Genomic DNA, 121,896 nt, shown 5'->3' on the forward strand with positions numbered 1-121,896 from the left:
TGTCCATTTTGTCACCCTGTATGACGATGCATACTCATTGCGTAGCACCCACTCATAAGCGAGAACATGCGGTATTTGGTTTTTTTGTTCCTGGGTTACTTCACTTAGGATAATGGCCTCCAGTTCCATCCATATTGTTGTAAAAGACATTATTTCATTCTTTTTCATGGCTGATTAATACTCCATGGTATGTATACACCACATTTTATTTATCCACTCATCAGTTGATGGGCACTCAGGTTGATTCCGTATCTTTGCAATTGTGAATTGTGCTGCAATAAACATATGGGTGCAGACATCTTTTTTTATAAAATGGTTTCTTTTCCTTTGGGTAGATCCCAGTAGTGGGATTGCTGGATTGAATGGTAGATCTACTCTCAGTTCTTTGAGAAATCTCCATATAGTTTTCTCTGGAGGTTGCACCAATTTACATTCCCAACAATAGTGTGTAAGTGTTCCCTTTTCACTGAAAGGGGAGGGTGGGAGGCAGGTGCAGGATGAAAAATTATCTATTGGGTATAATGTACACTATTCAGGTGACAGATGTACTAAAAGCCTAGACTTCTCCACTATGCAATTCATCCATGTAACAAAAAACGTTTTGTACCCCCTAAATCTATTAAAATAAATTTTTTATAAAAAGTATCTAGGAAACACAAATATAGAAATTACCTCTGGTTACCTCATGCTTGATGAGAACCAGTGATCGAGTAACGAAAGTTTCTAGACACTATTGAGCTCCCAGTTGTACACATCATTTTCTCTATATTCTTTTCATTTATTGAAGTGTTGGCATTTTCTTAGGTCCCAGAGAATCCCTTCACTGAGACACTTGGATCTGCTCTTCTAGGCAGCAACGTAGGGTATCAGTCTGTGTAGGGCATTATAACACCACAGAATAATCTAGAAATATGATATCAGTTAACTCAAATATCACCCAGAGCCCAACACATCTTGAAGTCATATAAATTAATTAATCTTTGTTATGGGTTGAATTGTGTACCCCCCTCAAATTTATGTGAGGTCTTAATTCCCAGTGCCTCAGAATATGACCCTATTCAGAGATAGGGTCTTCTCTTATGTTGAGGTGATCAAGTTAAAATGAAGTCATTAGGGTGGGCCTCAATCCAGTATGACTAGTGTCCTTATGAAAAAGGGAAATTTGGACGCAGACATGCACAGAGGGAGGAGGCCACATAATGACGAAGGCAGAGATCAGAGTGATGCATCTAAAACCAGGGACTGCCGAGTCTGGTGGACAGCCAGCCACCACCAGGAGCCAGGGGAGTCATGGGACAGCCTTCCTCACAGCCCTCAGAAGGAACCAACCCCACCAACACTTCCATCTTGGATTTCCAGCCTCCAGAACTGAGAGACAATACATTTCTGTTGTATATGTCATTCAGGTTGTGGTACTTTGTTAAGGCAGCCGTAGCAAACAAACATAGTTCTATTCTTCCAGAAACAGAGTAGTCTGGAATGGAAATTTTAAAAGACATCCTTGGTAGTATGTGGAAATTGTTTTGTGGTGATGGAACGGTCTGTGTGTTGACTGCGGGGGTGGTTACACAAACCTATACGTGGAATAAAATTGCATAGAACGACACACACAAACACACATTCAAATGAGTGCAGGTTTTAAAAATGGTGAAAACTGTAGTCTAGTTAACAGAAATATATTAACGTCATGGTTTTGATATTATACTGCAGCTATATAAGATGTCACCTTTAGGGAAAACTGGGTGAAGAGTACACAAACTTCTTTCACTGTGTTGGTAAATTCTTTTGAGTCTACACTTAGTTCAAAACAAAAAGTTTTGAAAAAAATTAACAAGCAATGACACTCCTTACCAAAGCTACCTCTTGATATTGCGTATTTTTGCCCCACTCACATGCAAGCTACACATCAGCCAGCCAATAGCTACAGTCAGTGACATCCTGAAACTACATAATGCAAGGCACTGTGCTACCGTCAGGAACGAGGGCTGAATTTTAGATAAATTTTAAGCACTCTAATAATCCTCCAGAAAGTGGTGATGTTCAGAAAATCACTAGTAAAGAACACAGAAAAGAGGAACAGAACAGAAAGGTGGAAAACACCATGCTGCATTTCTTTCAGAAAACTGTTGCTACTTCAGCAAGAAGTGAATTAGTAAGACAACTGGCCTGTGACAATTTTTATTTCTAGAAAATCAGTGTTTTCCATATTCTATTAAATATAAGGTAAGCATTTTTTTTCAAAAACTGGTTTAAAGGGAATTCAAATTATTGGCATGGCTGCACTGCCTTCATGTCTGTAAACCCAGCTCTATAGGTACTTAGAGACTTTCAATGCAACATGTCTTTAATAAAACAAATTGAATGCGGGTTTAAAGGCAGGTGCGTGTCAAATTGTTGGGAGCACCCAGTTCCTCTTGGCTCTGTCTTCTAGTGCTGTCTCTCACCTCCCCCTTTCCGGGTTGCTCTCTCCTTCCCCACCCCTCTATTTTCCTATTCATCGTGTTGTGGAGGAATGCTTGCAGAGGGTCAATTCCGCCCAGCGTGGTTCCAGTGGAGATACGAATCACCACCAGCAGCAACTACGAGAAGTGGATAAAAATTATAGGATGCTTTTCTCAAAGGGAGTTACAGAAATAGAGTATGTCACAACCATCTTGAAGATTCACACTTGATCAACATTTGAAGGCAATGAAGCCACAACTCCCGGGGCTGTGTCTTTGGTCAAAGGTAACCATTATCCCAGGGATGATTAACTCCAGTGTCTTCACTGAAAACAGGTTTTTCTCTGTTTGTCAGATGGAAAAATGAAATTTTTCCATTTCCAAAGAAGGCAGTTACTCAGAATACTTTTACCACCCCACCCCACCCCACCCCCCACCCCGCCCCAAAATGATTTTCTCGCTCTCCTCCTGGGTGTGTTGGTTGCGCGGGCTGCCTCACGGGGTGGATGTTTCCGTGGTGAGAAATCTCTCATCTGTGCTTGCTCGTCTTGCTTTCAGACTTGGTGCTTTGTTTCTTGGGAGCCTTTAATGAAAACAGATTCATTGTGATTTCAATGTAGATGGGTTTTTTTCCTTCTGAATAAATTTATCACGAATGGCCTCCACAAAAGTCTAATGTCAGTTATGCTTGCACTCATTACAAAGCTATGGACCTTGGCCCGGCGCGGTGGCTCACGCCTGTAATCCCAGCACTCTGGGAGGCCGAGGCGGGAGGATCCCTTGAGGTCAAGAGTTTGAGACCAGCCCAAGCAAGAGTGAGATCCCGTCTCTACTAAAACAAAAAACAAAACAAAGCTATGGACCTTGTCACTTGTCAGAAAGTGCAAACGGTGGTTAAAAGTAGTTACACCATGAAGGAGCAGTGGTAACAATAGACAGAGCTTCAGCAAACGTGTACCAAAGTATATCAATTTGATTCCTGCCTTCACCCCCTTTATCTCTGTCCCTACCTAGATGACATATGTTATGTCACCCACATCCTGTCAGTTTACTAACAGAGACCTCTTGCCTGAGACACCAACATTCCTTTTGGGTTGACGCAGTTTGCTTCTTGTAGCCAGTGGGCTTCCTGATTTAGCCTGAATTCTAGTCCTGACCTTGCTGTGAACTAGCTGTGTGGCCTTGGGTAAATCACTTAGTATCTCTGGGCTTTTATTTAACAAACACTTATTGCGCACCTACTTTGTGCCACGCACTTTTCTTCGCTCAATAGCAAGCAAAGAGAAAGTCTCTATCGTAAAGAAGCTTCAGGTTTAATAGGAGAAGAATAAAAGAAAGAAGAAGAAAGAGAAAGAAAGAAAAAGGCTATTGTGGTAAGCTACATTTCAAAAGAGAGACAGGATTTAATTTCTTTATGTTTTTATATCAGCAACACTGAAAGGAAGGCACAAAGTGAACTCTGCCCAACCCACATCCCAGGCCAGCCTCTCCCTCCCATTTCTAGGGACTTTCCTCCTCATTTTCCTGAGATGCATTTGAGCACTGGAGTCAGCTATAACGAGAAAATGAGGCAGAGGAGGAAATGGCTGGTAATACCCAAAGAACTTCAGGAGGTAAACTAAGAAAACACATATATATCAAATCCACAATGGCTTAGGAGTATAGTTTTTTTATTTTTAAAAATCTTTATTTCTTTTTATTATAAGAGCAACTCATATTCATTACAGAAAGAGAACAAGAAAAGAAGAAATCAGAAAATACTCAAGAGCCCATGTGCCTCTGCAACCATTATCAATACCTTTTTGGATGCAGATCATTTCCCTAATTTTAAATGCACATTTCAATTTACCAAAGTGGGATTACACTATTCTTATTGTTCTGACACCTGTTTTTCTTCCTGTGTAGACAGACAAAATTTATATTTTAGACACATTAATAAAAATAGCTTAGGTGTGGACTTTTCTAAATTAGTGTATTTTAATTACTTTCAATGACCAATCTTGTACAGCAAACAACAGCCTATTTCAACAGATAACACATCTATTCCCACCTTCAGGAAAAGGCATGTAGAAAAGAAGAAAGGAAATTTAATATGGAAAGACTATAATCTACGCATTTTTTTAGTGTCATTTTTTTAGTATCCTCACTTTAGTGTCAAAGTTCTAAGAACCATGGACCTTATTGCATTTATTCTTATTCAGCTTTGAGAGGTAGAAGGAAAAAAGATTTATGAACTAAGAAGATGTCTAATGATTACAAAAAATGTATCTGTTTGCTTCTTAAGACCAATCTTTTCCACATGCCATCAAGGAATTCCATAAACTGAAAAGTTATATCCAACCATTTGAATTAGGGATATAAGGAAATTAATTCTCAACAGGCCAAGACTTTTTACTGAGTACAAATACATAGTTCAGGTTTTCACATGGTAAAAAAAACAAAATTCTTAGTTCTATGAATGGCAAGAAACTCACCTAGTATAAAACTTTTCTCCAAACTGACATAAAAATTCACTGGCTCACCTGCCTATCCCATGTGACAAACAAGAAACATTGTCCATCCATTAGAGAGATCTGACCATGGAGCATGTCAGCTCTCTGTTCTCTTGCATTTATTCTTAAAGGGATAAGAGAAACTTTTGAGACTTTCTAGAAAGGCTTGAGGTCAGTTCCACATTGTACTGTGGCTTCTCTTTTGAGAAGACAGACTTAAAGCAGCCACGATCTGATGCCCTCTTAGGGGTGCCATGCTTCTCTTTTGCCGGAGCTCCTTTGGGTATTGCAATTTATCCTCACATCCCCTGACATTGCTGTCTCATTAGCTGGAAGATAGAAGTGACATTTTCTTTGAAGGCAGGTCTTGCCCAGTCTCAAACCTGGTGCAACCTGCGTGGGGATGTTGGTGATAAGAAAGGATGCAATTCAGAATGTCACTCACACACATTGTAGTTGAAGACAGTGCCAAGTTGGCCTTATCTGTGTTGGGTCAACTGTATTTTCTGTGCCTCTCTTTAGTTTTACAGAAGTTGAACCCTCTGGGTTGGGTTCTCCTTCCCTCTGTTATTTAAGCTAAATTTAATTCTTTCTTCCATTTTCATTTTACAACTACTTCCCTTGAGTATTTGACTTTATACCTTCTCTTCTTATGCCTCCATCTAAGGAAAACAGGAACCATGAGATGCAGCATTGCAGGCTGTGTTCTGAAAGGACTGGGGCCTGGAACAGAAATGAGACAGCTCTTACGCTTGATGTTGGAAAGCCATTGTCCCTGGGGACTGTCCCATCCCCTGCCCAATGAAGCAAGTGCAGACACCTCTGGCCAGGGCTCCTGCTATGGTACGTGGACTCTGCTAAGGAAATCAAAACAAGTCAGGAGGTTATAAAGATAGCCCAAATGAAACAAAACAGTCCTGATTTTTGATAGAGGCAGAAAGTTGGGTTTGTGCCTCCTTTCAGGAAACTGGCACTCACCTGGCTGAGTATTTAGTGCCTGCCTCCTCAAGTCTGGTCCTAGGAATACTCACCAACCTGCCTTCCCCAATTCCACAACATGCTAGGAGCACTTACCATGCAGCTTCCATCTTTATCTATTTGTATTGTAGGTCAAATACTAAACATGATCCATCTGCCCACCCCCAGACTCCTAGTAGTACTTATGCTTGTTCAGCAGAAAAAGAAATTTCAAGGTTTAATTGAAGCAGTTGAAGAAGTGTTAACAGTAGTCAATATGCACATTTAACAGTCAAAATTTCATTAAACATACTTCATACAGATGCATTTTCTATTACCCACTATGATCAAGATTACTACCTAGAGTTATTAAGTGGAGGACTGTGGAGGTAGTTAAACAATAGATATTACCTTTTCTCCCTTCCTTTTTTTGCCAAAGCTTATGATATTTATTTATTCAACAGATATGCACTGAGCTCCTCCCATGTGCTGAGCACCACGTTACCCACCGGGAACAAGCACTGAAAAGACAGACAGACCCTTGCTGCCCTGGAGAGATATGTGCTATTGACCAGGAAAGCCAATTATTACAAGTAACATTTAAAAAAAGAAAAGGTAAATTTTGAAAAGGAAACCCCTCGCTGCCTTTCAATGTCCAGACAGCCTTCTGAGACCATGGCCAGAGTGTTGGTTCCAGGGATCATCCATTCTATGCAAATGACTCTAACCTCACTCATCTTTTTGAAACAGTCTTTCCCACTAGTCAAGTGAAGGCTGGGCATGAAGAGCTTTTCTGGTTTTTTTTATTTTTCTGGTTGTCTCATTCTTTCTTTTAAACCATAACAGAAAAAGATTAATAGCCAGGAGAACAAAGGGCCTGACAACTCAATTCTGTCACCCAAGAGTACTTATTAAGCTGCCACCTGTACATGGTTCAGTGCTAGATGCTCTTGCTAATAACATGTGTGTGTTTTCTCCCTGCAGGACCTTGGCACACAGCAAACTTACCAGGAAACTGCAGCCAGAAAGCCCACGGTGAGTGTGGGATTCGGGCCTTAAATGAGATTTCAGGTGTGCATCTTTGGGGGGAGCAAGGGAAAAAGAGGCAGATATGGGTCTAAGGTTAATTCCATCCCAAGGAGCTGGCACTCTGAGAGACATTGTGGGGATGGGTGGGTGGGCTGGTGACCACATGAAGGGTACTGGCACTGCTATATATTGAAATAGTCCATATGATGTCAATAAAGAGATGGATCCTTTTTAAGAATGACGTAATTGACCGTAACTGCTCCCCTGGTGCACTGAGATAGGGCAGTAAAAATGTGGGTCATTGTTAGATGACACAATCATACACAATCACACACACACACACACACACACTCACACACACCCCAAACACTTCACAAGGAGACTCTTTCCACTATCTTTGGCCTTTCAAATGACCATGGCATCTGTTAAAATTAGAAGAACTTAATTCTATTCTTTTGGTTGTTGTTGGGTAAAATTCATTTGAAAATACCAAAGTGCCAAAGCATAGCATGGAGAGAACTTGAGGTTTCCTAGAGTGGAATTTCTAAGGCAATGTAAGTTTCTGAATTGGATCCCTTGGGAAAGGGTCAGCTGAGCACACTAGAAAACTGCCTCGCTCTGTCCTGAGCACGCAGCATCCACTCTGTAAATACTTGCTAAAACAACACTCTCCAAATCTAGGAGAGGTGGGCAAGGCTGCTCTCCATCGCCCCGAGGGCAGAACGAGAACAGAGACAGGAACTTGACTCTTGTTTTGAGCCTCAGTTTTCTTTCCTTTGAAGTGAGGCTATTGCCCCCCTTTTGAGAATGACATTGGATAATAACTGAAAATATTTTCTAATTATTAAGAGGATTATAGATGTAAGAAATCATTTTATTAATAGGTTAGACACCTGTTTAAATGTTTCAACTTATTAAGGGTAGGTGAGAGTGGAATGCTTTAAAACAGCGGTCCCCAATCTTTTTGGCACCAGGGACTGGTTTCAGGGAAGACAGTGTTTCCATGGACTTGGGGGTGGGGGGATGGTTTTGGGATGATTCAAGTGCATTACATTTATTGTGCAATCAAACCTCTCTGCTAATAATCTGTATTTGCAGCCACTCCCCAGTGCTAGCATCACCACCTCAGCTCCACCTCAGATCATCAGGCATTAGATTCTTATAAGGAGTGCACAACCTACATCCCTCGAGTGTGCAGTTTACAGTAGGGTTCATGCTCCTATGAGCATCGAATGCTGCCGTGGATCTGACAGGAGGCGGAGCTTATGCAATGATGCGAGCAATGGGGAGCGGCTGTAAATACAGATGAAGCTTCACTCCTCCTCTGCTCACCTCCTGCTGTGCGGCCAGGTTCCTAACAGGCCACGGACTTGTACCAGTCCTTGGCCCCAGGGTTTGGGACCACAGTTTTAAAAGGAGCCATTCCAATTTATCCAGGACTGAGGGGTTTCTGAGCGTTTTCAGTGCTAAAACCAGGACAGATGTGGTAAAACCAGGGCAAGTTGTTCAGCTGGCCCTGTTCAACCATCTTACTTCCATGACCTCTAATTTTAGTACTCTTATTTCTAAGAGTTTTAAGAAACCTATGAAAATAAGGATGAAATCCTTAAGTGAGGGGCAGTAAAACTGTCCCTGTGGTTCTCGGTGAGATGTTAGGGCTGCCACACGAGCAGAAGGAAAAACATTCTCTTTCAGTTTCTCCCCCCAGCCTCCTGTTACCCATCCTTGAGAAGAGCTGTGAGGTACACAACGCACACCCAGCGCTGGCCACCTGAAATCAGTCACCACGCGACTCCCGGGCCTCTTCAACCACAGATATGCAAGAATAATGTTTCCAGAGTGTCAGTGGAGAACGTAAGTTCCACTGAGCACAAACTTGGAAGGCAAGTAATCAAGGTGTTTACCTGATGAATGAAGATGGGGAAGAAGGCAGTATCATTTTAAATGTATCTAGCACTTTCCCATTAAGCCACGACATTTGCAGTTATTAATCATCAAAATAAATGCACCCTCCCCTTAGGTGTGTGCAGGCTTACACGAGAGAAACCACCAGTACAGCTCTTTCTTTCATCAAATTATCGAAGATGAAATGAATTTTGAAACAATATCCCAGGTGAATTAGACATTTAGCTACTTAACAAGAGGCTTTGCTGGGACCCTCGTTTATTATTTTGAGAAGTTAAGTCAGTCCCTGCCAATAATTCAGCGTGGTTCTGTTTACATCTCCATTATTTCGCAGGCAGGAGATTCCATGGCTAATGGCCAGTCCCTATTGTAGCTTGAGTTTGGCTTTGGAAATGGTTCTGAGAGCCTCCACGAGCCAAGAGTCAAGTTAGAGATCTCCTGTGCAGAAAGAGGTGGGCATTCCATTATTCTGCAACATAGCGGAGTAAAATAAGTAGGATTTCATTTAGGCTGTGGGATTTTTTAAGATTAGGTTAAATGGCCAAGATGCTAAAAGCCTCCTATCTTGTACAAATCGAGTGCCTCTGTCGCTGATTCTGGCCATCCTGGCTGTAAGTCACATTCTGAAAAGCTTTTGATAAGCGTCTTAAGTGTAGAGAGACATCTCATGTGTCTTGCTAAGAACGGGCACATTTTCATATCGAAAAGGCACTGTGCCTTTTTTAAGTGTCTTTCTTCCTTCAGGGGTACTTTATAGGCAACGCTGAGTTTTAAACTACACTGTAAATTTGAGTTTCAAACATTAATCCCCAGTTTGGGGAGGAAAAAAAATATTGAGAGGAAGAGCCAGAATATCAATATTTCAAAGGGTACCCCCCAGAAAGATACCTGTTTAGAAAGGGAGTTCTTGAAACAGAGAAAATTCATTTCACAGTTTAAAGAAAAAAGAAAAGAAAAGGCACAACATGGAACGGGAAGGCGGCGTGTCGGTCTACGGCATTTCTGTCGTCCACCCGTCTGCGGTGTGGCCCTGTCCTCCCTGCACCCACGACCACCCTCCTCTCCCTTCCAGGCCAGAGAGACGGTCCCTCTGGCAGCAGAAAATCCTCTTCCACCCACTGGCTGATGCTCAAAATTCTACTATTAGGACATAATCCCTTTAGTTTCAGCTTTGATCCCTGTTAAAATGCAAATACCTCTGGGTGGGGTAATAGTTAAACTGTTATCAGCCCCTTACAGCCCACCGAGGAGGCAGGAGCTGGGCAGATTGCATTAGGCCTGGGAGGGCAGATCTGGAGGCCACAGAGCGAGGGAAGGTGAAGTGTGGACACCCAAAGAGGATCCACGGGCCAGAAAACAAACCGCCTCTCCTGGGTGCCAAATCTTGAGAACAGGAATCTTATTTTGACTGAACAGGACAGCATACACTTATGTAGAAATCCGTCCACCCAAGAATCTGAGAAAAGCAGGAGATGAACAATGGGACAAGCTATCGCTCCGCTAAAAGATAATTCAAACGTTGGGGCCCATTCTGCAATAAAATATAATGGCTAATCCTCAGGGTTCGGCCTTTCTGTTCTAACTTTAACTAAGGAAAAAAGTTTAGCCTTGTTAAAGCTATTATCTGTTCCAAAATTGCATAGTATATAAAATGTAAATGTGATCACACCACTCTTAAATTATTGTAACAATACGCCATTCTGTTTTCTTCCCCTTGACATTTACAAAATTCATTTGGAAGAGTGGGATCTACCTCACAGAGATTAGTGATAAATCATGTATTTTTAATGAATATCAATAGGAGAAACCCCATGACATAGCCCACCATCTAATTTGATTAAACTGTGCTTAAGGCAACACTACCTCTCTGGCTAGGGAATAGCTCCATAATGACTTTGTGAGCATTATTGCAGGCTGTTTTAATGATTTAATGAACTGCCTCTATATTTAGTTCAATAGCCTTAAAATGATTAGTGTTTAAGAAAAATTAGCTCACTTTGATTTGATTCTATTTGATGGTAAGTTTAAATAACCTAACCCTTCAAAACACAGTGGAAAAAAAATCCTAGAATCCCAGCCAGCTAACTGCTAGAAAACATTATGACCATCATTAATAACCGTTCATTTATGTTTAGCTACAGTACCCAGCCTGACATGCTCATCCGAGGCGCGGGGCTGCAGGAACAAGGGCTAATGCTGCATTTCATCTTCCCTTCCTGTGACTGGAAAGGGGAGGGAGAGACTAGGAGACGAGAGAAGCAAGACGGAGTCTTCAATTTCATATGTTGGGGCTATAAAACATTTTCTGTAGTTCAGGTCCAAAGTGGGTATCTGTCTACACTGGAGGCAAATTCTAGGTTTCCAAAGGAGGAGGAGGGGAAAATTGGTGTGAGGTTTTGAGCCAATCTCTCCTGCTGTGCCGTGGGCAGCCGGCGTGGTTAGGTTTGAGGGATGTGGTCAGGAAGCTCCCTGGGACACCCTGATGGGAATCAGGGATGCTTTCTGCAAAGAGGACCGAGGCAGATGGCATTTTTTAACAAGGGCAAGTGATCTGAGAGTTGATGTGACACAGCAGGGACCAGAGCCAGCTCCTCACTCCAAAATGAAGAAGGTCACAGCACACAAACAGAAGTCTGTTCTGTAATATCCCCGTGGGTGACCACTGCATGTCCACAGCCCCACACACAGAAAATAACTGCAGTGTGGGGAAACCGAGTACTGCATTTCACCTGAAAACATCCAGGCCAATCGTTTTCTGACTGTGCAGACCACAGTGTCACAAAACCATCAGTAGAGGAAAGTGACAAATTGGGAAGTCCGTTTAACTTCAAACTTTGGATAATAATAGGTTACTTTTATTGGGCACTTACCAAATGCTGGGCACTGTTTACTCTTCACATAAACACTAAGAGGTAGACACAGCGATTGTTCCCATTTTCAGCAAAGAAGCCAAAGCTCAAAAAGACAAAGCAGCTTGCCTAAGGTCACACAGCTAAGTGTGGGGAGGGGTCAGGCTTGAGCAAGGGTCTGACTCTGTCACTTTGTCTTTCACTTCCCCATCTGTGCCGTGTGACGTGCCAAGCGTATTCTGAGTTAGAAACAGGGACAGACTTAAAGAAAATGGATGTCAGAGGCAGGTTGGTGAGTATCCAATGAATGATTCACTAAATGAGGCCACTCACCCCAGCCTTCATTACTCAGAGCTGTCACTGTGGATTCCTGGGCCTTGGGGGCAGGAATGCAATCCACTAACCGTCACTGCTCCTTGTCTTTGGGAAGGGAGAGGAAATATTTCCAAAGGAACCATTGTTATCTGAGGAAAAAGCCCTGTATTTCTTGGTGTGTATTGGACACTCCCAAGACACTGTCCTCTTCTCTGCGTCTCTCCGTTAATGTCCACCCTTCATCCACCCCCCCAGCCTGCCCCTTCCCACACTCAAACATGTGCACACACACAACATGCTCACGCATGTGCACATGAGCACCATCAGTCCCCTTTCACGGACGTGAACTGCATCCCTACTGTGGACCAGGGGCCACGCCAACGTGGGAAACACAGAGATGAATGAAGAGGGTCTCTGCCCATGCCTCTGTACTTGAGGGGGTGCACAGTCTCCTGGGGAGAAGGAGTCGGTTCAGTAATCATGCCTAGCATCCCACGGCCATACGCTCCCTTGGTATAATCCCAGACAACTCAACACTTTTCAGAGTCCTTTTTGCAAAGTATCCACCTCTTTTCTGGTATCCCCTCCCCAAGTGCCTCAGAGGCCCCCCTTATCGTCCCCACCCTTACTTCAGATCTTTATCTTCCTTCCCCATCACCTCACCAAAAACAAAACAAAACAAAACAGAACCCACAACTCAACTTCTCAAGGCCAAATCTTCTGACACACTCATTCTGGACTTACACATAAATAACTAAGAATAACTCACACCTTTTCCCCTCCCTCAGAGGCTGTGAGCCACAATCTTCTACAGTGAAAGGGAATCAGGCCTTTTCCTGATGGTGGAGTGGTAAATTCTTGTATACGGCAGGAAATGTCAATGAATGGAGTAAGCTACCTCGGAACCAACCAACCAAATCTGCACATCCCATCTAAAAGGGGCAGCACCACTCAGCGACAGCCCATTGTTACCAAGCAGTGTTGCCAGAGCACCCCAGTTTTCAAGCAAAACACAAAATCCTGATTTTTATACAAAGCATTCCAATTTATAAATGTTGGTGATGTAAAAAAAAAAACACCGAAAAACACCATGCATACTAAACAAATACTGTCCACAGCTGCCAGTTCGCAACCTCTGCCCCGCGGTTACACAAGCAGCGTTGACAGATTCAGCTATCTGATGACCTATGCAAACAGAGTCTCCAATGCCACGGCCATGGCTGAGCGCGGAAGGTGCTCTCTGCGGGCCTTCAAGAACAGTGCTCTGGTCACTAAAATAAGCACACAGCATCAGTTGAGGCCGACAGGTGCCTCTTGGGGTGAACCTAGAAGACTCTAGATATTGCTGCTAATAACTTTTCCTGTAACCCACCCAAATCTCTAACTCTTGATGAAAAAAAAAAACCTCCCAGCTATGCATATGCAATATCCAATCAGAATTAAAAATTACTTGACCTACATTTAGATCTTCTGACTCTGTTTTTGAGTGCTGTGTTCTTGAAACAGCTGCTGCTGATTGAGAATTCCAACCCTACGTGTTCTTTGCTTCTGCCTGCCTCTGAGAGCTTCCTGCAATCACAAATTCAGTTGTTTTAACAGAAAATATGAAGTTTCATACAGAAGACAGGTCTTGAAATTTAGAAAGCTTTATGGGAAAGTGGCAGACCGTGATTTTCTAAAGGTGGGGAATCCCATAAATTTTCCACTTTAAATTCCATCGTCTCTTGGTGAGTGGAAAACTTACCCTGAAAACTAGGGTAAAGAGATGGATCAGCGGTTTTGGACCCAAAAGGCAAAATCTCAACAGGTTTCCTGTATGTGCAAAGCCACTTGAAATTGAGTATGTGTCAACACAGATTTAATTAACTCCCAGCCAGGACCTATTGGAAATGATCCCAGAAAGTTGGGACAAAGGAGAAGGTGTTAATTTCTCAGCAGGAGAGAAAGTGCCTTTTAACTGCGTTGGATTATGGCTTAGGGCCTGGTGGTAGAGCCGCAGTGCATTTTCAGATGATTCATTTCAGGTGGGCTGAAAACAGGTGGCAATAAAAATCAACAAGTCAGTCCCTGCCAGCAAGGCCACAAATTGCAGGACAGGGTCCGGCAATCAACACCACAAACATTATTCAATTAATCAACGCAGGGGTAGCCCCAGAGTCCCTGATTCCAGAGGGCCAACAGTGGGGTATCTTTAGGAACTTAAAATCTAGGTTTCTTTCTAAGAGTGAAACCAGTTAAGAAAATTTTTAAAAATCACACATTGATGTGATTACCCTTCTGTGGGAGAAAGCCAAGAGACTGTCTGGGAAGTTTAGGAGCCTCAAACCCCAACTGGTAATGGCAGCCCCTAAATCAGGGTCTTCTCTCGCATCCTCAGAAAGCCACACAGACCCACAAGGACAGCACATAAACCACACAGGGGCCAGGGCTTTGGCATAACTAGGATGAACACGATGAATTTCAAATCACCTCTAAGTAATAGATGACAGATAGACAGATAAGCAAGCACCAGTTGAGCTGACTGAAGTAATCAGAGTATAATCTTAGAGAAGCAGAATTGGATGTGATGATAATTTAGTAAGCAGACACCAAGTCAATTATATGGTACCCTAGTAAGAGAAGATCTGGAACACAGAAGGGGAAGTCTGAGGAGTGGAAAGTTGAGCCGGTTATCCACTGGTGTTCAAGTCGGGGAGGCGCCTAAGTCCGGGGATTGTGAACCTTCTGTTTCCCGGAGAAGTACACTCTGTTGTGGGGCAGGGTGGCTCATGAAGCCACACAGTGGGCAAGATTGAATACTCTTCTTAACAGACTGCTTCTCTACGCCAGCGTTCCAGACTCACCCAGCAAACCTCTCAAGACAAATCTAGCTTCCCAAGCATGCAGGTACCAGAAGAGGCTGGGCATGCAATGTGAGCATTCCAGTGAATAGAAAGCAGTTCCCTACTCTAAACCAATAAGTTGACATCTAGCTGCTATACATCAATCTCCTATGAGTTTGGCTGATGTGACTCTGCCTCCATAAGTCCAATTAGCTCCAGACAATGACATGGCAAAGAACTAGACGCAAGATAATAATACACTTACCAACAAATTACCTTTTATTGGATAGTAACTCTGACCCCATCTATGGCCCCTTTTGCACCTAAAATGCTTTCTGTGTGTCCAGCCCTGTTCTAGGTGCTTGAAGGTTACAAAACAAGGTCCTTGCCTTCTAGGACTGGTCAATCTACTCAGAAAAATGAAATTTGACACACAATTAGAGAATAATATACAGTAGTAAGTAACTGAGTATTAAGTGGGGCTTATCAAACAGTATCTGCACTAAAGTTGAAAGAGAAGCACATCCCTTGAGGACTAGGGCTGTGATATTAGTAGTCATAAAACATTTAATTTTATCACACTCATCATCAATAAAGCACTTACACGTGTTTTATCTAATTTAATCCTTTACTAACCAGTTGAAGCAAGTGCTATCGTCCTCTCATTACAGATGAAAAACCAGAACACCAGAGAGTTTAAGTTACTTGGTCAAAGTCTCACAGCTAGTTAGACGTCCAGCCAGATCTTCTGAGTCCAAGGTCAATGCTCCTTCTCCTATATCCAGCTGAGAACAGGAAAGTACCGAGAACAGGAGTGGATATCAAGGACCTTTAGAGAAGGGAGAAAAAGACATGAACTGATCCTTGACGTTCGGGAAGGGTTCCTGGAGGAGACAAGATTTGGGGAAGCCCCTACAGGTGAATGGGAGGAAGACAGAGGGAAGAGGAGACACCAGGAGCAAGGTCAGACTCCCCTCCCTGAGATGTCCTGAGGTATCTCTGGGTCATGCCCTTGCCAATCAACACTCAAACATCAGTCTGTGCCGGAGCTGGATCCAGGTTTGTGGAGCCTGGGGTTTGTAACACTGAAGAAAAAGAACACAAATTACAAATACAAAATCCCCTCAGGTCCCTTGGAAGAGGTTCCTACAAATCTTTAGCATCACATAAACTCACCTTTGGGCCATCGTTCTGATATTCATAAGCTCACTGTTCAGAACCCACCTGCTGATCTGCTTCCAAGGCTGTGGAAGGCTCCTGCCCGTCCCTGGGACCTGATTTATAGGAAGGATCTATATTCACTAGGACTAGGTTCAGCTGCCAGTGACAATAACAGCAATACCAAAACAGTGTCATAAAAGAAAGACAAGGTTATTTTTCCCAATATAAATGTATACAGTTTAGGATTTACATGGCAATTGGTGATCAAGGTAGAAGGGACTCAAGTTCCTTCTATCGTGTTGCTCCACCATTCTTAAAACACACAGCTTCTACCTCATGGTCCAAGGTTGCTGCTCAAGTGCAGCCATCATCTGTCTTCCAGCCAACATGAAAAAGGAATTTCTGGAAGATGTGCATGCTTTTCTCCTTAAAGACACTTCCTGGGAGTTGCACACACCTCTTATGCTTGCACCCTGTTTGTTATAGTTCATCATATGGCTATACCACACTGCAAAGGAGACTGAGAAATACGGTCTTTATTCTGGATAGCCATGTAATCATCCAAATGTCAAGCATTCTATCACTAAGAAAGACGGGCAAATGTTTGTTAAGAAACAACTCACCATAGAACTTAGGTTCCTTTGAGGAAGACTGCGGAGCTCCCAGTGAAGTCACTAAAAATGGACATGGTAGTCATTGCACCGTAACTTGGAAGCAAGAAGCTCACCCCCAGGCAAGAAACAGTCCATTTCATTCTCCTACTTCAACCCCTAATGAAAACCACCAGGGAGGAATGCTAAACTGTGTGGCTGTCACAGCCATTATTATATCCAGGGATCTTGGAGGACTTAGCTCAGGTTCCTTGGGCAAACCTGAATTCAACTCTCAGCTCCACCAATTACTAGATATGTGACGTTAAGCAAGCGACATAATCTCCATATCATTCTGGACCCTTCTGGTTGCAGGTGATAGAAACTCTACTCAAATTGGCTTATATTAAAAAGGGAATTTACTGACCCTCTGACCCAGAAGTTTAAGATGTCCACCAACTTTAAGCAGATCTGCATCCAGCTACATGACTCTGTCTCAGTCTTTGACTCCTCTTAGCTCTGGGATTGGCATCATTCCAGGCAGCAAATCCCCCAGCAGGGCTGACAGTCTCCCTATTGGGCAAGCCCCTCTTCCAATTATCCCAAAGAGCCAAAGTTGACTCTGATTGGTCCAACATGTGGATTTGCACATCTTTGAGCCAATCATAGTGTTTCTGACTGGCCCACGGCTGCGTGGGGCTGGCCTCCCCTGAATCATTAGGGCTAAGAGTGGGGGAAGGGGGCTCCTCGGAGGAAACTCAGGGTGCTGTTAGCAGAAAAAGGGGGAACTAGGCTGCTTAGGCAGAAGCAACATGTCTGTTTTGTGTTGCTATAACAGAATAGGTGAGGCGGGGTAATTCATAAAGAAAAGAGGTTGATTTAATGCGTGGTTCTGCAGGAAGTACAGGAACCGGGGGCGCCGGCATCTGCCAGGCTGCATCAAAACACGGCAGGAGGGCGAAGGGGAGGCGGAGGAGTGGGAAGAGGCAAAACCTGAGAGTCCTTTTGTAACAAACCACTCTTTGGGAACATTCCCGCTAGAACCCGAATCCAGTCTCCCCAGAGCCACAACTCACTCACTACTGCGAGACAGCACCAAGCCATTCATGACGGCTCAGCCCCCAGGACCCAAACACCTGCCACTAGCCCCACCTCCAACACTGCCACATTGGGGGTCAAATTTCAACGTGAGTTTTGGTGGGGACAAACTCAAACCATAGCACAACGCAAGCTCGTTTTTTCATCTGGTAGCATAATACTAACGTCATCAGATAATTATGAGAATTAAATGAGATAACATGTATGAACGCACTTAGCATAACGTCAGGCCCCTAGCAGGAGCCTACTGGATATATTCGACCCATTACAAAGGAACCAGGACCGAAACTTCAGAGTAGGATGCTGGTGAGGTGGATGCCTGCAGCAGAGGCAGTTGGGAGAAGACGGACAAACTGAAGTGTGTAGCTGGGTAAAAGAGAAAAGTCCCAGAACAAGAGTGGCAGCGTCCCTGGGGCAGGCCGAGCTGGCCTACGGTATAACAGAAGGGGCAAGGAGGGTGATACCAGGAGCATCCTGGCAGGAATCCGAATTCACACAGAAGGGTTTGGCGGATGAGTTTAATGAACTATTTACAGAGGCATGGTCAAGGTTGAGTGAACCCCTGAAGGGTGTGGAGGCCCCAGAGACCAGCAAGAAGGGGCCGCAGTTTTTCCATCCCTCACCCCAAAGGGGCCAAGGGAGGAACCGTACTGCTGGAAGCCAGGACGGCTGGAGTCCTTCCATGAGAAGCGGCCACCGAGCAGAGCTGAAGTCACAAAGGGACACAGCCCCGGCCAGAACCAGGGCTCTCTCTCTTCCCGCCCTGCAGCCTCCTGTTGGTGCCCCCTCTCAGGCCCACCCAGAGCAGGAAGGGGCGGGTGATGCAGTCTGTAGGGGTCGGCCTCCCAGGGCCCAGAGCAAAGCGAGGAGGCCGGCAGAGATCTGGAGGGACAAACAGAAGATCTAGCCCAGCCAGCATGGATGGCTCTGGGGAGGGACCCTAACTCTCTGGAGTCTTCTGCCCCTGATGTGGAGCTGCCGGGAAAGGAGCGAGGTTGTGTGTTCCTTCTCCTCTCCATCTCCCGGCAGTGGAGGAGTGAGGTAGCCTCCCGAAGGTCCAGAAGGAAGGCCCGGGAACTCTGGGCAGACTCTAAGTTCTCATCTGCAAATATGCTCCGGACTGTTCCTGCCTGTCCCAGTGCGGCCAGCTGACCCTACAAAGACGTCACCTCACAGGCTGCACCCCAAGCCCTGAGCCAACGAGACAGTGGCTGGCAGTGGGGGTGGGGCAGTCTCTAGCAGCAGGCACCTGGGCTAGTCACACCTTGTTTCTGGAGACAGCCTCTGAGGACCTGCGTGTCCACGGAGCTGTGTCCTCCCAGCCTCAGCTCCCATCTCCCACACCTGGTCCGCAGGGCTGGGCTTCTGCTTCCACTCCCCGTTTGTCCTCTTGTCCCCCAGGCTTGGGAAGCCCGCCTAAACTGCAGCCTGTCTGGCCTGACACTCTGGTCCTAGTCCGTTGTACAGTGGTGCTTAGTAAATGTTATTTGAGAGGGGCTACAGTGTAGGGGCTTAAAGCACAAACCCCAAAGCCAGCAGCTCCACCACTTCCTGTGTGCCCTTGGGTAAGTTACTTGACATCTCTTTCCCCTAGTTTCCTTATTCATGAAACGGGGACAATAATAGTACCTGTCTTCTAAGTATGTTATAAGGATTAAATTAATTAATACCTATAAAGTGCTTAGAACATGCTTGGCACATTGTCAGCAACTGATGACTCTTAACTAATACTACTACATTTTGAATGAATGAAAGTTGAGTTAATTATGGCAGAAACAAGGGCTGAATTCAGGAAACTGGTCTTGAATTATTAAGCTCCTTCTCTACAGGTGAAAAAAAATGACCAATATGTCTCCTCACTTATATCCGTCTTGGATTTGAGAGGCTATCCCCGGACGTTCCTCCTCTGATGACCCCAAGCCATGCTCCGCCTGCTTTTGTGTTATGCTCATTAACAGGGCTGGGAGTAAAGTTATTTTGAGTGTGTCTGGAGACAAATTGGAAAGTCCATAAGAACTAAAATGAATCTTTCAAAAATGTCCATTGATACTTTTGGATCAGCGTATATTTACACAGGCTCCTTAAGCGTGACAAAGGCTCAGTATGTGTTGCTTGCTCTGCTGAAACCAGCTTTCTGGAGGCTGAAGACTGTGTGCAGAACTTGGTGAATCCGTTGTTTTAAAAGAGTGACAATAAACAATGCCCTCTCCCTTCCTCCTTCCAGGCTCCACCTCACTAACAGTCCCACATGGGTGGCTCAGCCCTGAGACCACAGTCAGAGAAGACAAGGGGAGGAGAAATTAAGGCTCCTTCACCATGCCTTAAAATGTAAAGCAGAGAATGAGACAAATCACCTCTCCTTTAGATCATGGTGAGATTCCATAATTATATTTAATACACATAAAGAGTTTACCAGGCTGGGCGTGGTGGCTCACGCCTATAATCTCAACACTTTGGGAGGCTGAAGAGGTAGGATCGCTTGAGCCCAGAGGTTCATGTCCCACCTGGGCAACAAGCAAGGCCCTGTCTCTACCAAGAAAAAAAAAAAATTAGCTGTGTATGGCAGTACATGCCTGTAGTCCCAGCTACACAGGAGGCTGAGGTGGGCAGAAAAAACAAAAAAGAGTTCACCTTGTAGAGCCCCACCCTCTATTTTTTTCTTTAAAAGATAAAGTAACAAGGACTCTTTTGAAGCTGAGTATGTTTTACTGATTCCTCTCTCGTCGCTTTCTGTTCCTCGTTTTCGGCCTCTGTGCCGTCGCCAGCACTGTGGGTGCTCCTTAGCCCATGTCAGGCTGAGGGGGTCTTGCCCATCATTTCTCTCTGTCCCTAGAGCTCAAACACCGGAGCTGATCCGCAGAATCCTGCTCACATTTATCCAGCCAATGAGGGGGTCAAAGCAGCACTCTAGAAGTGTTGGATCCGAAGGGAATCTTAGATGTCACCTAGAACCATCACTTCAACTTACCAAAGAGAAAGCTGCATCGAGATGAGACAGGACTTAGATAAGATTATATAGCTAATAAGTTTCAGATCCAAGAATGTAATTTAGACCATGTACATCAATGCATGTATCCATACGTGCATTCACTCTCCAACTAGGGTATTTGACAAATATTTTTGAGTATCTATGATATACCAAGCACTAGAGATATGCAAGACACGCAGGGCCCTCACAGAGCCCTTATTCTCCCAGGAGACATAAGGCAGCACATGGACCATTTCCGTATAGATTTATAGCCCAGAGCTCTCTCCCCTACACTTCAAGCTGGTATTTGAACACAAAGTCTGTATCTCCACATCCATAGAATATGGTACATCTGCAGCTGAGATGTACATCACTTGTAGGAATGACAAGAATGGCACTAAACCACTCACTTTAATCCTCTTGACCTATGATGACAAAAACAAAAACTAAAAGGTACACATCAAAACATTGTCCTTCCACAGAAAGGTTGTATGCATAAAGAAAGAGCATGAAATCAGAAAGACCTGGATTTGAAACTCTGATCTACTGTGAATATTTACTAGCCGTGTGATGTGGTGTAAGGGACTTCACCTCTCTGTGCCTCAGTTTCCTCCTCTATAAAAAGGAGCTGATGATGCTGCTTTATGGTGTTACTGCGGGATAAATGAGATCGTGGGCTAACGGACACAATGCATGCAACACAGTCCTGACACGCTACGATGCCCAAAATACATCAGCAACACTTCTCCCTCTACCACCCCTCTTCTACAGTCAGCACTGCAGTTCCGTTGCTGGGTCCTTTGAAGAAATCATGACACTTGGAAGACAGTAAAATGAGGCACTTGAGGGGGTGATCTGATCACAAATAAAACCTCTGGCCAGTTTTCATTTTATTTCCTGGGATTTATCTTTTCTTGAAAGCTAACTTCTTTGCACACTTATTAATAAGTGTTAGAGTCTGCCCCCTAGTGGTCATAGCACGCAGTGCCAGTTTATACTAATGACAATTCAGCACCCCCAAAAACATGTCCCCCAGTCAGTGTTTGATTAACCTTCAGTGGTGCCTCTTGGCCTAGTCACAATAGATTTTTATCTCAACAGAAAACTTAAGCAGGAACTATTGTGAGTACAGCTAATAAGATTGATTGTTTAACGTGAAGGTTAATCTCAGCCACACATTAAAATCACACACACATACACATATACACACACATCCCCAAACCAGTTGAACCTGAACTTCTGAGGAGAGGGTCTAAGCATGGAGAGTTTCTAAAGCCCCTCAGGTGATTCTGATGAGTAGCCAGGATTCAGAATCGGAGCTTTCAAAACTCTATTAGGACTTGACAAGTGACGGCACAGACTGTCCCCCTGAAGGCAGCTGTCCCAGGAGTCCGGCCGGGTGTGCTCTGCAGAAACACTGTCCTCACTCAGTATGGGTTTGGTCTCCTCTTAGGGAGTTGCTTTCAGATCACAGGGCATATGCTTTGGAGCACTCTCAGTACTGGCAATTTTTTGTCCTTTGACAGCAGACTTGAGTGTGGATTAAAATCCTCAAATGATTCTAAAATCAAGCTAGCTGAATATGCTGGGCCATTTTGCAGGATAAACTAGGTAAGACCATTTTTGGTCAAAAACAGCATATGGCCAAGGGGATGGATTTGTCTCAACGGCCTCATAATTGACACAAAAGGCAATTCCAAAAGAGGGCCACAAACATTTTTATTAGTAACAGCTGTATCAGAGCCCATGTGCCACTCCCTAAAGCACCATCTTTAAAAGACAACGTTGATCTGGACGTGTGAGGGCTGCTGGGACTATTAAAAGTCTGCCTCGTTACTTAAGGGTCAAACCCGAATTTAGAATTGAAAGGCAGAGAACTGGTGGGAAGAGTCAGAACCTTGGGTTTAGGGAGCTCTCTGTTCATCACCCTGCGCCATCAGCATCCGGCTGTCTGCATCTAAGAGGGACCCCGATCCGAGCCAGTGGAGCAGTGGCCGGCCTAGGGAGCCGCAAAGGGTCTCCGTTCAGGGGCACCAGACTTTGCTTCTCAGGAAACTCTGTGACTAGGTGAGATGTTTAAATATTGCATTGTGATTTTTGTTAGTCCTCTAAACTCTCATAATGAAATTCTATCACATTAAATCAGATAAATCCTAACTGGTGAGAACACCAGGCATCGTTAAGCCCAAATAGTCAATCGTAAATCAATTGGACTTTATTTCCAACTCCAACATTTTGCAGTTATTTTCTTTCCCAAATGAGATTTTATTCCTCTCTCATAACACCTCAGTCTAAGGTGAACAGGAACCATTGCACCCTCCTGTCTGGAGTTTCCTGGCTCTAGGATGGAGTTTCCCAATGTGTACTCCAAGTTCCAAAGTAGCCATTCGTTCATTCATTTACTCAATAATGATTTGTTGAGTACCTAGTAGGTTCCAGGCAGGGATAGGTCCAGGTTTTGAGGGGCCTGAAGCTTATAAAAGTCATGAGAGAGTCCTTTTTAAGGGAAAGAATACAAAATTGTGAATACAGAATTAGGTACAGGGCTTGGAAGGGGCCAGTGCAACTGGGGGGCCCCAAAACTTAGGTTCTGTCACTTCACGGCACCTTCACCTCTGGGTCCAGGCACTTTCTGGGTTGTGGGGCTGTACTCGTGGATAAAACAGGAAAAGGCCTGCCCTTGTAAAGCTGGCATGCTAAAGGGATAGAAATAGGAGCTGGAGACCAGTAGAAGTTAGAGACAAAGAAAATCATGGTCATATGTTTGGGAACTAAAGAGCTAAACAAAATTAAACAGATTTCTTCATTTAAGGATTTCTTAGAGCCATTAAAGTGCTCCTGTGCCCCGTGCTTCTCCCAGAGGGGGCTGTGCTGCATCCTTCCCCACATTGACTTATCACAGAATTCTTCTTTTTGAGGCACTGCTGTGGACTGAATCCCCTGAAACCCACTTTGAGAATTCCTGCCCTGCAATGCAGTGAATTGCTCACACATTGACATCATCTGTATGTCATCATCCGTGAAACTGGGTCCCCTTCCTGTTTGGGAAAAGCCTTTGGTTCCTGCTCTAAAGAAATAATTTAAATCATTTCTCATTAGTGTAGTTTTCTAACTCCTTTTCTACTGTTTTAGGCTTTTTGAACACTTATCTCATCTGCCTCCAACGTTTCAGACTATGTGTCTTAAAATACATGTTTCAAAAGCCTCCCAATCAGGCCCTGGATTTTACATATAGCATGAGTTCCTCTTAAAGTAACAAGAATTCACCTTATGAGGGATTCCCAAATTTAGAAATGCAAAATACCAAGATACCTTGTGGGCTTCAAAATCATCCGTTTTTCTCAAGGAGCACAGAAGAGTCAGCATTTGGGGTCCTCAATCTGCCTTCACACCTCCCTGTAACCCCTCCAACAGGGTGAGAAGGCTCTCGAGCGGGGCCTTGCTTTCCAGTGGTAAGAATTATATTTGTCTCGGTGCTGGATCGAGAGACATCTGTGATGGCAGCCCATCCAGCTCTGCTTGCAGGGAGCTAACTTTAGCAGCAGACTCTGCATCTGCTGGCGGAGTTTGACACAGCATATGTTTGCCAGAGCAGCTCTTCCCAATAGCTGACTCCCTTCTCGTGTGAGGACATTTAATATATCCTGAGAACTAATCATCTCCCCTCCCCTTCCCTAACGTTAAGCTATTTTTAATTTCATCCAATTTAACAAGCAGTCCTGTCTGGAGCCCATCTTTTGATTTCAAAATAAATAAAAAAAGGTTTTCTATAACTCATAATAGATTTCTCCTCTGGGCAGGCTAGCAAATTTATCCACACCTTTCTCCAGAGAAAGTCTTTTTCTCGTCCTTTTCCCTGACACTCCTGTTAACCCTTTAACCTCTTGAGGGGATTAAATACAAGTGAACCACCATCGTGGTGGTCTTAAAGTACGTTCTTCGTTTCTTGAGTGTGAGCTGGGCTTAGTGACAAGCTTCTAACAAAGAGCAAAGTGACAGTGTTTGACTTCCGAGGTTTGGTTATGAAAGACATTGTGGCCTCTTTGCTTTTCTTGGATCCCTGGCTCTGGGGAGAGCCAGCTGCCATGTTGTAAAGATACTTAGGCAGCTCTGTGGAGAGCTCCACATGGTAAGAAACAAGCCTCCTGCCAACAACCAGCAAAAAACAGAGGGTCTTGCCCACGGCCATGCGAGTACGCCATCTTGGAAGCAGATCCTCTAGCTCCAGTCAAGCCTTCAGATGACAGCAGTCCCAGGGGCATCTTCACTTTGACTTCACAAGAGACTCTGAGACAGAATCACCCAGCTAAGCTGCTCCTGAATTCCTGACCAACTGCATGAGATAATAAATGTTTTAAGCCACTAAGGTTTAGGGTAATTTGTTATGCAGAAATGCATAACTAACACAACCATCTTATGGGCTCTTCTATGATGGGCCAGCTACATACCCTGAAATGCTTGTCTCATCTGTCTGCAACAGTTGGACTGGATTGGCCAGGAGTGTAATTACTTGAGTACTGGGAAGGATGTTCATGGACTTAACCCTGTGGCTAAAATTAAGTCCTATTGTTATAGGACTAGCTTCTGTTAGCCCCAAGATCTGCTTTCAAGATCCCCAACCCCCTGGGGAGAGGGGGCCATGGAGCCCACAGCACCCCCAGCTTAGTCCTCTCTGTTTCCCAAATGCCACACAGCTGCCACTGCTCATCTCCAAGGCTGCTCTCATGCTTCCCTAGGCCACCGCCCAAGCTGTTATCATTGCCTGCTTCTTGGCTACTGAGTCACACTCCCTGGGGACTTGTCATTGTCACTGGATGCTGGGCTAACACCTGTCTTCTCTTCTGTTTCTATCTCTTAGAGGGGTTCCAAAACATTTTATGGTTTCTTAAAAGTTATACACACAGCCTTCCTTTCTGAAGGGAGGTGCTAGCACACAAGAGAAGAACCTTCACTGTCTTTTGACCCCCAGATCCCTATTGCTGAATTTGGCTACCCATACCTAACACTTTTGTTCTTCAAAGTAGGTTCTCTCCCAGACCCAACTGTCTCCTTTATTTTTAGTAACCCCCACCAGCAGCAAATACAAACAAGTCCATCAAACGTTCCTGCACAAATGTGAATCCTAGTCATTTACCCTATGTATATTCCTAAAAAGTTCCTTGGCCCCCATAACAATGAAATAGCTCCTTCTATGTATGGGGAAGCTGTTAAGTTTTAATCTTAGTAACCCAATTAAAAACACACACACACATTATTTCTAAGACAAGTGCGTATGTGCATATGTTGTGGGGGGGGAGGGGTTGCTAAAGAGTGATTGGTCCCTCAGTGGGTTCTTTTTGGAAGGAATCATGGCTAGACTTATAAATCACCAAAACCTCCATTTTTCAAAATTCCCCCATATACATTGGGCAGCACATCAGCTTTGCGGGATGTTAGGGACGGGGTGGGTTTCTGTGGTCATCTGTGAGAAATGCCAGAGTTCAATGTTTCCCTCCTGTCAGACTTCTCCAAGCCTTTAATATGCTAATGTTCATCACTGAAATAATGGTTTGTAGTAGGTGTGCAATGTTTCTAAAACTCATTTCATCACAAAGATCTCCTGGAGCTAGTGTTGTGTGGAACACACTTCGTAAAATGTTGGGCCAGACCTGCCTCAAAGAAAATGGAATGTAGCAAAATCAAATGTTCTTTCATTTGCTACCTGGCGTAGATCATTCATCTTTGATCTGGTCTCAACAAGTCTTAAGAATGTACAGGGGAGGCGGGGCTTAGCGGCTTATGCCTATAATCCCAGCACTTTGGGAGGCCAAGGCAGGAGAATCGCTTGAGGCCAGCAGTTGGAGACCAGCCTGGGCAACATAGCAAGACCCTATCTCTACAAAAATTAAAAAATTAGCTGGGCGCAGTGGTGGGTGCCTATAGTCCCAGCTACTTGGGAGGTGGAGGTGAGAGGATCTCCTTGAGCCCAGGGATTCAAATGAATTCAAGTGATGTATGATCTCGGCACTGCACTCCAACCTAGATGACAGGGCATGACCCTATCTCTAAAAAAATAAAAAGGAAAAAAAGAATGTACAGGAGAAACTGTTCCTTAAAGATATACATCTGGGGTCCAAAGAACCTTTAAAACAAAATAAGCTTGTTAGCCTGTTTTCTCCCCAAGGACAGAAAGAATGCAAATGTGCACGTAATACAATGGCTAGTTGTGGGTCACATCTAATTTGCTCTAAGTCATTAGACTAAGACTGAATCTCCCACCTTAAGCCCCAAACCGAAAGCCTGGGATGCCTAGACAGAGAGTTATCATAGTCAAGGCCATTATCCCACCCTCCCTGTCAAAAATCCCCCATAAAGACTCTCGAATGAAGGAAGGTGGGAGATGGGGGAGGGGGAGAGAGAGAAAAAAACTTTATTCTTTCAACATTGACCCATTTTGTTCAGGTCTAACAACTCAAAAGCAGCAGAGTCATTGAAACACGATTGTAAAACTATAACACTCCTCAATTACTTCTTGTTGGCCAGACAAGCAAACCTATTATTTGACAATGCATCATGCTCCAAGATAGTAAACTTTATCATACAGAGGTCATGAGAAAAAGACCACAGGTACAGTTTGCTAACCTCCACTAGATAATTTTTCACAGTTATCATCCAAGCACTGTAAAAGCACAAAAGATATGTTATCTTCGGGCTCAGTTTATTATAACGTGTGGGTGAAACTCCCTATAAAACCACTTACTAGGTAACTGTTGCACGTTCTCCTGCACAGAAAGTCAAATCAGTAAAACATCTTTTTGACAGTGTCTTTTTAAGTGTCAGAAATAAAAGGACGTGCTCTTAAAGGAGAGGTAGCACACTATTTATCATTCCCCTCACTTTCCCACACGTACACAAGAAGATCCCCATCGCCTCTCTGCATGCCAGAGACACTCAAAAGAATCCTTCTCAGTAGTCTCGTTTCTTTTACAGCTGACTATTTCACAGCAGAATTGTTCCTGGATAAAGCTGTAAGTAACATTAACTCAAGATACTATAGGTGCCAGCATTTCAAGTACTAGTCATGGTATTTTTTTTTCCCCTGGAGTCATAATATTGAGTGAGACCCAGGAAATACAAAATAAAAGGATGATGGATTTCCTCGGCAAATGCTCTCAAGAGTCACAGGTTTAATATTACAGCCTAAGAGAGGTCATCTAACTATAATTCAAACCTTGAATTTTTCTAAGATCCTACCTCTCTCCCACAGTAATGGCTTCACAGTCCCCAGGGATGATTTAGGGGGAGGAGGGAAGTCTTGGATGATTAAACCCCAGAATGTATAATGACATCCCAGGAAACTCGGGGTTCACAGTCCTATCCCCAAAAGGAAAGATATTCTGGAGAATTCTGCCCAGAATGTAGTTCTCCTTAGAATTCAGGTTTTCCAATAGTCCAACAAGTCTAGGAGGTTTTTATCCATTCAAGGGTAGAAACAGCTTGCTTGCTTGGTACACATGAAAGCAGTGATTTTCAAAGGAAATTGACAATAATTTGGGGAATTAGTTATGTCTCCCCACAAAAATATGCTGAATAAATGTCGAGGGATTTGTATGTTCCCAGTACAAAATAGGGCTGTGGTAGAATTAAAAGAAATAGAACATGCAATTGTACAACAGGTGACTATAGCTAACACCAATGTGTTATGTTCTTGAAAATTGCTAAGAGAGTAGATTCTAAGTGTTCTCACCACAAAAAATGCTATGTATGTGAGGTAATGGATATGTTAATTAGCTCAATTTAGCCATTCCACAATGTATACATACTGCAAAACAACATATTGTACACAATAACTAGATACAATTTTTATTTGTCAATTTTTAAAAGTCAAAAATAAAAGCTTCCCAGCAAGGGGTGAAAACTACTGGTATAGGTTTGATTTGGGGCAAGATGAATGGGCGGCAAACCCAAACTTAACAAAACAAAACACCTATTCCCAGATTGGATCTCCTAAGGGTTTACCAAATTGCCCAAACTGCTTTCCCACTATTCTTTAGAGCAATACATAGTTTCCAAATTTCAATATACATCAAAATCAAAGAAAGAAGAGGGGGGGCGGGGAGAGGAAGGAAGGAAGGAAGAAAGAAAAAAGAAAAGAAAAGGAAAATGTAATCCCTCTGCTTGTGAAGTTTACAATTTGGTTAAGAGATAAGACTTTATAAGAGAACAAAGAACAATTAACAAAATGCTAAACTGAATGTCTTCTGTTTAAAAAAGTTTCTTCATTATTAAAATATAATTGGGGACTAATGAAGAGGATATACAACCAGGAACATTTAACAGTTAAGCAAAGCCTCATTGCCAAATCTTTTCTCCATATCCACCAGGTGGAAAGGCCTTTGAGATCTTCCTAGTGCATTCCTCATGTATTCAACGTTCAGTCTTTCAACAAACATGTATGGAACACTTTCTATGGGCTAGGACATGGTGTACAGGGGGAAAAGAACCAATCCCTGTCCTCCAGAGCCACAGACATAGCCATGGGACCCATTCCGGCCCGAGGATCATCAAACATTGCGGTATCTATTCTGGACCAAGTGCATCACAGAACATTTCTGAAAAGGAAATGGTATCTGAGTTGAAATGGGAAGGTTAGTGACAGTCAGCCAATTGGAAAAGGGTAACGATCACCCAGCATGCACAAGGACCCAGAGGCTTGGGAAAGCGTGCTGGGATCATAGAGCTGCAAGCCATTTGGTTTGATTAGAGAGGAAGCTATAAGAAGATTTCAGAAAAAAAGGATGGCTAAAAAATCTGGGGAGGGGCTGGATGCAGTGGCTCATACCTGTAATCCTAGCACTCTGGGAGGCTGAGGCAGGTGGATCATTTGAGCTCAGGAGTTTGAGACCAGCCTGAGCAAGAGCGAGATCCTGTCTCTACTAAAAATAGAAAGAAATTAGCTGGACAACTAAAAATATATATAGAAAACATTAGCCGGGCATGGTGGCGCATGCCTGTAGTCCTAGCTACTCGGGAGGCTGAGGCAGGAGGATTGCTTAAGCCCAGGAGCCTGAGGTTGCTGTGAGCTAGGCTGATGCCACGGCACTCTAGCCCAGGCAACAGACTGAGACTCTGTCTTAAAAAAAAAAAAAAAAAAACCTAGGGAGGCTTCATGGAGGAAGTGGGGTTTGGAGCTGAGCTTTGGCAATTAGTTAGACAAAGTGAGAAGATGGGAAAGGGGCGATGTTCCAGTATTCTCCCATTTCCTGTACTTTGGTGCTCAAAAACATTATTAAATGTTGAAAAGGTAAACCAAGGTACCAAGGCAAAAGATGGAGTTCAAAATATGTTCAGAACAGTGAATGATCTAGTTTGTTTAGAAGATATAGGAGATAAGGTAGGAAAGGTAAATTAAGGCCAGATTAAAGAAGTCTTGACTGTCAGTTAAGGAATGTGGGGAAAATCCTCTAATAGTGGAGCACCATCAGTGGATTTTGAGCAGGACAGTGACAAGACCAAATTGTGCTTGGAGGAAGGGAGGGACCAAAGTCCAGAGGCCAGCTAAAATGCTAATGACACAATCCGGAATGAAATAATTAGGTGCTTGGCTAGAGTGCAGGAGAAGGAAGGAGACTTGTGGACTAACTAGTCAGAGGTTTAAAAAAAAAAGCAGATGGAAGAGAGAAGAGTTACAATGCTCCGAAGGTTTTAGGCTATGTGCTCCAGAAATATCTAAGGCTGAATAAAACACCATCCCAAAACATAGTGGCTTAAAAACAACAATCACTATTTTGCTTATAAACATGCAATTTGGCTAGGGCTCATGGGCAGGGCTCATCTGTGCTCCACACAGCATGGGCTGGGGCAGCTGACTGAGGCTGGAGGGGCCTCTTCCCAGATGGCTAGCTCACATGGCTGGCACCTGGGTGTTGGCTGTCGCTGGCAGCTCTGCTGGGGCTGAGGAGTGTGGTCCCTCAGTTTCTCTCCATGTGGTCACCTCCATGTGCCCAGGCTTCCTCAACAGCATGGTGGCTGCAATCCAAGAGCAAACATTGCAAGAGAGAGAGGCAGACAGAGCTGTACAGCATTTATGACCCAGCTTCAGAAGTCACAAGGCACCACTTCCGCCATACTCTGTTGGTTGAACTGATCACAAAGCCTCAAAGGAGAAGGGGCATAGACTTCACCTCTTAAGGGGAGAGTGGTCAGGTTCTGGAATGGCACGTGGGTTGAATGGTGTCTCCCCGGCCACGTACCCCTCCCACACAAAATTCATGTCTACCCAGGACCTCAGAATGTGACCTTATTTGGAAAAAGAGTCTTTGCAGATGTAATTAAGATGAGGTCACAATGCATTAGGATGGGCCCTAAATCCGATGACTCCTGTCCTTATAAAAAGAGGGTTTAACGCACACAGAGAAGACAGATACACAGGGAAGAAGGCCATGTGAAGAAAGAGGCAGACAGTGGAGTTAACAAGCCAAGAAAACCCAGGAGCCACCAAAGCTGGAAAAGGAACAATGGGATCCTCCCCTAGAGCCTTCGGAAGGAGCATAGCCGGTGGACACCTCGATTCCAGACTTCTGTCCTATAGAACTGTGAGAGAAGAAATTTCTGTTGTTCCAAGCCCCCAAGTTTGTGGTAGTCTATTATGGCAAGCCTAGGAAATTAACACGTGGCCCTTTTGGGGGACTGCCATCTGCCACTTGAGGACTGGAGGTCTGGTCTCAAGGCATAAGGTCAGGAAGAAGAGCTGGCCTCGAGGGCAGGTTCTAATTTCAGGATTAGCTCGGTGGAGTTTGTCGGGTGCAGCGAGTGCCAGGAGGGTGCCAGTTTGAAATGTGGGGCTGGCTGTTGCCTAAGGACTAGGCTGGGACTAGAGATGCAGTTTGAAAATCCTGGCCATCAGCAAGAAGCTCAGCAGAAAGTCAGACATCCTCCGCATCACCACTCCCCCTGGGGCTGCATCAGGTGACCGCACTTGTTTCTACGTTTTAATTATTTATGGTGCATGGTCTAAAGCGGTGTTCAACCAGCCTAATGACTCGGGGTGATTGAATCAAAGGGGAAGGAGAGGCGAGCTCTACACGGAGAGTTGCTAATAGACTTCTCTAGAGTTTACAGCTGAAGGGAAGAGCCGCTCCCTCTGCTTTCTAATAGACTAACAAACCTCTCTCAATCTCCTTCCGAGACCCCAAAGGTACCCGCCAGTTGCTCTTTTGTTCGAGAGCCAAAATGAGTACAATAAGTTTTGTGGCTGGCACAGATGAAATTAGGAATTTGTTAGTGAAATGTTCTATACGCTGATTTTCCTGACAGCCCTCTCATGGTCGTAGATAGCGGTCCCTGATCAACCAGATGCCAGTTAAAAGAAAGCAGCCATTTCACTCATCCAAATATTTCCACTTTGCTCAAAATGGATTCCAAACAGTCCTGGGGTTCTCGGGGATGCTTCAAATCCTTTCTCCTAGCTAGGCGGTCTTTTAAGTTTTCTGTTTAAGACTCCCTTCATTGCAAAGCTCAAAAAGAAATTACACCTCAGTTTGGTTGGCTTCCCCGCACCTCATCCGCACCCCATGGTAGAGCACTTATTAATTTAGATTTCCTGGGAATGGGGGTCCCTCCTGGCCAGGGCTGGTAAAGAAATCCCATTAAAGATAATGAAATTTTTTTTTTGAAACTTTTTGGGCTGATAGTTTTCCTAAAGGTGCAGAGGGACAGAATTTTCTTTGCAAGGCATCCATTGTAGATGAGTCCTTGGAGAACTCAGGCTGAGAAGAAGATGCAGAGAGAACCAGGAGGGAGCTCCCTGGGGAGGGAAAGGGGGAGAAAAAAAACCCAAAGAGGAGGGAGAGAAAATGGTGAGGGGGAAAGAAAGACACAAAGGTCCTTCATTGCCACAACACCCTGGGAGGCTCTCCAGGTGCTCCCCAGGTCTTGAGAGCAGGTGACCAGAAAGCTGCTCACGTGGGCAGTGGGGGAGGGGCTGGGGAGTGAGGGAGGAGGGTCTACGCAGTCCAGAAGGGCAGGAAGGGAGCAGATTATGGGCCAGCCCCAAACCTTTGCTGCAGAACTCAAAGGAATTCCTGTCATCATCTTCATCCTCCCAAGTAAGGCGAACACCTCATAAAAACTTGGGGCATGGCGGGAGAAGGGGGTTTGCCACCTTTCTGTACTAACGTCTAAATAAATAATTTTCTTTTTTGGTAGAGGAAGTGGTTTGCCGGTTAAAACTTGTAATCAAAATTTGAACCCATAGTTTTTCCAAGTTATAGACAATAATAAAATTCATAATATAGCTAACATTTCGTATTTAGTGTATACCAAGATTTATGTTAAACATTTTATGCACATTAGCTTATTTAATTCTCACAAGTTCTCCATGAGGTTGGCACTATTATAGTCAGGCCCAGTTTTATTAATAAATGAGAGAACTAGTGCATAAATAGGTTACAAAATTTGTCCAGGGTCACCCAGAGCCGGGATTTGAACTGGGAAGTTTAACATCAGAGCCGATCTTTTGAATACTTCCTCTCTACTTCAGCTTTGTCTGGGCTAGCTTTACGAACTTTAGGAGGCATAACATACTGAATAAAGTGACCTAATTATGAGACTTCATTGAGGGCTTCCAGACGGCACATTGTGAAGCAGAAATTACAGGATTATAGCATCGAAAACTGAAAGGACTTTAGCAATCATTATTTCTAGTTAAGGAAACTGAGGCAATGGGGATGACTCTTGCCCAGGGTCACAGGACTACTGTGGCAAAGCTGGGTTACAATCGGAGCCTCCTAACTAGCTGCAAGGATGACTGACACGTGAACATCATCTGTCTCCCAGAACTGACCAGTGACACTATCAGTGCAGAGGTGTGTATGGAAACATTCCTGTGTGCCCCCCAGAGGGAGGAGGCATCCACAAGAAAGAGCTGGTCACAGAGGCCCGCAGAGCCACACTGGAGAGAGAGATCATCTTTGCTTTACCCTCACCTTCTGTGAACACTGATCTTAAATCCCAGCGCTGTCGCTGGGAACACAGAGGGAAGGAAGCTGGAGATGAGCTGACCCTCCAGGGGCTGGAAAGTTTATCTGAACAAACGGGAAAGGAATTGGAGCTGCAAAGAGAGCTGAGCTGCAAACAGGCCGCTTATTTGTGTTAACAAAATAATCAAACCTTTCCTTGAATCCCTTTATGGCAGATTAAGAAGACTTTGGGGGTTCCCGGCATACCTGTCACCGAGCATTTGCATCGCACACTGCAAAAACCCTTCAGATTAACGACCTCCCTATCTGCAAGATATTCTTGTCTTAATAGTCGAGTTATGTGTAATGCCAGTCCCACCAAGATTAAAGAGGAAAGAGTTTCTGGTAAGAAATTTTGCTAATGACTGACGAAGACATAAAATCTTGCTGCAATAAATTAACACGTGTCTTTAATATGGACCTACTGATTTACTCGAAGCAAAATTTCTCTGGAACCACACACCTGGGCATCGTCGAACCCCCCCCCCTTAGAAATGGTGGGTTTTATATTTATGCTCAGCTGCGGTGAACCCTGAGGACAGCCATCTGGCGCTGCAAGTACCAATCGCCCTGAAGTGGAAAGTGGCATTTCTGTAATGCCGCAATCAGTAATCCTGCAGGCAGTGTGCAGTGGAGAGAGAAAAGGACACCCCTTTAGACTCATCATTACCACCCTGGCACTCCGCGTTCCCCTTTACTGACCTCTACGCACTAGACATTTTTACCTGTTCGGTTGGTATCGCTTGCCTGGAAAAGAGTGCCAAGTTCTGAGGGTGCCCTGTCCTGGTTGTATAAGGCAGCACCGCGTGGCAGGAGGCCAGAATAGCCTGCCCCTTAAGCACCAGGGCTCTGACCCTACCCTGACTTGGTGCAAATCCCAGTTCTGCCACTTATTATTCATGTGGCCTCAAACAATTGACCTCTCTATGCCTTAGCTTCCCATCTATAAAAGAAGAGGGATAACCTTACCTACATTAATCACTCAGAATAGCTCTTGTCAGATATTATGGCATTAGAGGGCAGGCACAGAGCTGGACCCCTTCTTCCTTCTAATTTTTCAGCCCAGGCCTCTATGCAGAGAAAACAGTTAACCCTCAATACTCACCAGTAATGTAGCACTCTTCCCGAGCGACCCTGGAGACCGCGAGATGAGCAAGCTGTCACTCCACTGAGATATTTAGTTAGATCCTGAGCCTGGCAGGGAGGGCACTGGACATTGCTGCACGTCACTAATGAGTGGGCCTAGCCACCTGCTGGCATCACGGTGTCCACAGAGCTCAGGGACTGTGTCCCCACCAGGCGTCTCCACTCCCCCACTACTGTGCAAGTTCCCGGCTTCTGGGTGGTGGGAGCTCCCGCAGACTCTGGTGTTTCCCAGCTTTGCTTCGTTTTTGGTTCTACCAAGACCTTTTCCTGACGTGGGCAGTTTTCAGTAGTTGCAAATGGAAGTCTGCCCAGCAGCTTTTCAAACATGGGTTTGACCTGTTCAACCTATAGCACAAGACAGCGGCCCCCAGGGACAGGAGTTTCAGAGACCAGGACCTTAAATGTGCTTATCGCAAAGCCAGAGGCTGTATATCTGGATTGATACCATCAGTTCCCGTGACTGCAAGGACTCCTGCTCCACTCTCCCGCCGTCTCCCCTGCGAGAGTGTGGCTGAACAAGGCATGTCTTCAGGACCAAAGGGCCCCGACATCCCTCTGCCATCCTCCCTTCATTTTTACCACCGAAGGTGAGGGAGCACCTTGCAGCTTGACATTAGTGAGGTCAACAGGTAGCCCCGTCCCAGCAGAGGGTGACGATGAGGCATCCACCCCCGCACTTCATGGACCCGTCCATGGGAGCCTGAGGCCGGTAAGGGGGTAGAGCAGGTGTGGGAGGGAGCCTTCCTTATGAGTTGCCTTTTCACCTACAACATCGCGAATGAAGAGTGAATGTGGAGATTAAATGTGGACACCCCAAGCCGGGATGTTAAAGGTTAAATTGGACTTTTGCCCCATCCCCTCTCCCACGTCCACACCCACAACACATGCCTGCAGGCTCCAGAAACCACACGTCATCCTGACCACCCTTTGCTAGGAGCACACTCTCTGAAGACCTCCTCCTAGGGGACTTGGGACCTGCCAGCACTCTTTACCCAGAGTGGTCCCTCGGGACTAAACCGGTAGACTTAGAAAATGAGCTCAGTGGGCCCATGAGAAAGAACTGGAATACCGTCTCCCCTTGAACTCTGCGGTGCTCTCCCTCCCTGACCGCCACACACCCTGGGACCTCAGCCAAGAGAACGGCCAGTGATGGGCTCCCTGAGGTTCCCCTGCTGCTGTTCAAAGATTTGTAATTGCTGTAACCAGAACATTTACGCCGGTATGAGTTCTGTTTACTGCTTTCCTCTTTAAGAACACAAGTGACTTTAAGGCCACAGTAAAAAATGTTCTTCCTAGTTGTCTTGGTTTATCCCACTGTGGTAGGCAGAATTCTAAGATTGTCCTCCAAGATTTCTGCCCCTGGTGTCATGCCCTGTATAACACTCTTGCCTTGAGTGCAAGCAGGACCTAGGAATACAAGGGGATCTCATTCCTGTGAATATGTTACAGTATATGGCACAAGGGATTTTGCAGATGTAATTAAGGTCCCTAATCAGTTGGCTTTGCCCTTGAGTTAATCACAAGGGAGATTATCTTGGGTGGGCCTGACCTAATCAGGTGAGCTTTTTAAAAAGGACAAGAGGTAGCAACAAAAACTCTGTTGCTGATGTAATAGAAAGCAAATGGCTGTGTTCTGAACTGGGGGCCACATAGCTAGGACCTGAGAGCAGCTGTAGGAGCTGACAGCAACCCCTGCCAATAGCCAACAAGAAAATGCCCCCATGACCACAAGGAGCTGAACTCTACCAACAGGTCGAATTAGTGCGGAAGGGAACCCTGAGCTCTAGCTGAGAAGGCAGCCCTGTCGACACCTTGATTTCAACTTTGGGAGAGACCCTGAGCCGACATCCCCAAACGCTGTGCCCAGATTTCTGCCCTACAGAAACTGTGTGATAATAAATGAGTGTGGTTTTAAGCTACAGAGTTCATGGTCATTTGTTACACAACAATAGAAAACTGCTACACTCACCCTGGGGCTGCACCATGTCACACAAACTGTTGGCCTGTTTCTGTTCATCTTTAGCTTTTTCCATCAACTACTTCTCACACATCTCTCCATGGTTGGCTTTGAGCTCCCTTTGACTTTTTACCAATAGGCTCTCAAGTCTTGGCTCATTATCTTGCTTGGAAACAATTGTTAAAGCCTCAGCCCACCCAGAGTTCCTCAGCCTCCCGTCCCCTGCGATCTGCTAAGTTCTGTTTGACGGCAGCATCTGAACGTGTCTTCCTCTACACATCACTCCCCAGGAGGTGCTGTTCCGGACTTCCCAAATCTGAGGATTGCAAAGTTCTCTCTACTGTGTTCCTTGAGGACAGCAAGGGGTAGTGTGCCTTGGAGTTCCACACAGGATACAACTGTGGGCAGAAACAGTAGCCGGTATTCTCAACTAAAGTGAGATATTTGAATGAATGACACCAAGCATGAGGACAGTGAAAGTTCTTTAATGAACCAGTGGAACCTGCATAAATGAGGTTTTACTGTACTTGATTTAAATTGCAGAAAGTTTCTCTATGACTGGTGCAAGTGTGTAATTAGTTTTTAAATGAATGAACGTATCAATGAATGAACAAAACATTTTACTCAAGCGGCGATAGAATTAAGGGCCCATAAGAATGGTGCCTAAAAAACATCAGCATTCATGGTTCTTTACTTCTTGATAAAATTGTATGTCACCTATTTAAATACAATTATCAGTAATTTAGTTACTATTTCTGCTTAGTTGTTTTAATAAAATGGCTCTATTTTAAATAACCTTTAATTGAAAGGGAGGACACATTTCTCTCTGCATACGCCCATAGCCAGCCAGTCCACAAGATTGTAACTAAGTCCCTGGAGGTGACAAACACAGCCACCATGGAGGGTACAACACCTTAGAGAAAATAATGGGCTGCCTGAATATTGTGCCTGCAAAATTCCAATCCACAAAGAACAAGCAACTTGAAATTTCTTTATAAATATTTTATCGTTCTCAAAAATTAGAAACATACGTTGAAAGTGTGGTCCCAGGGGGAAAAAATTGGAAAAAATCTGAATATTTATCAATACGGGATCAGTTAAATAAATTAGAGTACATTGAATGAAGTAGTATGCAGTCATTAAAAATAATAGTAAAGATCTATATTAATTGACATGAAAAGATTTCCTGAAATATTGTTAAAAGGAAAGCAGATTAGAAAATTTTATTTACAGAATAAGCATAAGAAAAAAAAAGACTAGAGGACTATGCAACAAAAATGCTAACTGTGGTCATCTCTAGAGAGCAGAGCTTGTAGGGTGGGTGACCATATGTCCTGGTTTGCCAGGGACAATGTAATTTTAAGAGCACTCTGGTTCACTCTCCAAAGTGTTCCTGTTTGTATGATAAATCATATGGTCACCTTCACTATCAGTAGTTTTACCTTATTCTTGTAATTTTACATTCTTCTGAAAATCAAGAAAATAGCTATTTTCCTTTGGGGGAGAAGCATTTTATAATTTTCATTTCTCAGTCATTTAAATGGACCATCTCCCAAATTAATCCAAAGTATGTGTTTTGGCTCAATTCAGTGGTGCCTTCTAAACACCAGGCACTGTGCTAGGCACAGGGGATACAAGAGTGAATTCAGTCATCGCCATTCTCCGCAGCATAAGGGTTAGCACCACCGACCACTGTGCAGGTACCAGGCTAATCACTTTATGTGGATTATCTCCTTTGACTCTGGCAACAGCTCTATGAGGTAAGCACTATCGTATTCCCCTTTTATAAGTAAGGAAGTATCAGAGAAGTTAAGCTACTTGCTCAAGGCTGCATAAGCAGAATTTAAATCCATGACATCTACTCCAGAGCCCATGTCTCAATTGGATGACCTGGTCTGGGGGTGCAGGCAGTGGAGAGTAAGAGGTAAATGCCGTGCCTACTGTACTATGTTGTGGAGAGCCCTGTGATAAGAGTACACAACAAGTACTGCGAGAGCACCGAGGCTGAGCAGGTAACCAGCCCAGGATGGTGGGGGCAGTTGGAGGCTCCTAAAAGAGAAGAAGAAAGAAAAGGTGGAGGCTGGGCGTGGTGGCTCACGCCTGTAATTCCAGCACTCTGGGAGGCCGAGGCGGGAGGATCACTTGAGCTCAGGAGTTTGAGACCAGCCTGAGCAAGAGTGAGACCCCGTCTCTACTAAAAATAGAAAGAATTAGCTAGGCATGATGGCATGTGCCTGTAGTCCCAGCTACTCGGGAGGCTGAAGCAGGAGGATCACTTGAGCCCAGGAGTTTGAGGTTGCAGTGAGCTATGGTGATGCCACTGCACTCTCCCCAGGGCAACAGAGCGAGACCCTATCTCAAAAAAAAAAACGAAGAAGAGGTGGAGAGTGTGAGTTAGGGGAATGTAGGGGAATGTTCCAGGCAGAGACAATAGGATAAGTATTTTGTATCACTGGGATCTTGGAGAAGTGGCAGGTAATGCGGGGGCGGTGACCTGTAAAATGCAAAAGGGGAAGAGGAGGCTCCGAGCTGGCCCGTGGAGAGTCTGATGTGCCCACTAAGGAGCCTCAGCTGTGCCCAGGAGACAACAGGCAGCTGGTGAAGGATGGTGGACAGGCCCCTTCTACAGATGAGGCTGGAGGCGGTCTGGATGCCCACTGCAGGGAAAGGCGGGCCTGGGCGGGTCAGTGAGCCCCCAACCCACAGATTCGCAAGAGGGTTTACTGTGAAGCTATTGCAGCTGAAACTTCAGGGACCACCGCCAGCATAGGCCCCCTCCAAGGCCTATTTCTAATTTTGTATCCACCATCGTGTAGTCTTTCTCTTATAAAGCCCCCTCCCAAAGCTCCAGGCCCCCAAAACCTAGATCAGCCCCCTGCAAGTAGTAACTGTTTTCTTGTTCCAGCTTCCGATTCCCAGCGCTATAGTAAATTCATCTTCTTTAAATTCCTGTTTTGATTTTAGTTTCTCTTCCTCTTTTTTTTAAAAAAGAAATACCTTGTTTTTCTTAATATCCTAATCTATTCTTATCTTCTTGTTTTCATTTTGCCACCTAGTTATATTTGTTACTGTCAAACTTCTGCTGCATTTCATACCATTTCTCTCTCTCTGCTGTACCTCATAATATTTTAAAGTGTAAACAACAACAGAGTCTGGCAAAATGGAAATAGAAGAATGCCATGCAGACCCCATCCATCATGTAGCAGAGCTTTCCGCTGGTGAAGAGTTCCCCTGCACGGCCCCTCTGCCCCTTGTTACTAAACCTCTGCCTGGCTTCTCCTCTCTCTGGGGTTTTCCCTTCCCCCTTACCTTCTGTCCCCAATCTTTCTGCTCATTTGCCTTCCTTCTAACTCTTTTCTCTTAGCCTCTGACAGGCCTGAGGTCACTGCCCCAGGTATTTCCTTCAAAGTCAAGCATTGTCTTCCTCTCCATGTGATGCCTGTTAGGCACTCTAGCAAATCAGGCTGTCACTACAGGGTCCCCAAAACGTGGGGCCTTGGAGGGTACCATGAAATGGGTGTTGGAGAAGGAAGCAGAAAGGTTCAGTGAATATGCAAATCTTACCCCCGCCCAAAACCTGCTGCTCAAGCCTGCCCTGGCCATGCATCTCCAGTGCTGAAGCACATGAGTTTCATCATTACCTGTGTCCTTCCCACCCTCCCCGGGCCCATACCTTCGGAACCTCCTGAAAGCACTCCGACTTAAATATTGAGCATCAGCGACCATATGTCCAACAATGCACCCCATTAGGTGTCCTCATCAGCAGATAAGCAAATACGGTCACCTTATTCATTGACTGGTACTAGAGACCCCTTGAGGGCAGTGGCTAGTTGATCCTGTTCACTCTCTTCTACTGCCTAGCCTGGAACTCAGTATTTGTTGTATAAATGAAAGCTCCCAACGAGATAACACAACCTCCAAGTGTGCCTTTCATCTTCCTGGCTCACGTATGTCGTCCGCCTCTTGGATGGCCCACCCATCTCCTTCTCCATCGCTGGCCTTGGAGGATGTGCCTTCCCATGCCTACTGCTCCGCACTCTCACCAGCTGAGAAAGCAGGGCAGAGAGCAGAAGAGACGTGCAGGAAATTGCCTTAGTAACAAGTTCTAGGCCATTGAGTCTCCCAGAGGGTCAAACACTATTCCATTTCTGCAAGCATTTTTCACCCTCCCGAGTCAAAGCAGTCAAATAAATGACCACAGGCCCACACTGAGAATGTCAGATCCGTCAATAGCAATTAAGAGTCTCACTTAAAAACCCGACAGTTGGGCCACAGGACTGGCAGGATTCTTGCACGGACTACTGAAGATCAATGTCAGCACATGTATCATGATGCCATGTTGGTCTTCGTTAGAAAGACGTGTAAGCAGAAAGATCGTGGGTCTTGCCCAGGGAAAGTCAGTTGCTGAGCCGCCAAAAGACCTGAAGACTTGGATTGGCCTTGATGAATGTCCAGCCTCAGACCCTCAACCTTGTGGTATCTGAAAATGGACTTGATTTACAAACCCAGACATGATCAGACTGTCAATGGTAAACTCCAGCTAACTAAACTCACAAGAGGCTGAAATATAAATCAAAATACCAGTTTATTCTTTTTACATGAGTTATTTCTTTCCAGAAGCCAGAAAGTTCCAGTTCCCCAACCCAAGCTCCACCCTTTCCCCATGTCATGCTGAACTAATAATCTGAATATTTCTTGGTGCGATAGCAGCAGAGCACTGGGAAGTGGGAGGTCTTGAGCCTTATTTTGTCTTCAGCAGATAATTCTTCTTAACAAAGAAAAAGCCCCATCCCACCCTTCTCTACAGATATCAATTGACCAAGATTTCTGAACTCATTTATTTGGTAACAGCTTTACGGAGATATAATTCACATACCAACCACCACAGCAATGAATTTTGGAACATTTTCATCACCTCAAAAAGAAACCCTGTACCTTTTAGCTATCACACCACACTCTTCCCATCGACCCCCTCCTCCATCCCTAACCAAACACTAATCTCCTTTCTGTACCTATATATTTGACTATTCTGGACATTTTATATAAATGCAGTAATGTAACATATGGTCTCTGTGTGGCATCTTTCACTTAACACAATGTTTTCAAGGTTCAACCATGTTGTAACATAAATCAGGACTTCAGTCCTTTCTATGGCCAAATAATATTCCATTATATAGATACACATTTTATTTATTCATTCATCAGTTGATAGGCATTTGCTTTGTTTCCACCTTTTGCTTTTGGCTATTATGAACAATGCTGCTATGCACATTCGGATACAAGTTTTTGTGTGGACATATGTTTTCATTTCTCTTGGATACATGCCCAAGAGTAAAACGGCTGGGTCACATGGTAACCTTATGTTTAACTTCTTGAGGAACTACTAAACTGTTTTCCAAAGTAGTTGCACCATTTTACATTCCCACCAGCAATATATGAGGTTCTGATTTCCCTACATCTTCACCAACACTTGTTATCATCTGATGTTCTGATGATAGCCATACTGGGAATGAAGTGCTAACTCGTGGTTTTGATCCGCAGTTCCCTAATGTTGAGCATCTTTTCATGTGTTTATTGTCCATTTGCATATCTTCCTTGGAGAAATGTCTATTCAGATCATTTTCTAATTGGGTTGTCTTTTTACTATTGAGTTGTGGTAGCTCTTTATCTGCTCTAGATACAAGGCACTTATTAGATGTACATTCTTTCTTTGCATGTATTAATGGCACTAATATATTAACATCTCCTCCCCCTTACCCTGTTTATCCTTGGTTTTAAAACTCAAGTGTTTTCTGGAATCAAAATAATTTTATAAACAATATGTGAGTGTCTATTTTTTCTCCATACTTGAAAGCTGGTATTAAGGCAATGATATATCTTATGATCAATGATGATTTGCAAAGAACATCTCAAGGTCACCTCCATGTAGTTATGGTTATGTAAATAGAAGAGGGAAGAACTAATCGGAAGAATAAAAAACTAGAGGAGGCAATCACTATCTTCAGATGTGACCGGTACTGTTGGAAATAGGGTGTTGCAAATATTTCTGAATACGAAAGAAAAATTCTAATGGTTTTCTTTGGCAACCACAAGGAAGGTCCTAACTAGGTGGCCAAATGCCAGAGAGATCTGTGGCTCTTGTAGTCCTAATTGATCAGAAATCAAACCACAAGGTATTAACAAGAGACAGAGGCTCTGGGCTTTGTTTCAACATCCTCTTCTGCACTGGAAGAGGATAGAGGGGGTTCCTTGTAAACTAAAATGACAGATCTGCCAGGATACATTGAAGAGCCATTTTTGTAACACAAGATGGGCTCTCATCCTGTTAGGGCTGCTCTGGACGTAAGGAAGACAAGCTGGCTCAGATACAAAAGAATGGGATGGCTGTAACCACACAGAGATGCTGCTGAAACAAATGGCCACCGCCTTCGTGAGGCATCAGTAGTCCTCAGGACAGGGGTGACCAGTCTCCATCTCATACTCTTATGAAGCCAGGAAGACAGAACCTCCCACAGGTCAGTAACCATAATAATAAATAACATTTATTGAGGACTGGCTATGTGCCAGGCATTGCTCTAATCACTTCATGTGTAATTAGCTCACTTATTCCTCACAACAACCTATGAAGTAGAGACTTTCATTGTACCCATTTTAGAGATGAGAAAACCAAAGCATTGGGAGGTTAATTAACTTGCCCAAGGTCACACAGCTAGGAAGTGATGGATTCAGGATTCAAATCCAAGCATGTGGGCTCCAGAGCCCACACTCTCAACCACTGGGCTTTGTTTTACTTTGTTCTAGGGTCACAAGCTGAACCCCTAGGCCCTGACGACTGCCTAAAAATGTACATGAAGAAGGAGCAAGTTGGAAATGTATATGACCCTATATTTGTCCTCATCTTAGATTCTCAAAGCTGGGCAGGACCTTCAAAATGATCAAGTCCAGTGGTTCTCAAAGCATAGTCCACGCAGACCACAGACTACACTTTGAGTCCCCAAGACCTTTTCAGGGGTATTGGGAGGTCAAAGGTTACTTCACAATAATATAAGACATTTTTGTCTTTTTCACTGTGATGACATTTGCGCTAATGATACAAAAGCAACAGTGGACAAGACCGCTGGGGCATTAGCGTGAATCAAGGCAGTGGCCCCAGACTGTACTAATGGTCATTGTATTCTTCATTACTACATAGTAGCAGTTAAAAAGAAAAGAACCAAGGACATTCCTTAAGAATGTCCTTGATGAAGCAGTAAAAATTATGAATTTTATTAAATCTCACCCTTGAGTTAATATTCTATGGGACAAAATGGGAAGTACACGTATAGCACATCTGCTGCATTCTAGTACAAGGACCCTGAGCAAAAGCTCTCGTGCAAGTGTTGAGTTGTAAGCTGAACCAGCAATGTTTTTCATGCAACGTTTTTATTTGAATGAACAATTAACAAACAGTTCTTCAGACTAGGGTATGAGGCAGAAATTTTCTCCAAAATAACTAAGTGAGCCTGTTGCTTCCAGGAAAACAACTGACAGTATTTGTTGCCAATGATAAAATTCAAGCTTTCAGGTAAAAATTTTTGAGTTTGGAAAATTTGTACCTGCCACAGTGAGTCTGACAACTTTCCAGTACTTAATGACTTTTTGGACAAGATTTGTGGTGATGGTAACAAATGTGATTTTTTAATATTGTATATTTGGTATTGTATGTTTGATATTGTATAATGGGATGTGTGACAATGGGAATAGCTGCATAACTCATGAACAAACATTTTCCAAATGATGAACACATGATGTTGTAAAATCATGCATGAGTAAAAGATTCATCCAAAGCATAAGATAGGCTGATGGATTTTACTGGAACAGAGCCTAGCAGGGTCATTCATATTATTTCATATTCCATATTGTATAACCTTATCAAACTTTGGTGTAGTATCAAAGAAGAATATCCACAATTATATGAAAAGGCTATTCTAATTCTCCCTTTCCCGATTTTATGTCTCTATAAAGCCGGATTTTCTTCATATACTTCAGCAAAACATCTCACAACAGATTAAATGCAGAAACAGATATGAGAATCTGGATGCCTTCTACGAAACCAGAAATTAAAGACATCTGCAAGCATATAAAAGAATGCCACTCTTCTCAATAATTTTTGTTTTTGAAAATAGTTACTTTTTGGAAAAACAGGTTATTTATATTAATATGCAGTCTGTTTATTATTATTTTAATCAATATTTTAATGTATCCTTTTTGATGCCTAATATGATAAATAATAGAATAACTCACATAAATAAAATCTCCTTAAAGGCTTTAATAAGTTTTAAGAGTCCTGAGAACAAAAAGTTTGAGAACCCCTGATCTTAGTTCAACTTTTATCAACCATACTCAGAAGTGAGTACATTTTCTTTAGAAAAAAGCATTCTACAGCCAGAATAACTCTTGCATTTAAAAAATGTTATATATGATATACATATTATATACACACACACAAATATATACACATATATATAAATGCATTTCTTTGCTGCAAGGCTCTTCTGAGCCTGTTATATGCTGATGGGCATCGTGATGCTCTAGGGAGAGATGACAGTGTGTAGATTTTCCAAAATGTACTTGATCTCCAATTCTGTATTCATGGAATACCTGTTAATATCTTGAAGAAGCAGATTTCCTGGGACTGCATTTTGAGAAATGCTGATCTACTACTGTCTCAGAGAACTCTCAGAGAAGTAGTGCCATAAATTACACTACTAATCAGTGGCAATACTGAGATTAGGACTCAAGTGTTCAGACTGCCAATCTAGCGTTCTCTTATTCATTAGAACCCAAAGCCGCCCCAGCCCCATCTTCTCTGGAATGGCTTACAGCACAAACTTCAGTTTATTTGCACCAACCAGGGCTCCTAATCTGTTACTTTTGAGAGATAATCCTACAAAACACAGCAGAATATAGATTCAAAAACCTGCAGACATTACTTTTTATGGGAGGGGGATTATCTCTGTAATCCAATTAACACAGCAAGCCATGGGGAAAAAAAAACATAGGCTTTAGATTAGTGTTGGGGGGAGGAATTGGGACAAGAAGTTAATTCATATTAACAGGTCCAAAAACCTCTGAAGTACGTTTATACTTTCCTAAATCCTAATCATTAATCTGCAATGTGAAACAGTAGCTTTTGAAAAGAACATTATAGCTATGAATCAAATGTTTTTAATGTTTAAAATGTTCTTTATGAATGTCCCAGTTTCCTTTGAGAGCTGAGTACATTTCTCCCTCTCAAATGAGTTTTACTCACGATGAAACTCACTACATTCCCCTCTTTGTCTTGGCTGCCAGGAAGCTTTGAGTCAGGTTATACACACACCTGGATACTGAAATCAATGTTATGATCTCAAAGATGATTCCCAAATTCCTGGAGATTGAAGAATTTATGTCACATGGGACTAGCTGTACAATCCTTCCCTTCTCAGTGGGTCATTCTGTCATCTGTTGAGCCAAAATGAAATTACCGGCCACTACCAAATTCCCTTTGCAATCTTCCCAGGTCCCCAGGCAACTTCTTGTCAAAGGTAGTGGTTGTAGCTACTGAGAATCAAGGTGTTCCCCAGATTGTTATTCTGCCTTCCTTTTCAGCATCTCCTATGCTAATACGATCGATAATTATGCAGAGGGCAATAATATTAAACTGCTTTTATCCCCTGAAGGAAATGCTTATGTGCTTGAGAGTGCCTGCATTTTCTGAGTATATTCCAAATTCTCTGAAGATTTTATTCATGCAAGAGAAGTTTGACCTTCAACTAAACTCAAATCTATAATTTAAGTGGCCTCTTTGACTCAAAATCCTCTCATTTCAATGCCAAATGGATCATCAGCTGCTCTCCAAGTAATATTCGCTCCAGAGGAAGGTTCCAGCTACTGATCAACGCAGTTTTGCATTTCTACTTACAGACTTAAGTTCTGCTCTCCAATATGTGACTGTAGCTTAATTGACGGAGGAATGCAAAAAGAGATTTGGAGGCGTCTGACTACTGTCGACTCATTGACTTCCCTCAGAGAATTCTTTCACTTGTCTTTTAAATTTTCCTTTCTTGTCAAAATTGCAGGTGCAGATAAATGCTGGAATCTTATTTCAATCAGAAAGTGCCAAGAACAAGAAAAGATGGAGAATTTTGATTGTCGTTGAGGACAGAGCCTCAAACAGCTGGAGGCCTTCCATTCTCTTTTAGTTTCCATCCATCTAAGAAAAAAAAAATGCACTAAGGATTTCACTCAATTTGTGCGGAAAGATGAGGAAATTCACACTGAAATGAAGAGCCACATTCCCAAAATAGCGTTAACCTAGAACAGCACTGCTTGGGGAATGAGAGACTGAATGTGGTGGGTTCAACCTTTGGGAAAAGGTCAAGGGCATGCCCCAGGAAGGGATTCCTGTGTGACAGTTAGCTGACAATGCACTGGCCTTTCCTTTCAGGTCAGCTTAGGGAATTTCACCCCGGCCAGATTTTCTTTCTCCAGACAAAACAAACGTGTTTCAAATAACTTCTAGGTAAACCTGGAAATGATTATGAAAAGGAAAAAAAACCAAAAACAAACAAACACTTGTGCCTTAGTTGTCACTCAGAGCCTCTCCCCAGGGTGGGTCTGGTCCCCCCAGAGCCTGTGCAGAAACCTGCTGCAGCCTTTGCCACATGGATGTGACAGTCTGTTTCCAGGCTGTCTCTCAACTACTCCAGACCCAGGACTTAGTGTCGGGGACTGTGTTTGATGATTTATGTATCTCCAGCCTCCAGCCCAGCTCCTGGCATGTAGTAGATGCTCAATAATGAACTGAAATACAGCCCCTCAGTGAATATTTGTTTATGGATAAAAACACCAGAGTCTGTCCCTAGGCCAGACGTCATCCTCCCAGCCCCCAGCGTTAGGGTTTTCCCTCAGACCTGCACTGTCTAACACAGTAGCTACGAGCCACGTGTGCCCACCAAGCACTTGAACTGTGGCTAGGCAGAATTCAGATGCGCTGCAAGTGTAAAATTTACACAGAACTTCAGAGTTAGTGCCAAAAAAAAAGAATGTAAATTGTTTCATTAATAAAGTTTATACCGATTACATGTTGAAATAATCATATTTTGGATATATTGAGTTAAATAAGATATTAAACTTAATTTCACCCATTTCCTTCTACATTTTAAAAATGTAGATTCTAGAAAAGTTAAAATAACCTACATAGTTCACTTTTTATTTCTACTGGGCTGCGCTGGCTCAGAACTTACCGGGCTCTCATTGAGACCTGGCCACAGTCTACTGTGACCCCCACTGACCTGAGCAACAGAGTGTCAGTCCAGCCAGAACTGAGGTCCACAAACAGCTCCAGAAAGCCACTTCCACCGTCTCCCCTCTTGCCAGGCCACGCCGTGCACGCCGCAGGTCCCTGCAGCAAGGCGTGCTTTGCTGCCCTCTGCTGGCAGCATCCCGGTTCCCACAGAGTCCCGGGCAGGGACCTCTTCTGCTGCACCCTGGCGGCAGTTGTCGCATTCTCCTGCTTTCCCCTTCCCTGCCCCGAGCATTCTGTTTTTAAGAGTAGGAGTGGCAAGGAAAAGGGAGACTGCATCTCTTCGAAAGGTGTGTTCTGTAGAAAGCAGTTTCTTATTTAGATCACTATATATTTCCTTCAAAAAGATAAAAGCACCTTGTAGTGTTCCTCAGACTTCACTCATGACTAGTATCCCCTGGGCAGTTGTTAAATATACAGATGACCGCGCCTCTCTACTGGAAATTCTGAGTCAGTAGTTTAGGGTTGCAAGCCCAGGAATCTGTGTTTAACAAGCGCCCCAGGTGATTCTCGTACTCCCGGGGAAGTCTGAGAAATACAGCGATGAAGCTCCGCGTCTCCCACCTGGAGATGCTCCCCGACTGCCTGGGACCTCGTTAAACGCAGGTTCTGGTCCAGTAGGTCTGGGCTGGGGCCGGACCTGAAACAGGCTTCCAGGTGATGCTAATACTGCTGGCCTAGGGCCACGCTTTGAGTAGCAGGGTTGCAGCTACACAGGGTCCACGCCCCCAGGTGTAGTCTTAATAGCACACCTGTTCTATTCAGATCACTAAGAGCTCTGCTGCCGCCTACCACCAAGGCTGCTGTAAAGAGCAAACGCAAATTACTTCGTTTGTCTAGAAAAGCAAGGATGCCCCCTTTTGACAGCTCAAAATATTTTCTGTAAAATGCTAAGAGAGGAATAGTAGGTATATTTTCTTCCAAAACAATTTTTTTAAATCACTATTGATTAGAAAGAATTTCTTTCTCAACAGATTAACTGTGTAACCCCATATGTTGAAACCATGTAGACAGCCTGGCCACTCACTTACACTGAAGAAATGATGGGGAGTGACTTGGTGCCACTATGTAAGACCATGCCCTCCAAACATCGACCCGAGAATGAGGCATGCAGGGAGAGGTGGGGCTTGGGGAGTGAGTGGGTGCTTTCGAGACCTGTCTGTCATCTCCAATCTTTAGACTCAACTTACCATCTTAAAATTCTTAGCTTTTCTTGCATTAGTTCCCAGTAAACATTTTTAGTGCTACTGGATCCAACATTCATCCTGGCTCAGGCTCTTCCTGCTCCTAGCTGTGCCCCACCCGTTCCCTGGGGGTGAAAGTATTGGACAGGCAGGGACCCTATAGCATCAGCTTTGGTTAAACTGTGCATTTGAAACTTAATGGTGAACTTTGTTCCAAATGATGAACTTTGGATTTACCCAAGGTTATGTCTTAATTTCCCGAGACATCATGAGGCTGCATCATAAACTGCGATTTCCAGACATTGATGAAATTGCATTCATTAAACAGAGCCCTTTTTGGGAGAAAAAATCTTAAATGATAAAAGTGTGACATATACACATTAGGAGATGAAAATTATCTGACCATTCTGTTTTGGGCTTAATTTCCAAAAGCTCAGAATCTGAGTCTAACGTCTATCTACACAGCTTACATGCTGGCAGATTGGCGGTAGTGGTGTTGTTTGTTTTCTTTTGTTTGAAGGCCAAGGATGTAATACATCTTTACAGTTAATATGTTCCCATCCTCACCCCTGAATTTCCAAAAGGCTCCTTTGATAGTTAGCTACACAGCTCCCATTAAAGTCAAATTTCCTTAGATGAGGAAGTCACTGAATGCCTAATTACACATGCAATGCTGGAAAAAAAATATTAAGACTGCATTTACATTGCCAGCCTTCTTTTCCCATTACACAACAGAAGATTTATCCTTTCATCTGGTATGTGAGCATTGCTCTTGCGAGCTTGCGGTTCCATGTAACATATATTAGTATATCATTCACTATTAGCACCAGCCTTGACAATCTAGAAGTTATGCCTCTCTCAATGTTATATATAGTCTTTCTTCTAAGCTAGAAACAAACCAAACCAAAAATAATCACCAAATCCCACATCCTGGCTGTCACTTACCCAGACAGAGTGACATTGCAACACCCCAGGGCCCCACAGATCTCCTGTGAGCTGTGTGGATTCCTGCCACGGGCTGCACCCACGCAACTATCAAATGCAATTCACTGGCAGAAAGCCCATTTAAACCTTTATCCAGTGGCATGCTCAGGGTTTTTTTCTGGACAGGTTTCTTCTGCCTGTGGAAATAAGTGAGTGCTCGGTGATCAGTCACTGTCCAGGGAGCAACCTAGCTCCTACCGAAAGTGACCCAGCAAAACGTGTAACGCATGTATATGCACATTCACCTACGTTCATTTTCAAACACAGAGACCTTCAAACATTCGTGCAGTTTGATCAGAAGCAAAGCCCAATTCCTACACTCTCAAACTCCAAGGTCAGAAAGTAACTAAAGAAAAACTGCAACCTTTAATTGAGCTGCTGCCGAGGCCTCAGGTGCGTGGGTGTTGCCTGGTTTTTCCAGATGTCAGCAGGGAGACAGGATTTGATAGATAGATAACTTAGCCCTCAACTCTTGGGAACTGCTACTTCAATGCTTGGATTGCCTACCAGTTCACATTGCTAGCGGGTTCCCAATAAACGCAGCTGACAGACTGTCGAGCTGAGGCAGCTCTACCAGGGGAACAATTTGCTGAGGGGCCCGGTAAACGTCACCATGTCACACAGAGCCTCGGCAACTCACTCGGGGAGTGATGCAGTGTCCTGGGCTCCTGCCCTGTGCCTCCTGCGATTTTTCCAGAAGAAACCAAGTCATGACCATTCAATGCCCCAGACACTGGCATGAGGGGACCGGGGCTGGGTCCTGAGGCCTTGGAGCTTTCTGATTCTCATAGCTGCTGTCACAGATGGCCCCAGGCTCCTAATGTGAGTCCTTTGCTTGTAAGGATGGGAGTAAGAGGAGAAACCCCCAGATGAGTCTTCCTGGGACTCAAAGAGTAAGAAGCAACCTCCTGTTGTTGGGTGGCACTAGCCAGCACTGCCCCCTCAGAGCCCTGGCATCAGCTCACAGCCCTGTCACAAGGAGAGACACTCAAAGGCCAAGTCACAAAGCCTCTGGGGTTCTGCTCAGGCCTGGGGCTTGTGCCTGCCTGGAGTGACAGTCATGACCCCTGCTGGGAGAGCCAGTTTGAGAACTGCTATGTCACAAGAGTGGCAAAGGCAAATAACGCCTTAATATTTTTGTAAAGACAGTAGTTTTGACCTCCCAGACCTCCTGAAAGGGTCTGAGGAACTCCCAGAGATCTGTGGACCACACTTGGACACTCACTGACCCATGGCATGACTTGTCCCATATCATACTTGCTTATATATTTGTTGGTTTACTTGGCTGTCTCCTCCACCTGAATGTAAGCTCCATGAGAACAACAACTTGGTCTTTTTCTCCCCTGTAGCCACAGTTTCAGGGGTGATAAAAGAATGCCTGGAACATAATATATGCACAGTGTATTAGAATACCTGGAACATAATATGTGCACAATAAATGTTTGTTACACAAATGAATGAACACCTGGGGTAATGCAGCAAGATGGAGCCCCCCAGGGCAAGTGCCAGGCTTTCTGCGACAACACAGGTAGCACATGTTGCAAGCACCTGGCGCATGGCCTGCACTCAACACCCTTACTCTCCTTCAGGGCTGAGAGGTTGCTTGGTGGCAGACTGAATCCTCCAAGTCCTAACAGCCTTCACAGGCCAGGTCATGGCCAGGGATCTGGGTTCCTGACAGCCCTCCCTCATGGCAAGATCCTAGAAAAATTCTGGCTGCTCCTTGGGCACGGATAATGATCCACAAACAGGAGTGTGGCAGAAATTCCTTCTTCCCCCAGCTAGTGTCTGACTGAACTCAACCGGGCCCAAGTCCTTCAGTGCTGACTAGAGTTGACCAGAGTCAACTACTATGTAATCTGAATGCCAGTGTAAAACCAAGAAGAGAATTAGTAGAGCCACAAGATGAAGTTGCTGAAGTCTCTTCTTACATAAATCTTTTCGAAAGTCAGTTTTACGAGATTTTTCCTGATTGGCATGTCCTTCCCACCCTACACACATTGTCCCTCCGTAAGGTCCCTCTGCATGCCCTAGATCTCCAATACAGGCAGATTGCCCTTCCTCTGTCTTGCCCCCTCTGGCCAATTAGCATCGTACAATGATTAAAATAAAATAAAATACAGGAAGGACATGTATTCTGACCACGGTGCTCTATTAATCAGTGGGTGTGAGTTTTGCTCCATAAATACTGGATGCAAAAAATGCCACATTGATTTTCTAGCCACTCCTCCTGTCTGGTGGGCTACTCAACACCAGGTGAATATCCCACAGGCAAATATCACAGGCCTGCGATGGTCACCAGTAAGAGGCGCTGTCTCCAGGGGTACAGGGACCTTAGGAAACTGGTGGGGGCCAGTTTATGTCAAGCCTTGTAGGCCTCGGTAATGAGGGGGCTTCATCCAAGGGGTGATGGACACCACGGGATGGTTGTGAGTGGGGGCGACATGGCTAACTTTGGAAAGAGCACTCTTGCTGCTGTACGGAAAATAGATGGCAGGTGTGGGAAAGGAGCAAGAATGAGAGCAGAAAAAGGAGAAGATGGGACACCATGCCAGGGGTCTAAATGAGAGATGGGGTGAGTTAGACTAGGGAAATAGCAGAGGAAGTGCAGAGAAGTTGTCTGGCCAAGATACATGTTAAAGATGGAATTGCTGTGACTTGCGGTTGGATTGATATAGGTGTAAGGGAAATAGAATAATCAAGGATGACCCCTGTGTGTTCAACCTGAGCAAAATCCAGGTGAATATCATTAGTACACACTGAAATGGAGAAGACTGAGGTAGGAGAAGATTTGAGGGAAGAGAATTCCCAGGAGAGCAGCAAAGGAGTGGGCCAGGATGACACCACTGTAGCAGGCCTAGAGAGCCACAAGTTCAGATAGGAGCATGAGGAAGGAGGACTCCAAGAAGGATGTCTGTAAGAAAAAGAAAGGAAAAGAAACATGATAACTGATTTATACTTCTGGCAGAGAGTTTGGGGATAAATTGTTAGTATATACAGAGGAAACCAAGCCAAGGGGTAAATGAGGAAGTAACTCCAAAGAAACAAATTACTCGAAAAAGGAAATACAATCATAGTACATTAAAAGCCTCAGTTATGACTATTTACTAGTCATAATAACAATGAACACAGATTTAACCAAAATTATAATAGAAATATATTGGAAGGATGGTAGAAAAAGAGGATAAAAAAGCCCAATTCCTCATCTCCCACAATATGAAGTCAATAGACAATATATAAAACTGAAAAATCAAGAAGTAGCAGTATATATATATTATTTAGAAAAATGGAGATAAACAGTTTAAAAATTGAAAGCAGTTGATCCTGGTGGGAAGAAAGTGGATAATTTTTTTATTATAAGCCTTGTAAAACTTTGATTTTTAAAAACTTTTAAATATTTAGAATTATTTACATGACTTTCACAAAGAATACATGTACTGCTTTGATTAAAAAATAAATTTTAATTTTTTGAAAAACAAAAAGAACAAGAGATGAGAGAGAGGGAAGACAAGATACAATTGGTTTATCGAGCAGTGTGGACTCGGGGAGGTAGAAGAAGCAAGCAACTTTAATTTTCTTCAGTTGTTGCTTTCAATCACTTCCCAGCTGAATTTCATTTTCCTGTTACTTAATGAAATATTGAGCAGATTTCCTAACTCTGGTTACTTTCAGTTACTAAGTCTGTCCAATTTCAAATGCCAGTCTTGTCAATGATTTAAATCTCCTGCCCACCAGCTCAACAGGGCAACTGGCTTAGGGATTTGGAGCGTGGACCAGGAGAGGGTCCGTTCTTTCCCCCACTGCCATGGCAGTTTCCTGAGGTGGGAGAGCTGAGCTCGGACCTCCTCTACTCCCTCAGCTCCGGCTCCCCGATTCATCCCCTACAGTCCTGGTTGGTGGGCTCAAAACCTTCCCCTGGGTTTGCTTGAAGGACAGAAACTTAACACTCCCAACAGGGACACCAGGCAGCCACTCCAGCCTCCTCTCCCTGGTTTCCATCTCCTTCACTCAGAGTCGTCACAAGTGGAGCTCCGGGACCCCCTCACTTGCTTTAGGTGAGGAGAAGGAAGGCACAGCCCTCCCCACTAGGCTGACACTCAACCAGTGTGATCCCCTCTTTTTTTTTTTTTCCTTAACATAGGCTAAGAATTGACAGAAAGAGTAAAGTGATAGCTGGGGGAACCGAGAGATAAATCATCCCTTAACACTTTTCTTTGTCTCTATCTTTGGCCCTAAACTAATCAGCAGTTCCAGGACCACAGCAAACGTTCCACTCGGTATGGCATTTCAAGACCTCCCTTTCCTGGAGTGTTGCTGCTCAGGGGAACAGAGAAATGGACCCATTGCAGGAGGAGGATGTGGGATCGGAGAACGATTTTCTTACCTGGGAAATATTCCCACAGGTTTGTACACTGATGGAATAGCCCAGTAGGGAGGGGGAATAATGAGAAAAAGGGTAATTGTTGAGCAGCCAAGAAGGGATGGACCAGTGCAGAAGTGGTGGCTGCATCCAGAGCAAGGACAGTCATCGTAACTACCCAGAATTCAGAGCATATGTGGCTACCAACCCAGGTACATTTGAAGATTTTAAGATGTTCTCAGCTGATTGTTTTATTTCTTCAGTGAAAGAAGGAACCAGGCCAACAGCTAAGAGTGAGGAAAGAGGTGATATTGAATGATTGATGACAGAGGAAAACATCTAAAATAGTCATTTGAAAAGAGAGTGACTTGACCATGCGCTGTGCAGGACGGCTGGGCCAGGCTGCTCAGGTGCAGGCAGGGCGTGGAGGGTGGGGATGCTGGTTTAGTCAGAGCTCAGATTTTGCCAGGGAACAGTAGGATCGCTTGAGCCCAGGAGTTTGAGGTTGCTGTGAGCTAGGCTGACACCACAGCTCTCTAGCCTGGGCAACAGAGTGAGACTCTGTCTCTAAAAAAACAAACAAAAAAAGGATTTTGCCAGGGAAATATGGTCAGAGAGAGGAACAGGTGAATTAAATATTAGGTGTGACTTCAGGGATGAACCATAGAATCCAAACTGAACAAGGTGGGAAGAAGTAAGGACACAGGGGAGCCATAGGGGAGTGGGAAAGGGAGGTAAGGTTGATGGATTGGAAGTCCCAGCAGGGCTGAAGAACGTAGGAGTGTATCAAGACTGGATACCCTGGGATTTCCGTTTGGATTTCCTCCACACTGGTACACATCGTTCCCACGGTTCTCGCTGTCATTCCCTGGCATTGCCCACTTCCTACCTTCCTGTTAGGTCACCCTTAAATTAGGTTAGTAGCCTCTGCCACCTTGGATATATGCCTGCCCCAGTCTCTCTGATATGTGAGATGCACAGTTTCCCCAGACCTACCTCACTTTCACCAGGGAGAGGGATGATGACGCCACTGCCCTCTAGCCTGGGTAACAGAGGGAGACTGTCCCAAAAAAAAAAAAAAAAAAAATGTCCCTTCCAAAATTCAGATGTTGAAATGTAAGGGCCAATTGATAGTATTAAGAGGTGAGGCCTTGAAGGGGTGATTAGGCCATGAAGGTTCCTCCCTCAGGAATGGGATTAAAGCCTTTATAAAGCAAGCTTCACACAGCATTCCTCTCCTTTGCAGGATACAGGAACAGGCACCATCTTGCAATCAAAGAGCAGTTTTGATCAGACTACCCAACATGCCTGAACCTTGATCTTGGACTTCTCAGCCTCCAGAACTGTGAGAAATAAATTTCTGTTCTTTAAAAAATATTCAGGCCAGGCGCGGTGGCTCATGTCTGTAATCCTAGCACTCTGGGAGGCCAAGGCGGGCGGATTGTTTGAGCTCAGGAGTTCGAGACCAGCCTGAGCAAGAGTGAGACCCCGTCTCTACTAAAAATAGAAAAGAAATTATACGGACAGCTAAAAACATATATATATATAGAAAAAATTAGCCAGGCATGGTGTAGTCCCAGCTACTCGGGAGGCTGAGGCAGGAGGATCGCTTAAGCCCAGGAGTTTGAGGTTGCTGTGAGCTAGGCTGACGCCACGGCACTCTAGCCTCGGCAGCAGAGTGAGACTCTGTCTCAAAAAAAAGAGTGAGACTTCGTCTCTACTAAAAATAGAAAGAAATTATATGGACAGCTAAAAATATATACAGAAAAATTAGCCGGGCATGGTGGCACATGCCTGTAGTCCCAGCTACTCAGGAGGCTGAGGCAGTAGGATCACTTAAGCCCAGGAGTTTGAGGTTGCTGTGAGCTAGGCTGACACCATGGCACCCTAGCCCAGGCAACAGAGTGACACTCTATCTCAAAAAATAATAATAATAATAAAAAGTATTCAGTCTCAGGTGCTTTGTTATAGCAGCACAAACAGCATAAGATGGTACCTCAAAATTCATTCTCTTCTTTTTAAATAATAGCACCCCTAATTTTAGCTGGACACATGGCCACCCAAAATAAAAACAGTATTTCCCAGACTCACTTGCAGCTAGGTGTGGCCATAGGTCTAAATCCTAGGCACAATGGGATATGATTTCTGGTCACACCCTTAAAGGAAAGGGATAGGCCATTCTTTCACCCTTTCCCCTGCTTTTACCCTTCTGCTGGGAATGGCAATGAAACAAGACAGAAGGAGCCACGATCCCTAGATGATTCTGTGGAGCAGAGCCACCATACTTGTGCTTTATCTTCACGAAAGAGAAACAAACTTCCTTTTTGTTCAGCACACTGTTACTCTGGGGCTCTGTTACATGCATCTGGAATGGTAGCCTAATACCCTCATCCTTCTCTTTGTTTAGCTATGTATGTATCAGACACATACAAAATGCCTTATTCATGCCTTGATCTTTCCATCCTTCATTCTATTCTTGAATACATCATTGATAAGATTGTTACCTTGGTGATTTTCTCCTTAATCAGGGAGAATCTAAAATTTATATCAAAGAGAAAGATGAGTCTTCTTTCTGAATGTCTGGGGTCTACAAATGCAATGACTAGATCTTATTCCCAAACTTATGGTGATAAATGAATGTCTTTAGGGAAGTCAAACAGCAAATATTAGAGTAATGGAACAATAATCTTTGAACAGTACTCTTGAAACAGAGCTAGTTGTGAGTAGTCCAACAGAAATGATTTCCTTTACAATATGCCATCTTGCACCTTCCCCATTTGTATTGTTATTGCTAAACCACCCCATTTTAATTATCATTTAATTATCTTTATCTACAGTTGAGTGCCCCCCTTCTGTTGGAAAGCCTATTTTATATAAACCAAATCATGGGTAATTACCTATCAAAAGCAGATTTATCTAAATTCCCACTGAAACTACATGAGGCAGGTCCCTTAAGTCATAAAATTATTCAAAATTAGATGCAGGAAAAAAGGACAACATTGAATTTGAATTTATAGAATACCAACAATGTTGCCATCGGGAATCAATGCTTATACATATTCCCCACTATGGGGTGTGGAATCTCAGTTCTAGATTCAGCCTCTAGGAGGTACATTGTGACAGATACTGTGAGTGGATTCACTCGCCACATTTCTCTGATCCATGTTATCTTACCTTTCTCTACTATAAAGATTGGGGGAAAAAAATAAACCCTCACTTTCTCAGCCCCTCTCTTCCCCCTGCAGTAAGGAGACACTGTGTAACACACTTTTGGTCAATGAGACATATGTAAAACCCACCTATTTAAAAACACAAATCACCAGAATTCCCATTCTTTTTCAAAAGAATTTGAAAGCAGGGACTCAAAAACATACTTGTTTGCCAATGTTAATAGCAGCATTATTCACAATAGCCAAAAGGTGGAAACACCCCAAGTATAGATGAATGGATAAACAAAATGTGGTATATACATATAATGGAATATTGTTCAACCATAAACTGGAATGAAATGCTGATACATGCTCCAATAGGGATAAACTTTGGAAACAATTATGCTAAGTGAAATAAGCCAAATACAAAAAGACAAATATTGTACGATCCCACTTATATGAGGCACCCAGGACAGGCAAAGGCATAAAGATGCAAAGTAGAATAGAGGTTACCAGGGGCTGTGGGGAAGGGGAATGAGGAGTTGTTTAATGGGTACAGTTTCTCTTTGGCATGATGAACAAGTTCTGGAAAAGGATAGTGGTGGTGGTGACACAACTTTGTGAATGTATATAATGCCACTCAATTGTACAGTTAAAATGGTTATAGTAGTAAACTTTATGTAATGTACATTTACCACAATAAAAAACCCACAAATTTAAAAATCTTTATGCCTATTTTCTACTTAACAAATTGCAAGTCTGGGTCTCTCAGTCCTATATTTTGCCTAAAGATTCAATATGCTACTGACTTTAAATAGAATTCTGACTTAATACTGAAGGTGCCTTGAAGGCAGTTCATTTTACCCCAAGGCTAACCAGAGATAAAATCAATAATAAACAATGACAGAGGTTTGTGGCTCCCTAAATATCTGTTTTTGCTTTTCCACCTTGCAGACATGGAGAACAGGAGGGATCTGAGAGAAAGAGGAGGAAAGATGTGCAAACTTCCACTTGGTGCTGACCAAGAAAAGAGAACCTATAGGAGGCAGGAGATGTCCATGCCAGGTGAGCAGGGAGGAAGGATATTATTTCCAGAAGTTTGAGGCACTCCCCCACTCTGGGTGTCTTGCCACAGGATTTTACCTGCCCAGTTGGGGAGCATTTTGAAGAGGGGTGGTGTTAGCCGGAAGACTGAGCAGCCAGCATGGCCTGAGCCTCCCCACCCCACCCCCACCGCCTCTGGACTCTGGGCCCCTGCTTGACACATGGTTCTTACTTGATAATAATAATGGGTTAACATTTATGGAGTGTCTACTTTTCTAGGCACTGCTGTAAGCATTTAACACATATTACCTCATTTAAATCTTACAAGATCCTTATGAGGTACATATTTTTTCCATCTGCAGATGAGAAAATTGGGGCAAAAAAAGTTCATCTGTCCAAGGTCACAATTACAAGTGGCAGAGAGTCAGGATTTGAACCCAGGCGTCTGTCCCCAGATCCCTCGTACTTAAGCACTGCTTTGTGCTGCTTCTTATGATCCTATAAGACAATTTTTTTCCTCTGAGTAGTATCTCAATCCCCAGCTGTGTTTTAACTTCAAAATATTTTTAGCTAATATCCTCTCTGCCATCATCATAGGTTTACAGAGGAACAAAAATAATGTCTGTTTCTGTGTGTGTGATTATACAAATCAAATAACTTTCTATTTCATAATTATATTAATTAGGGTAACATTAGCAGCTGTTATGGATACAACCCCAAAATCTCATTTGCCTAACACAATGGAAGTCTAATTCTTGCTAATGTAAAGTGAAAAATAGGTGTTCCTAATCGGAAGTTGACCCTCTCCCCCAAACAGGTTTCCATCTTATAGCTCCACCTTCTTGGAAATCATGGCTTCTAAGGATGTCATGCTCTTCTGTATCAAACATTAAAGAGAAAGACTCTGGAGGCTCATCTGATAAAGGTTATTATGAGCCAGGCCTGGAAGTGACACGTATCACATGGGTTCACACTCCATTGACTAGAACGCAGTCACCTGGCCACACCTAACTGCAAAGGAAGCTGGTAAATGTTGGCCACCTGTGTGCCCGATGAAATAAGACAGGTTTGGGGCCAACACATGGCAGTCTCTGCCATAACAGTCTTCCTGTCCAAAAATGCATTTGCCTAGGCAGTGTTTCCACAGCTCTCCTGGGCTAGAGATTTGAGTCACTGCAAAGTGCCCTGGGTAGGTAGGATGGCCAACCAACAAGTAAAGACTTTCCCCAATACTCCTCTCAACCACATCTATCATCACCTATCCTTATGCCTTTTTTAATCTTATAGATTAAAAAACCACAAGCAATTTAAGATATTTTTGAAGCTTCCACTGACTGCTCCCATAGAGAGGTATCAGCTAAGGTCCAGAAACTATAACCAAGCATAGGTTCCCCAGCTATCAACATTTTTGTGAAGTGTTTTAATACCATTGTGGGCAAACATTATCTTATGAAAGATCAGATCTCAATCTCAAGTGGCAGGGAAATGGGGCTATGACTTTAGCCCCTTTTCTGTTTAACTTATAATCTAATAGTATGATATAGATTTTAGGTTAACTGATGCATTGTTTACATGTCACACCAGATAAAGAGGGGATGATAATGGGATTTCTCTATCAAAACTAGGAACGACCCCAAAAAGCAATTGGTCTAAGTGCCTATTACTAGAAGAAAATGTATTCTCTCTAGTGGAGTAAGATGATAGTTAAAATAAATTAGGCCATGGCTTTTAAAACACATTAGCAGCACTATAATTATTTTTAAAGAAAAATCCCATTTCTTAAAGACCTAGCATGATATATACACAAATTGAGTTGATAATTGTTACAAATATCTCTTGCAACTATGCCAAAAATATGTACATATTTAAATAAGGATCAATAAGCAACATTCAAACATGAAAAGAATAACTGCCTTGCACAGGCAATATCATTATGGGTGACTTATTATCTCTTTTCAACATTTTCTCTAATATTTTTACATCACATTGTCATTAATTTTCTTCTAATGTATTGCACACAAAGACAAAGAAGAATCCCTTCCTGTCCTTAATACAGCTGTAACAAGCCTTCCATTGTTCAGTAAGAGACAGTTACCATTTCTATCTACATTGTCAGAGTGAGCAGTTCTAAAGTGAAGTGTATGATTTTAAAAAATTATAGTCCCCTGATCAGAACTGAGGGAAATTAATTTTTTAAAGAGTGAGAAAAGAACACTTTCCTAGAGGATACACAAGCAGTGGTCAGTCTTTTCCCAGCACTGAGGATGCCCGAAGCCTGCTACCCTGACCAGCACTTTTCATTATTGAGAAGCTGAGAGGTGAGAGTACTCTTTGACTTAGAGAATATTTTATTGGCAGAAGCTCCGAAGAGATCCCTTCTTTAAATATTCACTGTGTTCAGCATGCCCTATTACCTCAGGGATTTACTGAGAACTCCAAGAAAGTCTGTTTTGCATTCTTAGGCAAAGGTTAGCTATTTCAGGGGGTTAGTGTATGTGATGTGTTTCCTTATGGACACCATAATTCTGTCCCTGAAAAGCCCTTTTTTCTACAAGGCCTTTTAAACTGTCTGAATGTCTTTGAGGTTCTTAAGCTCATCACTGAGTATCAAAAAGTGCCACTGGTGTCCAAGCTCACGATTTCCCAAGATCATTAAAACATCTGTCTTCATTGCCATATTAGGTGCTGGGGAGTCCTTATCTCACCTACCTGGATAGCACTTAAAAATCCAAGAAAATTTAAGGGCATCTGAAGCTTCCCTGAGAGGCCAAGTCAGGAATTCAGAGCTCTCTCCCTTATTCTATTCTGATAATCCTACATGAGACATACTCAAAGAGTTCGTTACTACAGTTCTCCATATCCTGCATTCATAATCCAGTATCTATTTCCAATCAATTATTTACATATATGGGAATTACCTACTAACAAAGATGACACTTAGGATGGAGAATGATAGAAAAGATAATGCAGAAGAGGAAATAGGAATTCATACCTGACGGCGGGTCAGGAAAATGCCCCTACTTCTTGTTGGCAGACTTCTCCATGTCTCTTGTACTTGTGCATGTCTTGTGACAGCTTTTATTTATTCTGGGTTATCTGTTTGAGTGAACAGCCTTAGAAGATAGCGTCTCCCGCCAGGACACTGGGCAGGTTGGTTTGCTGTCCTGGATAATAAAGATAATGTTTCTTTCCAAAGTTTGGGCAGGTTCACAAGCACCCCCTTTATAAGACTGATGGCTTCCTAAGTTCACAGTCCCTCAGCTGTGCCACAGATCCACTGTGTGCACACCATTCACGAGGGTCTGGCTCCACATTGTCCCTGGGGAACTTGGGGGACAAGAGGAATAGTGAAAACATGAAGATCATGCAGCCTGCTGTACCATGAGTATAAAGTCCTTTGTTTTAGGCCCAAGTGGCTCATGTCTTCTTTTACCATCCAGGAAACTGTAGCAGACTAACTTGTTAGCTTAAAAGTAGGATAAAATCTCAAGCCCTTGACTCATCTAACAAAAGGTAGCCCACTGTTAGGATAAGGATAAACACCAGCAATGTGACCTGGCTACACATTTACTTTTTTTTTCTCAATATTATGGGGCTACAAATGTTTAGGTTACATATATTGCCTTTGTACCACCCGAGTCGGAGCTATAAGCATGCCTGTCCCTCAGACAGTGGGCAACACACCCATTAGGTATGAATTTACCCATCCCCTCCTCCCCCACCCCACCTGCCCAACACCCAATGAATGTTACTTCCATATGTGCACATAAGTGTTGATCAATTACTACCAATTCGATACTGAGTACAAGTGGTGCCTGTTTTTCCATTCTTATGATACTTCATTTAGGAGAATGGGCTCCAGCATGATCCTACACATTTACTTTTGAAAAAAGCTTTCCCAGGAGAGAGCTGGTCTTGTTTTCATTGAAAAGACCAGAGTTCCTCCAGGAAAAAGATGGTGCTTCAGAGAATGAAAGCTGAGATGTTGAAAAATTCCTATTAAATCAAAAAATTCTCCACTAGAAAATAATAAAATACCCTGAAGCCAAAGGCAGATAACTCAGTTATAAAATGAACTATTAATATTATTAATAGTTCATAGTTGGCCGGGTGCGGTGGCTCATGCCTGTAATCCTAGCACTCTGGGAGGCCAAGGCAGGAGGATCAGTTGAGCTCAGGAGTTCGAGACCAGCCTGAGCAAGAGCAAGACCCCCGTCTCTACTAAAAATAGAAAAAATTAGCTGGCCATGGTGGCAAATGCCTGTAATCCCAGCTACTCAGGAGGCTGAGGCAGGAGGATTGCTTGAGCCCAGGAGTTTGAGGTTGCTGTGAGCTAGGCTGACGCCACGATACTCTAGCCCCGGTGACAGGGTGAGATTTTGTCCCTTATATTTTTTTATATTCAATTACTTTCTAACCAAAGTTCACATCTCTTTCTAAGAATGAAAGAACTAAAAAGATGATACGATCCAGGCATTTCTAAAAGTAGCAGATTTACGATACTCCAAATTTGAGTTAGATAACTTTGATCTACACAGGATACCTAGCATGTAGATATATTTAATATTTTGCTGTTAAAGATCATTCAGGGATAGTCCAGGAGAGAAATTTGTTTCCAGCATCTATGCCTTGTTTTTCAGACTAATACAATCCAAGAATGTTCTAAAGATGTACAGTTTCATTAAACCAGATATTTATATGACATTTTTCTCATTTAGTCCTATACATATTACATTTCTACTGTATATTGGGATAAAAGCAGGTTTATCAACTTCTAACTTGAATTTTACTCTCTGCTTTCTGCTAAAATGATGGAGTCTTATAGTACAGTTGTGCACTATTTCTCATCAGTATTATCATTTGTTGCCAATGAGAAGTTCTTTAATATCAAATGTGTTTTGGAACAAGAGGCCTAATATTTTAAAGATAACTTTTTTTTTTGAGACAGAGTCTCAATCTGTTGCACTGGCTAGAGCACAGTGGCATCATCACAGCTCACTACAACCTCAAGCTCCTGGGCTCAAGTGATCCTCCTGCCTCAGCCTCCCTAGTAGCTGGAACTATAGGCGTGTGCCACCACACCCGGCTAATTTTTCTATTTTTTGTAGGGACAGAGTATCACTCCTGCTCAGGCTGGTCTGGAACTCCTGACCTCAAGCAGTCCTCCCGCCTCGGCCTCCCAAGTGTTAGGATTACAGATGTGGGCTACCGCGCCCAGCCTCTTGTTTATTAGCTATTGATGATCTATTGGTTATTGATGATCCACACTAGAATGTAAGCACCATGAAGACAAGAATCTGACTTCTTTTGCCTTCCTAGACTTTGTGTGCCTGATACAGAAGGAAAATCATCAATGTGATTCAAACAGTGTAAAGGCCAACACACCTAGATGAATTTCCTGCAGAATTAGCCATACCACAGAATTTAGGATATTCCCTAAAAGCCACTAACCCTAGGCTTTGGGTTTGAGATTTTTTTAAATTTCATATACAGGTTTTTTTTATTTCAGCATATTATGGGGGTACAAAAGTTCAGGTTACGTATATTGCCCTTGCCCCCCCTCGGGTTTGAGGTATTTTTAATTCATTTCTGAAATATTTGTATTCTGGTTAATTCTGCAAAATGGCCACTAGAGGGGGACATAGAACACTAAACTCTAAAATTCAAGCTTTTCACAGACTTTTTGAAGTCCTGCAACCCAGCCTTTCTCTCCGCGTCCCCGACGGATGCCCATCCAGCTTCTTTTAAAATAAAATAGCCGAGCCCGGGGACTCACGCCGCTAATCCCCACAACTCCGGAGGCTGAGGCGGGAGGAACACTTGAGGCCAGGAGTTCCAAACCATGAAGAGCGAAATATCGAGACCCCGTCTCCACAATCGATCAGTCAGTCAATACGAAATTAGCGGGGCCTCTAGTCCCAGCGCCCGGCAGGCTGGCGCAGGAGCATCGCTTGAGCCCGAGAGTTCAAGGCTGCAGTGATCTGTGATGGCACAGCAGCCCGAGTGACAGAGCGACAGCTTGTCTCTAAAAATAAATAAATGAACAAAACTAAGTTATGATGGATAATTCACTACCCCGGGGGACAGACTGCTCTACAGCTGGGCAGCCAAGCCCAGCATGCGCCCCCTCCTCAGCCTCTCCTCCGGCTGCGCGGTGAACAGACTCCCCGACGCCGTCAGCCCCTCCCGGGGACCCCCGGCCCACTCTCCGGCCGTCCCTGGGAGCTGGCTTTCCTGAAGCAAGTCGGGCCCTCCCAGGGCCCCGATATCCAAAACAAGCTCGTCATTCCCCCAGCTGCCAGCGCCACTCTCAAAGCATCACTTCTGCTGCTGCGAGCTTTGTGTCACCCTGCTCCTCCACTGTCCCTTGTTTATCTGCTGGTCAAGCCAGTATGGACGACGTTGGGTTCTCATGTCCCTCCAGCACCACCACGCGGAGAACTCGTCCCTCCCCCTCACCCCTTCATTCCTCCCGCACCTGGGACCTCACGCCGAGCCTCACGGTGACCGGCCCTGGCGACTGTCTCTGCAGCTCTCTCGTCCCGCCCGTGCTAGCCCTTCTCGCTCCTCGGGCTTCCGCCGCATCTGCCCCCCACGGCTCAGCCCTGCCGCCTCCTTCCCCATCCGACTACACTCCCACGCTTCCTTTTCTAACCTCCTTAACATCCTTACCCACTTATCTTTATTCCCCAACTTTCCCCGGGCCAAAATCCGAACTGGATAAATCCAACTGTTGTCCCTTTTTGCTCCTACATGAAACACTGCTAGTGGAGATAACAATAGCAAATGTTTATTGACACCTATTTTCTAAAGTAGTACTATTATTATCCATATGTTACAGATGAGAAAAATAAGGTCATGAAAGAATAAATAAATCGCCCTAGGTTATGCAGAGAGTAAGCCAGACAATCTGGCTTAATCGAATGTATTCAAAATATATAAAGTAAACATTGAGAAAACGACAGAGAAAAATTGACAAATTAACCATCAAAGTTGGAAATTTCAGTTCACCTCTCCAAATTATTGATGGGTCAGGCATTCAAAAAAATTGGTCAAGATATAGATGATGGGAACACACTTAGCAAGCTTGGTTTAGTGGACATATATACAACCCTGCCCCAACAATTAGACAAGCACACGTGGTATATTTACAAAAACTTTCAGAACTAGGTCCGTGGTTCTTCAATTTTTTGGTCTCGGGGCCCCTTTACCACTTAAAAATTGCTGAGGACTCAAAGAGCTTTTGTTTATTTGGATTATATTTGCCAATATTTATTATATTAGAAATTAAAACTGAAAGATGTTTTATGTATTTATTAACGTAATAGTGCAAATAACAATAGTAAAATAACAATAGTAAATCCATTGCATGTTCTTATAAAGAAAAGTTTTATGAAACATGCCTCTATAAAATAAATTAGTGAGAAAAATGGCATTCGTTTACATTTTGGCAAATCTCAACATCTGGCTGAATAGAAAACAGCTGGATTCCCATAGCTTCTGCACTCAGTCTGTTGTGATATGACATTTTGGTTGAAGTCTATGATGAAAACATGGCCTCAAGTGAGAAAGAGAATAGCATCCCCTAGTCCCCAGCCAGGCCTGGGTATTTGCAGGAGCTGGGCTGGCACACAGCTGGCCATGGTGGTCTCCTGTTGAACATAAACGGTGTCACAAGACATCTACATCAGACAAGGCCACCCTGTGACTGTGATGGACCAAGACAAAAGCAAGACCATAAACTTGTCCAAGCCACAAAAATGACCAAACATCCCCCTATTCTAGTCAATATGAGTCACTGCTTAAGCTGCAGGGTTGCTCTAGTCTGCCCTTCGGACTTCCTGTCCTGTGGCTGCTGTAACAAAGCACTGCAAACTTGATGGCTTGAAACAACAGAAATGTACCCTTTCACAGTTCTGGAGTCCAGAAGTCCAAAATCAAGGGGGTAGGAAGGGCCACACTCCCTCCAAAGGCTCTAGTGGACGGTCCTTCTCTGCTGCTTCCAGATTCTGGTATCTCCAAGAGCTCTTTAGCCGAATAACTTCAGTTGCTGCCTCCATCTTCCCATGGCCTTCTCTGCCTCTGTCTCAAATTTCGCTCTGCCTTTCTCTTCCAAGGACATTTGTCACTGGATTTAGGGCCCACCAGGATAATCCAGGATCATCTCATCTCAAGATCCTTAACTTAATGACATCTGCAAAGATCATTTTCCAAATAAGTTCATATTCACAGGCTCTGGGGGTTAAGATATAGACATACCTTTTGGGGGGTCACCATTCAACCAACTATACCTTCCCATAGATAAGATTTATTGAGATACCCAATTATAGAATTATCCCCACTTCCTGACAACATCCAATCCAGAGCAAAGGCCCACTTCCTTGAACCCTCCCCCAAAATTGCCTAACACAAGCCCAAATCCTATAAGTCTTTTCTAAAACCATCTTACCAAGACTCCCAATAGTTCCCTTTCATGTATGTGCTCCCTCACCGCAATGAATAACAAACCCAACTCGTCCAATTAGAGCTGTGTTCCTGGTGGTCTTTGGCTGGAAGGCATTGACTCAGGGATATGTGCCTAGAAAAGGAAGAAGTATTTTAATTGTCCTTTTAGATAATTGTGGCCATTTATCTCTGATACTCTCTGATACACCAAAACTCAGCTAGTGATGATTTCTTTTTTTTTTTTTCACTGCTCCAAGACTTCATTTTATTCTTATAGTGAGGTACTACTACCGAGGGGGTTCCATCAAGTTTTACATCCTATGTAAAAATCGAATCCCTGGTTCTCAAATTAGAGCATGCGTGAGAATCACCTGGAGGGTTGTCAAAACACAGATTGCTAAGCCTCCCTTCCCAGGTTTCTGATGATTTGATTTCTTAAAGTTAAGCTTACACCAATGGACACAAGAGTTCACAGATTTGAATTTTCACTTGAAAGCTCAAATTTTATCACTGACAACAAATGCCATCAGGTGTTTTTATCAAAGTGGCAGTCTCACTTCTATTATTTTCTACCCAGGGAAGAATGCAATGGCATCATTGGCATCATTGGTGTCATCCTCTGACTCCTGGGGTCAAGTGGTCCTCCCACCTCAGCCTCCCCAGTAGCTGGGACTACAAGTGCGCCCCACCACACCACACACAGCTAATTTTTTGTTGTTGTTGTTTTTGAGATAGGGTCTCATTCTGTTGCCCTGGGTAGAGTGCAGTGGCGTCAGCCTAGCTCACAGCAACCTCAAACTCCTGGGCTCAAGCGATATTTCTGCATCAGCCTCCCAGAATGCTAGGATTACACATGTGTGCCACCTCTCCCAGCCCATACTAGTACCTGAATTCATGTTAAAGCACCAGCAATTTCACCTGCCTTTGCTTTTGTACCATCAATGCAAATAGTAACACAGCAAAAAAAAAAAAAAGGCAAATAATGTTCCAGTATTGATATGAAAATCAAAATGCACCACCCTCTAGCCCAGGTGAGGGACTCTGTTTCAAAAAAAAAAAAAAAAATTGGAGTCTTTAAGAAGTGATGAGATCATGAGGGCAGAGCCCTCATGATTGAATTAATCTATTTATGGATTAATGGATCTATGGGTTATCATGAGAGTGGAACTATTAGCTTCATAAAAAGAGGAAGAACAAACACATTAGCACACTCAGTCCCCTCGCCACATGATACCCTGTACCACCTCTGGACTCTGAAGAGAGTCCCCAGCAGCAAGAAGACTCTCACAAAATGTAACCTCTCAACTTTAGACTTCTCAGCCTTCATAAGTATAAGAAATAAATTCCTTTTCTTTATAAATTACCTCATTACAGGCATTGCATTATAAGCAACAGAAAATGGACTCAGGCCCTGACTTCACCACAATGCAATACATCAATGTAACAAAATTGCATTTTACCCCATGAATACATGCAAATAAAAAATAAATGGGGGGGGAAGAAAATGGACTAAGCCAGATATGTACATAAAATATTACTGCAATAGGACACATTATGTTATAAACAAATAAGTATTAGGCATATGCTAAAATTTGAGTTAACCCAGAATCTGCCAGTTGACTTTGGCTTTGACTAAGTGACCATTTTAACATTATTTCTGACATCTCTAAACCTCTGAGTAATCAGCGATCCTATGAAAGGGTAGATAATCATCCTATATTGTCATGTAATAGCAACAATTATATAAAGAAGGCATATGATTTAGTGTTAGTATTAAAATAGTTGTTTCTAAAATGGGTGAGCATTCTAAATGTAATTTCAAGTAAATGTTCCTTATGTGCTTTATAACTGGAAATTCTATGTTATATTTGATGAAATATAAATGTATACTTACTATTGCAAGAGTGAAATGCTGCAATAATCAATGATATTGCGAAGCTAACAACTTTATATATAAAATCAACTTGATGACCAGGTGCAGTGGCTCACACCTGTAATCCTAGCACTCTGGGAGGCTGAGGCAGGAGGAGCACTTGAGCTCAGGAGTTCAAGACCAGCCTGAGCAAGAGCAAGACCCTGTCTCTACAAAAAATAGAAAAATTAGCGGACATGGTGGCACTCGCCTGTAGTTCCAGCTACTTGGGAGGCTGAGTCAGAAGGATCACTTGAGCCCAGGAGTTTGAGGTTGCAGTGAGCTATGGTGACACCACAGAGCAAGACTCTGTCTCAAAAAAAACAAAAAGAAAAAAGAAAAAATACTTAAAACTTTCAAATTGCTAAATCATAGGAAAATGACTTGGCACTTAATATGAAGATTTAGAAAGAATGCAGTAGCTAGATAACTTTACAAAGAACTTTATATTCTTTTTGAGCCAATATTTTTATAAAACTTTAAATAATAACAAGAGCTCCACTATAATTCTAATATTTATAGAAGTATGTGGTATACTTGCCTGCCTTCATAACATTACCTGTAAAAACTAATTAAAGTTTTGATTATTTAACCCCATTTCGGCCATGAGATTTTTAAGGAAAGAACACTTACTTGGGTATTCTTTACACTGTGTGAATATGAAGGTGCCACATAATATCAACTTTGGCTGAGTCAGAATTTCACTCCTATGCCAAGTACCACATCTATGATACCTTGTCTTTAATACAGACATAATAAAGCATATAAATAGCATTTTAAACAAGAAAGTTTTAGAAAAATGAAGTACCCAAAACATATTTTGATTTCACCAAACACCTATTATTTTTCCATAGGTGAAGTAAAGAAATCTTTTAACATTTCCCAAGCTATACATACTAGGGACAAAGTTCCTTCAAGAACACAGAGTACTGGAAAACCTTTTCCAGAATTTCATGTGCTATGCACAAAAAAATGATAGTTCTTTTATTGAATGTATTGCTTCACTGTTCTGTATGTAGACATTTGGGGTGTGGAGAAAATTTAACATCATCAAGCTTGACAGCTCTATGGAATAATGAATAAATCAACTCTCCTGTTTTCCTTGGTGGCTGAGAGGTTTTTGGATCTCCCTAAAACCACTAGCATAGTGAATCTTATTGATGAAACAGAAATAGAATGGAAAATCAGTTAGGGGTCATGCAATTATCAATGTATGGGACAAACACAGTAAAGGCTAAGAATGACTTACGAATCACAAGCACTTAATGTTTTGTTCACATCCTTTAGTTACATGTTCAATAAGGTAATTAAAGTACAGCACAATGTAGAAGGATTACTGACTGTGGTTAAATGATGGTGGGCCCCTGTCATCACTCTTTAGCTGAAAGCAAGCTATTGAACATTCAAGAGATTTGGGAGCTCTCTTGTCTTTTACTTATTATAAAAGGTGTTCAAATAAGATGGAATAGTAACTATTACATGTTTTAAAGGCATGTGAACAAAAGAAAGTCTTAATAATGTACTTCACAGAAAACAATACCAAAGTAGCTGACCTCAGTGACAGGTCGATGGTTGCTTACAGAGAAAGTGTTTAATTTGCTAGAATCTGATGAAGAAACAACCAAATTGATGTGGCTTGTGAGTTCAAGTATTGCCTTTCCTACATGATGTCGGCTGTAGAGATGGTCCTATTGCTCTATTCCTGGAAATATGCTGAAATTGGTATATGCAATCACAGCTGAGACAGAGGGAAATTCAGATACTATTTGGTTATCATAAAAGCCAATTACATTTCTCCCTTACCCTATTCCTGGATCCAAGCTTCAAGAAATTTTTTTTCCAAGTGATTCTGTGAAACAGGTAAGTGCTAAAATATTAGAAGCAAGCAATATAAGGAAGGGAAAGAATCGTGAGTCTGTTTCTGCAAACATTCAGAAAGCATCCTCTTTAAAGCTTCAGATTGTGAGATTGCTTCAGTGAAACAGCATCATCACAAGTGCTCAAATCTTCCATCTAAGAATAGAAGAGTTGTGTTTATAGTCGCCAGTTGCTATTACAAATGAAGAAGAAAAGACTAATAATGTCAATACTTCTAGATTGTGATAAGTTATGCATGTATATTAGAATACCTTGGGCAGGGAGCAGTGGCTCATGTCTATAATCCCAACAATTTGGGAGGCTGAGGCAGGAGGATCATTTGATGCCAAAAGTTCGAGACCAGCCCGGGCAACATAGCAAAACTTTGTTTCAACAAAAAATTAAAACAAAGAACAAAAAAAAAAAAAACCAGCCAGACATAGTCCTAGCTATTTGGGAGACTGAGGCAGGAGGATCGCTTGAGCCCAGGAGTTCAGGAGTTGAAGGTTGCAGTGAGCTCCGACTGTGCCACTGCACTCTAGCCTGGACAACAGAGCAAGACCCAGTCTCTAAAAATAAATAAACAAACAAATAAATAGAATATCTAGAGCAACCACTAAGTAAACTATACAAAGCAATATACCCCAAAACACTATTTTAAAAAAGAAAAGTAAGAAGGAATCCTTTAAAATGTTCAAATAAAAGAGAAAGAGAGGAATTAGAAATAGAGAAAACAAATAGAAAATAGCTCATAAACAGCTCAAACATATTAATAATTATCTTAAATGTAAATGGTCTAAACACATCAATTAAAAGGCAGAGATTAGCAGAGTGGAATATAAAAAATGATCTACTAATATGCTATCTACAAATATCTCACTTCAACTACAATGACAAATGTAGGTTGAAAGCAAAAGAATGGAAAAAGTTATACCATGCAAACAATTTTTTTTTTTTTTGAAACAGAGTCTTGCTCTGTTGCCCTGGGTAGACTGCAGTGATGTCATCATAGCTCACTGCAACCTCAAACGCTTGGGCTCAAGTGATCCTTCTGCCTCAGCCACCTCAGTAGCTGGGACTACAGGGCTGCGCCATGACACCCAGCTAATTTTTCTATTTTTAGTAGAGACTGGGTCTCGCTCTGGCTCAGGCTGGTCTCAAATGCCTGACCTCAAGCAATCCTCCCGCCTTGTCCTTCCAGAGTTCTAGGTTTACAGGCATGAGCTACTACGCCAGCCAAGAACATTAATTTTTTAAAAATTATGGATCCAGCCGGGGAAGGTGGCTCACGCCTGTAATCCTAGCACTCTGGGAGACTGAGGTGGGCGGATTGTTTGAGCTCAGGAGTTCGAGACCAGCCTGAGCAAGAGTGAGACCCTGTCTCTACTAAAATTAGAAAGAAATTAGTCAGACAACTAAAAATATATAGAAAAAATTAGCCGGGCATGGTGGCGCATGCCTGTAGTCCCAGCTACTCGGGAGGCTGAGGAGGCAGGAGGATTGCTTGAGCCCAAGAGTTTGAGGTTGCTGTGAGCTAGGCTGATGCCACGGCACTCTAGCCCAGGCAACAGAGCAAGACTCTGTCTCAACAAAATAAAATAAAATAAAATAAAATAAAATAAAATAAAATAAAATAAAATATCCTTTTATGGTTTGTAAGTATGATGATTGAGTTTTCATGCTCATGTGTCAGTTGTGCCTCCCTCAAGTCTTGTTACAACGTCAGCACATTATCTGTCACACATTAATTAATTAATTAATTAATTAATTAAAATTGTAAAATTGTAAAAAGCTGTGAGTGGCTATATTTATATCGGATAAAGTAGACATCAGAGCAAAGGAAATTACTAGAGATAAAGAGGGACATTTCATAATGATAAAAGGATAAGTCCACCAGGAAGTAACTATAATTTTAATTGTGAATCCACTGAGCACATTAAGCACATGAAACACATGAAACATGTGAGCCACAAACTGAGAGAGCTGAAAAGAGAAATAGACAAATACAAAATTATAGTTTGGGAATTCAACACTCCACTCTCAACAATTGATATAACTACTTAAACAGAAAATCAGCAAGGATATAGAATGCAAAAACACAATCAACCAACAGAATCTAATTCATATAGAACACCCGATAGCAGAATACACATTTTTGTCAAGTATCCATGGAATATTCACGAAGACAGATCATATCTTGGGCCATAAAACAAACCTCAACAGATTTAAACATGCAAAGCATGTTCTTTGGCCATAGTGAAACCAAACTAGAAATCAATAACAGAAAGACAGCAAGAAAATCTCTCTAAAGACTTATAAATTAAACATACTGCAAATATGGGCAAAATAAGAAATCTTAACAGAAATGAAAAAGAAATATTAACATAACTGAATGAAGGTCAGGCGCAGTGGTTCACACCTGTAATCCTAGCACTCTGGGAGGCGGAGGAGGGAGCACCACTTGAGCTCAGGAGTTCCAGACCAGCCTGAGCAATAATGAGACCCCATCCCTACTAAAAATAGAAAAAATTAGCTAGGCATGGTGGCACATGCCTATAGTCCCAGCTACTCAGGAGGCTGAGGCAGGAGGATTGCTTGAGGGAGGAGGATTGCTTGAGCCCAGGAGTTTGAGTTGCAGTGAGCTAGGCTGATGCCATGGCACTCTAGCCCGGGCAACAGAGCAAGACTCTGTCTCAAAAAAAAAAAAAAAAACTTAATGGTGAAAGCCTGAATGCTTTCCTGCTAAAAATAGGATGTCCTCCCACTACTCTCATTCAACATAGTATTAAAATTTCTAGCCAGTGCAATAAAGAACAAAGGAAAGAAAGAAAAGGTACACAGATCAGGAAGCAAAAATAAAACTGCCCCAATTTGCAGATGACCTGATTGTCTATGTAGAAAATCCCAAGGAACCTACTGAAAAACCTGTTAGACTAATAAGTGAGTTCAGTAAGGTCACAGGATACATGATTGACACACAAAGATTAATTGCATTCCCATATGCTAACAATGAACATGTAGAAACCAAAATTTAAAACACAATACTATATACAATCACTTCAAAGAAAATTAAATATTTAGGTATAAACTTGTAAAACATGTACAGGATCTGTATGCTAAAAATTACAAAATGCTGATGAAAGAAATTAAAGACCTAAATAAATGGAGAGATATACCATATTCATGGATTGGAAGACTCAACATAGCAAAGATGTCAATTCTCCCCAAATTTTTCTACAGGTTATATGCAATTCCTATAAGAATCCTTTGAAAACACAGACAAGCCTATTCTAAAATTTATATAGAAAGGCACAGGTGCTAGAATAGCTCAAACAATCTTGAAAAAACAAGAAGCATTCTATGCAATATTAAGTCTTACTATTCAGCTATGGTAATCATGACAGTGTGATATTGGTGGAGGGATAGACATATGTATCAATGAATAGAACAGAGAACCCAGACATAGACCCAACAAACATGACCAACTGATTTTTGACAAAAAAATAAAAACAATTTAATGGAGGAAGGATGGCCTTTCTAAGAAATGATGCTGGAGCAAATGGACAGCCATAGGCAAAAAAAATGAACCTCAACCTAAACCTCACACCTTCTACAAAATGTAACACACAATAGATCATGGACTTAAGTGTAATATGTTAAACTTTAAAACTTTTAGCAATCTTTTTGTAGTTCATAAGCAAGATAATTGGTTATTCACATGCATGTGTGAGATGTGCCTCCCTCAAACCTTGTAACAACATTGGCACATTACCGATCTGATGTTAAAAAAAAAAAAAAAAAAAAACTTAGGAAAAAAATGGGAAAGTCTTTGGGATCTCAGGGTAGGCAAAGAATTCTTAACTTGACATTAAAAGCATGATGAAAAAAGTTAATAAATTGGACCACAACAACATTTAAAAAGTTTGCTCTATAAAAGACTCTGCTAAGAGAATGAAAGGACAAGCTACAGACTTGGGAGGAAATATTTGCAACAGTTGTATCTGACAAAGGATACTATCTAGAATATATAAAGAACTCTCAAAACTCAACAGTAAAAATACAAACAATCCAATCAGAACATGGGCACAAGACATGAACAGACATTTCATCAAAGAAAATATTCAGAATGCAAAAAAGCACATGAATGTATTTTGCTTGTTTCAGCATGTTTCAGAAAAATAAAAATAAAAAATAAAATTTTAAAAAGCACATGAGCTGAGCATGGTGACTCACGCCTGTAATCCTAGCACTCTGGGAGGCTGAGGCAGGCGGATCATTTGAGCTCAGGAGTTCGAGACCAGCCTGAGCAAGAGCAAGACCCCGTCTATACTAAAATAGAAAGAAATTATCTGGACAACTAAAAATATATTTAGAAAAAATTAGCCAGGCATGGTGGTACATGCCTGTAGTCCCAGCTACTCAGGAGGCTGAGGCAGAAGGATTGCTTCAGCCCAGGAGTTTGAGGTTGCTGTAAGCTAGGCTGACGCCATGGCACTCTAGCCTCGGCAACAGAGTGAGACTCTGTCTCCAAAAAATAAATAAATAAAATAAAATAAAAAACACATGAAACAATGTTCAACATCACTGGCTAGCCATTAGAGAAATGCAAATTAGAACCACAGTAGTGATATAATTATTGACATCACTACTGTAGTGTTATGAGATCTATATATTATATAGGTCTGTCCACAGTTCCTGTCTCATAACTCCCCTAGCCCTTGTTACACACACTCTTTTGTTATAATGTTGGGTATTAGATGTTAGGCCTTCTGCCCTCCTTTCATTTGCCCCAGGGCAGGACTCTAATCTTCCCAGCCTTTCTGTGGAAGGACCCACCTCGCAGAAAGTGTCCTGCCCCATACTCTGGAGACTAATCACATTTCAGGAATAAGATTTGAGTAATTTATCCTTAATTGGTTCAAGGAAAAACCATTATTGGCACTACTCTTATAATTTTTCTTGTAAGCTTAAAATTCTTTTTTTTTTTTTTTTTTGAGACAAGAGTCTCACTCTGTTGCCCAGGCTAGAGTGCCCTGGTGTCAACCTAGCTCACAGCAACCTCAAACTCCTGGGCTCAAGCAATCCTCCTGCCTCAGCCTCCTGAGTAGCTGGGACTATAGGCATGTGCCACCATGCCCGGCTAATTTTTTCTATATATATTTTTAGTTGTCCAGATAATTTCTTTCTATTTTTGGTAGAGACAGGGTCTCACTCTTGCTCAGGCTGCTCTTGAACTCCTGAGCTCAAACGATCCACCCACCTCGGCCTCCCAGAGTGCTTGGATTATAGGCATGAGCCACCACGCCTGGCCTTAAAATTCTTTTTTAAAAAAGGAAAAAGAAAAAAGTAACTAGCAGAGCTTAAAGTTTGGACATGAGAGAGGCAGAAGTCAACTATCACTCCCAGGTTTTTAGCTTAGATGACAAGGAATATCAGCTACAACTGAGAATATTAGATTTCATATCTTGGTTAAAGTATACATTAAATATGATTTTTTACCCTTTTTGTTTTAAGAAACAGGACCTCTCTCTGTTTCTGACACTGGAGTGCAGTGACACAATCATAGATCATAGCTCACTGCAGCTATGATCTTGGGGGTCTTGAACCCCAGGGCTCTAGTGATCCTTCTGCCTCAGCCTCTGGAGTAGCTGGGACTACAAGCATGCACCACCATGCCCAGGCTAATTTTTCTTATTTTTTGTACAGATGCGGTCTCTCTATGTTGCCTAGGCTGGTCTCAAACTCCTGGCCTCAAGTAATCCTCCTCACCTTGGCCTCCCAAAATGCTGGGATTACAGAACTGAGCCTCTGCGCCCAGCTATATATGATTTCATAAATTTAATGTGAAAGAGGATTGCATATTGACATTGTATATTAATTTATTAAGGTTATCTTGACAATTTCCTTTATTCTTGGCTAAATTCTGAAAGTTGCCTGTGGTCAGATGGTTTGGCACAAGAACAAGAACTAGAAATACTGAGTCTCATTCCTGGCTCTAATTTTACACAGAGCACTTAATTTCTTCAATGCTTGCTTTTTCATTTACAAAGTATTACTAATAATTATACTTATGCAAGTACTTTCCTCAGGAGAGAGTCATGATTTGAGTGCCATTAACTGCTTCTAATTTTTCAAACATAAAATTCTATTTGATGTTCACCTAACAGTAGAAACACAGTGTCCAAACTAATTGTTTCCTAAAAGTGATTAGTTTCTTAGAGTCATCAATTAATTTTCAGGTAACTTCATGAAATGGTGATTAAATTGAAACTAACTCAGACAAAAATCATATCCTCTAACATTAGTCATCACAATAGGTCAACATTATCTTAACAGAAAGACTGTATATCATGAGGTGGGGGGGGAAGAAAATGACAGAGAGAAAAGTCAATTCCTACAGAAAACTCCACAGTTTCCATGATTATTGATATCCATTTCTCCTGCAAATTTTCTCAGAAAGCAGCCAACAGAATTATATATAGTCCCAGCATGAACAATGAATTCATGACAAAGAATACCACCAGAGGCCAGATGTGGTGCCTGTGATCCCAGCACTTTGGGAGGCTGAGGCAGGGGGATTGCTTGAGGCTAGGAGTTCAAGACCAGCCTGTCTGAGCCACACAGCAAGACACCTTCTCTAAAAAAAGTAGAAAAATTAGCCAGGCATGGTGGCATGCACCTGTTGTCCCAGCTACTCAGGAGGCTGAGGCAGGAAGATCCCTTGAGCCCAGGAGTTTGAGTTGCAGTGAGCTATGATGACACCACTGCACTCTAGCCCAGGCAACAGAGTGAGACCCTGTCTCAAAAAAAAACAAAAAAACTAAACTAAAAAAATAACAATAGACATAATGAGATTCTGCACTGGGGTGTTAGTGTCAAATTGTAATGTTGAAGACTAGACTTGGGGCCATATCTTAATTTAAAGGGGAATGACGGGGAAGTAATGTCCAGATAGACACTGGGTCCAAACAGGATGCCTTTGTTTGCTCATTGGTGAGCCTCTTTCCCCACCTGTCCAGAATGCCTTTCAGGTTGTTCTTTAGAAGACTAGAAGCTGAGGGAGAACAAAACAATTCCTATTTTCATCATCTCTCCTCACAGAGAAACAAAGACTTTTATAGTACAGTAATTTTTAAAATGTTACCCCCTGGCCAGGCACAGTGGCTCACACCTGTAATCCTAGCACTCTGGGAGACCTAGGCAGGAGGATTGTTTGAGGTCAGGAGTTCGAGACCAGGTTGAGCAAGAGAGAGACCCCTGTCTCTACTAAAAATAGAAACAAATAGCTGGGCATGGTGGTGCACTCCTGTAGTCCCAGCTACTCGGGAGGCTGAGGCAGGAGGATCGCTTAAGCCCAGGAGTTTGAGGTTGCTGTGAGCTAGGCTGATGCCACGGCACTCCAGCCCGGGCAACAGAGTGAGCACTTCACAAAGTTCATTACTATGTTAAAGGGAAGCTATCCTCGTCCCTTACTGCCAGAACAATACACACTCAGTCTGTACACCGTGCGTACAAAATCTCCATTACAGTGCATTAGACCTGAGGGGCATTTCTCTGACTCGAAGCCTCTTTGAGAAGGAATCATCCAGGACGCTTGTTTCTGTACAAGACGGGAAACAATCCCTGAAGAAACCCGGAGATAGAATGGAGTTTGTTTTCCTCAGTTCAGAAGACAGAATTAGGCTTGACGTAGCAAGAAACTCATCTTCTAAAGAATTTTCTCCAAATTCTTAATTTTCACCATTCCAATGGCATAGGCTAATTTGATTCCCTAGCTATGAAAAATGGGCATAGCAATATCCTCTGTAAAATGCTTTGGAAATGCCTGAGTTATTAAAAATGCCAGGGATAAGCCTGGCGCAGTGGCAGGTGCCTATAATCCCAGCTACTCCGGAGGCCGAGGCAGCAGGATCACCTAAGGCCAGGAGTTTGAGGCTGCATTGAGGTATGATCATGCCTATGAATAGCTACTGCACTCCAGCCTGGGCAACACAGTGAGACTTTGTCTTTAAAAAAATACATTAAATAAATAAGTAAATAATACCAGGCATGTATTCAGCAATGAAATCCTGTGAAAAGTCCTCTAAAGCCGCTAAAGTAGTTTCACAATAGCCTTTCGTGGAACCCAGAGCCACAGCAGTAATTCCTGGTAGGACTGTCTTTTCCTGCACCATAAGCTATATTGGACAAAGAAACTGTATACCTGATTGATTCAGGAAATCGAAGTAATAAAGCTGCCAGCGACAATGCAGCCAAGTGATTAGAAGAAGGCTGGTTGAAAATTTAAACACCCTTTTTACTCATTAATCTCCAACCGCTAAAGACAAACAAAAAGCAAAATTAACATGATTGTAAACTAAGCACTTGTGTCCTGTGGCTACCGTTTTGGCCTGCTGAGAGAGAATGAGTTGATCAAAGGAAGTGAGTCGGCTGAGAACTGTGGAACCAGGGCTGCTTCGGGGAGCGCACAGCCGGGATCCATTACCCAGCCTGTTTCAGGAACAGGTGAATACCGTAATTAATCTTGTCTTCAATTTGGAGGGAAGCAGGAAACCTACCTCCCTGTCCACTGAGTTTATATGTTAATCCCTTGAGTTCTGAGAAAAAGTTTTAAAATTGGCGTAAAGACTTTTTTCTGCCCTTTCGAACGTGTAGAGAACAAACAGTTGAGAGGGGGGTTGCTGAGTTCCCTAACTTCAGGCAGTTAAGATGCTTCCCAGGATGTCTGTTGATTGCTACTCTTCTTGGTTTGACGAATCTAAGCACACTGAGCAAACGCTCTTCCAATGAAGCTAGCAGGTTTTTTAATGCAAGAAAACAGGGAGCTTCACCCTACGAGCATAAACCATGAAAAATGCAGACACTTAGAATTGGAGTTGTTCTCAAGGGCACACTCATCTAATCAATGGGCTCTTGAATTGCTTCAAGCATGTCCAGGACTATTTATTGTTCTAGGTACAGGAAAATGAATAGGCACCTGGCTTGCTCCTCCTTTGCACCAAATTCATATTTTTAAAAAAGCTATAAATTATAGAAATATCTATATCAGTGATGGAAAATTTCATATTAGAAACACAGAAATTGATGCTAAAATTCAATGCTGAATGAACTGGATAGCAAAATAAAACCACGGAAGGCAATCTTTCCTCTGAGAGGAGACAACAAATTATGGGTAGTACTCGCTTCAGCAGCACATACGCTGAAATTGGAATGATACAGAGAAGATTAGCACTGCCATCAAAAAATAAATAAATAAATAAATGAATAAAAGCAAATTACGGGTGTATGCAGAAGATGCTATAAGGTGCCCTCTGACATCCATAACATGCAGTGGCAGAGGCCACTCTGACCCAGGGGGCTAAAAGAAAAATGTGTTGAGAGTCCTTTTAGGAATTGCAACACTTGGGTGCCCCTCCCTTTTCTGACACCCTCAGTGGTGGACCAAGTTCTCAGTGAGGAAAATTAGCCATCCGAGCACAAAACCTTAAAAGGTACAGTCCTTTTCCTAGAGATCCTACCCACATTAGAGATATGGCTTCAGCTGTAACTCTACCTACCCGCTTCCACTCGGCTCTTTGCCCACGATTTTATAACACCTTACTACATTTCTGAAATGTAATTACTGCCAGCTTTTTTCTTCTTTGTTTCATTTGGATCTGATGTCCTACTATTAAAAAATTTGGTTGGAGATCCATATCAATTTCTGACACATCTAACTCAGCTCCTATGTGTTCAGAATCAACTAAGACCAGACATCAATCCATTGACAACAAATTCTTTTTTGCTTTCTCTTTCTTTTTTTTTGGTCAAGAAGAATCTTTATTACTTTTATAATAGCATCTTATCATTTCTTGCCAGATGCCTTTGGAGCAGGTGCTTTCTGGGCTGGAGCTTTTTGACCCTTCTGAGCTTTCGGAGGAGGTGCTACCCTCTGGCCTGTGGCTTTCTGGCCAGGAACCTTCTGGGCTGGAGCCTTTTTGCCTGCAGCGGTCATCGTTTTTGCTGGAACTTTAGCAGCAGCTGCTGCCCTTAGCAGGTGCTTTTTTGGAAGAAGCTTTCAGGAGAGCTGCCTTTTGAAGCTCTTTAACTTCATTCTTGATTATTCTGTTCCTCATTTTCTTTGCCTTCATGACTTTGAAATGATTAAAATCTGTTATCTTAGCTTTCCTTTCTCTGGCTTCAATCTTCTTGGCCCATCTTGTGGCTGCCCATCTTGTATTTATGTCTGCCTTCTGCCAGGCTTGTCGGACATACTTCTGGCAGGCACTGTGTGGGCACTTGAAGATGAAGCCAGTGAGCTGCATGCATTGCAAAGGCATGGCCTGTCTTCTTACCTGAGTGCAAGGTCCATCAGCCGAAGCCCTGTTTTGATCAATAACATCTACAGTCGCAACCAGCTTTCCGGCATGAGGCCCAAAGGAGACGCAGGCCACTTGGCCAACAACCACGAAGTGCTTGAGCACCACATCGGCCGCGTTTGGTGAGAAGGAAGAAGGCCCCACCAACTGTGCACATGTGTAGACAATGGCCCCGCCCTTGTGTTCCACTGAGAACAAATTGAACCATATATTTTATTTTATTTTTGTTGTTCAAAATGAATAGGGATTCCTTTCATGGTTGCTTTCTGTTGTGCAACAGAGCTTAAGATGAATTCTACATGGTCATTCAGCTTGGGTTAAAGAACAGACTTTTTTTTTTTTTTCCTCAGAAAGCTTGGCTGGAAAGAACAGGGTTTAATGTGGAAACAAACAAGCCAAGGGCCAGCAAGAAAAGATGACATGGTCCTGGCTCCTTCCTTCATCCCAGAGAGAGGGATGCTAAGGCTACGTGCTGTATATGTTCCAATGGAGAGACACGTTCCCCCTGAGACGATGCACTCTCAGAATAAAATTGTGAGGAAGCAGCTTTGTCAAAATGTGGACAAAGACTATTTAGAGCTGGAGGCTGAGTTTAGGTACCAGCTGGTTACAGGAGCTGTCTGGGAAAGCCTGAGACCCAGCACCCAGGCATCTCTGAAAGTTGCAGCCCTTTCCGTGAGGGGCAGAAAACCATCCCGTGAGAAGCAAAGTTTGGGCTCCCTCCTGCTGATAAAAGGGGAGACCTTAGTACCAGCTGGTCTAATATACAGGCAACCCCAGAATTAGCTCCCAAGGTCATTTTTGGATCATTCTACCTAAGGCACCACACTTTTCTATTCATTTTTTAAAGTGCTAGTCATGACCGACTATATTGACCTAACAACTGGTGTGAACAACAAATGCTACAACAATCTGCCAGAAAAAGGAAATTTCCCAAATTGATGGAAAATTGTCCAGAGATGAAAAGTTTCAATGGTGTAATTGTACAACATCTGGACATCTGAATATTTAGTGAGGCAGCAGGTAAAATGGAGATATTCTATGAATTGGGGCAGAAAGATGGAGAGGTAATGAGATCAAGAAAGATATGAGACAAAATAACCATTGAAATAAATTCATTCAACAAATATTTATTGAGCTTCAATATTTATTGAACACCTGTGCTAAGTTCTAAGGATGAGCTGGTGCACAGGACTGATATTGTCCCTGTCCTACGGCCAAGTAAATAACCCAGTAGATCTTAAAATAGGGGGGAGGGAGGGAGGGAAAAAGATAAAATAATAATTTGTAAAGATAAGCTTTTTCCCTGAATTACTTGTACTAACATTTTAACACTCTTCCAAGTTGCAATTCTATTTACCTGAATGAATTTTTTTTCTTTTTTTAGCCATTCATTTTTCTCAGATACCTGAATAAATTAAAAAAATAATAAAAAGCTAATTGATGGAACAGATGCAATAATAATTTTTAAAGTAGAAAAACCTTATCTAATCTTTTAAAAAATACTCAGAAAAAAATTGTAGAATGTTTAGGTTTTTTCTAGATACATTTTGGGAAAAAGGCCTATTTTGGCAGAATTTTTAAACTTCAAAAGTATGAATCTTGGCTGGGCGTCGTGGCTCACACCTGTAATCCTAGCACTCTGGGAGGTCAAGGCAGGAGGATTGCTTGAGGTCAGGAGTTCGAGACCAGCCTGGGCAACAGTGACCCCGTCTCTACTAAAAATAGAAAAAATTAGCCAAGCATGGTGGTGCATCCTGTTTTCCCAGCTACTTGGGAGGCTGAGGCAGGAGGATGGCTTAAGCCTGGGAGTTTGAGACTGCTGTGAGCTAGGCTGACGCCACTGCACTCTAACCCCAACAACAGAGCAAGACTATCTCAAAAAAAAAAAAAGAAAAGAAAATTAGACTCTTACAAGCATCTAAGACACAACATCAGGTAAAAACAAAACAACATCTATCAAGCTCTGAAGGAAATGTTATCATTTAGTGGAAGGGCATTTTCAAATACTCCAGAACTAAGGAAATATACCCCCTTTCTGAATAAGCTATTTCCAGACACATTCTAGAGCAGAAAATGATGAAAAGAAAAAACTCAAGAATAGAGAAGTTGTATCTTGAAGAGACTGGCAGCAAGCACTGAAAACAGTTCATTTGTAGGGATGAATCTTGATAATTGGTATAAACACAGCTATACTTAATAGGAAAGTGGACAAATGACGTGAGTAGGCTATCCACAGAGCTAGAAATACAAATGGCTGATGAAATATGAAAGATGCTCACTTTCACCACTGATCAGAGATCTACAAGTTAAAATCACAAAGAAATAGCACTTTCCAACCTATCACATTGACATTTTTCTTTCTTTTTTTGAGACAGAGTCTCGCTCTGTTGCCCGGGCTAGAGTGAGTGCCGTGGCGTCAGCCTAGCTCACAGCAACCTCAAACTCCTGGGCTTAAGCGATCCTACTGCCTCAGCCTCCTGAGTAGCTGGGACTACAGGCATGCGCCACCATGCCTGGCTAATTTTTTCTATATATATTTTAGTTGGCCAGATAATTTCTTTCTATTTTTAGTAGAGACGGGGTCTTGCCCTTGCTCAGGCTGGTCTCGAACTCCTGACCTTGAGGAATCCACCCGCCTCGGCCTCCCAGAGTGCTAGGATTACAGGCGTGAGCTGCCACACCCGGCCTTGTATTAGTTTTCTAAGGCTGCCATCATAAAGTACCATTTTGGGTGGCTTGAACAACAGAAAATTTCTTTTCTCATAATTCTGAAGATTAGACATCCAAGACAAGGTGTCAGCAGGGCTGGTTTCTTCTGAGGCCTCTCTCCTTGGCTTGTAGATGATCATCTGTTCCTTGTTCCTTCACATGGTTTTCCCTCTATATTCATGTTCCCAAATTTCCTCTTCCTCAATGTAGTAGGACCCACACTAATGACTTCATTTTACCTTAATCACCTCATTAAAGACTTTATCTCCAAATGCAATCACATTCTGAGGAATTGTAGGTTAGAACTTCAAAACAGGAAATTTTAGGGAACACTATTCAGCCAATAACATTTACTGACATGGAAAGATGCCCATAATTGAGTTATAAAAAAAAAAACCAAGGAGCAGAACATGTATAGTATGATCCCTGTTTTTCAAAATTTAAAAAAAATCATAAAAACAAAGCCTATGGTACATGTGTATATGTGGTTTGGGGTATATTGAAAACATTCTGGAATGATAGTAATGGTTCCCCTGGGAAATAAAGCTGGAGTAAGGGATGAAAGGGAGGGACAGATGTCTACTCTTCTTTTGGTAAGCATCAGTTATTTCTGCAATTTTAAAAATTTTAACTTAACAAATACAGTTACAATGTACACTGCAAAAAAGAAAAATGTCCTTGTTGAAATCGAGGTGGGGGATTGGCATTCAATTCCAAGTAGATTAACAAAGACAGAAAAATGGGAAGAAAAGCAATTAAAACAGTGCCAAACTACAAATTACAAAAAGGGGAATTAAAAAGTATTGTTCTGATATTGACTTTGATAATTACATATAGGCTTAAAGCTGTCTTTGAAACACTTTAAGATTTCACTGAACTAGTAGAATTAAAAGAAGAATTCACCTTCCTTCCAAATTACTGCAGCAGATAATAGCAAAGAAAGCACTCTACACAGGTAAAATAAGAGCAAAAAAAGAAAGGGAGCAAAGAAAAAAATATTTCAAAAATAAATAAAGAAAAAAATTCAGAGATAAAAGTTATGGTAATCAATGTAAATAAGAGTTAAACTTATTGAGCCCTTATGTGCCTGGCGCTGTGCTAAGTGCTCTTTACTGTGCAGATAGCAGAATCAGCCTGCAAGTATTTCTTTTGTATTTGAAACAAGGCTAAGCCCTGAAGAGAACTCAATGCAGTTAGCAACAAACATCTTGGTTAGAAATCTTCAGGAAAGGAGGCTTTCTGTCTCCCAGACTAGCATGATTTCCTAAGCTGTTGGGGAGACAGGTGGGAAGAACTATCTCTGTGGTGCATCTGGGCTGAGAAGACCACAGGCCCTTACCATGAGCCCCACATATGACCTGCAGGCAGCACAGAACGTCCAGGCCCAGATGCCAAGAGGACAGGAAGGTGGCCCAGAACTAGATATACACAATCTACCTTACCACCCACAGTACCTTGACACCATCCCAAGATTGGGGGGGATAGGGACTGCAGGACAACCAAGATTGTCTTTGTCTGCTATCTCAGAAGAATGAGGTGATAGAGCAAAAAATTAAGTTTTTGAAAATGAAGTGTTATTCTTGCATGTCTGAATTTTTTTTTTTTTTCTGAGACAGGGTCTTCTCACTGTCACCCAGGCTAGAATGCAGTGGCACGATCCTAGCTCACTATAACCTCAAACTGTTAAACCCCTGAGCTCAAATGATCCTCCTCCCTCAGACTCCTGACTAGCTGGGACTACAGGCACATGCCACCATGCCCGACTAATTTTCGTATTTTTTGTAGAGATGGTGTCTCGCTATGTTGCCCAGGCTGGTCTCCAGCTCCTGGGCTCAAGTGATCCTCTGGCCTCGCCCTCCCAAAGTGCTTGGATTACTGGCAGCCACCACCTCCAGCCAAAAAATATTTTTTTAAAGTTAATTGTCCTGAGGTCACAAAACTAGTAAGTAGAAAAACTAGAACTCAAAATTGGGTCTACCTTGCAGCGAAGCCCATGCTATCTGCTAATTTATGCCATCTGGAATAGATTTTGACTTCTTTCCACCACCTGCACTCAATCACTACTCCCTAATCTTGCTAATTTAGCAGCATCCCCCTCTTCTAGGAAGCCACTGTTGAAGGCTCCCACCACCAAGTTTATGTGGCCCTCTTTAGGACCCCCTTCATACCTTGACCTCATCTGTACCACAGACCATACTGTATTGTAATAATCTATGTATATGTTCTCTCCATTAGACAGTAAACTCTTTTTTTTGTATAAAAAATTAGTTGTCCAGCTAATTTTCTTCCTATTTTTAGTAGAGACGGGGTCTTGCTCTTGCTCGGGGTGGTCTTGAACTCCTGAGTTCAAAGAATCCACCCACCTACCGCCTCCCAGAGTGCTAGGATTACAGGCGTGAGCCACCACACCCAGCCTGACAGTAAACTCTTGAGTGCAGGAATTAAGTATCCCCAGTGCCTGACACATAGTAGGTGCTTTAGTTCAACATAGAAGAATATCACTTATATTTGATTGTTTCTCCACTAAACTTTGAACTTTATAAGATCAAAGAATACATCTAGTTTTATGCACCATTAAATCATTGGAGCCTAACATTGGAGTCACATTCCAAGAGCAAGTAGCTTTCTTACACACTTTCCTTTGTAATAATTTAATGTTTGAAATTACTTCTACCCTTTAACATATTAAAATGGGTCATTATTTTCCCATTTTCATCCTCACACTCACATGGAACACGATCTCCACTATTTATTTGAAAGTGTGAGAAGATTCTGATTGAGCCTTGGATTTACCCTATTGCAAACGGCTAATGATTACTTTCAACCACTCTCAGGTAAATGTCTGAATGTCATGAATTATAGGGGTGGTACTTAGGGGTGAAGTGAATAGTTAGCCTCCAATTCACAAGCTTGCTTTTCCCTGGGATAATTGTGTTAAAGTTGCACGTTCCTGGGTGTGACCCTTTCCAGACAAAATTTCCTGAAAGGGTGGATTGATTAGGTTACATATGGCTACGATTAATTAAATCAAAGACCTAGGATGATGGAAGAGTCAAAACAGCATTTGCTAGGTAAGGCTGTGATCTTTTTAAAAATATATGAATCCGAGACACGGCAAAAGGAAAAAAATAAAATATTTATAATATATGCTCTCATTCGAGAGCTAAGGAAAACGTATTTCCAAACTACCTTCCAAGCAGTTTGCCTGGATTGACAGTCCCGTGGACAAAGGAGGTGACCACACGCTCCTCCGGGCTGGCGTCTGCAGTGAGAGCCACACCCCCGAGGGCGGGGCCCCGGCGCCGCCTGCGACCCCGAGGCGGAGAGGCGTGGCCGAGGGTGGGCCTGGCCGGCAGAGGCGGGGCTGCGGCGGGCGAGAGGCAGGCTGGGAAGCGGCGCCATATTGGCGTCGGCCGCGCTGTATTGTCAGAAATAGAGCCGGTTTTGTGGTGTTTTCACTACGCGGTTGGATGCCTCGGCGGTAGTGAGACAGTGAGCCAGCAGGCGAGCTAGAAGCGACCTGAGGAAAGTGGACAGGGAGAAGGGAGCGGCAACAGCAGGACTCCAGAGCGAAAGACACTCGCTGGAGAGGGAGACGCAGGAAGCGATGAAAGAGATGTCTGCGTAAGTGGTGGGGGGCGGCGGTTGGGGGCGAGGCAGGTAGGGGTGAGGCGGGGTGGCCAGCCCAGGGCCCAGTTTCTATTCCCTGCCCCTTGCACCCTGCCCGCAGCTCGCCCTAGTGTTCTCCTTCCCCGCTCCCGGCCGGTCTGCAAGGGCACCTCCCCTACACTAGGCGGCTCACCTGGCCGCCCCTGTGCGGACTTGGGGACTCCTGGAGTCCCCATCTGCCCCCGGCTGTCCCGCCTCCGAGGACGCCCCCAGACAAGGATGAGGAGGGAGAGAGGCGTGGGTGTCGGTAGGGAGAAATTGTCGGTCACTCTCCTGCCCCCAGCACTGTCTGAGCCCGTCTGCTCCTGTCTGCATTGGCGCAAATACCATCCCCCTACCTCCCTTCCCGACCGGCTTTCTTCAGGTCTTCAGGAGTTAAAGACCTATCCCAGCCCATGGGTTTCTTTTTAATAAAGGCTAGGGTCTTTTCGCGCTGTGCCCACCCTCCCCAGAACCTCCTGCCTCCCCACCTACCCACAATATCTACTGGTCTGTACCTCCTGCTCACACTTCGATAAGTCAGAAACAATTTCCATGTTTGGCAAGATTTTGATGTAGCTTCTCACATTTTGGTTTACTAGGAAGTAACTTAAACATTCAGAAAAATGCAGAGAGTAACATAAGCTTCATTTGTGTAGCCACCACCCATTTCTCCCAAAGCATAACATTATAGATGTGTGTGTGTACGTATATATATATGGGTGTGTGTGTGTGTGTATATGTATATATGAGTGTGCATTTGTTTATTTAAAAGAAGCATTCCAAATAACGTCTGAAGGTCTCTCCTACCTCCTTCTCTGGTCCCATTCATCTCCCTCTCCTGAGGTCCCCACAGTCCTGAATTTGATGTTTGTTGTTGCTGCATGTTTTTTTTTTTTTATGCTATTACTACATATGCATGTGTTCATCATAACTGATATTGTTTTACTTGTTTTTAAACTTTGTATGACTAGTATCATACTGTCATTTTGCAGCTTCTTAAGCAACATGGTGTATTTGAGCTTTGTCTGTGTTGATATTTTCTTTCAGTTCTAACTAATCCATATTCCATTGTAGGGGTACACTCTAGTCTTTTTCCTATTAGTGACTATTTTAGCTTCTAAGTTTTTAATGTTTCAGTATGGCAGTAAACACTTTTTTCTGTGTCTCCTTGTACGCTTTTAACTAGAATTTCCCTAGGGTGTTTGCCTGTAAGAGAAATTGATGGGTTGAAAGGAATGTGGGATTCTGTTGTTTTCTCCCCCCGTCCCCCAGTCTAGATGAGGGAAGTTCAGAACCCTAGGTTTGGAATTTTAGGGCCAGTAGGCACCTAGATAGCTAACTTTTTGGACATACAGATAAGAAAGTGAGACCCAGGATTAGTGTCAGAACTGAAGTAGTTATGGAGGGGAGAATGGAATGGTGGAAAGAGGTTTTGGGGTTCAGACTCTGGTTTTTCCTCTCAATTTTTTGGTGGGGGAACCATTTTTAAATTTTTAAAAATTTTTTGTTTCAAAATATTAATTACGGGGGTACAGGTGTTTTTGTTACATGGATACCGTGTATAATGTTTAAGTTGGGGCTTTTGGTGTGCCAGTCACCAGAATAGTGTTCATTGTACCCAATAGGTTAGTTTTTATCACACATACACCCCCACTCTCCCCCTTCTTGGTTTCTTCTGTTGCTTTGTGCCTGTGTATACCTATCTATTAGCTCCTACTTATTAGTGGAGACACATGGTGTTTGGTTTTCCGTTCCTGAGATACTTGAGATAATGGTCTCCAGTTCCATCCATGTTGCTGCAAATGATATTATTTCATTGCTTTTTATGCCTGAGTAGTACTCCATGGTATATATATACCACAGTTTCTTTATCCACTCATGAATTGGTGGGCACTTAGATTGATTCCACATCTTTGCAATTGTGAATTGTGCTGTGATAAACATTTGAGTGCAGGTGTCTTTTTTTTTTTTTTTTTTATAAAATGACTTTATTTCCTTTAGATAGATACTCAGCAGTAGGATTGCTGGGTTGAATGGTAAGTCTACATTTCTTCAAGGAATTTTCATACTGTTTTCCGTATTAGAGGTTATACTAATTTGCAATCCCACCAACAGTGTATGAGCATTCCTTTCTCTCTGAGATCCTAGAGATCCACTTAACATCTCTTGTTTTTTGACTTTTTAATAATGGCCATTCTGATAGGGGTAAGGTGGTATCCCATTGTGTCTTCCTCTCTTTGAATTTGAGGTACTTATCTTTAAAATGGCACTTATTCAGTCCCTACCTGCTAGGGTTATTCTTGTGATGAATTAAATAATCATACATAAAGAATCAGTCTGTCCTATACATTTACTGTATAGGACACACACAACAAATGCAATACCAAAATACCTCTCTCGTTCTTAGAGGTAAAAAGCTAAATCTTTAAAAAGAAATTACAACTTGTAATAACTAACTGAAATTTTGTTTTTTCAAAGTAAATACTGAAGAGAAATGAAAGTAACCGATATTGATGTTTCCCTTTTGTTTCTTTGAGTCATTTTGGAAGGTATATAGGCTATTTTTATCTTCCATTTGATTTTCCCTATGTAATGAAATTTTTAGCTAAAGAGCATGCCTTTCTCATTAGTGTTAAGTCAGTGTTTTGACCAGTTAAAATCCAAAAACAAACAATCACTATTGTTTATGTTATTTTTTACAGGGCTAATTTATTCAATTTAAGATTATATTCTTGCTATTGGTGCTAATGGCCCTTCATGAAAGCATGGTGAACATAGAGGGTAGGGTTAGTTGGTTAGCATGTATGTTTTTACTTTACTTTCATGGCAAAATAAAAAGTTTTACCAACCCCTGTTGGTTCCAAAATTTATTTTGAAATTCTTGATCTGTGTAAACCCAGCATCTCAGACCTTCTGGGGTTGTACTTTTTTCAAGACTGTAATTTCCTGATGGCTAGGGTCTTTGGAGGGTGGCTTGTATTGTATCCTATAAAAGGTTGCCATTTAATGTAAAGAATTCGATAATTAATCTATGTGAAAATGGTATAGGTACCAGTATAAAATGAAGAGAACAATTAACTAGTGTCACAAGATGTTAGGACTGTAAGCTCAGATTCAAGCAAAGGATATTAATGTAGGTTTCCCAAGAACAAATCTAGTTGTGATTTCTTTTTAAAAGCCAGATTATTTCACAAGGACCTTCTAATGGGATGTTTTTGTTTCTTTCCTAGGGGGAAAACCCATTGTTTTTACTAAGAGCTTTCTTTCAAGTGGTTGACTGCTTTTCAGAGATTCTAGAATCTGGATAGTACTTAAGTCTGCAGGATATAGAGGAGGTAGCCCTGGCATAGATCCCATTCGGGCTCTTTGCATTTGAGCTGAGTGGTATCAGTACAGTTGTCCTGATGCCAACACATGCTGCTTTTGGCTTGAAAAGACATCTTAACCATGAAAGCTAGAGGCCTTATGAATAGCCCTTCATAAACATAAACACAAAATACCCATTTTTCCTTTTAAAAAAAAGTGCCTACCTCCTGTTAGCACTAAGTAAACTTTTAAGGTAGCTAAATTAATGTGAGTGAATTGAGAGGTTCAGTGTACCAGTATGGTATGATACTTTAAGTTTTTTCTGCTGTTTCATTTTTCTTGAACAGAAACACGACGCTGGACAGCCAGCGTCAGCAAAAGCATTATGGAATTACTTCTCCAATTAGTTTGGCATGTCCTAAAGAAATTGATCATATTTACACACAGAAATTAATTGACGCCATGAAACCATTTGGAGTGTTTGAAGATGAGGAAGAATTGAACCACAGGTATGTCATTGAAAACTGTAAAATATTTTATAGTACATTGTTTAATCATTAATTCCACAAACATACATTGAGTACCTACTATGTCCCTACCTAGGGGTACAGAAATGACAAAAAGAAGATAAATCTTGGCCTTCCTGGAGCTTACATTGTAGGTGGGGGTTACAGGAAGAGATTAACAATTATCCAAATAAGTAAAATACATAGAGTGTTACACATGAGAAGTGCTGCTGAGAAAACTAAAGCTAGGGGTAGAGGTTTTCACCGAAGGCCGCATTGAGAAAGTCACATTTAAGCGAAAATTTGAAGATGAGGGAGAGAGCCATATGTATATTTGGGGGAAGAGCCTTCTAGGCAGAAAGCCTGAGGTGGGAGTATACCTGGTGTATTTGAGGAGTACATAGCAAGATACTCTGGGTATCTGAAGCAGAGCAAGTAAGCAGGAAAATATGGGATTAAAGAAAGTGAGGTAGGAAGGAGCTTGAAGGACAAGGGTACCTAGGACTCTATAAGGTATTGTAAAGGTTTTGGTTTACTGTGAGTGAAATGGGAAGCTATTAGGGTTTTGAGTAGAAGATTGACATGATCTGACTCATGTTTTAACTCAGTCACTCTGGCTACTCTATTGAGAGTTGTCTGAAGAGAGATGCAAGGGCAGAAGTAGAGTGACTAGTTAGCAAGCCATTATAGTGCCGCCAGGGGGAATTGATGGTGGCTGGTGGAATACAGTAGGGGTGATAAGTAGTAGAATTCTGGGTATATATTTAAAGGTATGGTTGTTATAATTTAATGACTAAGGAATGTGAGAGAGAGAGAGAGGTGTCAAGGATGATGCCAAGATTTTTGGTCTTGGCACCTTGAAAGATAGAGTTCCATTATCTGGAGAAGACTGAGGGAGAGCAAGTTTGGACAGATCTGGAGTTCAGTTTTGCATATGTTATCTTTGAAATGTCTGGACTACTTTTCTTTTTTAAATGTGGATTTATTTATGCCCTTCATTGCAAGTTTGTTTTAATAATATGAAACTGCTTTTATTAAGTAATATTTCAAAGAAATTAGCCAATAATTTACCGATTTTACTTATCCAAAGAGCTATTATTGGCAATGAGAGAATTCTAGCCTGTTTTGCCACGTTGAATTAATTCTATAATAAATCCAAGAAAGTTGACAGTTCACTTGGCATCTGTAGCCTCATTGAATGTAAATTTTTGATTTTTATTAGGCTTTTTGAATTTTTAGGATAGCTCAAAGACCCAAATTCTATCATCACATTTATAATCTCTTTGTCACTCTTAGGGATCTAAGAATACCAAAGAGATGTGCCGTGTATCCACAGATGTGATAGCATTATGACGTGTATAATATGCTTTTACTCTAACATCAACACAAAGGGTACTGCTTATATGTTTATTGCTTTAATACTTTTTGGTTTTTTGTTTTAATCTAAAGCATGTTATTTTTTATTATAGATTGGTTGTTCTTGGTAAATTGAACAATTTAGTAAAAGAATGGATTTCTGATGTCAGTGAGAGTAAGGTAAGACTAAACTACATGGAATTCTCAGTTTCATTATATCTTGGTCATTCATCCTGGTAGTAAGATGCAGGAGTTGAGAATTATCTGAAAGACATTAAAACTTGGCTCTCTGGTATGTATCTGGGAATAAATTGGTCAACGGTTGAATTTCTAATTGGATGAGGATTTATCCCGGAAGTAGCTAATATATAGCTGCAAGTCCACATAATTGTTTTATTTGATTCATATGTAGTGGGCCAAAATTTATTGATTTTTATTTGTAAATATTTATTTATTTAGAAACAGGGTCTCACTCTGTTTCTCTGTTTACAGTGTAATGGTGTCATCATAGCTCACTGCAGCCTCAAACTCCTGAGTTCAAGCAATCCTGCCTCAGCCTCCCAAGTAGCTGGGACTACAGGCACATGCCACCATGCCCAGCTAATTTTTCTATTTTTTTGTAGAGACCGGGTCTCACTATGTTGCTCAGACTGGTCTTGAAGTCCTGGCCTCAAGCGATCCTCCTGCCTCAGCCTCCCAAAGTGCTAGGATTGCAGGCATGAGCCACTGCACCCAGCCTCAAAATTTAAATATCAGGAGATTTTACTTAAAAAGCTTGGTTTCAGACTTCTTATAAAATAAAATATCATATCTGGCAATGCTGGGCCTGCCTTTGTGTATAGTAAGAAGAGGCTTGAATGAGACTGGGCTCCTGCCCTCCAGTGCCTCATGGCCCCCACCTCTCCCTGTTCTCTCTGACAGAATGACTGCCATTTATTAGTTTCTGTGTTTCTTGTGGGATTCCCTTATTTACATACCTCTTTGGCCCCGTGAGAAATAGGAGTTTGCAAACCCAAACTTAAAACTGTGAAACCTTTTCCCGCTCCCGTAGCTTAACTATTTTTCCTCTGAAATTGAGTATATTTTCCTCCTTTTTATAGTACAGTCCTCCCTTGGTATTCTCAGGGAATTAATCCAGGACCCAGAAGGATACCAAGATCTGCTCAAGTCCCTTATATAAAATAGTGTAGTATATATTTTCACATAACCTGTGCACATCCTCCTGTATACTTTCATCTCTGGATTACTTATAATACCTAATACAATGTAAATGTTATGTAAATAGTTTTTACTGTATTGCTTTTTAATTTGCATTATTTTTTATTGTTATTTTTAATTTTTTTTCCTAATATTTTTGATCCTCAGTTGGTTGAATCCGCAGATGCAGAACCTGTAGATGCGGAACCCGTAGATGCGGAACCTGCAGATACGGAGGGCCAACTGTATTTTGAATATAATTCAATTTTCATAATTGCCTCAGAATTATCACTATGAATATTATTTTACTGGCTGTACTAGAATGAGGTAGGGCATGTTCAACTGGATGATAACATTTGCCCCTTCACTTAAGTGGCCTAAACTGTTGTATTTTAAGTTTTTTTGTCTGTTTTTTATAGTTTTCCCATCTCTGCCTTAACAGCAATCATTTCAAAGTTAACATCTCACAGTTGTCACGTGTCTAGTTGTACAGTCCCTTTCTGCCTCTTAATCTGCATGGGTTTAGAAATTAGGTAAATACCTTCCTAGAATTCTTTCTTTTATATATTTCATTATTTCTTTCTGTACCTATGATAAATATACAGAATTGGTTCATTTAAACAATGGACTCAGGTTATGAGTCTCCTAAGACCACAGTCATTGAGTTTAACATGGTCTTTATACTATTTATGTTTGCTGCCAAAAAGCTATCTGGCTCATTCCTGAACTGTCAGCAGAGTTATCAATAGTTGAAGTTGTTGAAATGCTAGTCACAAGTTATGAAAAAATTAAATCAGTTTTAACATCTCTGTTGAATAGGTATGGTGATTGGTCATTTTCTACATGGATTATAATTCTTTTATGTATATTTTAATTTGGAAAATATCTGAAGGATTTGAGTTAGATCAAAGATAATTTGAATATTTTGCACACAATTGGGATATTTAAACCTCAGTAGTCTAGAACCCCAGATCAAATCATTTTAGTTAAATATTGTGGCTTTAACAAAAATATTTAGCACTGTGATTCAGCATATCACTTTCTCATAAGTCATTCAAGGATTATACTTTTCAAAGTAGAAAGGTAAACTAAAAGATTTTTTAAGGTCATGGTTTCTCCATCCTTTTGATTTACTTGTCAGTAAATTCACTGACTCTCTGGCTATAAAATTATTTGTGATATTCTTAAAACATTAATATCCATTAAACAGAGAAAGTAAAAACAATATCCTAGTATATAGACACTTTTATTCAAGTTAATCAGCAGATATTATTCTTTGGAACTTGCACTGGGCATAATGAGGAAATATAGAGAAGTAGTAGACACAGTTCTCATCTTTGAAAAATTTAAATATGGTTGAAGAGGGGAGACTTACATACCAAAAAAAGGTCAATAAATGTAGTATAAAAGAATTTAAAGATTATAAAGGTAGAGGAACACAGGAAAAAGAGCTTGCTATGGAGTGAGGATAACCAGGGACGGCTTCACAGAAGAGGTGGAACTTGTGAAGTTTGAAAAATGGATGGTATTAAGATACCTAGAGAGGATGGGCATTCGAGGCAGGGACAGTGGCAGATACAGGGTGTTGAATAGAGAAGGGGCAACAAATGTAAGGGATGTAAGCTAAGAATGGGTAAGAATGAATATAAGTTTGGGCAATAAGTATAATGTGGAATGGAAATAGGGAAATCAGAAAGGGATTCCTGGTTTTAATTGTAGGAAGACGTTTTTGCTTGTTTGAGGCATGGATACTGAAGTGGATCAGGATGTGTCCAAGTGAAAATAACTGATGGGGTTTTGGAATTGGCTCTGAAGAGAGGTGAAAAGTAGCATTTTAATTATGGCATAATATAAGAAATATTAATTAAAGTTGTTAGATTAGCTATCATAAAGAGAACATCCCAAGAATGACCCTGATTCTGCAGAGCTAGAATCAAGAAATTAAATACACCTGTCACACAAACTAAAGGGGAGATAGGATTGGACAAAAGTATCATGTTGCAGAAAGCTGAAAGCGTGTGAGTTTGGTAATTAAGAGTTCCTTGCTGACTCTCAAGAGTGATGAGGCCAAAGATAGGCAGTTGGAGGGGGCAAGTAGGGTCAAGTAATTAAAAAAATCTTTTTCTTAAGATAAAGATGTGTGCATGTTTAGTAGACATGAATTTATTTTGTCTTCCCTCTTTAACACTGTCATTACTTGAAGCTGCAAACAAAAGAGCCCTGAAGTACTCATCTTAACAACATTGACAAATATACTGTATATCATTTGCTCAATAAAGGGCAATAGGCATTAAGGTGATTTTTGCGATAAATAATTTGAATAATTGAATGTGTTTGCTTAATTTTATTTTAGAATCTCCCACCTTCTGTTGTGGCTACTGTTGGTGGTAAAATTTTCACATTTGGATCCTATAGACTTGGAGTACACACCAAAGGTAACTGCTTTTCTATGTTCTAATGAAAAGAACTTTCAATAACAAACTCTTATTCATAATTAGAAAATACAAGAGAACAAAATTCCCATTATCTCACTATTCAGAACTAATCATTAACATTTTCTTGTACTCATCTTGCATACTTTTGTACATGTTTGTGTTTACTGTAACAAAAATAAAATCCGTAATATACTCTTCTTGATAAATACTTTTATTTGTAGGAGCTGACATTGATGCACTTTGTGTAGCTCCAAGACACGTGGAGAGATCTGATTTTTTTCAGTCTTTTTTTGAAAAATTGAAACATCAAGATGGCATTAGAAACTTAAGAGTAAGTATCCTCTGACATTTAATCTTTTGAACTTAGTTTAGTAACAACTGCCTATAAAAGCTAGGGCTTAAGATTATTGAAATATTTCTTAAGAAGTTGCTGTATCTTGTTAAAAGAAAACATAATGATTAAGAGCATAGGCCTTATAGTTATATAGTCCTGGATTTGCATCTAGAAGCTACCACATACTAGCTCTTAGACACTGGTCAAATTACCTAACTCTGTGAGCCTCAGTTTTCTCATCTGTAAAATAGAGATGTGGTGTTAACTTTTTACAAGGTTTTTCTAAGGATTAATGAGGTAATTTACATAAACCACTTACTGTGATATCTGATAAATGATTGGTTCATATCAAATGTTGGGCCCAAGTTCAATATGGGAATCTGGGAATGCTTTCAGACAAGGAGGTTAAAAATTTGTTGGCCGGGTGCAGTGGCTCACGCCTGTAATCCTAGCACTCTGGGAGGCCGAGGCGGGCGGATTGTTTGAGCTTAGGAGTTCGAGACCAGCCTGAGCAAGAGCGAGACCCCGTCTCTACTAAAAATAGAAAAGAAATTATACAGACAGCTAAAAACATGCCCGGGCATGGTGGTACATGCGTGTAGTCCCAGCTACTTGGGAGGCTGAGGCAGGAGGATCGCTTGAGCCCAGGAGTTTGAGGTTGCTGTGAGCTAGGCTGATGCCACGGCACTCTAGCCCGGGCAACAGAGTGAGATTCTGTCTCAAAAAAAAAAAAAAAAATTGTTAGGTTAGGGGACTAAGAAAGTGTCAGAACGACATCATTTCTACTAAATCGATCCAAACTATATTGACTATTTTTGATAGATTAGTCATGAGGTCTCATTTTTTAATTTCTAATACTAGTGCTCTTTCAAAATAATTAGTTTTCGATTTAGACCCAAAACATAATAAGTACCCAGATGATCTGCTGGCCAGTTTCTGAGAAATATTTTTAGGAGGATAGTAAGTTAGATAACTGCTATCATAGCTATTTTGTGTATCTTAAATAACACAGGTCACAAAGTAGAAGTACTTACTGGAATGTAAGACCAAGAACATTTTCTCTTTTTCTATTGATAAAAATACAAATTGGGAGCAAAGATATTCACATTATTGGCAGTTAGGGAAGATAGAGAAAGGATTATACTTATGTGTAATAATTGTTTTCCTCATTGTAGGCTGTAGAAGATGCCTTTGTACCTGTTATAAAATTTGAATTTGATGGTATTGAAGTAAGTGTTTAATATTTTTCTGACTTTATAATTGAACTATTTAACCCATAAGTTTTTTTTGTTTTGAAGTCAAACTTGATATATAGGTTCATATTTTTAAAAAATAAATGAGTCTTTAAATTGTCCCTTCCCTCTCTCCTATTTTTTATTGACTTCTCACCATGGAAAATTTATCAGCCTCTGTCCCTTCTTATTCCTATAATCTCTTATTGAGCATTTACATCATTATAAGCTTATAAACAGTGTTCAAAGATGAGCCTTTAGTATACCAAATTTCCATTCTTTGCTGTGTGACATTTTGCTTTTTGGGGAATTAAAAATTGTCTTGGGTTTTGTTTGCTTGGTTTTTATACTTATGACTAACTCTAACCTAGTCTTTCCTAGTCTTCTAAATCTCCTCTAAATAAGCTTAGATTTATCAGGTATTATGTCATTATCGTCTTGGGAAAAAAACCTCACTGAGTGTTCTTTCCTGCTCCAGTCTAACCTGATTGTTCTCCATGACTCGTATACAACTGTCACCCTGGTATATTCCACTACTATCATCCTGGGGTTTCCTTTCATATCTCTCTAGAGTTTTCCTTTTTCTTGATTTATTCTCGTTTTAGTGAAGCTCATCCTAGCTTCCTAAGAAAGAACACTTTTTTTTTTTTGATGTCTTGCATGTTTAAAAATGTCTTTATTCTATTCTTAACACTAGATTGATAATTTGGCTGAGTATAACATTCTAGGTAGCAAATGATTTTTCTCAGAATTTTGAAGGTCTTGCTTCATTGTCTTCTGGCTTTTGTACTGTGTTGTGAGGTGTGATGCCATTTTGCTTCTTCATTCTTTGTATTTGACCAGTTTTGTCTCTTTGGAAGCTTATTTGATCTGTTTTTCATAATTGTAAAATTCATGATAAATATACTTCGGTATGTATCTTTTCAAACAATGTGGTAGGCACTCAGTAGTTCTCTTTCAATTTGGAAATTCCTATCCTTCAGTTCTGTAAGTTTTATTGAATTCTGTTGGATTTTTGCATTTGTTTTTTCTTTCTGAAATTCTAACATTTGTATGTTGAACCTCCAGGACTGCCTTTGATTTTTTTTTTTTTAATCTCTTCCTTCCCACTTATTAACCACATCTTCATATTTTTTGTTCTGCTTTTTGAGGTTCTCTCATCTTCCAAACTTTCTATTGCTTTTCATTTCTCCTGTCATATTTTTAATCTTTTGTTTTATTTTATTTTTTTAAGATAGTCTCTCTCTGTCGCCTGGGCTAGAGTATAGTGGTGTCATCGCAGCTTACTGCAACCTTCAACTCCTGGGCTCAAGCGATCCTCCTGCCTCAGCCTCTCAAGTAGCTGAGACTATAAGGCATGAGCCACCACACCTGGCTAATTTATGTATTTTTTTGTAGAAATGGGGTCTCACTGTGTTGCTCAGGCTGGTATGGAACTCTTGGCCTCAAGCGACCCTCCTGTCTCTGCCTCCCAAAGTGCTAGGACTACAGGCATGAGCCACCACACCGAGCCCATATTTTTAATTTCTTTTTTGCTTTTTTCTTTTTCCTTTTCTTTCTTTCTTTTTTTTGAGACTGTGTCTTGCTCTGTCACCCTGGCTAGAGTGCAGTGGCATCATCAGAGCTCACTGTAACCTCCAAGTCCTGGGCTCAAGCAATCCTTCTGCCCCAGCCTCCCGAGTAGCTGGGACTACAGGCGCACACCACGATGCCCAGCTAATTTTTCTATTTTTTATAGAGATAGGGTTTCACTCTTGCTGAGACTGGTCTTAAACTCCTGGCCCCAAGCACTCCTCCCACCTCAGCCTCCCAGAGTGCTAAGGTTACAGGTGTGAGTCACCCCGCCTGGCCTCATATTTTTAACCCTTTTTTATTCTTCAGATGTTGCTTTTTATTTATGTATGTATTTACTTACAGCCTTCTGTCCTTATTTCTTAGATACAACATATTTATCTGCTTTCTTAGGTCTGCTAGTTCTGTTACCGCTTGTCCATCTGCTTTCCAGCTTTCATTGCTTTTGCTCTTGTCTCTTTCTGTTCTCTTTGTCCTAGTGGCTTTTGACTTGAAAATCAAAGTAAAACTCAACAAAAAACAAAATGAAATTTTTCTGGTATTTTAGTGAGGTTTCAAGAGGGGGTGAATGTAAATGTGTATTGGATCTTCCATCTTTATTTAGAAATCTGCTCACAAGGTTTTGATGGTTTTTTTTAAATGCTTGACATATATGCTAAAATTAAAATACTTTCCTTAATTTGAGATTTTAATTACCTTAACAAAACTTTACAATGATTTTCCCACGTGAAATTGCTATATAGGCCTTTTGAAGTTTTGGTAGAACTTCCCAAACTAATAATTAGAATTTTTTACGTTTTTAGGTGGGATGGGGGAGGATGAACTAGAAAGGAGAAAAAGTAATATTTTTCTTTTTTTGTATCTTTCCAAAGATTGATTTAGTCTTTGCAAGACTGGCAATACAAACCATATCAGATAATTTAGATCTAAGGGACGACTCTCGCCTAAGAAGCCTTGACATAAGATGTATTCGCAGCTTAAATGGTAAGCTTCTAAGAAGAAATCTCAGATACCTGCTTAAAAACAATTAGACTAAAAAAGAGATATTTTTGCAGAATTGACCATCAATGGACTTTTTTAGGGATTAGACTAATTTAAAAAGGGTGTAATTTTCTTTATATAAATAATGTGATCATATTCAATTATCCTAAAAAACACAAATTTATTTGAAAGTTATTTCTGTTTATAGCAGTGGTTCTCAAACTTACCAGTCGCAGGACCCGTTTATACTTTTAAGATTTATTGAGGACCCCAAAGAGCTTTTGTTTCTGTGGGTTATATCTGTCAGTATTTACCATTATAGACATAAAACCTGAGAAATTTTTTTGAATTTTTACATATTCATTTAGAAGTAACAATAATCCCATCATAAGTTAATATAAGTTTTTGTGTGTGAAGAATGCCTCTTTTTTTGCAAATCTCTTTAGTATTCTACCTAATAGAAGATACTTAGATTCTCATAGTTGCTTCTACAATATATTGTAATATTTTGTTTTGGTTAACATACAGAAAGAAAATCTAGCCTCCTAGAGATATGTAGTTCAAAAAGGGAGGAGTGTTTTAGTAGCCTTTTCAGGTAATCATAGCTATTCTTCTTCAATTCTACACCCAAACTTGACTGGTGACCACAGTTTCTTTTTTAACAGTTTTATTGGGGTATTATTACATACCATAAAATTCATCCTTTTCAGGTATACAATTCACTGGTCTTTAGTATATCCACAGAATTGTACACTTAACAATCTAATTTTAGGACATTTCATCACCTGAAAAGATCCCTCATATCCATATGCAGTCTTTTCCCCTTCTGACTCTCAGTCCCAGGCAACCACTAATTTACTTTCTCTATAGATTTGCCTTTTTTAGACATTTCATGTAAATGGAATCATACAATATGCGGTCTTTTGTGTCTGGCTTTCATTTAGTGTAATGTTTGTGAGGTTCATCCATGTTTGTAGTTTGTTCTGTTTTATTGTTGCATGCAATTGATAGTTTTTTAAAGGTATGGAATCTAAAACCATATCAAACTTTTTTTTACTCTGTTACATGAAAATCCACTGGTCTGTCTTTTTCTTTGAATGGTTCTTTTACCCGTGCATGATGTTACACAGTCATGCCATGGTCATTTGGAAAATTTGGGGTCACAAGGTTATTTGGATTTTCCAAATGTTAACACACATTTCATTATAAAATATCAAAAAATTAGCACTCATTAATGTCACTACTAATGTCATCAGAAAAGTCTTTTATTTTATTTTTATTTATTTATTTGGAGACAGTGTCTTGCTTTGTTGCCCCAACTAGAGTGCAGTGGTGTGATCATACTCACTACAACCTCGAACATCTGGACTCGAGAGATTCTCCCGCCTCTAGCTGGGATTACAGGCATGCACCACCACACCCAGCTAATTTTTTTAGTATTTTGTAGAGACAGGGTCTTGGTGTGTTGCCAGGCTGGTCTCAAACTCCTGGGTTCGAGCAATCCTCCCACACCTTGGCCTCCCAAAGTGCTAGAATTATAGGCATGAGCTGCCATGCCCAGCCTAGAAAAGTCTTTTAAGTATTGGAAAGTTCACGATAGCAGACACAGGTTGTCCAAAATTCTAATTTAACTTAAAAGGTTAAGTTGTATTATTGGCAACAAATTTTGTCATTCGTTTTCCTTGAAGTAAGGAGCTCACTTTGTTCATTTTTTAGGAAATAGGTAACTGAATAACCATAATTTATCTGTCAATCATTCTTTCAAGTAAAACTGGTATTCCTTGAAAAAAGCAGGTGGTACAGCTTACAACTCAAACAATCTTAAATGTAAGTTTGTGGCAGTGAACATACATTGTCTGCTAGTATGGTTTGTCATGGCTATCTTGATTCACTGCCAAGATACCAGTAGTTTTATCCACCATCACTTTGGTACCATCAGTGCAAATGTTAACATGGTGAAAAAGGCAAAGAAAGCCTTAGTATCACTATGAAAATAGGTTTGACCTCATAGATTCCTAGGGGTGCATAGATTATACTTTGAGAACCACTGGTTTACAGTGTCTTTTGTTTAACTTAATCATTGCACTTTGCTGTATTTCCAGAGCGTAACAGTAAATCACAGTATTTGTAGAAAAGGTTTGCATTGAAGTAATAACAGTTTTATAACTTGAAGGTGTTTGATTAATAAAGTCAAACATGGAAAGGAACTAAAAAAATTACTCAGGCCCATCTCTATTTTAATGTTGGATTGCATTATCCATGTACTGTTTAATTTTTTTAAAGCAAAGTGATTTCTCTTATGTAAGTGCTAAATTTCAAAATACATGGAGAAAATAAATCCTGATACAATTTTAACATTTGAGAGTCTAAAAGTTAGGAGAGCATTTGAATTAACTGAGTTTTGTTGCATAGTGAAAAATGCATGCTCTGTCTTTTTCAGGTTGTAGAGTTACTGATGAAATTTTACATTTAGTGCCAAATAAAGAAACTTTTAGACTCACCCTAAGAGCAGTCAAATTATGGGCAAAACGTAAGTATCCCAAGTCTTTTATGTTTACATTATAAAATTCTAATTTTTCATTGTCAAAGATGGAAGCTCATATGGGAACGCTGAATCTATTGATACTGTTGGGGGTTGAGGACCAGTAAACTTTGAAGTAGCTATTTTTCAGGTATAGTGGTTATGGTGTTCTGATGGTGTGACTCTACCTCTTTGTCCCTCAGGTGAAAACTAAAAGTCCCTTGACTTTCTATCTTAGGTTTCAGCCAGGCAGTCAGAGTAAGTCAGAAATTGAAAACCGAGATCCTTACTGATCTTTAAGCTCCTTATGGGCAGGACCACCTTACACATCTTCATACCCCGACCAGCAGCAAAGAGTCTGGTTTATACTGTAGTAGGTGTTCAAGAAATATATTAAGTGAAGAGCTTAATATAAGGGATACTTATAACTTAATATAAGGGATACTTTTAACTTGTTTTTCCCTTATAGCACTTTTCCAATAAAACCTGGAACTGCACTAGTTTATATAGAGAGAATATGGTTTATAAAAGGCCCTTCACCTATTCTTGAGCTGGCACGACACAGTCTGTATTATTTGTAACTATAGGCATGCCTTGGGGATATTGCAGGTTTGGTTCCAGACCACTGCAGTGAAGCAAAAGTCACACCAATTTTTTGGTTTCCCAGTGCATGTAAAAGTTATATTTATACTCTACTATAGTCTATTAAGTGTCCAATGGCATTATGTCTAAAAAAAGTACATACCTTAATTTAAAAATACTTTATTGATAAAAGATGCTTACAGTCACCTAAGCCTTCAGCAAGTTGTAATCTTTTTGCTGGTGGAGGGTCTTGTGTTGGTGTTGATGGCTGCTGACTGAAAAGGGTGGTGGTTGCTGAAGGTTAAGGTGGCTGTGGGAATTTCCTAAAATAAGACAACAGTGAAGTTTGCCACTTGGATTGATTCTTTCACGAAAGATTTCTCTGTAGCATGCTATGCTGTTTGATAGCATTTTACCCACAGGTAGAACTTTCAAAATTAGACTCGGTCCTCTCAAACCTTGCCACTGTTTTATCAGCTAAGTTTATGGAATATTCTAAATCCTTTGTTGTCCTTTCAACAGTGTTAGTTGCATCTTCACCAGTAGATTCCATCTTAAGAAGCCACTTTATTTGCTCATCTATAAGAAGCAACTTCTCATCCATTGAAGTTTTATGAGATTGCAGCAATTCAGTCACTTCTTTAGGCTCCACTTCTAATTCTAGTTCTCTTGCTGTTTCTGCCACATCTTGTAGTTACTTCTTCCACTGAAGTCTTAAATCCCTTAAAGTCATCCATGAGGGTTGGAATCAACTTCTTCCAAATTCTTGTTAATGTTGATATTTTGACCTTCTCGCATGAATCATGAATGTTCTTTATGGCATCTAAAATGGTGAATCTGGCCAGGCACGGTGGCTTATTTGTGTAATCCTAGCATTCTGGGAGGCCGAGATGGGAGGATCGCTTGAGCTCAGGAGTTCAAGACTAGCCTGAGCAGCAGTGAAATCCCATCTCTACTAAAAACAGAAAAAATTAGCCAGGCGTGCTGGTGTGGGCCTATAGTCCCAGCTACTTGGAAGAATGAGGCAGGAGGATTGCTTGATCCCAGGAGTTGGAGGTTGCAGTGAGCTGTGATGACACCATTGCACTCTAGCCTGGGTGGCAGAGCAAGACTCTGTCTCAAAAAAACAAAGAAATAATAAAAAAAAAAAAGACGACAAAAATAAAGAAAGAAAGCAAAACCCCCCAAAACAAAACAAATGAAAATGGCAAATCCTTTCTATCTTTTTTTTTTCTTTCTTTTTTTTATCTAATGGCCTACAGCACCCGATATTCCCAGGCGGTCTCCCATCCAAGTATTAACCAGGCCCAACCCTGCTTAGCTTCCAAGATCAGACAATCAGGCATGTTCAGGGTGGTATGGCCATAGAGGAATCCTTTCTAGAAGGTTTCCAATTGACTTTGCCCAGATCCATCAGAGGAATCACTATCTATGGCAGCTATAGCTTATGAAATAGATATCTTAAGTGATAAGACTTGAAAGTCAAAATTACTCCTTGATCTACGGCTGCAGGATGGATATTGTGTTAGCAGACATAAAAACAACTTTAATCACCTTGTGTGTCTTCATCAGAGTTCTTGGGTGACTAGGTGCATCAAGCAGTCATATTTTGAAAGGAATCTTTTTCTGAGCAGTAGGTCTCAACAGTTGGCTTAAAATATTCAGTAAACCATGCTGTAAATAGATATTCTGTCCTCCAGGCTTTGTTGTTCCATTTCTAGAGCACAGGCAGAATAGATTTAGCATAATTCTAAAGGGCTCTAGGATTTTGGAATGGTAAATGAGCAATGGCTTCAACGTGAAGTTACTAGCTGCATTAGCCTCTAACAAGAGAGTCAGTTTGTTCTTCGAAGCTTTGAAGCCAGGCATTGACTTCACCTCTCCAGCTTTGAAAATCCTAGATGGCATATTCTTCCAGTATAAGGCTGTTCATCTACAGTGAAAATCTATTGTTTAGTGTAACCACATGCATCAATGATCTCTTAGCTAGATCGTCTGTATAACTTGCTGCAGCTTCTACATCAGCACTTGCTGCTTTACTTTTTGCGCTTTTATTGTTAGGGATTTGACTTCTTTCCTTAAACCTCATGAACCAGCGTCTGCTAGCTTCAGACTTCTGTACCTTCCTTACCCTTCATAGAACTGAAGAGACTTAGGGCCTTGCTCTGGATTAGGCTTTGGCTTCAGGGAATGTTGTGGCTGGCCTGATTTTCTATCCAGACCACTAACGTTTTCTCATATCAGCAATAAGTCTGTTTTACTTTCTTATTATTTGTGTGTTCACTGGAGTAGCAGTTTTAATTTCCTTCGAGAACTTTTCCTTGACATTCACAACTTGGCCGTTTGGTGCAAGAGTCCTAGCTTTCAGCCTCTCTTGGCTTTCAACATGCCTTCTTCACTAAGCTTTATCATTTCTAGCTTTTGATTTAAAGTAAGAGATGCTCCACTCTTTCACTTGAACACTTAGAGTCTCTTACAGGGTTATTAATTGGCCTAATTTCAACATTGTTGTGTCAGGAAATAGGGAGACTGAAGAGAGGGGACTGGCTGATTAGTGGAGCAGGCAGAACACACACAGCATTTTTCATCTAAGTTCCCCATCTTACATGGCTGCAGTTCTTGGCAGCCCAAAACAATTACAATTGTAACATCAAAGATCACTGACCACAGATCATCAAAACAGATATAATAATGAAAAAATGTGAAATATTGAGAGAATTACCAAAACAGGGACATGAAGTGAGCACCATGCTGTTGGGAAAATGACGTTGATATACTTGCTCCACGTAGCATTGCCACAAACCTTCAATTTGTAAGAGCAGTATCTGCAAAATGCAACAAAGCAAAGCACAATAAAACAAGATATGCTTTTACATTTAAGTAGTGCTGTACTTCTGGCACCAGATTTTACATAGTCTAAAACAGTACTTTCCAATAAAACTTCCTGTGATTGTGGAAATGTTTTATATGTTCACTGTCAAATACTATAAATGTGTGGACTTTGAGCACTTGATGTGCAACTGAGGAACTGAAGTTTTAAAACTTTATTTCAGTAAATTTAAAATCATATAATGCCCAAGAGAAGTGAAAACATGTTCACACAAAAACTTGTATACAAATGTTCATAGCACCATACTTCATAATAGCCAAAAAGTGGAAACTTCTGCATTTCCATAAGCTGATAAATGGGTAGAATATTATTTGTCAATAAAAAGAATGACTGATACATGTCACAACAAATATGAACCATGAAATCATTATGTTAAATGAAAGAAGCCACTCATAAAAGACCACATATGATATAATTCCATTCATACGAAAAGTCCATAATAGGCAAATCTGTAGAGACAGAAAATGTAATAGATTAGTGGTTGCCTAGGGCTGGGAGGAGGAATGGCAGTTAAAGGTTTCTTTTTGGGGTAATAAAAATGCTCTAGAATTGATTATGGTGATAGTTGCACAACTCTGAATATACTAAAAACCATTGAATTGTATACTTTAAATGGGTGAATCTTACGGTGTGTGAATTATATCTCAATAAAGCTTTTACAAATAAATAACAAGAATTAAATAGCTTCATGTGGCTTGTGGCTACCATATTGGACAGTATAGGTTTAAAAAGATCTTACATAGAATTTGTCCTTGGGTTCAAGTGTCTTGTGTAGTTAGGATAAAGTAATTTGCAGTGAAGAGATAACACAATTTGTTTTTCCTTACAGATTAAATACCATGTTTTGTCAACTCTTAGGTGCATATTTTTCATATTTAACATACCAGAAAATTGGTATTTTGTAGTTTTTTTTCTTTCTCACTTAGTGGGACATAAAATAGATGGCTGTAAGAAACAGTCATGAGAAATGAGTAATATCAATGGTGTATCCTACTTTATGGAGAGAGAGCCAAATTCTGTGAAATACTGAAGTTAGTCCCTAACTTTACACTTGATTTTAAAATACCCATGAATGTGATTACTAGTGAAATGTTCTTCCCTACTTGTAAGTTTTTCAGATGTCTTTCCTCCTTCCTTTCACTTCTCTCTCAATCTTAAATACTGAAAGATGAAGGGTTTCAATGTAATATCAGTGGAGCTCACTTGAGCAGTTGAAACTGAGGTGGAGAACTGAAGTGTCTATATTAGAGGGCAAAGTAAAGGGGTAAGATAAGCACCTTATGGTTTACTGATAGACAGTGAGCCTAGCATGAAGGTCTGCTTATCAGTTTTAATGTCATGTTTACAGGGGAAAAGTTCTAAGCAAAAGTCTTAAGAATGAAGTTATCCTGTTGAATGTTACAGATAGTAGGTCCTAACAATAATTAACAAACATTAATTTTCTAGGACGTGGTATTTATTCCAACATGCTGGGATTCCTTGGTGGTGTCTCCTGGGCAATGCTGGTTGCAAGAACTTGCCAATTATATCCAAATGCAGCAGCCTCTACTTTAGTTCATAAGTTCTTTTTAGTTTTTTCCAAGTGGTAAGTGTTGATATGTATACTTTCACTACTAACTTCTGCCAACATGTAAATTTGTTTGGAAGTTTAAGAGCTATGCATAGACTTTTTCTGTTGTTTTATGTCCTTTTTTAAATTAAAAGTTTAAAACATATTAAATTTGAGGCAATGGAGGGACATCCAGATGGCACATTCTTCCAGGGATCTGTAACTGTGGGCCTTTAGCTTGGAAAAATAGTTACAATAGATTTGGCTTTGCAGATTACTGGCTGTGTAAAGGTTGTTTAAGTTCTCCTTATCTGTAAAATGGAGATGATAATCATAGCTACCACATTTATTAGTATTTTCAGTAAATGTTAGTCATTGCTGTTATTAAATTATCGAAATTAAACCCATGAAAGCAAATGAGCAGGAAGAGAAAGATTCCAGTGTAAATTAGTTACAGCTAATGGGCAAAATAATATTAGCCCTTTCAGAGAATACTACATTAAAATAAGCAGGCTTTCCATTATATATTTCTTCCTTTACTTTTCTTCCCTTCCTTTTCTTTTTTAATACTGAAACCCTGTCTTTTTTAATATTGAATGTTTACTGTATGTACTGTTTGGAATAATCTAATGATTTTAAAGTTTCATACAGTATGTAAATTAATTTTCTTTATTCATGTTAGGGAATGGCCAAACCCTGTGCTGCTGAAGCAACCAGAGGAAAGCAATTTGAATTTGCCTGTCTGGGATCCTCGGGTATGTGATTTATTATGGAATTTCCTTAAACCTTTTAGGAAAAGGATGTTTCTCTGAATTACAGTCTAGTTAAAAGATAATTCCTCTGGTCCCTGCTGATCTTCGTTTTGTATAACTGTAGTCCTTTTCCTCCCTCTGCTATGTGTTTTGGTGCAGATGATTTGGACTACCAATGCTAATCCAAATGTTATATCATTAAAAATTGCCCATGTATGTCAAGTGGGCATGTCAACCACAGTGTTACCATTGTGAAAAACTATCTCACAAGTAATTAGTTACTAATAGTAGTTACAGTACTGAAATATATAAAAGATTTACTTTGCAGTACAATTTAAAGCAGATTCATGATTCTAAGATAGCATACTTCTCAACTACTGTGCATTTTAATTTGTTTTTAGCGTGTGTGCTCATTCTTCTGGGTAACCAAGGGAAACTCATCCATTGAGTAGTGAATTCAGAAAAAGGATTGAGAACCATTGGACCAGATAATGCATTTTGCAGTTATGATACTATATTTCCTTGATTCTATTATAAAAGATCATTGTTTATAGGATGCACCATCAATTTAACAGCTTTTCTGAGGAAAAAATAAACTTCTGCATAGTTTCTCTTGACTTTAACTATCAGACACATCTGAGTTTAGAAATAAGTGTAGTGGGGGAGAGGAAGTATATGTCTTAGAATTGAGGAAATGTAGTATTAAATTTATATTTCATATTCTTCAGACTTTTGGGGAAATGAAGTGAGGACAACTGAAATAGGAGAATAGATCAATTATTCTGCTTCTAATTTCACAGGTAAATCCATCAGATAGGTATCATCTCATGCCCATAATCACCCCTGCCTACCCACAACAGAATTCTACGTATAATGTGTCCACATCAACTCGAACAGTAATGGTAGAAGAATTTAAACAAGGTAAACATGTTGGCCCTATTGCCCTTTACATATTCCCAGAAGTTTTTGGTTGATAATAATTTTATTCTCTACTGCAGCTGTAGATTGGCAGTTATAGTTATATAACATCTATTATTACTAAAAATGCTTTCAGCCAGGCAAGGTGGCTCATGCCTGTAATCCTAGTGACTCAGGAGGCTGTGGCGGGAGGATCGCTTGAGGATAGGAGTTCGATGCCATCTGGGCAACATAGCAAGACCTTGTCTCTAAAAACATGAAAAAAATTAGCTGGGTGTGGTGGCATCTGCCTGTAGTCTCAACTACTCAGAAAGCTGAAGCAGGAGGATCGCTTGAGCCCAGGAGTTTGAGGTGTAGTGAGTGATGATCATAGCCACTGCACTCCAGCCTGGGCAACAGAGCAAGACCCTGTCTCTTAAAAAAGAAAGAAAAATCTCTCAAATATGTTTTTTTCCCCCTTAGTAATTAGTTTTCCAAAGCATACATGATAATATTAAGACCAAAAGTGGAGCCAGCCCAGTCTGGTTGAATTTAATTTTTTGTGTTCTGAGAAACAGCATAATATATTTATATTTTGTTACTCAGGAATTTGGTGGGGTTTGAGATTTGGGGGTACAGTGATTTAAGAGCTGATCAATTTTGAAAATCAATCTTCTTTTTTTTATTTAGGTCTGGCAGTCACAGATGAAATTCTTCAAGGGAAATCAGATTGGTCCAAACTACTTGAGCCACCAAATTTCTTTCAAAAGTATAGGTATTTGAAATTTTGTAGTGTGTGTGTGTGTGTGTGTGTGTGTGTGTATTTTTAAGAAGAATGTTAGAGTTGCTATATCAGAGGTGACAGCTGTTACTTATATTTCTTAAGCAAGGTAGAGAATAGGTTAAACAGAAATCCTAAGTCATAAGAGAGTTTTTTATTCTAGTAATATCTAATCTAGTATTAGTGATTTTTAAAAGTGAATTGTTTTTTAATGGCAGGATCTAACAGTTTTATGAAAAGCGGCATGTTTTAATTTTCATAAACTATGTGCCTGTATTACCTTTTTTTTTCATGGGGAGGGAAGAAAAAAACAAAGGGATGATGGAAAAGCAGACCCTAACAGTTTTTCTGGCTCTTTTTTCCTGATTGTTGCTGAAAATTCTTCATAGACATTATATAGTACTGACTGCTAGTGCATCAACAGAAGAAAACCATCTAGAGTGGTAAGACTTCTATTTCAAGTTCTCTGTCTACTGTGTGGTGACAGTAACATGTTTATATGGAGCTATACCATTTATAAACTTGCTTGATTTTCAAAATTATTATATCTTATTGGTGACTGTTGTATATGACTATGGAGCCTCATTGTTAAAACTGTGGCATCAAATTAATGTTTTAGAATCAGGAGTGACATGAGATAAAGATATAAGTACAGATTTTGCTTTTTGTTGCTAAGAGTCAAATTTAAGCAAAATTTTGAGGGAGGTAGATGATTCTGATATCTAGCCCCTTACTGAGTTTTCCATTCTTGCTATCACGTTTTCTTCCATCAAAATTCAAAAGACAGGACATTTATATATCCTTTTAATTTAGGAAATGGTGGCATGAAAGGTTTCAGAATTTTAAGCTGCTTTCAACAGATAGGAGATATTTTTGGTCAAGGAGCAGTGTATTCTTTCTAGTGCATCTAAATTTATCCCTTCTGGCTTCAGTATATCCACATCCCTGGCTCAATTAGGCAGAAGCTCTTGGGCCACCAGAGATGGTTGTACTTCCCTTGGGTCTGACTCCTGGAAAAGTAAAACACAACAATACTGTCTGATTTTTGCTTCAAGAGTTTAATGCTTATTTCATTGGTAATTAAAGGGACTCTGACAAAAATCTTTTCAATAAAACAATGTTTAATTGTTTAGATCAGGGGTCAGAAAACTGCAGTCTGGGCCCAATTCAATCTGCCACCTTTTTTTTTTTTTTTTTTTTGAGACAAGAGTGTCACTTTGTTGCCCTGGCTAGAGTGAGTGCCGTGGTGTCAGCCTAGCTCACAGCAACCTCAGACTCCTGGGCTTAAGCGATCCTACTGCCTCAGCCTCCCGAGTAGCTGGGACTACAGGCATGCGCCACCATGCCCGGCTAATTTTTTCTATATATATTTTAGTTGGCCAGATAATTTCTTTCTATTTTTAGTAGAGACAGGGTCTCGCTCTTGCTCAGGCTGGTCTCGAACTCCTGACCTTGAGCGATCCACCCGCCTCGGCCTCCCAGAGTGCTAGGATTACAAGCGTGAGCCACCGGGCCCGGACTGCCACCTATTTTTTAATAAAGTTTTGTTGGAACACAGCCATGCTTGTTTGTTTATATATTGTCTCTGGCTGCCTCATGCTTCACAGCAAGGCTGAATAAGTTGTAACTGACTGTATGGCCCAAAAAGCCTAAGATATTTACTATCTGACTCTTTACAGAAAACATTTGCCAACCTTACATTTAGATAACACTGGAATAGCTCAGACTTTTGTATATCTACTGTTGAAGCACATACAATTATGGTGAATAAGTTATTCTAATTCATAGTCATTAATAAGTTGATACGGCTGAAGTAGGTAGAAAATGCAATTGCAGAAATCTGATGAAACTTTGTATATTTTAGTAGTATCTGATCTGAATTTAGTCAATTCTCTTTCAAATGCAAGGTCTAGTATTAATTTTGTGAAAATCAGAACATGATTATTTCATAAATTATGTGCCAATATAGTTTTTTTGTTCACATTATTTAAATATATAGGATTTGAAGGTGGAAAAAATTTCAGGACCAGATTAACCAACAGTTTTTGTTTATTCTCAAGTTGTGACTATTTTATAGTCTTAACTAAGCCAGAATATTTTAGATTCAGGAATGCATTAAATAGAATTGATCTTCTCAAAAAAAAAATAAAAAGGAGAACATAGAAATTAATTAAGTAACTTGTCATTTACCTGAATGGTATTTTAAACAGAGTTTCTAATATACTGGACTGAATTTCTTAAATGAGCATGTAAAGCTTCATAGCTAATATGCTGTTTGGTTTACTTGAGTGTAGCTTTTAAATTTAATATGATCATAAGAAAAATCTTGTCCATTGTTTATTTTAGGGTTGGATTAGTAGAATCCAAAATTCGTGTACTTGTTGGAAACTTGGAACGGAATGAATTTATTACTCTTGCCCATGTGAATCCCCAGTCATTCCCAGGAAATAAGGAACATCATAAAGAGTAAGTTAATTGTTTTTTAATATTATATTTCTTAAATAATGTTATTTGACATATACTTTGTTTTAGATTGATTATGAGATTGTCTGTTTTATTTTTTTGCAACATTACTTCTCACCTGAGAATGTGAGATTGTTGTTTACAGCCATTGATGGAGATGTGATACGTTATATGTTTGAGTGTGAGTGGCCATGCTTTACAAATAAGTACACACAACTTTGGTAGCCCACAGACCCCAGCAAAAACTCCATCATAATAATTTTTTTTTTTTTTTGAGACAGAGTCTCACTCTGTTGCCCAGGCTAGAGTGCCGTGGGATTAGCCTAGCTCACAGCAACCTCAACTCCTGGGCTCAAGTGATCCTTCTGCCTCAGCCACCCGAGTAGCTGGGACTACAGGCATGCGCCACCATGCCTGGCTAATTTTTTCTATATATTTTTAGTTGTCCAGCTAATTTCTTTCTATTTTTAGTAGAGACGGGGTCTGGCTCTTGCTCAGGCTGGTCTTGAACTCCTGAGCTCAAACCATCCACCCGCCTTGGCCTCCCAGAGTGCTAGAATTACAGGTGTGAGCCACCATGCCTGGCTCATCTTAATAATTTGAACATCCTTAAATATAGATTCAGGTCATTTTCAAAGCCACTTAATCCTCTTTAGAAGGACACAGATAACTTACCAGTGTTCCAGATATCAGTTTTAAGAATTTGGCCAAACCATTGTAATCTATATTTATGAGATAGAGACATAGAGACCAAGTTCTAGTTATGAAATAGCATCTATAAAATTTAAAAGTTAATGAAAATTCTTAAATTTTACTTTATAGCAACAATTACGTATCAATGTGGTTCCTTGGAATAATTTTTCGGAGAGTAGAAAATGCAGAAAGTGTCAACATAGACTTGACATATGATATACAGTCATTTACTGATACAGGTAAGACTTTGTCAACATAGAACTGTGGTTCTCAACTCTGTAACTCAGTGTCATCTACCTAGGATGTGGCAGCCTGTATTATTTTAAAGTTCCACAATTGGTTAAGTGAGTATCGTACATCCATATTGCTTTTTAAAAACAAAAGGCATGTCAGGCAATTTTGAAGACATACTAAGTAGTGGGGAGGGGAAATTATAGAAGAATGTGTGTACTGTGCTGCCATTTATATAAATAAGAAAAGAAAAAAATATATATATGTTTGCTTACAAATGCATAGATTATCTCTAGAAGGATACTTAGTTTTAAAAGAAACTGACAAAGGTAGTTGCTTCTAGGTCAGTGAACCAGCTTCTAGGGGACAGTGGTGAGGAGACTTCCTGAATACTTGAACCCTTTGAGTTTTGTACCATGTGAGCATATTATTTGTTTTAAAACAAAAAGAAAGAAAACTAAAACTTTGCTGGTGGTTCTTATGTACACAGCCAGGGTTTGTAGTCGCAATCATAAAGATGACTTGATTTTTATGTTTTTTATATGAAATAAATATCAGTAGGTACAGACTTGCTGAATATGTTTCAGGATCAATGAAAGGAATGTCTTTCACAGCTAGCCCTCTAACAACACGTCTCTGAAATGTCTTAGTATATCTGTTATAAATTTGGAGTTGTCAGTAATCTGGACTAGTATATATTCATACTGTTAATATTCTTGGTTTGGCGCATCTGAGTTTCCTAAATCCTTTTGTACTAGCCCTCACATTTATCATGAAAATGCAGATTCTTGTGCTTCATCTTAGAACCACTAAATCACACTCTCTGAGAATGGAGCCAGAGAATGTGCAACTTGAACAAGCAATTCTTTTATAAGCAATCTGTAATGAAAACATTAAATATAAATTTCTCCATTCTAATTCAGGCTCCAATTTTTCAAAAAGAAAGTTGGGAAGCTCTATTATTATAGATTTATAAAATGTTCTCTTCCAGATGAGGAAACTTGAGGCCCTAAGAAATCAATTTACCACATTTCACAGTAATTGCTGTGCAAAACAAAGCCTCCTATCCCTGTCTTCAGTGGACTTATAATCTAATTATGTATTCACAGTTAAAATATATTAAGAAATTTGTGTGGTAGTTAATAAAACTGATTTTCTTATAAGGTGTGAAAAGCACTGCAGTGGGAATCTAGGGCTGTGTGTATTATGATCCCAGCAAGGCATTCAGAGCTGTTGAACCTCATTTTCTACCTCTGTTACAAGGATGTGCTTTTGTGTGTAGATGGCTTCTGATGTCTGACATTGTATGACTGGTGTGGGCTACAATAATAAAGCCTCATGGAGGACAGCTTGAATTGCATCTTGGATATTTGGTATAAGAATTAGCTTAGACTTGCGCAAGTAATTATGAGGAGAGATAGCCTTTTGGGAAAACAGCAGAAACAATGAAAAAACCTTTTTTTCCATAAATTTATTTTGTTAATGAGGTTTGACTATGAGAAAGTCTTAGAATATGGATGAGGAAAAACTAGTTGATTCTTGAATAGGATTGTGACATGATAGAAATGTTTTAGGAATATTTGTTTTCTAAGAGGGATGCATGCATGCTTGCATGGGTGGGTGGGTAGGTGGTGGTGGTGGTGGTGGTGTGGGGAGATGTTGAAGATAAATGTATTTCAGAAAAATCAGACAGCCCTTGGTTCAGAAAGAATTTTCCCATTTAACATATTGGCTTTATTACAGTGTATAGACAAGCAAATAATATAAACATGCTAAAGGAGGGAATGAAAATTGAAGCAACTCATGTAAAGAAAAAACAGCTTCATCACTACCTTCCCGCAGAGATTCTTCAGAAGAAGAAAAAGGTGAGTTTGTAATCTTCACTCTCTGGTGTGGTTCCACTCATACAAATGGTCTGGGACTAAATTTGCATTCTTACAGCTCCCAAACCTATTAAGGAAATAAGGATGGTATAGACAGTCCAATCTAGGACTAAAATCTCATCTTCATTAATCACATGAGATAATTTGCTTATATGTATTTCAGAATTGAAACTATTCTTTATATTCTCGTTTGCTTTTTGAAATCCTAAAAGCTTTCTCCTCTTTTAGCAAAGTCTCTCTGATGTCAGTCGAAGTTCAGGCGGACTTCCATCTAAAAGATCATCTCTGGATAGCAATTGTCTGGATAGCTCCAGAGACACTGATAATGGGACCCCTTTTAATTCCCCAGTGTCTACAAACAAACCTTCCAAGCCTGATAGTCCTCCTGCTGGAGAAGTGGAAAGGTTTGTATTTCAAATTTGTCCTTTCAGTCTTCTGTTTATTTGAGGATACTGTAAATTTTTCTATACCTTTGATAAATGCCTTTTTTAATTGTTAAAAGATTTTTTTTTTATAAGCTGCTAGTAAGTTTCTGTTTAGAAATACCTAACAATCTGTGGGCATCCATAGGAGATGGTATAGAGTTATGAGCATATGGGATTAGATAAGTACACAGAAATGTACAAGTTTTCTGCTTAAATTTTTCTCTCAATTCTCACCGGATCCTTTGCCTTTTTCCCCCTTTTACTTCAAAGAAGGTATTTCTAAATGGTATAATAAGAATGTTTTAAATAAGTAATATTTCAATCATTTAATGATGATAATTTAACCCTTTTATTAGGAGTAGTGCTGAACCTGCTGCTATAATTGTGGAGAAGCCACAGAGTGTCCCCCCAGCACAAGGGTTGTCCATTCCAGTCATTGGTGCAAGTAGGTATCTAAACTTTTGTTAATTATTCTACTACATAAATATATAGTTATTAAAATCTTTTCCTTCCTTTTCAGAAGTTGACTCTACAGTAAAAGCTGTATCACCCCCAGCTGTGTGCACCATTCCTACTGTAGTGGGACGAAATGTCATCCCTAGAATTACAACACCCCACAACCCTGCCCAGGGACAACCACATCTGAATGGAATGTCAAACATAACTAAGAATGTTACACCCAAGAGATCCCATTCCCCATCCATAGATGGGTCTTCTAAGAGGTTGAAAGACATAGAAAAGGTAAAGTTACAACTTTAGTAGTGATTTGATAGGTGATTTTTTTTTTTAAGTTAACTTACTAAAGAAACATAAAAGTCTCCATAGTTATGTTAGTGTTCCCTAGGAGTTGACTGTTGGGAAAGAATATTTACCCAAGCCCTAAAGGAATAATATTAATTGCTCATCCTAAATTCATATTATTAATGTGTCAGAAACTTTGAATTATTAGTCTAAGTTTCTCCAAGATTTACACAGAAGTCATTATTAGTAACTAAATTATCTTATTTCTTGTGTGTTATAACATTGATTTCCTCTGCTTCCAGTAGGTGGTGGTAAAACTATATTTTATTTGTTAGAATTTGAATTGATTTAACTTAAAAGATCACTCAAACTGTAGAAATTAAGGGTAGCAGTTGAATTCAATCTAATTTAAATTCTCTTCCCTCCCAATTTATGTTTATAATAGTTTTTGATGATAGCCTAATAACTAGTCTCCCAGTTTATATAGATTTGTATGTTTTTTGCAGGTATGTAATAGCAACTCATTTTAATGTTTTAATTTTAGTTTATTCGACTTGAATCAACATTTAAGGACTCCCGTGCTGCTGAAGAGAGAAAAAGAAAATCAGTGGTAAATATATTAATAGCGTGCTTCAGAATATTTACTTTAAAGAGGCATGTAGCAGGAAAAGTACCATATTAGAAAGTAGATCAGATTAGATCTACTATTGGGTTTTGGTGGTGTTTTATTTCAAGTAGGAATAAGCATTTGCATATAGAAAAGAAAGTTTTCACTAATATATAATCTTCTGTTTTTAGGATGCCATTGGAGGAGAATCTATGCCTATTCCAACTATTGATACATCACGCAAAAAGGTAACAGATAATCTTATTCATAGGTAAAAACTCGTAGGTAACCTGTAAGTACCAAAAGCTTATTAAGAGCCTAGCACTGGAAGTGGGTAAGATTTTGTCCCCATCCTCAAGGATAAGCCCTATAGTTGGGATTGGAGTTGGAGATAGCAAACAAAGTATATAGTACTAAATGTGTGTACTTCAAAAGTCTAGAAAAGGGAGTAGTTAAAGAAGACTTCATGATTTATTTATGTTCACACTTTGTTTTTTATTTCTCTTTAAAGAAGCAGTTGGGTGCTTAGCACAGGAATTTCTTACCAGCTCCTGATAGTCTATCTTTTGTTGTAGACCACTGCTTACAGTCAAAATTTAGGCTTGGTAATTAGGATCCATGGGTATTAATATTTTGGAGGAACCAAATGTAGCAGTGTATGTAGTAAATATCTTTAGACTCCAAGCTAAAGAGCCCCTAAATTGTAATTTCAAATTTTATTCTTTGAAAAATTACTATTGAAACTAATAATAATATGTAGGATTAAGTATGGTTAGCTAATTAGCAGATGCTCAAAAAGCAGCCTTGTGTAAATCAGAGAAAGCCCTTTTCTGAGAGTATACAAGGAACACAATGCCTTGTTTTCACCCCTCCAATTAAAGAATAAAGTTTCTCATCACAGTCAGCTTCACCCTGCCAGGTTCTCCAGGATGTATTAGCCTCTTTAAAGCAAAATATTATGCTCACGGGCTATTAGTTGCAGAATTTGTAAAATTTCTCATTTAACAGAAGACTGAGTTACAGGCCATTCACGGTAGCTTACACCTGTAATCCCTAGCACTCTGGGAGGCCAAGGCAGGCAAGTCACTTGAGCTCAGGAGTTCAAGACCAGCCTGAGCAAGACCAAGACCCCATCTCTACTAAAAATAGAAAAAATTAACTGGGTGTGGTGGTGTGCACCTGTAGTCCCAGCTACTTGGGAGGCTGAAGCAGGAGGATAGCTTGACCCCAGGAGTTTGAGGTGGCAGTGAGCTATGATGACACCACTGGACACTGTACTCTGGCCCAGGTGACAAGAGCAAAACTCTGTCTCAAAAGAAACAGAAAAACTGAGTTACAAAAAATATGAATTATGTGTGATAATGGAAGAAAAAAAAATTCGACATGTTAAAGTATAAAAAGTAAAATGAGATGTCTAGATTTTAAAATATTTCAAGTAAAGGGTAAGTAGATATACCAAGTAAATGTGGCAAAATTTTAATAATGTCTGACACTTGGTTATGGCATCTAAGTCTCCATTGCCCTATTCTGTACTTTTATGTAGTCTTAAAAGTTTTCATAATATTTTGAATGGATGTAGATATGAAATAGATATTTGTTTAGTCAAGGTAACACAAGAGGAAGATTAAGCAGTCATCTCTTGACAAGAAACTAAGATACTATTTCCATCCCACACAAGTCTGTATTTTAGGGATCTTTCTTTGCTTCTCAATTTCTTGGATTTTTGGCTTCATTATATAATAACCTTTGATACCCTCAGAATCCCTCAAACAGATGTCCCTGAATTTCACCATCACCAAGGTTACTTAGCTTGATTACAAAGTTCAGTTTTCCTGAAAACTTAAGTATCTGACAATTGAGTTATAGTATTCTTCTCCATGAATGTATTAAAGAAACCAATTGAGGGACTTAACTCTCAGATATCAACTTTTCCTTCGCAACACACACTCATTTTCATTTTTTACCTCATGTCCTAAGAGGGTTTAGTCACCAGGCACTTTTAGTCACCATGCACTTCCTATTTCTCTTTACCATTGCCTGACTTTAAGGAGGACGGCATTCTTTATGCATTTCTCACTCCTGATATGGCCATTGGTTTAACAAAGTCCTCTTTTCGTGTACCTATTCACACTCCTGCCACTTCTACCCTTTCTCTTATCCATCTGTCTGCTTTTCTCCTCTGACTGTAAAAAGGAAAAAAGTTTCAAAAGCAAGAAACGTGTGACTACTGGAAGAAAATATTCAACACATACTTAAGTGTTTAGGAGCTCAAGGGATTTGAAGAAAAACTTGGGAGTTTTGTGACTGATTTAACTAGTTGGGCCTTCATAATATATATATGCTTTTTCTTTGTTGTTCCTATTTTTTTCTAATAGAGACTGCCCAGTAAAGAATTACCAGATTCATCATCACCAGTTCCAGCAAATAACATCCGTGTCATCAAAAATTCCATTCGACTGACCCTTAATCGGTAAAAGCAGTGCCTCCTCACTTAAGTGAACAAGCAGTCATTTAGTGGCATAGGTGCAGCCACTCTTTTTCAAATAGAAGTGGCTGTCACACATAAAACCAGGTGAAAGTTACAGTCATCAGCCTAACGACCTTGAAGTGGTTTTGAACTCTCACACTTTGACCTGCAGATGCTGTAGCATTCTCTCACTGATTGCTACGTACACTTCTGAAGATCACCTACTATCAAATTGTCATCTACAGTATTATGGCTTTGCATTTGGAGGTTTTACTGCCTTAACTTTCAATGCTTGTTTCTCTGTTATGGGAACCAGTTCTTGGCCACTTGGACACCGATAAAACAAGTCCTGAACTCTTTTTTTTTTTTTTTTTTTTAAGTCTTATATTGTAATCATTGTATAGAGCTGAAAAAGTTGAAAACAAACAAAAAAAAAATTGTCTTGTAATTTTCCAAATGTTAACACATTTACTTTCACATTGAAGCCACTTTGTGAAACCTGAGATAAATGAATGTGAGGTATCATTTCTGCTTTCCTCATTTGTGTAGATGTACTGTCTGTTCTGTTGATTTAAATTATTTTTTTCCAGATTGGCACATGGAATATTTAAACTTTTATTTTTTTGTGCCTTTCTGTCCAAATGTTGCATAGTTACCAGGGAGGATTAGTCCAGTGATTACATAAGAGTTGGGCACCATAAATTCTCTATATTTTGCCTCCCATGGAGGCCTTTGAAATGCATCTTTATTAAAAATCAAAATATAGCCAGGATACTGAAAGTCAGTATATGAATGGTGAAATTGTTACTTATCCTATCTCATGCCATTCTTGTTAGTTGACTGGTATTTTTTACTGAGGAGCAACTCATTGCAGCATCAACAATAAGATACCTTTAAGTCTGGCAAACTTGTATTTTTGAGGTGTAAAATTAACTCGGCATGATAACTCCTGATCATTATTTACCCCACAACTTCAAACAGTTTCTTCACAGACTAGGCATGCAGAAATAAGCAGTGGATTTTATTGAAACCTAAAGGCATTTTTGAATGACATTGTTACCAACCATTAATTGGCTCAGGACCTTTGTAGTTTTTATTTAACTATATGAGTTGTCTTTTTTACACTGCTTTTTTCAATGCATTTCTTAATATTTTTTAAGTTTCATGAACGCATGCTCAGTTTATTAAAATCCATAACCATGTAATTCTTCTTGTAATATGTTGATTCAGTGTTTTGTAAATGAAGTCGTATGTATTTTCAGAGTATTTTTGTATGTACTGTAAGATACCATCTTTTCAAAGAGAAACCTTTAAAACCTTTACTGTCTCTCTTTAGTCTAATTTTTTAAATATGGATTATGCTTGAATTATTATATTTAAAATGAAAATGTATAGATTTCACAGCCAGGAATGCCAGTATATATTACCTTCTTCAGCTTTCACTCAGCACTTAGTAGGTCCAATAGGAAAAACACAAAATGTTACATTGAATAGTTGGGGTTGGGAGAATACCTGGTTGTGTATTTTATAGGACGCCATCTAGCCAGTGGAGAAATAGTAATCCGTTTTCTCTTGCAAGCTCTTTACCATTGAGTTGAAATTCTTGCATTTTGATTGAGAGCAGTATCCTCCTCCCTTTCCCACTCCTGTTCCCTGACTGCTAGGTCTCTGAAATGCAAAAGCTAGTGTTTAACTTATACAAAGGAAAACATGGAAAAACATCTTAAAAGTAGAGAAGAGCAAGGAAAAAATGATTCTTCTGTTATTCACTTTTTATATAGCAAA

The 121,896-nt window shown here is 41.0% G+C and overlaps 2 protein-coding genes, 2 non-coding genes and 1 pseudogene across 4 annotated transcripts; 3 read left to right on the plus strand and 2 right to left on the minus strand.

Moving 5' to 3' along the window:
• Nucleotides 1-72,629: 72,629 nt before the first annotated feature.
• Nucleotides 72,630-72,733, plus strand: LOC123637661. The gene has a single exon (XR_006735009.1). It is a non-coding gene; the product is annotated as a small nucleolar RNA U13 (small nucleolar RNA).
• Nucleotides 72,734-74,667: 1,934 nt separating this feature from the next.
• Nucleotides 74,668-74,771, plus strand: LOC123637653. Its single transcript, XR_006735002.1, has one exon. It is a non-coding gene; the product is annotated as a small nucleolar RNA U13 (small nucleolar RNA).
• Nucleotides 74,772-80,793: 6,022 nt separating this feature from the next.
• LOC123637430 (60S ribosomal protein L14-like) lies at nt 80,794-87,461 on the minus strand. The gene is given in 3 exon segments (XM_045550619.1): nt 80,794-81,020; nt 81,022-81,535; nt 87,299-87,461. Coding segments are annotated over 3 exon segments (864 nt in total). The 3' UTR covers nt 80,794-80,833.
• Nucleotides 87,424-121,431, plus strand: PAPOLG (poly(A) polymerase gamma). Its single transcript, XM_045549668.1, has 22 exons — nt 87,424-87,683; nt 91,364-91,525; nt 92,992-93,058; nt 96,429-96,510; nt 96,732-96,841; nt 98,020-98,073; nt 100,521-100,632; nt 103,070-103,159; nt 108,069-108,207; nt 108,854-108,926; nt 109,724-109,844; nt 110,511-110,595; nt 110,991-111,044; nt 112,948-113,067; nt 113,887-113,996; nt 115,732-115,853; nt 116,100-116,275; nt 116,653-116,741; nt 116,817-117,037; nt 117,582-117,647; nt 117,836-117,892; nt 120,020-121,431. Exons 1-22 carry the CDS (start codon nt 87,667-87,669, stop codon nt 120,116-120,118), a joined length of 2,226 nt encoding a protein of 741 aa, XP_045405624.1. The 5' UTR covers nt 87,424-87,666; the 3' UTR covers nt 120,119-121,431.
• Nucleotides 104,986-105,102, minus strand: LOC123637501 (annotated as a pseudogene).
• Nucleotides 121,432-121,896: the final 465 nt, after the last annotated feature.

The sequence above is a fragment of the Lemur catta genome, chromosome 4 (genome assembly GCF_020740605.2).
Source record: "Lemur catta isolate mLemCat1 chromosome 4, mLemCat1.pri, whole genome shotgun sequence".
NCBI classification, from domain to species: domain Eukaryota; kingdom Metazoa; phylum Chordata; class Mammalia; order Primates; family Lemuridae; genus Lemur; species Lemur catta.

Bases quoted from the DNA above. Each gene is read 5' to 3' on its own strand.
- PAPOLG (XM_045549668.1), top strand. The intron at 103,160-108,068 runs GTAAGTATCCCA...TTAATTTTCTAG, and splicing joins AGTCAAATTATGGGCAAAAC to GACGTGGTATTTATTCCAAC. The intron at 111,045-112,947 runs GTAAGACTTCTA...TGTTTATTTTAG, and splicing joins GAAGAAAACCATCTAGAGTG to GGTTGGATTAGTAGAATCCA.